The 118,393-nt window shown below is 31.5% G+C and overlaps 4 protein-coding genes across 8 annotated transcripts; 2 read left to right on the forward strand and 2 right to left on the reverse strand.

The window, feature by feature from the left end:
* Positions 1-14,205: 14,205 nt before the first annotated feature.
* Positions 14,206-22,804, reverse strand: LOC127705924 (40S ribosomal protein S13). Its single transcript, XM_052210273.1, has 6 exons — positions 22,744-22,804; positions 20,755-20,803; positions 20,336-20,414; positions 19,057-19,226; positions 17,315-17,415; positions 14,206-14,271 (listed from the first exon to the last, which is right to left on the reverse strand). Exons 1-6 carry the CDS (start codon positions 22,764-22,766, stop codon positions 14,238-14,240), a joined length of 456 nt encoding a protein of 151 aa, XP_052066233.1. The 5' UTR covers positions 22,767-22,804; the 3' UTR covers positions 14,206-14,237.
* A 7-nt stretch (positions 22,805-22,811) lies between these two features.
* LOC127705923 (NAD-dependent protein deacylase sirtuin-5, mitochondrial-like) lies at positions 22,812-48,367 on the forward strand. 3 transcript variants are annotated; one of them, XM_052210270.1, is made up of 9 exons: positions 22,812-22,942; positions 35,044-35,199; positions 36,335-36,433; positions 37,636-37,762; positions 38,950-39,037; positions 40,196-40,249; positions 41,738-41,861; positions 43,099-43,214; positions 46,054-48,367. In XM_052210270.1, exons 1-9 carry the CDS (start codon positions 22,865-22,867, stop codon positions 46,124-46,126), a joined length of 915 nt encoding a protein of 304 aa, XP_052066230.1. In that variant the 5' UTR covers positions 22,812-22,864; the 3' UTR covers positions 46,127-48,367. The 3 variants fall into 3 exon arrangements, with proteins under 3 accessions (XP_052066230.1, XP_052066232.1, XP_052066231.1); XM_052210272.1 differs by lacking the exon at positions 22,812-22,942 and adding an exon at positions 28,733-28,841; XM_052210271.1 differs by lacking the exon at positions 22,812-22,942 and adding an exon at positions 32,436-32,539.
* A 2,960-nt stretch (positions 48,368-51,327) lies between these two features.
* Positions 51,328-83,768, forward strand: LOC127705925 (NAD-dependent protein deacylase sirtuin-5, mitochondrial-like). 3 transcript variants are annotated; one of them, XM_052210274.1, is made up of 9 exons: positions 51,328-52,930; positions 65,337-65,492; positions 67,180-67,278; positions 77,328-77,454; positions 78,270-78,357; positions 79,175-79,228; positions 79,903-80,026; positions 81,189-81,304; positions 81,924-83,768. In XM_052210274.1, the coding sequence occupies exons 1-9, from the start codon at positions 52,838-52,840 to the stop codon at positions 81,994-81,996; spliced, it is 930 nt and encodes a 309-aa protein (XP_052066234.1). In that variant the 5' UTR covers positions 51,328-52,837; the 3' UTR covers positions 81,997-83,768. The 3 variants fall into 3 exon arrangements, with proteins under 3 accessions (XP_052066234.1, XP_052066236.1, XP_052066235.1); XM_052210276.1 differs by lacking the exon at positions 51,328-52,930 and adding an exon at positions 57,415-57,568; XM_052210275.1 differs by lacking the exon at positions 51,328-52,930 and adding an exon at positions 60,619-62,207.
* A 2,647-nt stretch (positions 83,769-86,415) lies between these two features.
* Positions 86,416-110,722, reverse strand: LOC127705927 (CD82 antigen-like). Its single transcript, XM_052210277.1, has 9 exons — positions 110,624-110,722; positions 108,370-108,452; positions 106,088-106,279; positions 104,507-104,581; positions 101,998-102,108; positions 100,323-100,395; positions 97,978-98,141; positions 95,481-95,564; positions 86,416-91,469 (listed from the first exon to the last, which is right to left on the reverse strand). The coding sequence occupies exons 2-9, from the start codon at positions 108,424-108,426 to the stop codon at positions 91,389-91,391; spliced, it is 837 nt and encodes a 278-aa protein (XP_052066237.1). The 5' UTR covers positions 108,427-108,452; positions 110,624-110,722; the 3' UTR covers positions 86,416-91,388.
* Between the last annotated feature and the right edge of the window lie 7,671 nt (positions 110,723-118,393).

Here is a 118,393-nt window from a genome sequence, read left to right on the forward strand (position 1 = left end):
TCATTTAAAACTAAATGACTTTCAGTTGAAACTAGGTGATGTTAAGCTAAGATAGCATGTTGTTATATCATTTGAATGTCACGATAGGCTTACCATACAATATGCTCATTTAAAACTACACAACGTACAGTTGAAAGTATGTGATGTTGAGCTATTATAGCACGATGTTATATCATAATAATATCACGATAGGCTTGCCATACAATATGCTCATTCAAAACTACACGACGTAAAGTTGAAAGTACGTGTTGTTGAGCTAAGATAGCACGATGTTATATCATTATGACGTCACGAGAGGCTTATCATACAATGTGTTGACTTGAAACTACACGATGTAAACTTGAAGTAGTTTGATCTTGACTTGAAACAGTAAAATGTTAAGTTATAAAAACAGAACGTAATGTCAAAATAAAACAATGATAGGATGACATATACTTGTGCAGAATTGAAGATTGTTGGTGTTGACTTCGAATATAGTACAAATATTATATCGTTTTATGTTAAATTGAAAGACAATAATGATGCGTAAAACATTACAGAATTATGTGAATTGAAACTGCAATTCTATGGAAAAGAAATGAAGGATTTTTTCTTCTTCATTTGCAAGTTCGGAGGCAAAATGATATACAAAGAAAGTTTTCCATAAATTCATTAAGCAAAAGAATTGCCCATCGCTATATATTACACTTGAATACAGTTTTGCCGTATATTTTACATGTTTTGTTTGGATTTTTTTTTATGATTAAAAACCAGACTTTTTTTATGAACAATATTTAAGAAAATATTTATCTATGTTGTGTGTTAATATATACAACATAATATTGTGCTTATAAGACTTATGACTGTGAGGGTCAAATTTTACTCATTTAAAATCACATCTATGTAAGAGTTAGCGGAGAATTTGTATTTACCACTCCCGTTTTCCACGAAATAGAACATAAGAATCTGGAGTCTTAATCTTAAAAAACAAAAATCAACTGATATGACAAATAATACGATTAGCGTAGGACTGAGAGGGTCAGAGCTATATCAGAATGTTACCCCTCCCCCCCCCCCCCCCCCCCCCCCCGTCTTGTTAGAGGTATCTGAAAAATTTGAATTTTCTTTTCCATGAAATAAAGTTGACAAAAGAATTTGGACTTAATCAAAAGCGATTACGATTTCCATAGAATGTCAGAGACAGTTTGTCGACTAGTTCGTTGAAAATTCGGCTAGGCAAGTAAAGTATGTTTTGTAACAAAACAGGGTTTATTCATATTCATATCACACTTACATGTTTTCGTCCTGATATGCATGTAATATTTGCCACTGTACGTAAAACGCACCCCTTTCCCCCGAAATAAAACCAAAAAATCTGGACTTAATCAAAACCGATGCTATTTGGATTTCCATAGATTGTCAGAGACGGTTTGTCAACTAGTTTGTTAAAAAATTCGGCTAAGCAAGCCAGGGGCGGATCCAGCCATTTATAAAAGGGGGGGGGGTGTTCCTAACCTAGGATAAAAAAAAAGGGGGGGTTCCAACTATATGTCCCCATTCAAATGCATTGATCGTCAAAAAAGGGGGGGGGGGGGGTTCCAACCCCCGGAATCCCCCCTGGATCCGCCACTGCAAGCAAAATATGTCTTGTACAGAGCCAAGATTTATTCATATTCATATCACACTTACATTTATAGTTCATATAATATTTAATGAATTTGTTAGCTTTACATGCATGCTCATAATGTTATTATTGTATATATACTTGTATTGTAATATGGAGAAGACTTCATAAGTATGATTTACTTGTGTCTCATCCATTTTGCTGATATTTAGGAAATAAAATATGTTTAAACTAAACACTTACATATTCTCGTCCTTATATGCATGTAATATTTGCCATTGTACACTAAATACAAATACATTTTCATCAATTCTTTTTTATGAAAAGGAGCCTATTTTAAGCACGTTCATCGATTTGACACCCTGTAGTTCATGTTCCTCGAAAATTATAACACATTCCTTCTTTATTTGCAAAATCGCCAAGTGACGGGTGCCACATAAGAAACAGGATCTGCTTACCCTTCTGGAGCACCTGAGATCACCCCTTTTTAGGGTTTCGTGTTGCTCAGTTTTTGGTTTTCTATATGTTGCGCTTAATATACTGTTGTTTGGCCTTTGATCTTTTTTCTCTCGTTTATTTCGGCTGATGTGTTTTTGTCATGACATTGTCAGTTTGGTTAAGATTTTTACTATCCCTTTTGTATCTTTCGCCTTCTTTTATCCATTTTTGTGTATTTTTTTTTCGATTCTCTCCTCCCCCTGCACAGTATAATAGATAGATAAATGAAAACAGAAACCCTTTTCAACAAAAGGAGATCTACAAGTAACTCGACGTGACCGAAATTGTAAATTTCTTCCTCATTAGATATATTGCCCTTAGGGTAGATCGGGTGTCTTCCGCCATCTTAGGGAGCTACCATTTGATTTTTATTGGGAGGCTAGAATGAAATTTGAAAAAAAAGGCAGGACAGGAGTTTATAGTAAAAAAAGGCAGGATGAGCAACTTGGCAAAAAAAAAAGAAGGCAGGATGACAATATATGTAAAAAAAAAGTCAGAATAAACTAATAAAAAAAAATGCTGGACCGAATAGAGTGAAAAATAAAAAGGCAGGACAGAGATTACAACTAAAAAAATAGGCAGGACAAACATTTTTTGTCCTAGCCAGCCCATCCCCCTCATAAAAATCACATGGTAGCTCCCTTATATTCTCATATAGCTCAACACAATCGGTCTAGATCTAAAAAAATATACACATTTTGAGAGAGGAATGTTATTCATATGTAGTACTTTTCATCTTGATGAAGAAAATTATGAGATTTATCTGATTAAAACGACTATTTATTTTTGAATACAGAACGTTTTTTGCATATGTTTTTCAACTTTTCCATATAGGGGAGATAACTCGGATAACATTATTTTTTTGTCGTTTTTTATTTTTTTTTATTTTTTGCCATGGCATTGTCAGTCTGTTTTCGACTTATGAGTTTAAAATCCATTTGGCATATTTCGTCTCTAATGATGGAATGTGTAGGGACTTTATCTATTTTGTTTTGTAGACAGAAAACGATTCTCGTGATCCCAATTTTTATTTTTATTTTCTAACATTGAGTTTTCCATGTATAGTTTATACAAAATCTGACAATACTGCATAACCTGTAGCTTGCAAAAAGCTGTGTGGCCCAAACTTTTTATTATGTTTTTCAAAAAAGAATAAACTACATTTTGGCAAATAATCAAAAAAAAATCTACCGATTTTAATTTAGACCACACTCATGAAAACTATAAGAGAGAGAGAGAGAGAGAAAAACTGTTGACATAAAAAAAAACCATATCTACAAATTAATCAAAGCAATACCAAAATAATTCATGGACTTTAACAATTTTTACAGATTTTTGATTTTTTGATTTTTCTTTGAAAACACATATAGATAGAGAGAAGCTTCAAAGAACTAAGAAAATAAGTGACGGAAATCATTAATTGGCTTCTTATTATAAGTTATAGGAGTCATTGTCCATTAATGAATTTACCAATTTAAAAAAATAAAACATTCTCCGAGTGGATATATACATAAACCTGGGAACTATCTTACTTGGTGCTGAAAAAATGGTTGGCACTGCTGTAAATGATGTATTTTTTTTTAAAGTTGACGATTTAGACTGGAGGCTCTAGGTCAAATTTCATTAGGTTTCATATAGACTTCATGTATGAGCGAAAAGTATACAACAGAATCTACCATACTTTATGTTTGGGTTGGCCCCATGCAGTAGGATTCTTCCACCTATCAATTCTTTTTGTTTTATTTCGTGGAAAAGAAAATTCAAATTTTCAGATACCTCTAACAAGGCCGGGGGTGGGTGTCACATTCTCATATAGCTCTGACCCTCTCAGTCCTACGCTTTTCCGTATTATTTGTCATATCAGTTGATCTTTGTTTTTTAAGATTAAGACTCCAGATTCTTATGTTTTATGTCGTGGAAAACGGGAGTGGTAAATACAAATTCTCCGCTAACTCTTACATAGATGTGATTTATATGAGTAAAATTTGACCCTCACAGTCATAAGTCTTATAAGCACAATATTATGTTGTATATATTAACACACAACATAGATAAATATTTTCTTAAATATTGTCGTTCATAAAAAAGTCTGGTTTTTAATCATAAAAAAAAATCAATACAAAACATGTAAAATATACGGCAAAATTGTATTCAAGTGTAATATATAGCGATGGGTAATTCTTTTGCTTTATGGATTTATGGAAAACTTTCTTTGTATATCATTTTGCCTCCGAACTTGCAAATGAAGAAGTATAATTCCTGTGGATTTTTCCCTCATTTCTTTTCCATAGAATTGCAGTTTCAATTCACATAATTCTGTAATGTTTTACGCATCATTATTGTCTTTCAATTTAACATAAAACGATATAATATTTGTACTATATTCGAAGTCAACACCAACAATCTTCAATTCTGCACAAGTATATGTCATCCTATCATTGTTTTATTTTGACATTACGTTCTGTTTTTATAACTTAACATTTTACTGTTTCATGTCAAGATCAAACTACTTCAAGTTTACATCGTGTAGTTTCAAGTCAACACATTGTATGATAAGCCTCTCGTGACGTCATAATGATATAACATCGTGCTATCTTAGCTCAACAACACGTAATTTCAACTTTACGTCGTGTAGTTTTGAATGAGCATATTGTATGGCAAGCCTATCGTGATATTATTATGATATAACATCGTGCTATCATAGCTCAACATCACATACTTTCAACTGTACGTTGTGTAGTTTTAAATGAGCATATTATATGGTAAGCCTATCGTGACATTCAAATAATATAACAACATGCTATCTTAGCTTAACATCACCTAGTTTGAACTGAAAGTTATGTAGTTTTAAATAAGCATATCGTGTGGTAAGCCTATCGTGACATTCTAATGATATAACAACGTGCTATCTTAGCTTAACACCACGTACTTTCTGCTGTACGTGGTGTAATTTTAGATGAGCAAATTGTATAATAAGCCTATCGTGACATTATAATGATATAACATCGTGCTATCTTAGCTGAACAACACGTACTTTCAACTGTACGTCGTGCAGTTTTAAATGAGCATATTGTATGGCAAGCCTATCGTGATATAATTATGATATAAGATATTGCTATCATAGCTCAACATCACGTTCTTTCAACTGTACGTCGTGTAGTTTTAAACGAGCATATCGTGTGGTAAGCCTATCGTGACATTCTAATGATATAACAACGTGCCATCTTAGCTTAACATCACGTACTTTCAACTGTACAATGTGTAGTTTTAAATGAGCAAATTGTATAATAAGCCTATTGTGACATTATAATGATATAACATCGTGCTATCGTAGCTTAACATTACAAAATTTCAACTGTACGTCCTGTAGTTTCACGTGAGCATCTTTAGCTTAACACGTTGCATCGTGTTGTTTTAAGTCAACAAATTGTATGGTAAACCTTTCGTTTCAATATAGTGGTGTAGCATCGTGTTATCTTAACTTAACATCATGTACTTTCAACTGTGCATCATGGTGTTTTAAATCAACAGATTGCATGAAAGACCAATCGTAATATCACAATGATATAACATCGTACTATTTCAGCTCAACATTTATTAATAACAAGTCAGCACCATACATTTTAGCTATTCATTTTATTTGTTATCATAGCTGTCGATGTGGGTGACTGAGCAGTATCCATCTGCAAGCTAACATCATGCAACGTCAACTACCAATCATGTACTTTAAACCCAACGTTACGTGTACTTGGCATATCATCACAACATCGTGACTTATCATTATACTATCACGACTAAAGCACTTGTCATTGCAAGTCAACATTGCGCAAATTCAACTTAGCATATTGTAATTTAGAGTTAGCATTTTGATGACTCAATTCAACATCACGCTGTCTTAACTTTACATTTTAAGCTTCAGCATAACGTTTTGTAAATCTCTAATATATGACAGCTGAGGCTTTCCATAGCGATGGACTGAGAGGGTCAGAGCTATATGAGAATGTGACCCCCACCCCCGGCCTTGTTAGAGGTATCTGAAAATTTGAATTTTCTTTTCCACGAAATAAAACAAAAAGAATTGATAGGTGGAAGAATCCTACTGCTAAAGGGGGGCAACCCAAATATAAAGTATGGTAGATTCTGTTGTATACTTTTCGCTTATACATGAAGTCTATATGAAACCTAATGAAATTTGACCTAGAGCCTCCAGTCTAAATCGTCAAATTTCAAAAAAAAGAAATACATCATTTACAGCAGTGCCAACCATTTTTTCCAGCACCAAGTAAGATAGTGCCCAGGTTTATGTATATATCCACTCGGAGAATATTTTATTTTTTAAATTGGTAAAGTCATTGATGGACAATGACCCTTATAACTTATAAGAAGCCAATTAATGAATTCCGTCACTTATTTTCTTGTCCATAGTGATTTTCTTGGTTCTTTGCAGCTTCTCTCTATATATATGTGTTTTCAAAGAAAAAGAAAAAAATCAAAAATCTTTAAAAATTGTTAAAGTCCATGAATTATTATGGTATTGCTTTGATTAATTTGTAGATATGTTTTTTTGATGTCAACAGTTTTTCTTTCTCTCTCTCTCTCTCTCTCTCTCTCATAGTTTTCATGAGTGTGGTCTAAATTAAAATCGACAGATTTTTTTTTTAATTATTTGCAAAAATGTAGTTTATTCTTTTTTGAAAAACATAATAAAAAGCTTGGGCCGCAGAGCATTTTGCAAGCTACAGGTTATGCAGTATTGTCAGATTTTGTATAAACTATACATGGAAAACTCAATGTTAGAAAATAAAAATAAAAATTGGGATCACGAGACTCGTTTTCTGTCTACAAAACGAACTAGATAAAGTTCCTACACATTCCATCATTAGAGACGAAATATGCCAAAAGGATTTCAAACTCATAAGTCGAAAACAGACTGGGCTAGGACGAAAAATTTTGTCCTGCCTTTTTTTTAGTTGTAATCTCTGTCCTGCCTTTTTATTTTTCAATCTATTGGTCCTGCATTTTTTTTTATTAGTTTATTCTGACTTTTTTTTTTACATAAATTGTCATCCTGCCTTTTTTTTTTAACTCAAAACTCCTGTCCTGCCTTTTTCTCAAATTTCATTCTAGCCCCCCAATAAAAATCAAATGGTAGCTCCCTAAGATGGCGGAAGACACCCGATCTACCCTAAGGACAATATATCTAATGAGGAAGAAAATTACAATTTCGGTCAAGTCGAGTTACTTGTAGATCTCCTTTTGTTGAAAAGGGTCATTTATCTATCTATTATACTGTTCAGGGGGAGGGGAGAATCGAAAAAAAATACACAAAAATGGATAAAAGAAGGCGAAAGATACAAAAGGGATAGTAAAAATCTTAACCAAACTGACAATGGCATGACAAAAACTCATCAGCCGAAATAAACGAGAGAAAAAAGATCAAAAGCCAAACAAAACTGAGCAGCACGAAACTCTCAAAAAAAGGGGTGATCTCAGGTGCTCCAGAAGGTTAACCAGATCCTGTTTCATATGTGGCACCCGTCACTTGGCGATTTTGCAAATAAAGAAGGAATGTGTTATAATTTTCGAGGAACTCCCCCCCCCCCCCCCCCCCCAAAAAAAAACATGAACTACAGGGTGTCAAATCGATGAATATGCTTAAAATAGGCTCCTTTTCATAAAAAAGAATTGATGAAAATGTATTTGTATTTAGTGTACAGTGGCAAATATTACATGCATATAAGGGCGAGAATATGTAAGTGTGATATGAATATGAATTAATCTTTGCTCTGTACAAGACATATTTTGCTTGCTTAGCAGAATTTCTAACAAACTAGTTGACAAACCGTCTCTGACAATCTATGGAAATCCAAATAGCATCGGTTTTGATTAAGTCCAGATTTTTTGGTTTTATTTCGGGGAAAAGGGGTGCGTTTTACGTACAGTGGCAAATATTACATGCATATCAGGACGAGAACATGTTAGTGTGATATGAATATGAATAAACCCTGCTTTGTAACAAGACATACTTTACTTGCCTAGCCGAATTATCAACGAACTAGTCGACAAACTGTCTCTGACATTCTATGGAAATCGTAATCGCATCGCTTTTGATTAAGTCCAGATTCTTTTGTTTTATTTCGTGGAAAAGAAAATACAAATTTTCAGATACCTCTAACAAAACCGGGGGGAGGGGGTCACATTCTGATATATCTCTCACCATCTCAGTCCAACGCTAATGGTATTATTTGTCATATCAGTTGATCTTTGTTTTTTAAGATTAAGACTCCAGATTCTTATGTTTTATTTCGTGGAAAACGGGAGTGGTAAATACAAATTCTCCGCTAACTCTTACATAGATGTGATTTTATATGAGTAAAATTTGACCCTCACAGTCATAACCGAAGTCTTATAAGCGCAATATTATGTTGTATATATTAAAACACCACATAGATAAATATTTTTTTAAATATCGTTCATAAAAAAAAGTCTGGTTTTTAATCATAAAAAAAAACCCAAACAAAACATGTAAAATATAGGCAAAACTGTATTCAAGTGTAATATATAGCGAAGGGTAATTCTTTTGCTTTATGAATTTATGGAAAACTTTTTTTGTATATCATTTTTACTCAGGAGTTAAATTTCATTAATATTCATCAACTTGCAAATAAAGAGGAAAAAATCCTGGGGATTTGTCCCTCATTCTTTTCCATAGAATTGCAGTACTTCTACGTATCGTTATTGTCTTTCAATTTAACATAAAACGATTTAATATTTGTACTATATTCGAAGTCAACACCAAAAATCTTCAATTCTGCACAAGTACATGTCATCCTATCATTGTTTTATTTTGACTTTACGTTCTGTTTTTTTAACTTAACATTTTACTGTTTCAAGTCAAGACCAAACTTCTTCAAATTTACATCGTGTAGTTTCAAGTCAACACATTGTATGATAAGCCTCTCGTGACGTCATAATGATATAACATCGTGCTATCTGAGCTCAACAACACGTACTTTCAACTGTACGTCGTGTAGTTTTGACTGAGCATATTGTATGGCAAGCCTATCGTGACATTATAATGATATAACATCGTGCTGTCTTAGCTGAACAACACGTACTTTCAACTGTACGTCGTATAGTTTTAAATGAGCATATTGTATGGCAAGACTATCGTGATATCATTATGATATAAGATATTGCTATCATAGCTCAACATCACGTACTTTCAACTGTACGTCGTGTAGTTTTAAACGAGCATATCGTTTGGTAAGCCTATCGTGACATTCTAATGATATAACAACGTGCCATCTTAACTTAACATCACGTACTTTCAACTGTACGTTGTGTAGTTTTAAATGAGCAAATTGAATAATAAGCCTATTGTGACATTATAATGATATAACATCGTGCTATCGTAGCTTAACATTACAAAATTTCAACTGTACGTCCTGTAGTTTCAAGTGAGCATCTTAGCTTAACACGTTGCATCGTGTTGGTTTAAGTCAACAAATTGTATGGTAAGCCTTTCGTTTCAATATAGTGGTGTAGCATCGTGTTATCTTAACTCTACATCATGTACTTTCAACTGTGCATCATGGTGTTTTAAATCAACAGATTGCATGATAGACCAATCGTAATATCACAATGATATAACATCGTACTATCTCAGCTCAACATTAATTAATATCAAGTCAGCACCATACATTTTAGCTATTCATTTTATTTGTTATCATAGCTGTCGATGTGGATGACTGAGCAGTATCCATCTGCAAGCTAACATCATGCAACGTCAACTTCACATCATGTACTTTAAACCCAACGTTACGTGTGTTTAGCATATCACCACAACATCGTGACTTATCATTATACTATCACGACTAAAGCACTTGTCATTGCAAGTCAAAATTGCGCAGATTCAACTAAGCATATTGTAATTTAGAGTTAGCATTTTGATGACTCAATTCAACATCACGCTGTCTTAACTTTACATTTAAAGCTTCAGCATAACGTTTTGTAAATCTCTAATATATGACAGCTGAGGCTTTCCATATCCATACACTTGAACACAAGTTATTGTCTAGAAACTAAAAAATGCTTATTTTTGACCCCTTTTTAGGCCCCTTATTACTAAACGTTTTGGGCAATTACCACAAAACTCAATTCCAGCTTTCCCTTTGCGAAATGGAACCTTGTAGTAAAATTTCAGAAAGATCCATACACTTACACACAAGTTATTGTCATGAAACTAGAAAAATGCTTGTTTTTTGCCCCCTTTTGGCCCCTTATTCCTAAAATTTCGAGGAAATTAACCCCAAAATCAATCCCATCATCGACCCTTTGTGATATGGAATCTTGTAGTACAATGTCAAAGAGATCCATACAATAACACACAAGTTATGTCTGGAAGTTACAAAAATGCTTATTTTCGGCCCCTTTTTGGCCCCTAATTATTTAACTGTTGGTACCATAACCCCCAAAATCAATCCCCACCTTCCTATTGTGGTATTGAACCTTATGGTAAAATTTCATAGAGATCCATTCACTTAAACTAAAGTTAGAGTGCGAAAACCATTGTGTATTCGGACGACGACGCCGGACGACGACGACGCCAACGTCATACCAATATACGACCACAAAATTTTTTTGCGGTCGTATAAAAAGGGGTATGATCATATTCCATGAATTCATCTCAAAACAGGAGTATTTTTTTAAAAGTCCTTCAATGTTTTACTAAAACACACATTATTAGATTCATATGTATACTGTAATGTATTATCAACATCTTTGCGTATTTCCGAATATTTCGCTTGACAGTTATCATGACGAAAGATGACTCAAAACTGCATGCATTCATGGTAGGTTTTAGAAAAAATTGAGCAATTATCCAAAACTGGCGAGAAGGACCTTATTATTTTATTAGAAGTTATAACATAAACTTCTTTCAGATACACCATAATTTATAGATTAAAGTCTTCCCGTCTATGCAAATTTGCAATATTTTTGTTAACAGCAATATATGATTATCACTAAATATATCAGGACATACAAAAAAATATTGAATACGGGTTAAGTATCATGAATATATCATATATATATATAAAACGTCTGAATAATAGTCAATGATCTTTCCCACGAGGGCGTTGGATCGTTACGAGTAACGATACATGTACACAATAAATAAATTATATAAACGCCTAAAAAGTGTACACAACAACACCAATAACAAAAAAAGGATTATTTATAAATATTTCGGATAACAGATATCCTTCATATATATATATATAGACTTCGAATTCCACGGAGTAGGTCTTTAAACGTTTTGATTTTTCCCAGTTAGTGAAACAAATTCAGGGGAAATTTGCCTTATATACGTAGAAAAAACAATATAATTGAAAATTAAACCCATGTCCCCCTCCTCCCCAAGAAAACACGATTTTGCATGCCTACAGATCCTCATCGCTTCCTTCCTTCATATATATATACAGTTTTGTACTAACAGTTACAATCAATACCAGGCGGTGTATTTCATAATACTTGTGTAAGCAGGCACGAACAAATCAAAAGAAATATAATTGCATGAATTCCATGCGTGTAAAAACTGTTGAGTACTTTTCGGAATACACACTAACGAGATTGGGAAATAAGGGTAGAATGAAATTATAAAACTACCCTCTGTTATCTCTTGATTTTGTTGATTATAAGTGATTTTACGAAAGTTACAATGATTGTTAATATTTAGCAATAAACATACGAAATATTACTCAATATAATTATTATTCAATTAAATGGGAGCTAATCTATCCATGTTCTGCGAAACACGCATACATTCGACTGATTTTATATATTTTAGAAAAGTTAAGGTAGCTCTATAGGTACCTTATACTTAAGTATACTCTTAGGAGTTTTCTTAGTACAAGGGGTTTTATGCATACCACTTAAGTTTTGTGGGCGTGACTTAAACCAACTAAGATTTTACTAAGGAAATACTTAGTTTAAGATTTTTTATGCATAACACTTAGGTAAAAAGGGCGGAGTTTCCTTAACTGAAGTGTTTCCTAAGGAAAATCTTAACTTAAGTAGCTTTATGCATACGGGCCCAGATGCACATTTCCAAAAATAAACTCTCTTCAGTGATGCTTGAGGCAAATACATTAGGAAATCAAAATCCTAATCAATTGTTGAATCACTTTCAACCAGAGAAAATTGTTATAAATTCATACTGAACATTTCTGAACAGAAAAAATAAGGATATCTTCATAATATAAACACGGAATTGTCAAGCAAGGGCTTAAGTGGTGGATTAAATGTCCAGCCACCTGTGACCTGTAACCTTCAGAATTGTTAATATATTTTCAAGGCATCCAATATTCGTTGTTTTTTTAAAGTCAGTTTATAATTTTCCAGAATCTGATGATTTTATAATGAACAAACTGGTTCAAGGATACATTTTCATTCAAATTTCAATTTCACAACTTTTTCCTTAGATCGTCCTGAACCTTTTGCAAGGTTTAGGAAACTTGCTGTTTTGCAATCTTAGAACCAATTGAACCTAAAAGAAACATTTGAAAGGCCTTTCTTCTCCAAGCGTCTGTCCTATTTTTTTTATTAGATGCACAAATAGAAATAATTGTACAATACTAGTACTGATTTCAATGTCCATGACATATATCTCTAATCTACCCAAAAATAATACATTAACATTTTCAAAGATCTGTGACAATGAGGTCAAGGTTAGTTAAATCCTGTCAGATGATACTGGCTTGACCGACAGGTACACCTTATTATCATTCCATATTGACTAATGACCCATGAAAGTGAGGTCAAGCTCAGATGATACCGGCACAACTGACATGTAAACCTTACAATCATTCCATACACTACATATAGTTGACCTACTGCTTATAGTATCAGAGAAATGGACCTAGTCATGTAGCTTTAACCTAGCTCACTGATCCATGAAATGAGGTAGAGTTCAGGTGAACCCGGTCTGACAGACATATGTTGCAAGAACCTATATACCAAATATAGTTATCCTATTACTCATGAGAAATTCACACGACAAAAACTATAAAAAAATATAAATCAGTCACTGAACCATGAAAATAAGGTCAAGGACAATAGACATTTGAGACAGAAACTTCGTAACATAAGGTATCTGCATACAAGTTATGAAGCATCCAAGTCTTCTACCTTCTGAAATATGAAGCTTTATACAAATAGCTTACGCCGCCGCTGCAGCTGGATGGTAATCCGTGTCTTGCAAACAAAAACTCCATCAATCAGGCAGGAGGACCGTGAATCTACAAACCATGAGGAAGTTCCCCATCAAGTATGTAATTATTCTATAGATTTCATAATTTATGATAAAATATCATCTGCAGTTATGACAGGTACTCATAATGCTTCATTCTGTCATTACTGTTAACATATATTTTGGGCATTCAAAGGGTCATGCGTTTCTCAGGTTGTTTATGACATCTGTACACTTAACCTGTTGAATGTGTACCTATTGATACTTTTGTCTGGGAGAACATGATTTATTTATTAGTTGTTATTGGCTTTGAACTTGCTTTCAGTAACTTTGAGTACTCTTATTATGTTTTTTGTTTAGCGTTTTCATGTTTAATAGTTTATTTGTGCTTTGTACCGATTTATTGAATTAAGCCATCTGCACCCAATTTTTACTGTTAGTTCTTAAGTTGCGTTGAAACACCACTTTCCCAGGTCACATTATTTGCCTATTCAAAGGCAGGAGCCTGCAATACAGTGGTCGTCATTGGTTCATGTCCGTCATATGTTTTTCATATTTTTATTGTATAAATTAGGCTTTTATTTTTCTGGTTTCACATTTTCATAGCTGACTATTTGATTATACAGTATGGGTTTTTCTCTCATTGTTGAAGGTGTACTTTGACCTGTAATTGATTTATCTTTGGTCATTTGATCTCTGGTGGGTAGATGTCACATGGCAATCCTACCACATCTCCTTATTTTATATTAATACATAAGTGTTTTTTTTGTCTTCAAAGGAGAACAGGACAGACAACACAAGAATAATTCTGCTTAGACTGGTGGAAACATCATACAGAAAATACAATATACTGTTAACTGGTTGGCTAGAATTTTATTTTAATGTCTATTGAACCATAGCAGCTGCTGTGGAGGACTCACTGTAAAGAAAAGAAAATATTATCAAAACTTGATATCATATTTGATTGATTTTTGGTGTTTTAACGCCACTTTTAAGCACCAATTTTGAGCTATTTCGTGGCGGCCAGTTTTTATTGGTGAAGGAAGCCGGAGTGCCCGGGGAAAAGCACCGACCTTCGATAGGAAAACTGACAATCCTAGTCTATTAAGATTGGAGACGAGTGCACCTTGATATCATAACAAATGTATATAATTTCATGGTTTGTACTAAAACATGGCTCTCTTTACATTTCAGTAAGCAATAATACACACAATAAACTGTTATCACAGAGATATGTCTCGCCTTTTTGTAATTTTGATAATGCAAATGTTGAAATTAAAATAGCAATAGTTTAACATGTAAGTTATACAAATATTCAAAGTCGATGAACCATGACTGAAGGTAAATGGCTAAACAATCTCCATGGAAATGAGATGTGCCAATGCTAATACAACTGCATACCAAATACCATTGACTTATTATAAGTCGTTCCCTTTAAACAAACCTAAACACAAACATTAACTTGTAAACTATATAAAGTTTCAAAGTCAATGAACCATGATGAGAGGGTCGGGCTATATAATCTTCATGGAAACGATACTTGCAAATGCCAATAAATTTGCATACCAAATGTCATTGACTTCACATTAGCAGTTCATCTTAAACTGATCTAATCACAAACTGATACATGTAAACTAAGCAAAAGTTTCAGAGTCAGTAGACCATGACTGAGGGGCAGGGCCAAATATTTTCCATGGAAATGAGATGTGCTAATGCTTATACAACTGAATACCAATTAACATTGGGCTACCACTAATGGTTCCCCTTGAAGACCTAATCACAAACTAATACATGTAAACTAAGCAAAATTTTCAAAGTCAATAGACCATGACTAAGGGGGCGGAGCCAAATAATCTCCATGGAATTGAGATATGCCAATGTTTATACAACTGCATACCAAATATCATTGACCTACCACTAGTGGTTCCCCATAAAGTGACCTAATCACAAACTAATACATGTAAACTAAGCAAAAGTTTCAAAGGCAATAGACCATGACTGAGGGGGCAGGGCCAAATAATCTCCATGGAAATGAGATGTGCCAATACTAATACAACTGCATACCAAATATCATTGACCTACCACTTGTGGTTCACCATAAACTAGACCTAATCACAAACTAATACATTGTTGATGCCGCCGCCGGAAACAGCATACCTTTGTCTCGCTTTTTACACCACTAAGGCGCAACAAAAACTATACTAGCATCAAGTATTAGGTGAAGACATGTGTATGTTTGATTTGATTGGTTGGGTTACATCAAAAGTCCCAATTATAGACGGACCAAATTTAAACTTTATCTTGCAACATTTTTATAAATTTGCAAACAATAACATGAGCAAATTTAACAATCCTAATGTGTACAAAATGATGATAAAGTTCAAACTCTTTTAGGTCATTTTTTAGTAGCAACAAACAAAAGAACTATGTCAATTGGACATGCTTTGATACTATATCTGCCCTTCAATTTTTACTTGATAACATTTTTATTCGCTTTGGAGATTCCGTATATCGTCAAGTTATCGGAATTCCAATGGGGACTTACTGTGCACCACTTATTGCGGACCTGTTTTTGTATTGTTACGAGTTACAATTTATGACTAAAATCAGCAAAGACCCATCGAAACAACATCTGATACAAAAATTTAACAATACTTTTAGATATTTGGATGATATATTGGCTCTCAATAATGACGACTTCAGTATGTATACTAAAGAAATTTATCCTGTTAAACTTACTTTAAATAAAGCTAATACTAACAATGACCACTGTCCTTTCCTCGATCTTGATATCTATATCATTAACAGGAAGCTTAATACAAAATTTTATGATAAAAGAGATGATTTTTCATTTCCTATTGTTAATCATCCATTTTTAGATGGTGACGTTCCCTTGTCACCATCTTATGGTGTTTATATATCTCAACTTGTACGATTCGCTCGTGTATGTAACAACGTATTAGATTTTAGCGAGAGAAATTTATGTATTACTGAAAAATTATTACACCAGGGTTTTAGATATCATAAACTAGTCAAATCATTTACTAAATTAATCATCGGTATAAGGACATCATTCGTAAATATAACTCAACATGCAGACATCTTATACGTTCGGGTATTTCACACCCAATCTTTTATGGTAATATTCTTTACAAAGCACAAAACTGTCAGTATTCACCTCAAAAGCTAACAAAACCTTTAAACAGACTTATTAAGAAGGGATATAGTTACGATACTGTTGTCAGGTCATTAAAGATTGCATATTTTGGCTTTAATATTGATTCACTTATAGGGTCTTTGCATCGGAATTAAACATCTTTATTCTAAAACCAGTTGTTGGCATGACACGGGTTATGTTCTTCTCATATATTTTATGATGGTATAATACTAAACCCCTAACAGGAGGGATTGTGCCTGATATTCATATGATGAAGACATAATCTTTCAATCAGTTTAACTGAGGTCTGGAGCTGGCATGTCAGTAACTGCTAGTAGTCTGTTGTTATTTATGTATTATTGTCGTTTTGTTTCCTATTCTGACATCGGACTCAGACTTCTCTTTAACTGAGTTTTACTGTGGGTACTGTTGTACGTTTGTTTTTCTACATTGGCTAGAGGTATAGGGGAGGGTTGAGATCTCAAAAAACATGTTTAACCCCGCCGCATTTTTGAGCCTGTCCCAAGTCAGGAGCCTCTGGCTTTTGTTACTCTTGTATCATTTTTAATTTTAGTTTCTTGTGTATAATTTGGAGTTTTATATGACGTCCATTATCACTGAACTAGTATTTGTTTAGGGGCCGGCTGAAAGACGCCTCCGGGTGCAGGAGTTTCTCGCTGCATTGAAGACCCATTGGTGGCCTTTGGCTGTTGTCTGCTCTATGGTCGGGTTGTTGTCTCTTTGACACATTCCCCATTTCCATTCTCAATTCTATCACTTATCTATTAATTCAATGAATACATACTATTTCCAGTTTGGTGGTAAAACCTTCTTTGTCTTGTAATATCTAGCCAATCTGTGGATTCTGGCTTCTACCAGAATCAGTCTGAACTTGGAGTCCCTATCCTGAAATATAAATTTTTCAGTGTATTTGCAAAGAAAAGAAATAAAGAAATAAAATTGATTCTTCTGAAATAACATGTGATACCTGTATTTTATAGAGTGGTGTAATACATGGCATGTTTAACGATCATATATCTGAATGTACCTCGATTAAGACACTGTATCTTCCTGGATGAAAAGAGAAAACTTGAAAAAACTTCAGGAAATTGTAGAAAGATCACTATTTCTGGAGGAAAATAGATAAAAATCCAGAAATCAAAAGAAAAAAATGTTTAATGAAAATTTTGAAAGGGGATGAAACAGTCTTCTGTGTACTGTATCTGTTCCATCATTCTCGCTTGACAGTTGTAATTATCTAATTTTACAGAATGCTGCAAAAAAGGGGACAGTTTTCAAAAGAAACTTTCACCAAAGAAGTGTTTTTTCAAGGCTTCAATATCTTAGTGTCAAATTATGATTGATATTAAAAATTTATAAATCTCAGTAGTTTTGGTGGCTGAAATTCAATATTAAAACTAATAAATGAATTTTAAAATACCCTATGTGAAATGACCATGGAAAAATTTCTCTCTCATTTTTTGGCAAATTTCAAGAGCATTTGCAGGCCTGTAATGACCAGCGATATTGTTGTCTTTTTTCAAAACTACCTCTGTTTTTTTGGGGGGAAAAATGCATAATTTTTATTCAAATTGGGAAATTGGTTTATTTTTTTTTAAAACCCATCTCCGATTTTTTCAAAACTTGACTGTCTTTTTTGCACAGTTTCATCACGTATATTTTGATTGTCAGACATTTTCAACCTGAAAGGTACTTTTTGGGGAGGGGAAAGAGACGGAAACAATGATACTTAATGCATTGAAAACCACATGTGTTACAAACACCATGATGATTCTGATCAGATACCTGGATCTCAAAAGTGCTTTCATAATATCAAAACAAAAACATCAATACAAAATTTACCTTCAATACTACCATTGCCATCACTTTTGGGAAAAATGTAAAACTTATTGGGAGGAATTTTAAGCCATTTTTTTTAGTAATTGGGAATTTTCTCTAGGGGAAAAAAGCCGAATTTCGGATGTAATTTGAGGCAAACAATATCACTGAATGACTGATATAAAATTCTAAATTTTTCCAGTTCTGGCGTTAAAAGTGAAACCGTTAACCCCATTTCTTAAATGGTCCATTATTCAAACTAATAAAATCCTTTCTATTCTCATTATCATAGCTTTTAGTCTGTTAAAACTTTAATCTCCACTTTCAATATTTAAAATTGGTTTTTGATCTACGGTTTAACTTTTTGATTTGATAAAATAGAATTGATACTCGAAAGAAATTGATAGTCAACACATGAATTGTTTTTAGTGTAAGAATAATGTACAGCTTATCTGAAACTCTGGTCAATTACAAACGTCAAAATCTTATACATGTGTGAAGACTTGAAGATGTGGTTTTGAAGTATTCATACCGACTTCAATCAATTTGAAAACTGAATTATTATCATAAAAACACAATATTTACATTACGGAATACTTTCAGTCAAGCCACATTTTGAGGTAATAGGCTTGACACTATAACCTGGTGAAAAGAACACTTCATGCGAGTTAAATTGTGTGCAGTAATCCATGAGGGATGTGTTCATACCTTCCTATTTCTCTCCATGTGTTTTCTAATGTTGACAGCTTTCTTGATGAGATGATACAGATCCTCTGGAAGGTCTGGAGCCAAACCTTTAGCTTTAAGAATTCTCAAAATTTTGTTACCAGTGACAAATCTGACCTGTGCAACACCATGTGAATCTCTCAGAATAACACCTGTAAAGAAATGTATTGTGAAGACATAAAGGTCATTGGTGGGACACATCTGACCACAACCTTAACATTTTTTGGTACACATATCAACTGTATAATTACTAACTATTTAAGTGATTTCCCATAATACATGTAAATGAATATAAAACTACAACATTGAGTATTATAATTTATGACTACAACACATTTAGTCATAAATAATAATATTGTAAATTCAGAAATTGTTGCAGGCACTTATTTATATTGTGATTTTTGAAGAATTAGCAAAAATGTGAGTTTAATAATTGAGATGTAAGGAAAAACTTCTTACTTATATAAGTGTCATATATCAGAATGCTAGTTCGTATTGATGCAATACTCAAGGAGTCGCAATATTCGCATTAATAAAAACCTCACAATAATTTCTGTACTCAAAACCAAAATAACTAATGCAACATTCTTATGTATTTCAAAATAATTGAGGAACGTTTTAGGTTAAAAATATATACATTTGTAAATTGCATTCAAATCAACTACAAAGAGTAAATATTCTTATATATCTTTAAATAGATGATTGCTTCAGTTTGAAAAATTATACATTGCATTCAACTTAGTTAAAGTACTTACATAATTAAAGGTAAATAATAGTCAGGGTTGTTCCATAAAAATATACATGGGACCCATGAAGGCACTTCCAAATCTCAACTTTGGGTGGGTGTCATCTATGTTTTTGCATGTAGTGGAAATGTAAGTGAAATTTTAATTTGCCTCTATCGGTGGTTACCCCATTTTCAAAATCCCTTCCCTGGGTGCCATGTATGTTTGAATGGAACAGCCCTCACTGTAAACATTGATATCAGTAGAAATAACTTATAATGGAAAGGTTGTTTTTGTACAGAATTCATTTTATTTTTTATCTTTTAATGTTTTTATGATCATTGGATTTTTGTATTATGTTAACCCAACATGTCCTTAACTCATATCTGAAACAACAATGTATAAATTTAACAAATATAAATTCATGCTAGAAAACCAATTTATGTTATATTGTATCACTCCATCCACAGCAATCATCATGGTTCACTCATCAAAATTGTGTTTATACTGCAGCTGACAATACTTATAGAACAAACCTATCTGAGATGGTGTCAATCCCTTCTTTGCCAGCTTGAATATCTGTTCTTGAACATCTTCTGATGTCAGTTTCAACCACTAAAAACAACAAAAATATTAATTTATCAGGATGATATCATAATTTTTCATAACTTGCAACTCCTTCAATACCTTTTGTTTATATTTCTTTTTGTGTTTTTTATTAAAACTAAATGAATACAGACAAGAAGGCTATAAAGACAAACGACCTGTTTTCTGAGCCATGATGCTGATCTGCAAAATTTATTTTGACCTGTGGGAGAGTTCATTTTGACCTGTGGGAGAGTTCATTTTGTTGCCATAAATATTGGTGTGTGTGTCAGAATAGAACATATTTTTTTTAAATTTTAATTCTTGAATTTACATTGTTACCTTAATTTGGTGATTAAAGGTTACTTACTGTTGGAACTGATCTTCTGTATGGAAGTGCTGACTGGGAAATACCCTTACTGTAAAAAGAAACATATTTGTCAAAGCTATCAAATATATCCAGACTGATTACTGGAGTTTAAACACTACATGCTCTATAGAAAAATAAGTGTAAATCATAACAACTGCCATAGTAACCTGAAAGTGACCATCTGAAAGATTTTAACAGGCTAAGTTTACTATTTCACTATATGTGACAAGGGAAGAATAAGTGAATTAATATCCGCAATAGAATTCATTTTTCTTGAGGATTATGTACTCTTTTGATGTTTTAAGGTTCATGTGGACCCTTTGGCTAAAATGGCTGCATTTTCACCTCAAAATTTACTCTGAGTACAGACAAACCTGCGCATCTGGAAAAGTTTTAAGGCATAGCATGCCCTAGATAAATAAACTTCTAATGCATTGTATGTTTTAGAAAATTTAAAACTTAACTGGATTTAGCAGTGCACTTTTTTTCGTTCCTGCAGAAGATGATAAAATTAACAAACAGTTGAGTTTCACTTGATATGGTCCACTCAGGTACACAGTTTAAATCACCAATTATTGTCAGGTATCTATTGTCCATCTATTGTCCATGTCAATCAAAACAGTTCACTTCAATTATTACCTGTGGGGAAGTTCTCAAACCACTTTCCCAACTTAGTTTATTTTGGCACCTTCTGGAGGAATGAAAAAAAGTGCACTGCAAAATCCGGTTAAGTTTTTAATTTTCTAAAACATAAAATATATTTGAATTTTATTTATCTAGGGCATGCTATGCCTTAAAACTTTTCCAGATGCACAGGTTTGTCTGTACTCAGAGTAAATTTTGAGGTGAAAATGCAGCCATTTTAGACGAAGGGTCCACATGAACCTTAATGCTAACCATATGGAAATTTTATAGAAAATCCACAGCCTTTCCCCATGTACTCTTATATTTGACAATCATGTACTAAATAGAATGAGGATTACTGTATGTAGTAGTGCTAGCAATGACTTCCCGAAAACAAGTTTTTAAATAAAGATATTAATAGTTAAAACAAGTACAAAAATATGAACCAATTCAGGTACACCTTCTAGGGTGTGCTTGACTTTGATGACTCAGTACAAGGTTTTGGGATTGTCAATGTTGTTTTTAGCGCTTTTTGTAAGCAATAGACACTAGTACACCATGGATTAACTTGTAAATAATCTGTTTCAAATGTTATAACGAAAGTCTGTAATAAAGTCTTTGATTTTTTTTAGAAGATTTTGGATTGAATCGACACAAAATCCATATTTACACACTTACACAATAAATATAATTTCAGTGAATAACAATTCCCTTTTGCATATGTACAAAATGGTATGTCTTTTTTATTCTGTATTGATGCCTTTTCGATATTGTTACACTTTGAAAATTTTGTAATACAGTGCTACACTACAGGAGGGGTTCTAAACTTAAACACAAAATGGATGAAACTCATATATACAGGTGGAACCAGGCTTGAAAAACTTTTCCAGTTGCACAAGTTTGACAATAATTTTTGAAGAAACATGGCCATTTTTAACCGAAGGCGATAATGAAGTAAGCTTAAACTCATACTATCTTTTAGATTTCATTAAATTGACGTTATATGTCTCTGGTTTTACAAATGAAAATGTTTCCAAAGATTATCAAGCCCCCCTTTTTTTCGAAAAAATATTCGATACTTTACATTGCCTTCAACACGGTCTGAAAACAACTTTAACTTACAACACAATTACCAAATAAATAAATTTAATGTGGGATTTTTAATGATCAGGTGTTAAATTTGTCATACAGATAGACCGTAGGCTTTCCGTGACGACTTCCTTTTCTTTGTATTAACGTTTTGTAACATAAAAATAAGAAAGATAGTTTGATTTTGATTAAAGGCTAGTTAAAATTAAAAATTTTGTTCTTTACTATTTCTGATATAGTCTGATAATTAATTATTTATTCTAGTTTTTCATATACCCAGGATTGTGCATGCGACCCATGATGGCAGCGTGGTTGTAAAAGACCCGGATGAAGAAGGAAGTTGTACAAGAGGGATAACTCTATTCTACTTTCATTTTCCCACACACAAGGCAAACTCATGTTTAGGCTTTTTACATCAAGATCGCTATTTGATTCATCGGTTATAATTTCATCCATTATTAAGATGACAGCAAAAGTAATTAGAATATGGAGAAATTATACCTATTCGTATATTCTATCAATGTTAAAATATTGTCATAGACTGGAAGGTTTGAAAGAAGGATTATTATTTGATGCATTCATATGTTGTAAACAATTACATATTTCTAATGTAAATACATGGTACTCTAGTATAGATTATATTCAGAGAGAGATTGATTTACCAAATTTTGACCAATCAATTGGTTCTTTATGTCAGTATGTTAAAAATAAACTATGTGAAAGTTATTTAACATTTTGGAATAGACTGAAGTATCAAACAATTAACTCTGAAAAAGGGAAGCTTGGTACTTATTTTTCTATAAAAAATTGTTTTAAAAAAGAAAAATATTTAGAACTACAGGATTTTAAAAAAAGACAGTCAATTTGTAAATTAAGAATAAGTGCTCACTCTTTAAAAATTGAGACAGACAGATATTCAAAAAAATATATAGAAAGATCTGAGCGTCTTTGTTCAAATTGCTCACTTGGTAAAGTTGAAGATGAGCTTCATTTTTTGTTAGAATGTCCTCTTTATGATACTCAAAGGGAAGACTTTTTTCAATACATATCTGACAATTGTTATAATTTTAAAAATTTAAATAAATCTTCTAAATGTTTATGGCTCTTGACTCAAGAAAATGTAACTCTTATGGAAAAACTGGGCTGTTATATTTGTGACTGTTTTGAATTAAGGAGATCAGGTATGCATATTGACACTAAGTCAAGTAAATGATTTGAGAATGAATGCATATGATGTAATTTTATTCTTTTATTCAAAATATATGTGGTTTTTGGCTCTGATTCTGACCAATGCTAATATACTAAACATATATTTTCAAGTGACTATTATTGTTGTTGTTACCAATTATGTAAATCAATTGTATCTGATTTTATGCCCTTTATGGGCCCTGTAATTTGAGAAATAAAAATATTTTATTCTATTCTATTCTATTCTATTCTCTTTTTCAGATATTTCTTGTTTTCTGAAACACAAAATGCATTTAACTTTTATGTATCTAGTCACAGGCACTTGTTTTCTATCCATGGCAAGGTCAATTATCCCTATATATTGGGTTTCACGTGGTGTGTAATGTAAGAGTGGAATATCAAAGTGTCAAAAGAGAGAAAATTGGTTGATAAAAACACAGCTGGGAACACCAAGAAAGATGACTGACGAAGAGTTATGGGAACTTTTTTTACCTTATCATATATTTCTGATAGTTTCCCCGACCTATTCACATATTTTCAACCTTGAAAAAGTGACATATTCCAGTGGCACATCCTATCACCTTGTATATAAGAAGTGGCCCCCACCCCCGAGATCTAGTGCAATGCCGCTAGGACTTAAAACTTTTCAAACTGCACTGGTTTGTCTGTACTCCGACATGCTTTTGAGATGTAAACACAGCCAGTTTAATCTATTTGTTAGGAAGAACCTTAAGACCTTTAAAAAGCATTTTATTATTACTGACACAGATTCTTAGTAGAACAGAATTGAATAGAACATTTTTATTTTCCTAATCATAGGGCTCATTATAAGCATATCGATCAAGTTACAAATACAGACGTCAATACAATATAATTATGATTATTATACATATAACAGACAATAATTGTCCAAAAATAAAAGGTGAGAGTCAGTTAATACAAAGGAGGATACCTCCTGGACCACCTCAGATATTCATAACTTAGTGTTAATACCATATATTTATATATATATATATATTATTTTGTTTTTTAAATATTTTTTTTTGTCTTTTGTCCATCTTATTTCAAATAAAGAATTAAGATAATTACTGAATTCTGATATAAATTGCATGTCATCATTTGACATTATCCAGATCAAAAGATCATCTTAATGCACAGCAATGTCCTCAAGTTATGAAAATTTATGAAAAATGTTATTAAGATATTAATACAACCATTTTTCCTTGAATATCAAATATTTTTTTCATAACGACCTCTCTCAATTCTGAGACTGTGGTTACTTAGTCTAAATCTACATAATATGAATCTCTTTTGTTGGTATTTGATATTAACAAAATTTTCAAATTCAAAGCAGAGTTTGAAATTAAAATAGGTTTTTAATTTGCTGTGCTCTGACATCATGAGACATGGAATCTCTTATTATTAATAGGTGAAGCAATAACTTCTGAGATAATGGTACCCTTAGTTAAGGACTAGCAGTTCATCAGCACTGAGACTAATATGTGTTGTAGAAGCCTCAGATCAGCACTAGTATCTACCCAGTTCTAAAGTGAAAATTAATTTAATAAATTTTTCAATTCAAACTATTTGATTGTTTACTCAGCTGTAGCATGTTCTAGTTGTAACAATATCTAAAAAATATTTTTAGAATATTTTGCAAAACATCATAGAAGTAAACAAATATTTTTACTGATTATTGTATCACCTGACTGTACTAAAGTTAATAAGATATTTTGGGAAGACATTTTTATTGAATGTTTTAGAAACGTTTTACTGAAATATTTGTTTTAATATTTTAATAACATAATTAGGACGTTTTCAATGTCCATTGAAAATATCAGGACAATATATCATAAACATCTTCATGAATTCCCATAGTCCTTTCTAATGTCACGAAAATGTTTTAAAGATATCATCAAAATAATCTGAATTTTTTTAGGCATGATCTATTAAAAACATTTCTAAATAATGTGAACTGAATATCCAGGATATGTTGTAGTTATGAACTATATTATGATAAATGTTTTTATCGCTATTTTGTGTATTTTTCCTTTGATCTTTTTTTTTTGCGATAATTTTTTATATCATTCTACTTGCTTGAGATAGAAAATTATTGCTAGAAACTAATTTCTTTAATTTAAACTTTTCTTACCCGGTGCAGTTATGAACAAAAACAATACGCAATTAAACAACTGCCTTCTACCTCATAGGTTTTCAGTGGACAAAACATGGTTCTCTGTTTAAATAATAATAATGTCAATAAATTCTTTATTTATACAAAGGGTGAAAGGATACATCAGGTATAAGTCTGCACCCTCTATCATCAATTTTAGCATTAAAAAGAATATGAACAACATCTTTTCTGTATATAATTCCAAAATGGCTTGTTGTAACATTCTTTAAATATTAGCTTTTTTTATTTTTTAAACATAAAGAGAATACCATTTAAATGCAATGTGTCATAGATATTTCTTTTTCATATAAAAAGCAGACTTTACACAGATATTAGATAAAAATGGTTTTTTTAATGTTTCTTTCATCATGTCCGTTACATCTTACATATATTTAATATGATATATTAAGAAAAAATGTTAATAAAATATTATTTTTTGTCATTCACATAAAATGATAAATGTTCTGACAGAAGATTATATCTATAAACATTTTAAATCATCAGAATAAATATTATAAAATATTTAAGAAAAACATTTTAAAAAAAACACAATTTAACATTTTGATGAAATATATCTTTACAAAAATAGTATTCATATATATTTTTTGACGTTAAAAAAATATCCATAAAAAGTGTTTTGGCAATATTTTAGGAAAACATAAATATAACCCGTCTAATAATACCAGGAAAATATTTGTGTTAGCTGGGTAAACATCAAATATACATTTAACATTTAAACAAAGAGATTGGACTTAAAAGTCCAGATTATGTCATCTAGTTCTATCATTAAAACTAGAATAATTTTAAAAGGATTTAAGAATTTTACTACTTTTGCAAATCCAGGAGACAAATATAATAACCTTTATTAATACCTCTTCCTTTTACTGGTATGAACTCCACACAACAGAAGTACTGTCACTAACTTACATTTACCAGCATGACCAGTGGCGGATCTAGAAATTTTCATAAGGGGGGCCCACTGACTGATAGAGAGGGGGACCACTCCGGTCATGCTTCAGTGATTCCCTGAATAATTAACCAAATTTTTCCCACAAAAGGGGGGACCCGGGCACCCTGCTCCCCCTCTAAATCAGCCCCTGTTTACAATACAAAATACATGAACTTTATCTTCAATTTTTGGGGTTCAATTGTTCCTGAAGAAGTTCTATCTAGAAAAAGACCAATTTTTATAAAGTATTATTTTCATTTTCTAGCACTTGGTTGATACAGCTGTTGGTAGACTGTAAGTCCCTGAATGTATCAGCTAATGATAATCAGTGCTTCAATACTGGCATGATTTATATAACATATCATTCTTAAATTCATTGATAAATTAGAAGAAAAATAAATTGAAAAGCATAATCTAAGGTTCCAACTCCCATTGGACAAAGTTGACCATTGATAAATTTGGCTATTCTTTTTAGGTCTATTTTGGTCATATAGCTCTCAACATGTTCAGACTTTTGCACATCATTCATTGGCTTTAATTTTTGAGTCCCAGCATTTCTGATGAAAAAACATTTCAGATGCACCAAATTTATGGTCATTTATCCACTTATTATACCCCACGCAACGAGTGATACAATTTTTTTTTCTTACACTTATTTTATTTCTCCAATGACAATGTGGGGACGTGGGGTATGTGAGCGCGCTCACTAAGGTTCTTTCATTTTAATTTTGAGATGAATATATGCAACAACTAATTTATGTAAATATTGAAGGCATATAGTATTCCCTGTTGTCCCACCTTGCAGAGCCTACCTTTGGTACTTATTGTTAATAGTTTCTCGTCCATGAGATGCATGATAATTGCCACTGGATTTTAAGAAAACAACAATCAATCAATTGTATTGTATTTAGTAGATAAAGGGTTTTTTCTTACTTTTGCTCATTTAAAACATATCAAAAATATCTAAACAGAAATTTTGATTACATAATACCCTTTATATTTACATGTTGAATTGAATTGTTTCGTATTTTTCATGTTGGGGCCTTTTATAGCTGACAATACGGTATGGATTTTTCTAAGTGTTTATGGCTGTGTGGTTGCCTATAATTGCTAGCATCCACTTCATTTGAACTTTGGTGGATAGTTGTCTCACTGGCAATTATGCCACATCTCCTTTTTTATATGTATATATATAGGATAAATGAATTTTTGTCTGTTACAGATTTCTCATTTCATGTCCACTTTAAAGTGGAATACAGCAGATACCATTCATAGGAGGTTGTGTTAAATTTTAAATTGATTGTATATAAATTATGTGAGAAGTTAATCAGTTACAACTTTTTGGCATTAATAAAAGGAGATGTAGGTGTAAGTCATGAGACAGCAACACAACAATACAGATAACCATGAGGCATCTAGAAGTATAATATTTCATAGACATTCAGAGCTTTTCACAAAGATGATAAATGATTTAATGGAAAACAATTATATATTGGAACCATATGATGCTGAAAATAAAAAAACTTTTTATTGTTATTCTCTTCATCATGTTCATTTCACTATGAGGGAATGTGTTCTTTTGTTAAAAAAAAATGAATAATTATACTTCATTTACAACACATTATCAGCAATGATGAGGCAAATTTAAACTATAACTTGTCCTTATGTTGTTATCCCCCAAAACGTTTCATGAATATTGTACCCAGCTGATAACTAAGTCCCTCCCATTGATTGACTCTTCCACTCGCAATGTTTATGTTGCCATCATAGAGCAGCAAAATATATTAGCTGACTTGTTTGGGTTAATGATAAGTTTGACTTTTGTAAATGTAATGAAATGGGAGATAACTCTAACATGTCTAAGTTAAATTATCACAGAAAATTTAAATCCCAGTTTATTTTTAGAAATGACTGAATCAGTTTTTTGATTAAACCAATATTTTTATTGTTGAAAATTTCATAACCAGGAAGTTTGCCTGCAAACTTTACTCTATTTTTTAGTTGTTCTAATATCTGTTCTACTTGAATTATATGATGTCAGGAGTTGTAATGTATAAACCCTCTGTAAGTCTATTTGGTTTACATGAACATTATAATGTTGGTTTTTTTACTAAATTTGACGTTACAAAAAATGTAGATATTCTTAACAAAAATCAAAATTATATGGTAGGAGAAGCTATATATGCATAATGGTGGTCTTTTGAATACAATTCAATCTATATTGATTAGAGATGTGGGTCAAATCAAAATTTTACAAAAGTTTGCAGTTTTATATCAAAATACTTAAATTGTCCACATAAAATTTTTATTTTATGGAAATATCTAAAGCTGTTTAAAATTGTTTTAAGTATATGAATTATGATGTACTTACTTACTTAATCCTCTTCGTGCTTTGATGCACATAAGGCCAACACTAGCACTCTCCATAACACTCTGTCTTGTGCTTTCTTCTCTACTTCTCGCCATGAATTATGATGTAGACTCTTTAATTACAAATTCCAGTCAGATTTGACATCTTTAAGCTTTTGATTCTGTGATTGAAGCAATTTAATTCTACCTTTTTTGTAAAAAAAGGAGACAAGACCATCCATTAAGTTGTTTTACTACAAAGAATACTGTAAATTCAGAAATTATTGGAAGCTCCTGTACAAAATTATAAGGCGTATTACGCCTGGAAATCTGGCGTAAACCAGGCGTAAGTGGTAGTTACGTGTCCAGATCCAGGCATAATGGAGCAGGAAACGTAAATTTGTAGCATTTACAGGCGTAGAAAAAAGTGGTAAACCTGGCGTAAATTGAAATAAGCCAGGCGTAAATTTTCTAAGGGTGTAAAACTGTTGGAAAGGCGTCAATCATTATACCCATAATGCTTTGTTTAAAGGATCATGGGGAAATGTTTTCAAAATTTTGCTCTCTGGTAACTTGCAAGAGTTGGAAATATGGCAGCTTGATATATTCAGGGGAAATTAGCTAAGATTTAGTGCTTTTTGAAAGAATTTGAAATTGGAATTATGGAATCAAATTGATGAATGAAAATTGTGAAATGAAAGGAAAGTAGTATACATGGCCATGGTAAATAATAATTATGTGAGTAACTAAGTTATTAATTTTAAATGCAATGTGTCATAGATATTTCTTTTTCATATAAAAAGCAGACTTTACACAGATATTAGATAAAAATGTTTTTTTTTAATGTTTCTTTCATCATGTTCATTATATCTTGCATATATTTAATAATATATATTAAGAAAAAAATGTTAATAAAATATTGTTTGGATATTAATAAGAATTTTTTTGTCATTCACATAAAATGATAAATGTTGTGACAGAAGATTATATCTATAAACATTTTAAATCATCAGAATAAATATAAAATATTTAAGAAAAACATTAAAAAAAAACACAATTTAACATTTTGATGAAATATATCTTTACAAAAATAGTATTCATATATATTTTTTGACGTTCAGAAAATATCTATAAAATATTTTTTGGCAATATTTTAGGAAAACATAAATAAGACCAGTCTAATAATACCAGGAAAATATTTTGTGTTAGCTGGGTAAACATCAAATATACATTTAACATTTAAACAAAGAGATTGGACTTAAAAGTCCAGATTATGTCATCTAGTTCCATCATTAAAACAAGAATAATTTTAAAAGGATTTAAGAATTTTACTCCTTTTGCAAATCCAGGAGACAAATATAATAACCTTTATTGAAACCTCTTCCTTTTACTGGTATGAACTCCACACAATAGAAGTACTGTCACTAACTTACATTTACCAGTGGCGGATCTAGAAATTTTCATAAGGGGGGCCAACTGACTGCTAGAGAGGGGGCCCACTCCGGTCATGCTTCAGTGATTCCCTAAATAATCAACCAAATTTTTCCCACAAAAGGGGGGACCCAGGCACCCTGCTCCCCCCTCTAAATCAAATTATGTTTTCAATACAAAATACATGAACTTTATCTTCAATTTTTGGGCTTCAATTGTTCCTGAAGAAGTTTTATCCAGAAAAAGACCAATTTTTATAAGGTGTTCTTTTCATTTTCTAGCACTTGGTTGATACAGTCGTTGGTCGACTGTAAGTCCCTGAATGTATCAGCTAATGATAATCAGTGCTTCAATACTGGCATGGTTTATAACATATCATTCTAAAATTCACCATTGATAAATTAGAAAATAAAAAATTGAAAAGCATAATCTAAGGTTCCAACTCCCATTGGGCAAAGTTGACCATTGATAAATTTGGCTATTCTTTTTAGGTCTATTTTGGTCATATAGCTCTCAACATGTTCAGACTTTTGCAAATCATTGGCTTTAATTTTTGAGTCCCAGCATTTCTGATGAAAGTAACACCAGAAAAAACATTTTAGATGCACCAAATTTATGGTCATTTATCCACTTTTTTTAATTTTGAGATGAATATATGCAAAAACTAATTTATGTAAATATTGAAGGCATATAGTATTTCCTGTTGTCCCACCTTGAAGAGCCTACCTTTGGTACTTATTGTTAATAGTTTCTCGTCCATGAGATGCATGAAATAATTGCCACTGGATTTTAAGAAAACAACAATCAATCAATTGTATTGTATTTAGTAGATAAAGGGTTTTTTCTTACTTTTGCTCATTTAAAACATATCAAAAATATCTAAACAGAAATTTTAATTACATAGTACCCTTTATATTTACATGTTGAATTGAATTGTTTCATATTTTTCATGTTGGGGCCTTTTATAGCTGACAATACGGTATGGATTTTTCTCAGTGTTTATGGCTGTATGGTTGCCTATAATTGCTAACATCCACTTCATTAGAACTTTGGTGGATAGTTGTCTCATTGGCAATCATGCCACATCTCCTTTTTTATATGTATGTATAGGATAAATGAATTTTTGTCTGTTACAGATTTCTCATTTCATGTCCACTTTAAAGTGGAATACAGCAGATACCATTCATAGGAGGTTGTGTTAAATTTTAAATTGATTGTATATAAATTATGTGAGAAGTTAATCAGTTACAACTTTTTGGCATTAATAAAAGGAGATGTAGGTGTAAGTCATGAGACAGCAACACAACAATACAGATAACCATAAGGCATCTAGAAGTATAAATGTTTCATAGACATTCAGAGCTTTTCACAAAGATGATAAATGATTTAATGGAAAACAATTATATATTGGAACCATATGATGCTGAAAATAAAAAAACTTTTTATTGTTATTCTCTTCATCATGTTCATTTCACTATGAGGGAATGTGTTCTTTTGTTAAGAAAAATAAATAACTATACTTCATTTACAACACATTATCAGCAATGATGAGGCAAATTTAAACTATAACTTAATTGTCCTTATGTTGTTATCCCCCAAAACGTTTCATGAATATTGTACCCAGCTGATAACTGAGTCCCTCCCATTGATTGACTCTTCCACTCGCAATGTTTATGTTGCCATCATAGAGCAGCGGAATATATTAGCTGACTTGTTTGGGTTAATGATAAGTTTGACTTTTGTAAATGTAATGAAATGGGAGATAACTCTAACATGTCTAAGTTAAATTATCACAGAAAATTTAAATCCCAGTTTATTTTTAGAAATGACTGAATCAGTTTTTTGATTAAACCAATATCTTTATTGTTGAAAATTTAATAACCAGGAAGTTTGCCTGCAAACTTAACTCTATTTTTTAGTTGTTCTAATATCTGTTCTACTTGAATTATATGATGTCAGGAGTTGTAATGTATAAACCCTCTGTAAGTCTATTTGGTTTACATGAACATTATAATGTTGGTTTTTTTACTAAATTTGACGTTACAAAAAATGTAGATATTCTTAACAAAAATCTAAATTATATGGTAGGAGAAGCTATATATGCATAATGGTGGTCTTTTGAATACAATTCAATCTATATTGATTAGAGATGTGGGTCAAATCAAAATTTTACAAAAGTTTGCAGTTTTATATCAAAATACTTAAATTGTCCACATAAAATTTTTATTTTATGGAAATATCTAAAGCTGTTTAAAATTGTTTTAAGTATATGAATTATGATGTACTTACTTACTTAATCCTCTTCTTGCTTTGATGCACATAAGGCAGACACTAGCTCTCTCCATAACACTCTGTCTTGTGCTTTCTTCTCTACTTCTTGCCATGAATTATGATGTAGACTCTTTAATTACAAATTCCAGTCAGATTTGACATCTTTAAGCTTTTGATTCTGTGATTGAAGCAATTTAATTCTACCTTTTTTGTAAAAAAAGGAGACAAGACCATCCATTAAGTTGTTTTACTACAAAGAATACTGTAAATTCAGAAATTATTGTAAGGTTTTTATAAATGCGAATAATGTGACTGGGTGAATATCCTAATAATATGAACTTGCATTCTGATATCTGATACATATATCTGTTTTCAGATTTTCCTGAAATCGCAATAATTGATCTCACCTTGTTTGTCCGTTCTTCAAAAATCTCATTAATAAATGCATGCAGTGATTTCGAAAGGAGTAGGTCCGGTAAGACCCCTTTTCGGCCCCAAAATATTGCATTTTTACAAATATGTTGAAATGTAAACTTTAAAGCTATTTATTGGAAAGAAGAATATGTATGTTCCATAATTATGGGCTGTTTTTTTACAATACAATGCACATGTATCAGGTACTAACATCATAAGTTCATGCAATATTACTGAAATCTTCACAATTTTAGCATTTTTGCTAATTTTAAGAAGGTTTTTGTCGGCCTGCGACTTTTGTCGCAGAAAGCTCGACATAGGGATAGTGATCCAGCGGTGGTGGCGGCAGCATTAGCTAACTTCTTAAAAGCTTTATATTTAAGAAGGTGGAAGACCTGGATGCTTCATACTTTGTATATAGATGCCTTATGTTACGAAGTTTCAGTCTGTCACATATCCATTGTCCATGACCTCATTTTCATGGTTCAGTGACTACTTGCAAATAAGTTAAGGTTTTTTGTAATGTTAATTTCTCTCTTATAATGAGTAATAGGATAACTATATTTGGTATGTGCGTACCTTGCAAGGTCCTCATGCCCATCAGACAGTTTTCACTTGACCTCCACCTCATTTCATGGATCAGTGAACAAGGTTAAGTTTTGGTGGTCAAGTCCATATCTCAGATACTAGAAGCAATAGGTCTAGCATATTCAGTGAATGGAAGGACTGTAAGGTGTACATGTCCAACTGGCAGGTGTCATCTGACCTTGACCTCGTTTCATGGTTCAGTGGTCAAATGTTAAATTTTTGGTCTTTTTTTCTAATACTGTATGCAATAGGTCAACTATATTTGGTGTATGGAAATATTTTATGATGTACGTGTCAGTCTTTTTTATTTGACCTTGACCTCATTTTCACAGTTCATAGCTCAGTGTCAACTATATTTGTTGTATGGAAGGATTGCAAGCTGTACATGTCTGTCTGGCATGGTTCATCTGACCTTGACCTCATTTTCATGGTTCATTAGTCAACGTTTAGTTTTCTTGGTTAAGTCTGTATCTTAGAAACTATAAGCAATAGGTCAACTATATTTAGTGTATTGTATGATTGTAAGGTGTATATGTATTTCTTGTTTGGTTTATATGACCTTGACCATGGATCATGTTAAGTTTATGTGATAGTTGTAGTAAAGCTTTATATTTAGAACTATCAACATAATATCAATGATTAGTAAAGAAGGCGAGACATTTCAGCGTGTGCACTCTTGTTGTCTAAAATGGAAGTGGCCGCATTTGTGTTCAGTCTTAATATTTAAATATATGTTGTATTTAATGATGATTCATAACATATATAAAGGTTGAGACTGAACACCAATGCGGCCACTTCCAGACAAAAACCATCTTTTATGGCATATTTGATAGATTTTTCATACTCGAGCTTGAATTTGAGCGTCTTTCATGACCGAATCAGTTCAAATCTTTTACATAAACTAATTGAATCGACTGAAGAGACACTTCAGTGTTAAAAAAATGTGAAAACTCTCTCATCAGATGTACTTCGAATTTTAGGCAAAAACTAGCCTTTACCGGACCTTCTCCTTTACATAAAAAATAAGAAGATGTGGTATGATTGCCAATGAAACAACTCTCCATTAGAGACCAAATGATGCAGAAGTTCACATCTATATGTCACTGTACTGCTTTCAAAACCCATACTCCATAGTAAGTTATAAAAGGCCTCAAAATGACAAATGTAAAATAATTCAAACCAGAATTATAGTATGTTGAACATACATTTTCAGGATATGAAAGCTCCGAGTTCTAGTATGCCACAGTTCAGGGAAGATTTTGCCAAATCTAAACATATTGTGGTCTTAACAGGGGCCGGAGTCAGTGCTGAAAGTGGTGTGCCTACATTTAGAGGAGCTGGTGGTTACTGGAGGAAATGGGAAGCACAGGTAAAAACCATACAATAATATGAGATCTTGAAATTGATAGGGCCTCAGTGGCCTAGTGGTCTAAGTAGTCCAACTACTGTATTACTAGCCTGTCAACACTGAGGTTGTGAATTCAAACCTTCACTGGACTCCAATCTTAATTGACTAGCACAGCAGTTTTCTACGAAGGTAGTTGATCTCTCTAGGCACTCCATCTTCCTCCGCTACTTGCTAAAAATGCCTTTATTTCATACCACTTAAAAATAACAGTATTCAACTCTTACAGATTTTAGAAATAAAAAATCTGCATTATTATAGGATTAATCGCCTTTTTAAAGGAATTTATTGGTGTATTAACTTGACCAATTCACTCACAAACAAATAAAAGTCCTGATATGTTTGTGAGTGACTTGGTACAGTTTATACACCAATATATTCCTTTAAAAAGGCGTTTAATCCTTATAATTCTTTAAAATTGGAGATAAGGAATTTATTTTTCCACACTCGTAACCTCTATCACACGTAAATTGTATATTTGTGTCATTGAATAGGCCTGGCGCATGAATACATTTGTTGGTTAAATTTGTACTCCATGAAATTTGCAATCTGATAAAAAATAAACTACAGAAACTCTTATTATCATTCAAACGAATGTTTTGTGTTTATTATTTAATTTAACTATTAAGGCCTTATTAACGCAAATTGAAAATAAATTTTGTTAACGTCGATCTGGATTGTGTCATTATCACCGCCATCTTGATTACATTGGTTACGAAAAGAAGTTCGGTCAACATTGTCTATCGAAAAATAAACAACGTCAAGAACAACTACCGGAAGTCCTCTCAACCAATCATATCAACGTATTCTCTAATATGCAAATCATATAAGAATTATTCACCCATATTGTGATTTTTTTCAAAAGAATAATCGTTTGCACAAAGTACACAAACAATGCAAAAAGAAATGTTGATTAGTTATGTAAGCAGATCTAGTAATTGTATAATCTTGTATTATTTTTGTACAGCACATGTTGTTTTCATACAAAATGAAAGCATATGATGGAATCAAGTGATTTGACTTTCAGCCAATGAAAGATCACCATTTGTATTAATTAAACACCTACTGTCAATATTGTTATTTGTTATTTCCTTTATAGCAATTAGCAACACCAGAGGCATTTCAAGACGATCCATCATTGGTGTGGGAATTCTATCACTATAGGAGAGAAGTCATGGGTACCAAAGATCCAAACAAGGTATTTGATTAAGAATAAGAATAGCAGCAGATCCCCTCAATATTTTTGGTTGGCCCCTGTTTAATTGTGAAATGGTTCTTGTTGGTCATTGTATCATTGATAATGGTGTCATCTTTGGTATTTACAAATTTAATTTTGTGTAATCAACTCTGCCTACAGATTCAGTCGAGACCCTCATTCTTTCTATAGTGTTTGTTTACATTAATGATGTTAGACTCGTTTTTTTGTACAGTGTCTTTTGAAAAAATTTCCAGATGGTGTACATGTAAACTGTCAATTTTCAAGAACTTTTTGATTTATGGTACAAATTTTTCATTCTTGACTCATATAGTTTTCAACCTGTAGCTAAAATTCAAACTTGAAGAATGTTTTATGAACATTAGAATCGTCCACATCACATTGTTTGGTGAATTTTTGCAAAGATCTCAATAAATGAAATGAAACTTAGTCAGTTTGCAGCAGAGTTCTCAAAATTTAGGCGGAGGGTATCAATTTTTAATGATAATTATGTATGTGTTAGCTTACTTCAATTTGGAGTGTGTTATTTTTCTTCATTTGCCTACCTGTAGAAATCAGTACATCTGACCTTTCTTTACTGGCATGCAACTAGATTCTTCCTTAAGTATATCAAATCCTTGTGTCATTAAACATGCATATGTTCTTTCAGATTACAAATCATAAGTATTGCAACTCTGCTATATCTGAGTCTTTGACCAATTTTACTTTTTTCAATGTTTAACTAATGTATTATGGAATTCTTTTCTAACATTTCCATTTTTTTGTTAAAAAGACTAGCTTTCTATTGAAAAGAATTTAAGAGTTCAATAAAAAATTAATAATAGAGTGATTAACCTTAGTAAATCAAATTTGTTCGAGAATTCTGTACATTTGTATAACAAACCTTTCTAAAATTGTCCGTTAATAAATTTTGAAACTGTTAGAAACTAAGGTTTCAACTCCCTCAGACAAAGTTGACCTTTGAGCCTTCCTGATGATGGTAAATCCAGAGAAGCACTTCGGACGCATGACATTTGTAACTTTTTGTTTTCATTTTTTTTATATACCTACTACACAGTATATGTCAAATGAAAAAAAAATAGACATACTCTAATGATACAGCAATCCAGCTTTTAGAAAAAAACCATTTGTGATTAAATTATTTTATCTTAGCCATGAAAATGAAATACATACTTATTTTTTAGGCTCATATTGCAATAGCTGAATGTGAAAAGAGGCTGAAATCACAAGGAAGGAGAGTTGTTGTAATCACACAGAATATAGATGAACTTCACAAAAGAGCTGGGTCTGAAAATATTCTAGAATTGCATGGTAAGTCCTTAATATATAGTTCTCAAAATAAGTCTTTTGGTATATGAATTAAGAAAGAGTCAAAGGAAAATTTGGAGGTCCTTTTTTATCTGAAATACCAATAAATATCAATATTTTGCATAAAATCATAAAAAACAATTTGCCTTGGTACACCTGCCAAAGATTATATACTCTGTATTGTGGTCAATAACGTCCCCCTTTCCTTGAACCCTGGATCCATTTCTGAATGTTATGACTAAAAGCAGCTAAACTAAAGTTCTGTTTACTCTGTTGATGATACATTTGATTTCTTGTGCCGTCAATGATTTTTGTATCATCACAACCCTGAGGAAATTATATAAACTTTATTCTGCGGAGTACAGGATTCCAAGCATTAACTGTAGTTTACAAGTTAATTAATGATAGAAATATGAATTTATGTCCAGTGTATCATATGACTAAGCCCGATTTACATCAAACACACATAAATTCTTTAAATTTAAGTAATTTTATTAAATACTGTATATGAACTTCATTGATCAAAGCAAGTACACAGACTTGCCACAAGGTGCTTTCAAGGTCAAATACACCAGGAAATGTCTATGGGCTCATATATTTAAAACACACCAGTTATAAACACATCAGATATAGACATTACAACAGAAATTAAATCACAAATCAGAAATATTCACATAACAAAAAACTGTCAATTATGTTAAATAAATATTGGCATAGGGGAATTAACTACAGTATGTAATCATTCTTATTCCATACATTACAATATGTCCTTGGTTTAATTTCAAAATCATACTCTTTGGGAAACTTGTCTACACTATTTATACTGATTTGGGCTCCTTTTTAGTAATTTTTCCACAACCAGTTTTTTTTTTAAAGCTTGTGTGTCCATTAATGTTTTGTAAAATTATAAGACAGTATGAAAATGGATAATTTTGGTACCTGTTACTTACTTACACAAAGCCAGAATAGAGTATTTGTGGGCATAACAAAACCACATGAAACAATGAGGACAGGAAAACATAGAAATAAGTGTTCCGTAGTAAGATAGCCTAAATCTTTCAAGGACATGCAAGAAAGTTAGAGGAATCATATATTTGTGAAAAGTTTTTCACTAGAATTTTGAAATACTTGCTACTGGATGGATGAATCAATTTGTTTGATCTTTAATACAATGTAGTTTTCTGTTTTAGGCAGTTTATTTAAGACCAGATGTACTAAATGTGAAGAAGTTATAGAAAACAGACTCAGTCCTATATGTCATGCATTGGCTGACAAAGGGTAAGCAATTAAAAATAGTTAACACTCATGGTGTTATAAATCATCAGTGGACCTAAATCTGAAAAAGCACTACGGAAGCAAGCATTTGATTTTTTGGAAGGGAAATGAACGTAATGGTTGTGTCGTTGAAGATCTTTTTTATTATCAATATAAGATATTTCTGGGTCTTGGACATTTTACTTTATCTATCTTTTGGTCTGTATCTGTACATTCTTTTTTTCAATTACTCTCAGTCTGGACTTTTGAATTTTTTTTCATTTCCCTTATCTTAAAAAAAGCCTGCAATGAACCATTTTGTTTATTAGCTCCAGCTATCAATACTTGTAAATATGAGTCGGCCTTTCTTGGTCATTTATTCTGAAACTTAAATCAATTTGAAAGAGCTGTAAGACATTATTGTTGTTTGTGTATTGTACACAAATTCTCCTGGGTTACAGACAGAGTTTTATAAATGTTTTAGGTCCTTAATTTTTTTTTAACCTACAAAAGTATATATTGTTATAGTAATTAAAGGTTGACAAACTATTTTTGTAAACATATTTTTGTTCTCTCCAAATAACTATAATAATTTATAATATATTTTGATAGTAGAGAGGATACATTTATCCAGGTTAGCATGCACAAAAAGATGTGGAAAATTGCTGTCTCTTTTTATCATCTGGTGAATGACTTTGCTGTCTACTGATGGGGATGCTGCACATACACTTATAGTATGCATCTGTCCATCTGTCTGTCCACAAAATACTTTTACCCAGAGGCTATAAGATATCTTACTAGGTTAAGCTATTTTTCATACTATATAAACAGTCATTTTAGTTTGGCAATTTTTGTTTGAGTTATAGGACTTTGATCATTCAAGAATAATTGGTATGACAATGAAACCTTGTGAAAGCAACTCTACTGAGTCCTTTATCCAGAAAGCTTTTATAGTGAGTGTTTGTCATTTATGTAGTTAACTGTATCAATCAGTCATTCATTTGATGATTCTTGAGGAAGTTATAGGACTGTATGAATTGCCAAGAATTTCAGGGATAAGTACAAAAGTTTCAAACCATGATGGCAATGTAATCATTGTTTATGTTGTAAAGTCTATTGTTCAAAAAGTTGTCATTAATAAGATGAATCGTTTTATACACATCTCACATTCATCTGTTTTAGAGCACCAGATCCAGAGGCAAAAGATGCCAAAATTCCTGTGGACCAATTACCAAGGTATGTGTACTTAAAAAGTTATTGTCATTCAAAACTTTCACACATTCAGACTAACTTTAGAAAGGATTGATATGTTGGTTAAGATGAAGACACATTTTCACGCACCCACCATAGCAGAGGGGGCATTAAGTTGTACCCTTGTCCGTCTATGTCTGTACGTCCGCACATCCGTCCATACGTTCTTATGTCCCAAAATTGGTTTCCGTTCTCTAACTTTAGTTTGCCTCAACCAAATGTTATGAAACTTAAACACAATGCTTATTACTACAAAACACAGATCAAGTTTGAATTTTGGTGGCTTAACTTATACTGTTTTAGAGTTATGCTCCTTTACAAATGGAAAAATTGCTGAATTTTACGTTTCCATTCTCTAACTCAAGTTTGCATCAACCAAATGATATGAAACTTATACACAATGCTTATTACCACAAAACACAGATCAAGTTTGAATTTTGGTGGCATCACTTTTACCCATTCTAGAGTTAATTCCCTTTACAAATGGAAAAATTGCTGAATTTTTTGTTTCCGTTCTCTAACTTAATTTTGCCTCAACTAAATGTTATGACACTTATACACTTTGCTTATTACGTCAAAACACAGATCAAGTTTGAATTTTGATTGCGTCACTTTTACCATTCTAGATTTATGCCCTTTTACAAATGGAAAAATTGCTGAATTTTTCTTTTCCATTCTCTAACTTTAGTTTGCCTCAACTAAACATTATAAATCTTATACACAATGCTTATTACCACAATACACAGATCAAGTTTGAATTTTGGTGGTGTCACTTTTACTGTTCTAGAGTTATGCCCTTTTACAAATGGAAAAAATTGCTGAATTTTTCATTCCCATTCTCATACTTAAGTTTGCATCAACCAAATGTTATAAATCTTATACACAATGCTTATTACCACAATACACAGATCAAGTTTGAATTTTGGTGGTGTCGCTTTTACTGTTCTAGAGTTATGCCCTTTTACAAATGGAAAAATTGCTGAATTTTTCATTCCCATTCTCTAACTTAAGTTTGCATCAACCAAATGTTATGAAACGTATACACAATGCTTATTTCTACAAAACTCAGATCAAGTAAGAATTTGGGTAGCGTCACTTTTACCATTCTTGAGTTATGTCCCTTTATAACTTTGTATGCAAGCAGGGGCATCATCTGTGTCCCTTGGACACATTCCCCATTTATTTTATGCTGATACAAAGACATGTCAAGTAAAAGTAGCCAGTCAAATGATAACAATAGTTCTGCCTATGACACACTTGCATACGAAGAAGAATTCAGGATAAATCAATTTGTCTCTATTCCTTGAAAAAACCTTTTTAAGTACATGTATTTTTAAGAAATTAAGATTTCATTCTTTTTGTTTTCACATTATGACAGCCTTATCAGTTTATTCTTTAGATGCTCAGATTGTTGTTTAGATTTACAGTGTCAGCCTACCTTAAACCATTATTATTAATTTAAAAAATATACAGGTGTAAAAAGGCCGGTTGTGGAGGACTTTTGAGGCCCCATGTTGTATGGTTTGGTGAAGGTTTAGACCCAGCAGTATTGGATTCAGCTGAGAATGAGCTAGACCAATGTGATCTCTGTCTAGTGGTAAGAATGGTTTTTATATTTTCTTCAGTACAAAAGTACTGTAAATTCAGAAATTATTGCATGCATTTATTATTGCGATTTTTGAAGAATGATCTAAAATGATCTAAAGATTAATTATTGCGATTTCAGTCAAATCTGCATACAGATATATGTAGCAGATATCAGAATGCGAGTTCTTATTATTGCCGTAAGCGTACTTTCATTCCGCCGTGTATTTATTCCGGGTAACTGTTTTTCACTAGAGAATATTGGATGTAAACAGTGTGAAAGCGTCGATCTTGATATCGTTGTTTTGTTTATATAAGACCGGTTTATTGTTTACATAAATAAATGGGTTAAAATTAAAACGATTAATCTGAGCCAATCTAGTAAATAATATTGATGATGATGATGATGATGAGGATGTTTTTATAACTCAAAATACTGTATCAATGATCAGGACATTGAACTTGATATAAACCAAATTTAAAGAGCAGATTTGTTCTTACATAAAGTTTCAATTATAGAAGCATCCTTTGATATTGACTTAGAAGATATGATTTTATAGATTTGCATAGAAATTATTCGTTGATAACCATTATTGCGTTATCGTGTGTTCAAATGAGTACTAATCACTTCACAATTAATGTATGGATCTAAAGCACTTGTGTAACTAATCCCGGTATAAAATAACTAGTGCAATCATTCCGGTACAAAATCACTAGTGTAATCATTCCTTGTTTAAAAACACTAGTGTGAACATTCCTTGGATGAAAACTCTCCACTTTTTACATAAATTAACTATGCAAATTTTAAATACACTAAAAACTATAAAGCCACATTTTATATATCTTTTTAGAACCTTATAATGACGGGTGGATGTTTTACACTGGACCCGGATAGAAAAACCTAGTGAATTTTCGTTGGTGGATATAAATCACTGGGGATTTTCTTCCTCCGGATAAACTACACTGGCAGAATCAAACCACTATTACATACCTACCCAGTAGCATTATGTGTACTAGTCAACACTTATGTTCAATGTATTTAGATACACCTTTTTCTTTAATCCTTTTTAATGGTAGAATGAATATATAAATTACATACCGGGAATCAGTATTATTGCAAACATTTTTTCAATATCTAGTATATGAAAGCATCTATATTGTAAAATTTGGAAGAAATAGGGACAATATCTTTAAAGACATATTTAATGTTTTCCCTCAGATTTTATGGTTTGAACATTTTATTGTTAAAGGTTGGAACCTCTTCTGTTGTGTACCCAGCAGCAATGTTTGCACCCTCAGTAGCTGCCCGAGGAGTACCAGTAGCTGAGTTTAATCCAGAAAAAACCGGTGTTACAAATTCATTAGGGTAAGAATTTATTGTTAACTAATTAGAATTAGTTCTCCGCACTTGCTCCTCATTTTTCGTTAGGTTGTTTATATGTTGCGTGTGGGAAATACTCTAGACACTAGCATGACTCCTATGCCAGTCCAATAACCTAACATTTTGAAGCAGCCTTGCTGATTGGCTACGGCAAATTTGACCCTAGACATGACCCTCAAGTGGCTGTAGTTAGATCTCCCACACACGACATATAAACAACTGAATGAAAATGAGGAGCAAATTTTAATTAGATTGTTTTAACCTCTGACCTTTCAATCAATAGAGGTTGTAAAATTTACCTTTCTACTCTATAGTATTTAAACATTTTTATGCAGTTTAATATTTGTCTTCCACTACTAATGATGTAACAATATTAAAAAAATAATCAAAAGAGAAGCTTTTTGAATTTGGCAATAGTATATTTGGAGAGGATAAATTTACAAATTTTCTATGGAGTTTATCAAAATGTTACTGTCACAGTTTATAAGTTTTCTTGTTATTATAAATTAATAAATCATACTTTTACCCCAAAATATCAAAGGCTTCAAAAATTGATATTATATAAAAAAATTATTGATTGGCACTGATTATCAGACTGGTCCAAGACATTACTGATAAAAACCTATGATATAAGTTTCATAAAAATTTGGCAAGAACTGTACATGTGAGAGCGCTAACAAGACCGGATGGACGGATGCACAGACAGAGGGACACTCGGACACCTAGTATTTCTATGTTCCCTGCAACACATTCGCGGGGGACAATAAGAAGATGTGGTATGAGTGCCAATGAGACAACTGTCCATCCAAGTCACAATGTATAAAAAGTTAACAATAACCCAATTTTTCAGATTTAAATGCAGATATGTTTTAAAAGTTATATAGAAAATTATAAATTTACTAATTTTCTGGGTAATAAGTTAAAAATATGACAATTTTCTTGTTTATCATAATTGAATAAAAAATGAGCAAGATTTAATTTACCTTCAAAATTATCAAATAGCCCATGTTTAGAGATGTGCTGATTTTATATAACTTCATGATCTTGGACAAATAGGATGACTGAATTAAATAATGACAAATTAATTTATGTTGCAATTACTTTGCGGTTTTGCTATATGTGTGCTACTCTTATGGTAATTGTTGTAATACTGTTGTTATTATTTCATCTTTTAAGTCCATAAGAACTAATGTTCCACAGCTATATTTGTGCTAGATTGACTGGACTATATATATATATATATATATATAATATATATATATATAGAAGTCTATAAAAAGGTACAACCAGCAAATTTACTGTGTACCGAATCGTCTAGAATAGACGATACTGTGCAGATAAGGAAAAAATTATATAAGTCTAGAGATTTGCACAACGGTACTAATATATGATGGTATTATACGAAGATGTTGTTATTAAATCGTGTTGACAAATATTTCAGCTTAACAAATAGCCTTCTTCAGTGTCAATAATTTTAACAATACTGATTATATGTATAAAAATAGCTCATGCGAACATCTTCGTATAATACTATTTTATATTAATATCATTGTGCAAATCTCTAGACTTATAGATATATATATATATAGTGTCTAAATTTAGCAACAATCAACATTCAATCTATTTAGGCATGGATCAGTTTGTAAATAAACTGATGCAGTTACTACATTAAATTATATAAGTGCCTAAGAATGTAACTTTAACACACTAATGAGTGTTATAAAATTAGTTGTTATATTTTATATTATTCACACAATATTTGGCTAAACAAATTAGCTTCATCAGGCGTGTGCATCTCTCAAGGTGAAATCGGATGCATGACAAAAAAATATTTTTGAGGTTGAACTACACAAAATGTGAGTAAAAGTTTAACAAAATTTATTGATGTTCTATAAAAAATATATGTTTGTAAATTGTCTAGAAAAATATTTTTGCCGCTTATTGTTAGCTTGAACTACTTAACCGCGTGTGAAAAAGTATGGAACACTCGAAAGGATAAACATCCACAAACTGACTGTCTAGTTCAATTGCTCAAGCTAGTGCTTGAAAATAACAACTTTATTTTCAACGACAAGCACAATAAACTTGTGTTGTTCGACCTGTTAGTCAAATGCATTTGTTAAAATAGACTTTTTCACCTTTTTTGGCCTTTTTTGTTCTGTATTTAGACCCCTCTACCAAGAAATTTGTTTTACATGCACACGTATAAAAATTGCGGTTTTTATCCAACGCAATCATAGGTTTGAACGTTATTTTCAATTTAGACTTTTATATATTTTTTCGTTTGGGCTTGTATTATATTTTCCTTCGGGTTTATATGATCCGTTCATCCTATTTCGACTCTTTAAAATTCAAGAGTCTATCCTAAATTGAGGTAAATTTTATGGCCTTCCAAATACCGTTTCGATCCCTAACATCACTGAAGAGACATTAATTGTCGAAATCCGGATACTTTTCCACAAGTTTATTGTTTTCTTTTTGGTATTAAATTAATATTAAAGATCCACTTCGTAAGATCTGGTGATCAATTTAGTTGGCAATCGCCAATGGCAGACAGCAGGGTTTAAGAACATCAGTTGTTCGACCTGTTAGTCAAATGCGTTTTGTTAAAATAGACTTTTTCACCTTTTTTGGTCTTTTGGAAATAGTTGTTTGTGCTATATATATATATATATATATATTTGTGCTGTATTTAGACCCTCTACAAAGAAATTTGTTTTGCATGCACATGTATAAAAATTGCGGTTTTTATCCAGCGCAATCATAGGTTTGAACGTCTAAATATATATATATATAAATATATATATAATGTTTTACTTTTCAGATATCATTTCCATGGACCGGCAGGCTCATTTCTCCCAGAAGCATTAGCTAGACACCCATCAGAACCTGAATAAAAACGCATTATAAAAGACCATCATCTGTGATATATAATAGACAAGTTTTATCTGCATTGAGTTCCAGATTCATCATTAATCATTACATTACGTTTCAAAGTTACACTCATCATCTGAAAGTGTAATACTTTTTTCTATTGAACAAAAAAAAAAGAGATTAATGTTTGTTCAATAATACATTGTATATCCTTTTCAATTAATTTGACTAATATAACAGTATACTGTAAATTCGGAAATAATTGCGTGGTTTTTATTATTGTGAAAAATGTGACTGGGTTGTAATCACAATAAATTAAGCTTGCATTTTGGATTTTTTTGTATGAATGAAGGGGGATTTTTCTCAGTATCGTAAAAATAATAATCGCATTTTGGTCTAAAATGACAAAATCACAATAATAAATGCATGCAATAATTTCTGAATTTACAGTATATGATTTTGTCTAAGAAATGAATACTTCTCTGACTTTCCTGACTTGTTATATTGTAATATTAGAATCAATTATTAAGATTGAAGAATGTAAACTCTAAGCTATAAACATCATTGTGAGGATATTATAGACTTTAACTAGATTATAGCATTTTTGCAGAATTTATTGACTAGATTGAACAAATTTATTTACAAAGGAATACAAGTCTAATGTACTCAATCCTTATAATTCTTTTTTCTTTGTTTTAATTTGGGTTTTTAACGACTCAGTTGTAACTAATTTTACATCTTTTGTTTTTAAAATGTGCATTTTAAAAGCTTCCATGTTGTTTACAATTGTTGTGGAAGTAATGTAGTAAATACAGTCTTGGTAACCTGACTCAAAAATCAGTACCTGAAACATTTGCAACCATTATCACTGCTTATTTGTCCATATTACACATGAAAATCATGTAAGAATTACATAAAGATCAGTTTATAATAAAATGGACATTTTATTTATTTATACCATTATGTTTATATTGTATTTTACTGAGGTAAAAATTGTGCTTCTAACAGCTTCAACACTTTTGGTTTTTTTTTGTCCCAAACCATCTTTTTATAATATGGTTATGTCAGGCAGGAGGGCATGTGGGTGGAATAGGGAAGTGGGTACCTAATTTGTGTAATCAATTTCTCCTACAGTTTTCAACCCAGATCCCTAAAACTTCACAGGAAGATTGAAGATGTGCACTTGCTATTATGGAATTGTTTGAGGAATTTTTTTCTTATTTTATCCAGACTTTGGAACTTAGTCATATCATATGTCAGCAAAATTTATGATCAAGGGTACAAGATTTGTGTCATCAACTTCTTGTACAGTTTTCAACCTAGATCCCTGAAACTTCACAGGAAGATTGCACATATGTGTAAGTTGTGCCCTTGCTATTATGGAATTGATTGAGGAATTTTTAACATTTTTTTGGACTTGGGAACTAATTTATTTTTCAGCAAAATTTATGAAAGAGGATAAAAGTTTTTAACTTCTCAAGTTTTCAACCAAAATCCCTAAGACTTCACAGAAAGATTATGCACATGTTGAAGTTATGAACCTGCTATTATGGAATTGTTTGAAGAATTTGTTCAGATTTGTATGAACGTGGGAACGTAGTTATTTTTCAGCCAAATTTAAAACCTTCATGCAACTGCAACTTCGTTATAAACATTCTACATTAATTAGTCACAAATATTGTAACCCGGACATTTGAGACTTTCCCCTTTTTTTTCCCTTCTGTGAAGGGATAAGTTAACATACAATAAAAACTTTTATTACATTGGTAGCAATGAATTACATTGATTTCCCAGTTAAATAAAAACCGATAATTTCACATGTGAAATAAATGTGGTTATTTCACTCTCTGACGTCATACAACAATAGGCGTTGTCAAGACGTCGATAACGTCGGATCAAAACATATTGTGAATGCGTAGAAAAAACATATAGTTCCTTACATTTTCTACATTAATTTCATTAAAAAAAGCCATTTGCCAATGTAATAAAAAGAATAACTAATCAAAGAATTCAAATATCGAAAAATATTCAACTCGTGACCGAACAACACTGATAATTAACTCATGCGCTACGCGCATTCGTGAATTAATGTGTTGATCGATCACTCGTTGAATATTTTTCTCTATTTGAATTCTTCGATTAGTTATTCTATAATTATATTTTTCTATTGTTATATAATATGACAGTTATTTAATCCATGATTTACTTCGGTATTGTTTTCAGTAACATTTACATTTGAAAATAAAAATTATAAAATCAATAGATATGGAGTATTTACAATTAGTCTTTTTAAAAATATCTCTTGTTTTATATGCCAAGTTATTCTTAATCAAAATTTCACAGCCATCAAAGAATAACATTTCCAATATACTTTTTGTCTCCCATTGTGATTTGTTGAGTCATGATTTGTGTCAAAACATCAGTTTTCCATTTTCAGATGTTTCATCTTTCTCCTTAAGCATGCAAATCATTATCAAAAATTTTTTTCTCAACTTCTGTATTTTGAAAGAATTTAAAGATAAGGAGATGTGGTATAATTGCCAATAAGACCACTCTCTACCAGAGACTAAAGAACAAGTATGTTATAAACAACTATAGGACACTACAAGGAATGTTTGGATATTTGGTCTGGTAGTTTGAAGATAAGTTGTTCAGTCAGGCAGTTACTGTCTCTTTGCTGACCAACTGAGGGTGGAAGATGAGAGTAATTCAACATCATTTGCAACTTCCTGTTTTACTATAATTTCATCAAAAAAAAAAGAAAGAAAAGAAAGATATTCCTAATGCTCTACTTTTATTGAAATATGAACTGATTTTTTTACATCGCCCCTTTCACAAAGCAACTGGTTTTCTTTTTCAGGTATTTACCAAAACAGTTTTATTAACCTAATTTTCGAAGTAAAAATCAGTTATTGATTTGGGGATGTACGGCGGGCGGGCGAGCGGGCGGGCGGGCGGCTGCCAAACAATGTCCGTTCATTTACATGAAAACGCTTTGAAGGATTTTTTTTAATTGAGATATGTTGTTTCCTGTGACTAAATGAAGGTCAAGTTCAATTTTCACGATTTTAGCTTTTCTCATTGTTCAGTTATAGCCCTTTCCCAAGAATTCAATTTTTGATGAATTAATCCATTTCTGTACAAAGGGAAATAACTCATTTTTTAAAAGATTTTTAAAAGACATTGTATTAATGATAAATGACATTTTGGATTTTTTTTTCTTTTCTTTGGTAAATTGTTTGAAGAATTTTGTGGTAGGTTTGTTTATTATTCTGTATAAACTGATTTTCTGAATGCTATATATATATATTTTTTTTTTATGAAGTGAACTCCTTTAATTAGATAATAATCTATTTTTATTATAGGATATATTTCATTACATTTAAAGTTGTTGACATTGATCATAGATAAGTTGCAGATCTGTATTAGTTTGTGACAAATGAAAGAAAAAATATTTGGAACTATTAATTATATTTGAATATAATTTGAAAATAGATATACAATGTGTTACATCATATCTAATTTGAGAGAAATATTAATCATATCTAATGTTAGAGTATTATGTTAAACCATATTTATGTTCAAAGGGAAATAGCTCAAACTTATTCCATGAACACATGATAACATCAAAATTTCTTTATAACTATTTTTTTTAAGTTATGTGTGTTATGAAGGTAGATGTCACAGTTGTTATGTAGTATTTTATTTTTGTTGTGTGTGTTAATGTTTAATTTTTACATGATCCTGTTTGGGGTTCAGGTTTGCAAATATCATTTTCATTATTAATTAGATAATAATCTATCATAAATATTCAATCACAATCCAGATTCAGAGCTGTTTTAAGCTTAAATGTTGTGTCCATACTTGCTCAACTGTTCAGGGTTCGACCTCTGCAGGAAAATCTGGTTTGCTGTCACTCGACAGCCTCTTGTCACAAATATCCCTATATTTTTGTTAATATTTCTATTGATTTTTATTTTTTCCTGATATACCTTGCAATTTACACTACCAATAGATATTGTTGACAAAATTTTTTTATTAATTGCAAATTGAAATCTTATGACCAATACATTTCAATCACTTTAATATTATGAAGTAAGAATAAAAAATATTTGCATACATCTAGGAGGGTCTGGATTGGGGGGTCCTTCACCTCTGTATTCTTTAATTTTTTAAGGCTATTTTTCTCTATTCTTTATACTTTTTGCCCATTATTCTCTATTATTCATATTTTAGCACCTCATTATTCTCTATTCTTTATTTTTTTGGTCAATTTTTCTCTATTCTTTATATTTTTTCCACATTATTCTCTATTCTGTAAACCTCCATCCACACCCTCATCTAGATATATAATATTAATCTTACAATGATTCAATTACTATAAACCAACAAATTTTGGCGAGCGATTTATTTTTGTGACTTTCAGCAACTAGAATATGTAAAGCTTGGATCTTTCCTTATTTAACTACATCAAGAAATTTTGAAAATCTTGAATTTAAATTTTTGCAAGTGGGCTAGAAATGGCTAAAAGCAAAATAAAGTATCCATGAAAATAAGTTGGTTTACAGTTTCAACTAAAAAAAAAAGTTGTAAAAACCTGTATATTTGCATACATGTAAGACAAAAATCGTGTGCTGATGTTAAACAAGAAGCGTACAATAGAAAAATTCATGGAACAATAAATACACTTTAATAACTATTTCTATGTACAGTATTGTAAATAATTTTGTTTGAAAGTAGGTCTTGGAAACTTAGCTGTGGAAAAATTGCAATAGATATGCTGTTTCATTACAAAACTAAAATTGGTAGTGTACATGTTATTTCATAAAAATCCATGCATAATGATTATAATTACTTTTAGTTCAACAGGTTTTTCCAAATAATTAAATAGCCCTCAACCTCTTAATATGATAAATTTTTATTTTGAATCTGATGAAAATGTTCATCTGTGAATTGAAATTATGTGGGCCAATTTTTTCCATCCCCCAAGTTATTACCCCAATAAATGGAATACAGCAATGAACTTGAGGATTCTGTTGTTTATAAAAAGGAGTATAGAATTTGAGATTTTTTTTTAATTTAATTAAAAACAAAAGGATGACCTACCTACATATTTGGATTTCCATTCACTGCAGATTATTCTATTGTGAAATAGAATTATTTGATGTACTTTCCTTTAAAACAAACTTTTTGAATTTTGTAAATATCAGTAAAAAAAAAAGCAGAAAGCTTATACTTTTTGCAAATTATTTGCTTTTGATATAAAGTTTGTTGCTTTTAGTTAAAACAAAAATCACCCCTGTTTCAAAAATAAATGACAAAGTGTATCGCCATTCTTTGTGATGATGAGCTGAGGTGATCTGGACAAGTATCTTGTTCTGCACCTTCAGTGATCTTCTACAGCAGTTATCCAGCTATCATAGCTTGTGAAACTGTCAGTCTTAGGGTCAGAACCAGTAAACAGGTTGTTGGAACCTGTCTAATGAGATTTTTACTGAACTGAATATTCAGTCTATTGAAGCTGCAAATATACATTATATTAGAATTCTTTTACTGATCAGTTTAATACTATTTTTAAAAATAAGGAGATTTGTTATGATTACAAACTATCCACCAGACTCTAAACAGTTTTTTAAAATTTTAATTCAAACAGTAAAAAGGAAATGCTTAGAAAAAAAAATGTGTTTTTTTGCAGAGGTACATAAATTTGATATATTATTCAGGAATAAAGTCTGATACAGAAATTTTAGGCCTATTTTGCATTATAATTATGCCTAGAAATTTTTATTCAAATCTATTCAAGGTAAGTTTTGAGCTTTTTGTAGTCCTTTTATAACATGATTTTCATTTTCAGCATGTTTTGTCATTAAAAAAGATAACACAAAAAAGAAAAGCGCTATCAGAACAGGAATGAAAGTTTCTAGGTTAAAAGTATAAAAGCTTGATAATCTCATAATTAAAAAAAAAGTGGAATTATACTTGAAAAGACTGAAAATCTATTTCATCAATAATTTCTCTTTCGGCTTGAGTGATGAAAAAAGTAAGAAGATAACAGGAAACAATAAAAAAAATTAAAGGAAAAAGGGAATACAATACAACTACCGACCAGAAAGACTAAAAGTTAAGTTCACAAAACAATATACTTAAAAATAAGATTAACAAAAACACAACACCTCCCTAAATTTTGATTTTACTTGAAAAAAATGGGCAGGTTGTGGCTGGATGAGATAGTTTGACACTAGAAAACTTTGGAGGGACATCATCTTTGTGTGAAATTTGCATGCAAGTCATTTACAAACAAAACATTTCACTTGTCCACAGTGAATTAGTGAAACTTCAAAGATCTCTTTGATATTGCAAATAACCATATTCAAGTACTACAATAAGGATCAACAACTTTAAATGTATTTGAAAATATTGATTTTACAAATTCTTATAAGAAAGGAGATCTTGTCTATTTCTTCATGGTTTAGTCCCATCATAACACAATATTTTTTTAAAATCTAGCATAAGTTAGAGGGAGATAACTCTTGTTTTTTTTTAAACTGTGAAAATTTAAATCTAAATCTATTTTAAGAAATGACATTTGTTTACTGCTATATTATATTTCAAATCAATACATTGGTTAATGGGAAAGTACCATTTAAGTACGCAACATTAAAAACTTAAAAAACATGGTGGACCTACAGCTTGACACAGATTAAAGATATAATAAAGAGTGACAATAAGCAATAATGGATAAGAATATGGCACTTAAAAATTGGGACAGCCTAGATAACTGGCAAAAATTTGATATGTTTGGGTTGATTATGGGAATAACAACTACTGTAAGTTTTGTAAAATATTGTTTTAAAATGTAAATTAATGATTTTAAACTTCTTAATATATTCATATTTTGCCTTCGTAATAAAATAGCTTCATCTCTGAAGCATACAAGTAATGTCACACAGAGAAGCTAACCTATTTTATTACTTTCTTGCCTCCTATCTGCTAGCTTCAACCAAGATATTGTTGGTTGAAGGACATTTTTGTTCATAAAAACTAATTAGATACCAAATTATTAATATTTGCATGATCCGATAATAACTAAATTACAATTGGTCACCATTAGATAGATATTTGACAGTAATGACAATTTTCAAAAAGTTTTAAAATATTTTTGAAAGTTTATTATCTGATAAAAAATCTACATTTCTCTAACCAATTGCACTGTTTGTTCCTTATTCTTGATGTCCTTTTAATGAAATACTATACAGGATCATATAGTTATGTTCTGAAATGTTTACATGGCCACAACTTTTAGATAAAAAATTCTAAAATGTTTGAGGATTTTTTAATTTTTGAGATATTTCAGTATGAATTATTGCACTCTGAAGAAAAAGCAAACTAGACAACGTTTGGAGTGGAACAGGTAAAAAGTCTCGGTCCATTGACCAAAAATGTAGCTCCAAAAGGTTGGGCCCTAGCACTCTAGCCCCTCTTCCCTAAATCCGCCTCTGTGAGCATCTGGATGGGTTTACAGAATAGAGAATAATGGGCAAAACATGCAGAAACATGCAGAATAAAGGGCAAAAGATATGAAAAAATTGAGAAAATAAGTAAAAGAAATAAAGAATAAAGAAAGATGGTTTTTATCCATTTTTAGCTCACCTGACCTGAAAGGTCAAGTGAGCTTTTCTCATCACTTGGCGTCCGTCGTCCGTCATCCTACGTCCGTCGTCCGTAAACTTTTACAAAAATCTTCTCCTCTGAAACTACTGGGCCAAATTTGACCAAACTTGGCCACAATCATCATTGGGGTATCTAGTTTAAAAAATGTGTCCGGTGACCCGGCCAACCAACCAAGATGGCTGCCATGGCTAAAAATAAAACATAGGGGTAAAATGTAGATTTTGGCTCATATCTCTGAAACCAAAGCATTTAGAGCAAATCTGACAGGGGTAAAATTGTTTATCAGGTCAAGATCTATCTGCCCTGAAATTTTCAGATGAATCGGACAACCCGTTGTTGGGTTGCTGCCCCTGAATTGGTAATTTTAAGGAAATTTTGCCGTTTTTGGTTATTATCTTGAATATTATTATAGATAGAGATAAACTGTAAACAGCAATTATGTTCAGCAAAGTAAGATCTACAAATAAGTCAACTTGACCAAAATGGTCAGTTGACCCCTTAAGGAGTTATTGCCCTTTATAGTCAATTTCAAACCATTTTTCGTAAATTTTTGTAATCTTTTACAAAAATCTTCTCTGAAACTACTAAGACAAATTTAACCAAACTTGTCCACAATCATCATTAGGGTATCTAGTTTAAAAAATGTGTTCGATGATCCTGCCCTCGAACCAAGATGGCCGACATGGCTAAAAAATAGTACATAGGGTAAAATGCAGTTTTTGGCTCATATCTCTGAAACCAAAGCATTTAGAGGAAATCTGATGAGGACAAAATTGTTCAATAGGTCAAGATCTATCTGCCCTTAAATTTTCAGACCAATCAGGCAACCCGTTGTTGGGTTGCTGCCCCTGAATTGGTAATTTTAAGGAAATTTTGCCGTTTTTGGTTATCATCTTAAATATTATTATAGATAGAGATAAACTGTAAACAGCAATAATGTTCAGCAAAGTAAGATCTACAAATAAGTCAACTTGACCAAAATGGTCAGTTGACCCCTTAAGGAGTTATTGCCCTTTATAGTCAATTTTAAACCATTTTTCGTAAATTTTTGTAATTTTTTACAAAAATCTTCTCCTCTGAAACTACTAAGACAAATTTAACCAAACTTGTCCACAATCATCATTAGGGTATCTAGTTTAAAAAATGTGTCCGATGACCCTGCCCGCGAACCAAGATGGCCGACATGGCTAAAAAATAGTACATAGGGTAAAATGCAGTTTTTGGCTCATATCTCTGAAACCAAAGCATTTAGAGCAAATCTGACAGGATATAATTGTTCATTAGGTCAAGATCTATCTGCCCTTAAATTTTCAGACCAATCAGGCAACCCGTTGTTGGGTTGCTGCCCCTGAATTGGTAATTTTAAGGAAATTTTGCCGTTTTTGGTTATTATCTTGAATATTATTATAGATAGAGATAAACTGTAAACAGCAATAATGTTCAGCAAAGTAAGATCTACAAATAAGTCAACTAGACCAAAATGGTCAGTTGACCCCTTAAGGAGTTATTGTCCTTTATAGTCAATTTTTAACCATTTTTCGTAAATTTTTGTAATTTTTTACAAAAATCTTCTCCTCTGAAAATACTAAGACAAATTTAACCAAACTTGTCCACAATCATCATTAGGGTATCTAGTTTAAAAAATGTGTCCCGTGACCTGGCCAACCAACCAAGATGGCCGCCATGGCTAAAAATAAAACATAGGGGTAAAATGTAGATTTTGGCTCATATCTCTGAAACCAAAGCATTTTATATACATAAAAATCCATGCATAATGAATATAATTACTTTTAGTTTAACAGTATATGCATAAAAGAATAAGATCATTGTGACCAGGTTTTTCCAAATAATTAAATAGCCCTCAACCTCTTAATATGATAAATTTTTATTTTGAATCTGATAAAAATGTTTATCTGTGAATTGAAATTATGTGGGCCAATTTCTTCCTTCCCCAAGTTATTACCCCAATAAATGGAATACAGCAATGAACTTGAGGATTCTGTTGTTTATAAAAAGGAGTATAGAATTTGAGTTTTTTTTTTTATTTAATTAAAAAGAAAAGGATGACCTACCTACATCTTTGGATTTCCATTCACTGCAGATTATTCTATTGTGAAATAGAATTATTTGATGTACTTTCCTTTAAAACAAACTTTTTGAATTTTGTAAATATCAGTAAAAAAAAAAAGCAGAAAGCTTATACTTTTTGCAAATTATTTGCTTTTGATATAAAGTTTGTTGCTTTTAGTTAAAACAAAAATCACCCCTGTTTCAAAAATAAATGACAAAGTGTATCGCCATTCTTTGTGATGATGAGCTGAGGTGATCTGGACAAGTATCTTGTTCTGCACCTTCAGTGATCTTCTACAGCAGTTATCCAGCTATCATAGCTTGTGAAACTGTCAGTCTTAGGGTCAGAACCAGTAAACAGGTTGTTGGAACCTGTCTAATGAGATTTTTACTGAACTGAATATTCAGTCTATTGAAGCTGCAAATATACATTATATTAGAATTCTTTTACTGATCAGTTTAATACTATTTTTAAAAATAAGGAGATTTGTTATGATTACAAACTATCCACCAGACTCTAAACAGTTTTTTAAAATTTTAATTCAAACAGTAAAAAGGAAATGCTTAGAAAAAAAAATGTGTTTTTTTGCAGAGGTACATAAATTTGATATATTATTCAGGAATAAAGTCTGATACAGAAATTTTAGGCCTATTTTGCATTATAATTATGCCTAGAAATTTTTATTCAAATCTATTCAAGGTAAGTTTTGAGCTTTTTGTAGTCCTTTTATAACATGATTTTCATTTTCAGCATGTTTTGTCATTAAAAAAGATAACACAAAAAAGAAAAGCGCTATCAGAACAGGAATGAAAGTTTCTAGGTTAAAAGTATAAAAGCTTGATAATCTCATAATTAAAAAAAAAGTGGAATTATACTTGAAAAGACTGAAAATCTATTTCATCAATAATTTCTCTTTCGGCTTGAGTGATGAAAAAAGTAAGAAGATAACAGGAAACAATAAAAAAAATTAAAGGAAAAAGGGAATACAATACAACTACCGACCAGAAAGACTAAAAGTTAAGTTCACAAAACAATATACTTAAAAATAAGATTAACAAAAACACAACACCTCCCTAAATTTTGATTTTACTTGAAAAAAATGGGCAGGTTGTGGCTGGATGAGATAGTTTGACACTAGAAAACTTTGGAGGGACATCATCTTTGTGTGAAATTTGCATGCAAGTCATTTACAAACAAAACATTTCACTTGTCCACAGTGAATTAGTGAAACTTCAAAGATCTCTTTGATATTGCAAATAACCATATTCAAGTACTACAATAAGGATCAACAACTTTAAATGTATTTGAAAATATTGATTTTACAAATTCTTATAAGAAAGGAGATCTTGTCTATTTCTTCATGGTTTAGTCCCATCATAACACAATATTTTTTTAAAATCTAGCATAAGTTAGAGGGAGATAACTCTTGTTTTTTTTTAAACTGTGAAAATTTAAATCTAAATCTATTTTAAGAAATGACATTTGTTTACTGCTATATTATATTTCAAATCAATACATTGGTTAATGGGAAAGTACCATTTAAGTACGCAACATTAAAAACTTAAAAAACATGGTGGACCTACAGCTTGACACAGATTAAAGATATAATAAAGAGTGACAATAAGCAATAATGGATAAGAATATGGCACTTAAAAATTGGGACAGCCTAGATAACTGGCAAAAATTTGATATGTTTGGGTTGATTATGGGAATAACAACTACTGTAAGTTTTGTAAAATATTGTTTTAAAATGTAAATTAATGATTTTAAACTTCTTAATATATTCATATTTTGCCTTCGTAATAAAATAGCTTCATCTCTGAAGCATACAAGTAATGTCACACAGAGAAGCTAACCTATTTTATTACTTTCTTGCCTCCTATCTGCTAGCTTCAACCAAGATATTGTTGGTTGAAGGACATTTTTGTTCATAAAAACTAATTAGATACCAAATTATTAATATTTGCATGATCCGATAATAACTAAATTACAATTGGTCACCATTAGATAGATATTTGACAGTAATGACAATTTTCAAAAAGTTTTAAAATATTTTTGAAAGTTTATTATCTGATAAAAAATCTACATTTCTCTAACCAATTGCACTGTTTGTTCCTTATTCTTGATGTCCTTTTAATGAAATACTATACAGGATCATATAGTTATGTTCTGAAATGTTTACATGGCCACAACTTTTAGATAAAAAATTCTAAAATGTTTGAGGATTTTTTAATTTTTGAGATATTTCAGTATGAATTATTGCACTCTGAAGAAAAAGCAAACTAGACAACGTTTGGAGTGGAACAGGTAAAAAGTCTCGGTCCATTGACCAAAAATGTAGCTCCAAAAGGTTGGGCCCTAGCACTCTAGCCCCTCTTCCCTAAATCCGCCTCTGTGAGCATCTGGATGGGTTTACAGAATAGAGAATAATGGGCAAAACATGCAGAAACATGCAGAATAAAGGGCAAAAGATATGAAAAAATTGAGAAAATAAGTAAAAGAAATAAAGAATAAAGAAAGATGGTTTTTATCCATTTTTAGCTCACCTGACCTGAAAGGTCAAGTGAGCTTTTCTCATCACTTGGCGTCCGTCGTCCGTCATCCTACGTCCGTCGTCCGTAAACTTTTACAAAAATCTTCTCCTCTGAAACTACTGGGCCAAATTTGACCAAACTTGGCCACAATCATCATTGGGGTCTCTAGTTTAAAAAATGTGTCCGGTGACCCGGCCAACCAACCAAGATGGCCGCCATGGCTAAAAATAAAACATAGGGGTAAAATGTAGATTTTGGCTCATATCTCTGAAACCAAAGCATTTAGAGCAAATCTGACAGGGGTAAAATTGTTTATCAGGTCAAGATCTATCTGCCCTGAAATTTTCAGATGAATCGGACAACCCGTTGTTGGGTTGCTGCCCCTGAATTGGTAATTTTAAGGAAATTTTGCCGTTTTTGGTTATTATCTTGAATATTATTATAGATAGAGATAAACTGTAAACAGCAATTATGTTCAGCAAAGTAAGATCTACAAATAAGTCAACTTGACCAAAATGGTCAGTTGACCCCTTAAGGAGTTATTGCCCTTTATAGTCAATTTCAAACCATTTTTCGTAAATTTTTGTAATCTTTTACAAAAATCTTCTCTGAAACTACTAAGACAAATTTAACCAAACTTGTCCACAATCATCATTAGGGTATCTAGTTTAAAAAATGTGTTCGATGATCCTGCCCTCGAACCAAGATGGCCGACATGGCTAAAAAATAGTAAATAGGGTAAAATGCAGTTTTTGGCTCATATCTCTGAAACCAAAGCATTTAGAGGAAATCTGATGAGGACAAAATTGTTCATTAGGTCAAGATCTATCTGCCCTTAAATTTTCAGACCAATCAGGCAACCCGTTGTTGGGTTGCTGCCCCTGAATTGGTAATTTTAAGGAAATTTTGCCGTTTTTGGTTATTATCTTAAATATTATTATAGATAGAGATAAACTGTAAACAGCAATAATGTTCAGCAAAGTAAGATCTACAAATAAGTCAACTTGACCAAAATGGTCAGTTGACCCCTTAAGGAGTTATTGCCCTTTATAGTCAATTTTAAACCATTTTTCGTAAATTTTTGTAATTTTTTACAAAAATCTTCTCCTCTGAAACTACTAAGACAAATTTAACCAAACTTGTCCACAATCATCATTAGGGTATCTAGTTTAAAAAATGTGTCCGATGACCCTGCCCGCGAACCAAGATGGCCGACATGGCTAAAAAATAGTACATAGGGTAAAATGCAGTTTTTGGCTCATATCTCTGAAACCAAAGCATTTAGAGCAAATCTGACAGGATATAATTGTTCATTAGGTCAAGATCTATCTGCCCTTAAATTTTCAGACCAATCAGGCAACCCGTTGTTGGGTTGCTGCCCCTGAATTGGTAATTTTAAGGAAATTTTGCCGTTTTTGGTTATTATCTTGAATATTATTATAGATAGAGATAAACTGTAAACAGCAATAATGTTCAGCAAAGTAAGATCTACAAATAAGTCAACTAGACCAAAATGGTCAGTTGACCCCTTAAGGAGTTATTGTCCTTTATAGTCAATTTTTAACCATTTTTCGTAAATTTTTGTAATTTTTTACAAAAATCTTCTCCTCTGAAAATACTAAGACAAATTTAACCAAACTTGTCCACAATCATCAAAAGGGTCTCTAGTTTAAAAAATGTGTCCCGTGACCTGGCCAACCAACCAAGATGGCCGCCATGGCTAAAAATAAAACATAGGGGTAAAAATGTAGATTTTGGCTCATATCTCTGAAACCAAAGCATTTTATATACATAAAAATCCATGCATAATGAATATAATTACTTTTAGTTTAACAGTATATGCATAAAAGAATAAGATCATTGTGACCAGGTTTTTCCAAATAATTAAATAGCCCTCAACCTCTTAATATGATAAATTTTTATTTTGAATCTGATAAAAATGTTTATCTGTGAATTGAAATTATGTGGGCCAATTTCTTCCTTCCCCAAGTTATTACCCCAATAAATGGAATACAGCAATGAACTTGAGGATTCTGTTGTTTATAAAAAGGAGTATAGAATTTGAGTTTTTTTTTTTATTTAATTAAAAAGAAAAGGATGACCTACCTACATCTTTGGATTTCCATTCACTGCAGATTATTCTATTGTGAAATAGAATTATTTGATGTACTTTCCTTTAAAACAAACTTTTTGAATTTTGTAAATATCAGTAAAAAAAAAAAGCAGAAAGCTTATACTTTTTGCAAATTATTTGCTTTTGATATAAAGTTTGTTGCTTTTAGTTAAAACAAAAATCACCCCTGTTTCAAAAATAAATGACAAAGTGTATCGCCATTCTTTGTGATGATGAGCTGAGGTGATCTGGACAAGTATCTTGTTCTGCACCTTCAGTGATCTTCTACAGCAGTTATCCAGCTATCATAGCTTGTGAAACTGTCAGTCTTAGGGTCAGAACCAGTAAACAGGTTGTTGGAACCTGTCTAATGAGATTTTTACTGAACTGAATATTCAGTCTATTGAAGCTGCAAATATACATTATATTAGAATTCTTTTACTGATCAGTTTAATACTATTTTTAAAAATAAGGAGATTTGTTATGATTACAAACTATCCACCAGACTCTAAACAGTTTTTTAAAATTTTAATTCAAACAGTAAAAAGGAAATGCTTAGAAAAAAAAATGTGTTTTTTTGCAGAGGTACATAAATTTGATATATTATTCAGGAATAAAGTCTGATACAGAAATTTTAGGCCTATTTTGCATTATAATTATGCCTAGAAATTTTTATTCAAATCTATTCAAGGTAAGTTTTGAGCTTTTTGTAGTCCTTTTATAACATGATTTTCATTTTCAGCATGTTTTGTCATTAAAAAAGATAACACAAAAAAGAAAAGCGCTATCAGAACAGGAATGAAAGTTTCTAGGTTAAAAGTATAAAAGCTTGATAATCTCATAATTAAAAAAAAAGTGGAATTATACTTGAAAAGACTGAAAATCTATTTCATCAATAATTTCTCTTTCGGCTTGAGTGATGAAAAAAGTAAGAAGATAACAGGAAACAATAAAAAAAATTAAAGGAAAAAGGGAATACAATACAACTACCGACCAGAAAGACTAAAAGTTAAGTTCACAAAACAATATACTTAAAAATAAGATTAACAAAAACACAACACCTCCCTAAATTTTGATTTTACTTGAAAAAAATGGGCAGGTTGTGGCTGGATGAGATAGTTTGACACTAGAAAACTTTGGAGGGACATCATCTTTGTGTGAAATTTGCATGCAAGTCATTTACAAACAAAACATTTCACTTGTCCACAGTGAATTATTGAAACTTCAAAGATCTCTGTGATATTGCAAATAACCATATTCAAGTACTACAATAAGGATCAACAACTTTAAATGTATTTGAAAATATTGATTTTACAAATTCTTATAAGAAAGGAGATCTTGTCTATTTCTTCATGGTTTAGTCCCATCATAACACAATATTTTTTTAATATCTAGCATAAGTTAGAGGGAGATAACTCTTGTTTTTTTTTAAACTGTGAAAATTTAAATCCAAATCTATTTTAAGAAATGACATTTGTTTACTGCTATATTATATTTCAAATCAATACATTGGTTAATGGGAAAGTACCATTTAAGTACGCAACATTAAATACTTAAAAAACATGGTGGACCTACAGCTTGAAACAGATTAAAGATATAATAAAGAGTGACAATAAGCAATAATGGATAAGAATATGGCACTCAAAAATTGGGACAGCCTAGATAACTGGCAAAAATTTGATATGCTTGGGTTGATTATGGGAATAACAACTACTGTAAGTTTTGTAAAATATTGTTTTAAAATGTAAATTGATGATTTTAAACTTCTTAATATATTCATATTTTGCCTTCGTAATAAAATAGCTTTATCTCTGAAGCATACAAGTAATGTCACACAGAGAAGCTATCCTATTTTATTACTTTCGTGCCTCCTATCTGCTAGCTTCAACCAAGATGTTGTTGGTTGAAGGAACATTTTTATTCATAAAAACTAATTAGATACCAAATTATTAATATTTGCATGATCCGATAATAACTAAATTACAATTGGTCACCATTAGATAGATATTTGACAGTAATGACAATTTTCAAAAAGTTTTAAAATATTTTTGAAAGTTTATTATCTGATAAAAAATCTACATTTCTCTAACCAATTGCACTGTTTGTTCCTTATTCTTGATGTCCTTTTAATGAAATACTATACAGGATCATATAGTTATGTTCTGAAATGTTTACATGGCCACATCTTTTAGATAAAAAATTCTAAAATGTTTGAGGATTTTTTAATTTTTGAGATATTTCAGTATGAATTATTGCACTCGGAAGAAAAAGCAAACTAGACAACGTTTGGAGTGGAACAGGTAAAAAGTCTCGGTCCATTGACCAAAAATGTAGCTCCAAAAGGTTGGGCCCTAGCACTCTAGCCCCTCTTCCCTAAATCCGCCTCTGTGAGCATCTGGATGGGTTTACAGAATAGAGAATAATGGGCAAAACATGCAGAAACATGCAGAATAAAGGGCAAAAGATATGAAAAAATTGAGAAAATAAGTAAAAGAAATAAAGAATAAAGAAAGATGGTTTTTATCCATTTTTTTTCATTTGGTTGCTGAAATCATTATATTTATAATAGATAGAAATTGTTAATAGCAAAGATCTACAATAAGATCTACAAATAAGTCAACATGGTCGGATAATTGAATAAAGATAAAAAAAAAAAAAAAAAAAGATAACATGGCCGGCCTGAAATTGTCAATTGACTCCTTTCAGAAGATATTGCCCTTAAAAGATGATTTTTTTTTTCCATTTTTGTTTTTTTTTAACAAACTTTATTAGATAGTCCAAAACTTTAAAAAAGCAAAGCTGTTCAGCACAACAAATCCTACTAGTAAGTCTACATGGCCAATATGTCACTCTAGTTATAGGATTTATTGCCATTAAATGAGAGTTTTTTTTTTTTAACTCAAAAACTTCAATAGGTAAAACAGTAAAACAGTTAAATGATTATCAGTACAAGATCTACAAAAATGACACTAAATAAAATCTACAAATAAGTTAGCATAACTGAATGAATTTATGAGAAAAAATAGCATTTTTTTTACCAGGTAAGCAATTCAGGCTCTATGGGGCCTCTTGTTTATTTTCTTTATTAGCATTACAACTAAGGATCATAAAGTAAGTAAGTAGTTTTTATTGAAATAAAGTCCAAAACATTGAACTATCATCAATTACAAGATGAACACATACATTTGTTTATAAAATGGACCGAATTATAAAAACAACAATACATTGAACAGCACAATTATAATCACTGATACAACTGCCGAGGTTGATTGGAATTAAGTCTCAGTTATTACAAAGAATTCACAGTTTATCTCCCTTATAACACAATAATGAAAATATACTTTAATTTAGAAGTTTTTTTTTTATATACAAAAATGAGTGATTAAATGATACAAGTATAGATTAATAATGCACTATGAATAACCATATGTAATGCCTAAAGTTAATTGGATAAGTAATTCTTATATTATTAAAATTTAAATCTAGAAACTTAAGAGCTTCCTTCTCTTTGTTGACAAGTATTATTATTTCACAATGCATAATATTTAAAATACATTTCTTGTTACCTGTATAAGTCCTATTGAGGATCTGGATGGGGGAAAGGGGTACTCCTTTCTTTATTTTCTAATTTTTAGACCACTCTTCTCAATTCCTTACATTTTAGCTCCCTCCCAATTATTCTGTAATCTTTTAATTATTTTTTGCCTAGTTTTATCTATTCTTTATTTAGTGCCTTTTATTCTGCACTTTTAGCCCATTATTCTCTATTCTGTAAACCCCATCCAGACATCTCCTTATTCTCCTCTTGTTTACTAAATATAAAAATAAGAAGGTGTGGTATGGTTGCCAATGAGACAACTCTCCAACAGAGACCAAATGACATAGAAATTATTATCTATCAGTCACCATATGACCTTCAACAATGAACAAAATCCATACTGCATAGTAAGCTATAAAAGGCCCAGAAATGACAAATGTAAAACAATTCAAAAGAGAAATGGTTGACTTTCCCTGATAGTGGGATAGAAGATGGAAAACGATCGATAATATTGCAATTATAACTTGTATATTCATTAGAAATAATGTAATGTGTGATCTGTTTATAAAATATGCAACAACAATTAAAAAATTTAAATATGTACTTAGCTGTGCCTTTTGGTTGATGAATACCCACATCTTCTTTTATTCATATATACCAAAAACAAGAGAGTAAATTAGGTAAAAATTAATAGATATATCTGTCAGGTTCGGATTCCAATGGCGAAGGTTGGTTGTATGTTAATCATCAATTGAAAATTGTACCATTTTATAAGAAATAGATTAAACCAGCAAAAATACTTACTTTTAAACATTCTCATTAAACTATCCTTTACAGGCCAGAGGACAAAACAGAACTTTAGTGACCTATATATATTCCTTTTACAAAATGAAAATAAAAAAAAAAAAAAAATATTTATAAAACAATTTTTATTTGTAATATTCAAATTGTAAAAAATGTCACATGGTTAGGAGACGACCATTTTATATTCTTTGGGGAAATTTTCATGTATCATATCTGATCAATCAAATTTAGCTTGTAACCGTGGATGATTTTCTGTTATGACTTTTTTGACTGCCAGTCTGCAGTTGTATGGTAGTTGATGCATTCATAGCACATGTACAAGTTTACACTGTTGGCCCAACTCGTATCAAACTTTTTGGGGTCAATTGTATTCTGGTTTACTAATTCTTCTATTTGTTGATTTATTCCAAAATGGCATATGAGTTTAGAAAACCAGAGTCTACTGCTGTCATCTGTTATTAAGATATGGAATGATTTTATTTTATGACATGATATTTTTCAGGCCACTTTCCCTCCAAGTACCAGTATTCCTAAGTTCAGAGAGGACTTTGCAAAGGCCAAACACATAGTGGTTGTAACAGGAGCAGGAGTGAGTGCAGAGAGTGGTGTACCTACATTTAGGGGGCCTGGTGGTTATTGGAGGAATAAGAAAGTACAGGTATCTACATATACACTAGTTAGCTTAAAGGACAACTATTTTATTTTTGAGAGGGGGAAGAGTCCTCAGGGTTTGTGGATGGACTATTCAATTTCACCTTTTGCAAGTGGCATCTTATTTAGTTTCTGTCTGGTGCAAAATTATTCATGGTAGTACCAGGTCAGAATATCCATTTAGAAAATCCACCTGTAATACTAAACTGTTTTTTTTTTGGTTTTTTTTTATTGCTTTTGTTTTGTTTTTGGGACTTTTTTTTTTCTTGCTCCCCCTGGAAAAAATCTTTTTCAGGAGCATAATATAGTAATTGTTTTGTATAATCCATCCATCTTTTCATCCTTCCATCCGTTCATGTGTCTTAAGTATGAAAAATTGATTATCCCTTGCTTAATTGGACTGAAACAGAGTGTACAGATGAAAGATATAAGGGAGGGAAAGAAACCTATTGATTTTTTTCTTCAAAAGGTTTAGGTAAAGGCCACTGTCACTATAAAAAGAAACACAAAATAAACAATGGTTTCTGGATGGTAAATGGAGTTTTCCATGATTGATTTAAATGAAACTTAACCAGATGAAAGATACAGGAGGAGAAGAAGTCTATTGATTTGAGCAAAAGGTCACTAATTGTTACTTAAACTAGAAAATAAATAACAATGGTTTCCTTTTCTATAAATAAACAGGTGGCCAAGCAGTTAAAAAAAACCAAGAAAGACTTCCAAAAGGTGAATTATGTATATAAACCACCAGAAAAAATCATTCTGTCCCCCCTTTAATATACCAAATGGTTGTCTTTTAAATGTCTTAAGGGAGCTACCATTTGATTTTTAGGGGGGGAGGCTAGGATGAAATTTTCGTCCTGCTTTTTTTTTTAGTTGTAATCTCTGTCCTGCCTTTTTATTTTTCACTCTATTCGGTCCTGCCCATTTATTTATTAGTTTATCCTGAATCTTTTTACATAAATTGTCATCCTGCCATTTTTTTTTTGCCAAGTTGCTCATCCTGCCTATTTTTTTTTTACTCAAAACTCCTGTCCTGCCTTTTTTTCAAATTTCATCCTAGCCCTCCTCCCCTTAAAATCAAAGGGTAGCTCCCTTAGTATACCAAATGGTTGTCATTTAAATGTCTTAAGGTCTATAGCTGCTGGTATACTTGGTGATATCTTGCATTTTTGTTGGTATTCAGAATGTACGATAAAGAGTAACAGAATTAAGGGATTATGCTTTACTCACATTTTACATAATTGCTTGGAGTTAGCGTATTTTGGTTGTACCAGCACATCTACTTTTGTGATGAAATGAAAAAAATATTGACCAATCTAGATGTAAAAAATTGGCTTCATTGAATCCGTATCATTTATCCAAGAAGACTTTGTATTGAAAAAAATTACATTATGCCTAAAACTGGTAGAGCTTCAGTTATGAAAAAGAAACCTTAAAAGAACTCAAATTGTATACTAGAGGGTCTGGATGGGGTTTACAGAATAGAGAATAATGGGCAAAATAAATAATGTATAGAGAAAAATGAGCAAAAAAATTAAAGAATAGAAAATGATTGGGTGCAAAAGTATAAAGAATTAAACTGTGAAAATGAAAGAATTAGGCAATAATTTTCTCCTGAAATTTTTTCTTTACATTATTTTTTCTGTTTTAACTTTTTTAACTTTTTTACTGACCAATATAATCTTTTACAGGAATTAGCTACAGTTGAGCATTTTGAGAAGAACCCATCTCTATCTTGGCAGTTTTATCATCATAGAAGAGAAGGCATGGTCACTAAACTTCCTAATAAGGTTTGTAACAATACATGTTTTCTGCTCTTTGGTCGGGTTGTTGTCTCTTTGACACATTGCCCATTTCCATTCTAAATTTTATGTAGTTTTTTCCATCTCTAAATTAGTTTTTTGTAATCTGGTTTTCAGTCAATTATTATTAACTAATGTCTTAGATTATCAAGATATAAAAATCTGGTATATAATGATTTTTATTCTTATATGATGTCTAAAATTTAGGTTGGTGGTATGATCAAGGTAAGAACACTTTATAAACCATTCCAAAAATCATACCAAATCTTCTTATTTTTACATTATGGACAGAAAATGATCACCAATATGTCACAACAGTATTTGTACTGTCTTTTCAACTATTTTTTCTTTTATTTGCAGGTCCCAAAACTAGTTGAAAATAGATCAAAATTTGTGTGTCTTCCATGAAAATGCATAGATCTGTCTATCTGTCTGTCGGTCGCAGAACTTTTGTAGCATTGAACATTGAAGGTTGATCAAACTTGGTATACAGATGCATCACAGGCTGGTGTGTGTCATATACCAAATTCAGGTCACTTTGACCTTCAATTTGACATTTAACCCCTATTAAAGTGTCCAGCTCATAATTTTTGTACCTTAAAACTTAGGTTTACCAAACTTAGTATATGTCATATACCTAGTCTGATTTGTGTCTTGCACATAACTTTTGTACCATAGAACTTTGGTCAACCAAACTTGGTATGTTGATTCATCATGGGCTATAAGTGTCATATATTAAAAGTAAGGTCATTTGGACCTTTTTGACTTTGACTTCTGATTCCTATGCTGAAAAAAACATTGTCAGGTTGTGTTCGATGCATTACTTGTGTACCTTAGCACTTAGATTAACAAAAACTTTGTATGCAGAAGCATTATGAGATTGGGATGTGTCTTAACCAAAATCATGTTGCTCTGACCTTGACCTTGACCCCAAGCAAAAATCTCAAAATATCATTGTCTCAATACTGAATTTCACAGCAGCAACTAAAATGCATGTACAGGGGGTATTAGTCCTGTTATGCCGACAGCTCTAGTTAAGTTTGTACTACCTCAACATAATTAAAAGTAAGAAATAAATGAAAACCTCAAATAAAAGGCTCCTTTAGAAGAACGAAATACAAAAAAAATGTAAATGACTGAAACAGAGGAAAAAGAGTGGGAGGCATAAGGTTTATAAACAATACAATTTTTATAACCTTAATCAAAAGCAATATTTTTTCAATGACCTATATAGCTACAGGAACAAACAATTTTCTTTTAAATTTTTAATAGAAACTAGTCTGAATTTGTTATCAAGAGGTCTTGAAAGGCTATATCTAAAATTTGCTTTGACTTCATCTATAAAAATTGAAACAAAAAATATACCTCAGTACTACTGAGTCAATAGACATCATGTTTATCTGGATTGAAAAAGAAACAGACTAATTTTACAAGCTTCTCCTCTGAAATCAACTAATTTTTCCAAGGAATTTAGCATCAAACTATAAAAAGAAACATGCTTACTCCTCTTCTTATTCAAAAGGATATAGTTTATAAATAGATGCAACTTAATATAGAATTTGTAGCATTTTTTTACTTTCAACAGGGCATCCAAAATTTGAAACAAGGATTTATTCGCAACTATGTTAACATCATTATACTTAATGTTATTAGCACAAACATAATTATATAACAATTGATGAAGGCTCAAATATAAAGAACATTGTAGTAAAATACATAAAATATATGACTAGCAACTATGTTATTAAAAAGTATCAATAGGTTGTATTTAAGTGAAGTACATGTAATATACTGAAATAATATTTTTGTAATACATCATTTCTAACTTGAGACAACTTAAAAATATAAGGAGAACACACAAAGTAAAAACAAATACTATAAACGTTTTCTGAAATATTTGGTTTTTAGCTTACCGGGCCTAAACGGCCGGCCAGGTGAGCTATTGCCATCACTTGACATCTGTCCTTGTTGTCTGTTGTAGTTGTCGAGGTAACTCTTTCAAAGATCCTCTCCTTTGAAGCTGTAATGAACCAATTTCAGCCACATTTTGTATGGATGATCCATAGGGTATCTAGTATAAAGTTTGTGTTTTTTCCAAGTTAATAAACATGGCTGCTATGGCTAAAAATAGAACATAAGGGTAAAATGCATGAATTGTCTTATACATTTGTATTTTGAAAACCATAATAGATTGCGAAAATCTTACAGGGCAAAAATGTTAAGAATAACAATATCTCCTTAATTTCAAGTTTTTACCTATTTTAAATCTTGAAAACTATAACAGATAGGTGATAACTGTATATAGCAAAAATGATCAGCAATACAAAATCTCCCTAGATGCCAATATGTCCCAACCCATTGGATGACTCCATATAAGAGTTATTGCCCTTAATTGACGATTTTTGACTAATTAACCAGTTTTTGCTTATTATTTCATAAATCATTAAAGATAATTGCACATCAAAAATTACCAATTCAACCTAAACCATCACATGACTCCTTATAGGGCTGTGAGGTCACTGATACAAATCAGCATTAAAAAACTGAATCATGTTACTCAGTCTTTAGTTTTCTATGTTGTGTTTTTTATACTGGTGTTTGTCTTTTGGTCTTTTTCTTTTTTTACCAAGGCAATGTCAGTTTATTTTTGACTTATCAGTTTGAATGTCCTTTTGGTATCTTTCGCCTCTCTTTTATAGGAGTTTAATTGTTCTCAAGGTAGATCAGGTGTCTTCCCCCATCTTGCATTGGATTTTAGAATAGCAGAAAACAATTGGTCCAGATCTGTAATGAAATGTACAAATTTTGAGAAATGATTTTAATTCCTTGTAAGATTTCTCATCCAAATGACAAAAATTACTGTAAATTCAGAAATTATTGCGATGTTTTTATCATTGCGAAAAATGCGACAGGGTTGTAATCGCAATAACTTAAACTCGCATTTTGAAATTTTTTATTTGAATTAAACAGGATTTTTCTCAATATCGCAAAAATTAAAATCGCATTTTAGTCTAAAATGACAAAATCGCAATAATAAATGCACGCAATAATTTCTAAATTTACAGTATGTGTTTTATCATATTTTTACGACTGTTTTTACAAATATAGAATTTTTTTGTCTAATTTCTTTCAACTTTGCCATATATTGGGAGATAACTCAGATAATGTAACTTTTCTAAAAGAATGTGTTATGAATATACTTATATATTTTGTTTTGTAGCCAGAAAACAAGTCCAATGACCATAATTTTTCTTTTATAATCTGAAAGCACATTCTAAGAGCTATCTTCTCATATTTTATCTTAAAATTCTATCATTTAGTTTTCTTTCTATCACACAAAATTGGGTTTTCTATCTATAATCTCATACAAAATCTGACAATTTTGCACAACCTGTAGCTTGGAAAAGAAACAAAAAACATGACCCATACTTTTTATTATCCTTTTTCTATAAAACATGATTGAAACTAACTTTTGGCAAATTATTTTAAAATTCTATCGATTTTTTTTAATTTAGACCACCACCAACAATTGATGATTTTTGACTAATTAAGTTTTTGTCCATTATCTTGAGAACTATAATAGAAAGGAAAAAAGTGCAAACAGCAAAAAAGATCAACAATACAAGGCCTATAAATTTCTAAATGTCTGAAAACTTTGGACGATTGCTTATCAGAGTAATGAAGATTTTTTTTACTAATTTCCCAGTTTTTGCCTCTAATTCTGAAAAATATAATAAATAGATAGAAACTGTTTTAACAACAAAATGATTGGTATACAAGATCTTTAATAATGCAAATATGGCAGAAACTATTGGCTTATAAAAGACAAGTTTTTACCAGAACCTGGGAACAGTATATCTAACAGTCAATATATATGTTCCTGCCAGAACTTTTAGTTTTTGCCTATTAATATTTCAATTTTTTACAGGTGAGCGATTCAGGCTCTTAGGATCCTCTTGTTATGGTTTTTTAATGCTTCTCAGATTCATCTCATTACTGAAAAGTAATTTTTTGTATAACCGTATCAGATACAAAATGAAGAAAATTTCATCATAACCAAGACAACTATATAAGTCTCATAATTATCATATAGTATTAAATGCCAGTCAGACATTTGGGAATAGCGGTCAATCACTGAGTGCTAAGGACAGATCAATTGGAGGTACCAAGTGATAAAGGAAAGGTGCATGGATTTATTACTGAGAAGGAAAATACTATAACATAATTTTTAAAGCTTTTTAAAGTTTTACAACATCTGCTGAGTAAAGTTTTGGTTAACTCCCCTTAAAGCACATGTGTCAATTAATCAAATGTATATAATTCAAGTGTATTACAAAAAGAAATTGTAAGAAGAGGGCTAAAAACAAAACTATTTCATATTATCTGTATCCATTGAATACTATTACAAATGATGTGATTGAGAATTTTTGTTGATTTATTGAAAACAGAAAACCATTGAACTGTTTATTGAGACATAAAATATATTGGCAGTTTTACAGTGCTGCTATGATATAAACTTAAATATAAATGATTTTTCTCTACATTGTCTACCTTTAAGGTAGAGTTATCATGAACAAAATATGATTACTAATGAGCGGCCTGATGGGTTATTTTTGTTCTTCGTGATGGGCGCATTTTCGCTATCGTGATCCATTTTTCTACAGATTTATTATTTTTTTATATTTTCGTGATCCGTGATCATGGAAATTTATTTTCTGTGAATTGTGATTGACAAAAAAATCAACTCGTGAATCGTGATGAGACCCCCCCATCAGGCCCCTCACTAATAGCCTGGAAGTAGGTGATAGATAGCACAGGAAGCAGGACTTATAACACTACAACTAACAACATTACAGCTGGGCATTTTAGGTATTAATGTATTCATATATAATATATATGTCTCTGAAATAGCCAAAAAAAAAAAATAGGCGAAGATTAACCAAGGGAACATGGAAAACTGTTAAGTAGAAGGGAAACGCCTAGGGTAACAAACAAAAAAACAAAACACTAAATAGAAAACTAAGGACTGAGGTACACAAAACCCCTCCATAAAGAGGGGTGAAATCAGCTTAACATATTAAGGTCCTTTATTTGATCATTTTTGGTTAAGCAAACTTATTAATACAGGTTTTAATTCTTTTTTTCCTTCTTTTTTAATGCGGTTTGGGTAAAGGTTGGTTGTTGAACCTGTTAAGTTGTCTGTTGGTCTTTTTCTTTTTTTAGCCATGGCATTGTCAGTTTATTTTTGACTCATGAGTTTGAATGTCCCTTTGGTGTCTTTCGCCTCTCTTTTGCAGTGTGAAGCAAGATGGGAATTTGTTCTTTTTTGTTTTCTGCTTGTGAATTCTTATTTATGTTCATATTAAGTTCTGCCTGTTGCACATGACTATGTCTTCCTGTACGGTTTATTATGGACGGCTCCTACATGGTCAAATCAGACCTGTGACATACTGGGTTATTTGGCACTGGTGACCTTGCAACCTGACATCTAATTTAAAAGGACCTGTGTAGTGACCTTTAAGACAAGTTTATCGTTAAACATAAACATGTGTCAAATTTACTTAAAAGTGACCTGGAGACCTGAGACAATTTAATATTGTGACCTTGTGACCTAAAGCCATCATAATGGAGTCCCATGATGACTTGCTAAATGAAATATATTCTGATTCAGGGGCGGATCCAGCCATTTTTAAAAGGGGGGTTCCCAACTCAGGATAAAGATGAGGGGGGTGTTCCAATCATATGTCCCCATTCAAATGCATTGATCGGCCAAAAAAAGGGGGAGGGGGGTTTCCAACCCCAGGAATCCCCCCTGGATCCGCCACTGTGATTCTAAGTATAGACAATGTAAAAAAAATAATTTGATAGCATTTATGGTTGTAATTAACAGCAACAAACAACAACCACTGAATTACAAGCTCCTGACTTGGGACAGGCACATACAGAATTTGGCGGTGTTAAACAAGTTTGAAGGTGCCAACCCTCCCCCTAACCTGGGACAGCGGTGTAACAGTACAACATAAGAACAAACTAAAAAAAAAACAGTTGAAAAAGGCTTAAGGATGTACACCTCTGAGGAGCCAAAAATTTCTAGAATTAAACTTTTTTTCTTAACCTGATTTTTGGGTTTATATGACTGTAAAAAAATAATTGGTGAAGAAAAAATCATATGGTGGTGCACTTCTTTTTTGCTACGGCCATTTGAAAGTACCCAATGTTGATGATTTTCCCATTTTTCATCAATTTTTACCCATTTTTGGGCTATTATCATGAAAAAAATCAGTTTCACAATTAAACTTTTTTTCATACTTTCATTAAAGATGAAGTGGACCAATCTGAATAAATTTAACTTAGAAAACTATAGGTAGGGCACTCAGTTACAATCTGAATAAATTTAACTTAAAAACTATAGGTAGGTGTTAATATGAGAAAGTTTTGTAAAATTTTGTTGCTTTTTTGTGTCAAATTTACCATGCTGTCAATTTTGAAAATTTGGGATTTTTCTCTTTCTTTTAGAACAAAAAGCATATATTTCAACTTCTTTGTTATAAATGATTGAAAAAATACATATCTAAGAAATTTGAAAAGAAAAAATTGATATGGGAATGGGATGTACATGTTTCTGGTAAAATCATTTCTTATACCCGGGCCCTCACCCATTTTCTCAACATTTTGGCTAATAAGCCTGACTTGATTGGTTATAAAATTTGAAAATTTCATTACTCAAGAACTACTTATTGTAAATACACAATTTTTTTCACAGAGTTAAGTTTGATTATAGTATTTTTTTAAACTCATTGATATTTTCCACTTGTATCACATGTTTTGAAAATAATTCCAGAACAAGATTTCAACGAGACTGTAACGTCAGAGGAATACATCCTTAACTCATCAGATGGATATAAATAAAAATATGTATACCATCCAACAAAAACACAGAGTGGACTGACAGCTAGTTCAAAGCCAATAACAAGTAATAACAAATAATAAAAAAAATCATGCATCTAAGACTAAAATATATGCGTCAATTCATGCAAATGCTGATCTTTATTTGGATGAAAGACAAGGAATCTGTCATAGTATGTTTTTATAAATTTGTATGAACACCACCATTATAACAGTTCTCAGGAACATATCCATGTGCCTTTCCTTTATTACTTGGTGTCTTCCAGATGCAGATGCAGGATTTTGAAAAAGGGGTGCCCTTAAAATAAGCATCGTTTGGAATGGAACATGTAAAAATTCTATGCATTTACCATAAATGAAGCTCCATAAGGGGCCCCAGTCCCCAATGATCCCCCTATATCGTCTCTGCCACCAATCGATCTGCCCTGAGCACTAATTGATTTAACCACTCTTTAAAAAAGCCTGTGGCAATTCATAATAATGAGACTATTACTTGTCTTGGTTAGGATGAAACTTTTTTTTATTTTACCTCTGATCTGATACAGTGTCAAATTATATATTATGATCAAAATAAGTTTTCTAATAAGACGAATGTGAACTAAAACAAAAAACCATGCAGACATGTCAGAATGTCAGACAATTCAAAGTATTTGTTCATACGCTTTATAATGTTCTCTTATATTTCCAAATTGTCTTTTAAAAATAAGTTAAAAATGATGTTTTAAATCATTTAATTCATTTCTAGCCATTTTTTTTAAAAGGGGGGTTCCAACCATATGTCTCATTCAAAAGCATTGATCGTCCAAAAAAATGGGGTCAGTTGTCTCATTGTGGCACTCATACCACATCTTATTTTAATATACATAAAGCTTTTTAAAGTTTTACATCTACTTCGTAAAGTTTTGGTTATCTCCCCTTAAAGCAGGTGTGTCAATTATTCAAATGTATTTAATTCCAGTGTATTACAAAAAGAAATCGTAAAAAGAATGTTATATACAAGGATAAATTATAACAACTGTATCCATCTTTTAATATTAGAAACAATAACATTGATAATTTTGTTGATTTATTAAATACAGAAAACCATAAAATCGTTTATAAAGATTTAAAATATATTGGCAGATTTTCCACAATTCAGTGATATAAACCTTTATATAAGTCATTTCTCAACTAGTACTTCACCCTATGGTGGAGATTTTTCGTAGGTGATAATTCCTTCAGTATCTCCACATGCCCACATCACTGATCAGTTGCACTGTAATTGTCATTTCACAGCTATGAGATATCAGGTCACTTAATCAATGACGTCACATTGTCTTAGGAAAAGTTGTAGGCTACGTGATATAAAATGTGTGAGGAGACGATATCAAGTGTAAAACTGTCTAAGGGAGGGGGGAAAGACCAGTATTAGAACGATTAACAGATTATCAGGTTTTCTATGTATATATATGTAGGACTCAAATCTATGGTGGGTTCCAAATCTATGCCGCAGATTCCTAATATATGGTAAATGTGACATCATGCCATCCCAAATCTATGGCAGATTGTTTTACAATCCTAATCTATGGCAAGTTTTGTAATTTCCTAATCTATGGCAGGGTTTTTGTTGTTTCCAAATCTATGGCAAATTTTGTGCAAATGGAAAACAATGCAGTACATATACTACCAATGACTTGTCTTAATTAAACAAGTGGACATGTACGACGGGAGCATGTTTATAAATATTTGTGAAATAAACATTTCATAATGGTCAACCAAATTGTGTTAGCAACCAAACAAATTCCTAAATGATGAAATCATATACCTTAATTATATAACAGACTTTAAGATTGAAATGATGTACATGTGCCCTGTAAAAACAAACGTTTTCTAATCTGTGCATGGTACCTGTATAACCCATTCATTAAACCAACTAGAAATTAGTCCCTTAATAAACAAGAAGGAAGTTTTTTTCATAAAACAAAAATGCTTAATAAAAATGAACAGTTTGAATTTTCAAATAATATTTATTTCATTGTTAATACATCTTTTTTATTGGATGACGATTTAAATCAAATTGGAATCCTGTAATTTTATCTTTCACTTTATAAACTTTGCCAGCCATAGACAGTAAAATATGTACTATAACCCCTTTTCTAAAATATCCGGTACTGAAAAAAGCAGTGCCCTTGTTCATCGCGGGCTTCGGCCGGTACAGCACATTTTATCCGACTTCCGGATAATAGGTCACATCTTCCTTTAAACCTTCCGCAAATTGTTGTCTAGGGAAATACTTTCATCTGGAATGGTGTTCAAATCTATGGGTTCCGCCATCGTTTGCTGCGGCGAGGATGTAATATGGCGTTATTCTATTGTGACGTAATTTAAAGATCTGCCATAGATTTGGAGAAAACAAAAATCTGCCATAGATTTGATTTGTTTGACATTTGTTACGTTACATTTGCCATAGATCAGGAATCTGCCATAGATTTGGAACCCGCCATAGATTTGAGTCCTACATATATATATATATATATATCGTAAAATATCAGCTGCTCGACACAATGTGAAGCTTTTTTGCTTATTCGCTGAACTCCCTCGCCAAAAATGTTCACATTGTGGCTCCAGCTGATATTTTACTATATGTAGTACAGTATGTAGAAAATCAGATAATCTATATGTATTTAGACGCAGGTCACTAAAGACTCTAGAATTGTGCAACGTAATAATCACAGCCAGACATTTAAGGTCATGTTACTCATATGTAAGGTCATGTTACTCATATGTAAGGTCATGTTACTCATATAGCTAAAAATAAGGGCAGAAGATACCAAGGGGAAACTGCTAACACCATGGCAAAGAAAACCAAAATACAAAACACAACATATAAATAAAGGACTGAGCAACATGAACCCCACCACAAACTGGGGAGATCTCAGTATAAACAGAGATATATAAAAAAAATACCATTTATACTACAGCTAGATCACTTCCTGTTGTTTGTTATATATTCAAAAAGTGATATGCTGTGCATTGTCAATTTCATCACAGGTGCTTGGATACAGGATTGAGACATTTTTTTTTCATTGTTTACACTAAATTATTAAAATTTCTAAATTTATTGTATTTGAATAATTTTTATATTTGAATAGGCTCATTTTGCAATAGCTGAATGTGAAAAGAGGCTAAAATCACAAGGAAGAAGAGTTGTAGTAATCACTCAGAATATAGATGAACTTCACAAGAGAGCTGGGTCTGAAAATATTCTTGAGATGCATGGTAAAGCATAGAAATAGTACTTTAGAAATGGAGATTTGGGTCATGTATTGACTGCCAGGCCAATATATTAACTTTACTATTCTTAGTAAATATAAAAATTGAAATACAGTGTCTGTTTTATATAAACTAGTTTTATTACTGTATACCTCAACTAGTTATAATACTATTGAAGAGACAATCTGGTAGGAAATGGGATGTCATACATGTATATAATGTAGCTACTTTCTCTCATTTGAAAAAAAAACTTAGATGTTCCTCAATGAGTTATTGCATAACAAAACTTTAACAGATAACCAGCATATCCTCTTTTTTAAGTGGCAACTGGTTCTAATATTTTATCCTGTTTCACTGTATATCATTTTTTCAGGAACTACCTAACTGATTTCTTAATTAATTTGTTCTTATCCTAATTGTGAATGAAAAATGTGCCACCATATATAGATATAGGTTGTTTTTAAGAAATTTTTGGACAACTTTAAGATTTTTTATAACAGGTATTTCTGACATGGGCAATAATAATTACTTAGTCAAATGGGATTTATTTTTAAGCTTTGATCAATCATATTTGAAAGAAAATAAATTTTATGTGAGCTTTCATTTTAAATATTTTAAATTTGCCAATTTACAATTAATTTGAGCAGTTTCATTAGGTTCTTTTATTAAAAATTTTCATCACCTGCAACCAGTATACATTCTTGTTATAAATGGTTCTTCATTGTTTTGTCAAGTTAAGGTGAAAAACAACTTAAAATGTGTTTTTGTATCTAATTTCGGATGATTTTTTTTATTTCTGACATAATTTAAATTTTTTTTAGGTAGTTTATTTAAGATAAGATGTACAAAATGTCAGGATGTAACAGAAAACACAGACAGTCCAATATGTCCTGCATTAGCTGGCAAAGGGTACGTTCATAATGTTCATTGTATAGTATATAGCCGAATTATCTGACAAAAAGGCTAAAATAAAAAAAAGTTGTGATAATTCTCAGAACACCTAGTACATAATACAGTTACACCCTTATAACTATACAGCTCCCAAGTTCAGTGTTGACATAGTATGGCTTTCCATTTTAAAAACATTTATAATCAATCACTAATAAATTCATTTCTGATATTAGTTTGTCTGATAAGTTGGTGCAACTTGTTGCTATAACATCAAAAGGTGAGATTTATTGGATGAAGGAAATTACCAACCAGCATGGTACATATATATGTGAGGTAGACATTTAGATCATTGCATGCCCTTTTTCATATCAATTTAAGTACTGGTATTCGTTCAAAACAGGTGTAGGACTCAGAGTTCTGAAATTGGAATCCTATATAGAAATATGAAAAATATATGTAACAATCTTTACAGTAAAAAGTGGTTTGAAATATAAGTAGTTTACTCTATGTTTTATACAAAAGTAATTTACTCTAACTTGTTTAAAATAAAAGTAGTTTTACTCGACTATGTTTAAAATAAAAGTTTTTTACTCTATGTTTGAAATAAAAGTAGTTTACTCTATGTTTAAAGTAAAAGTAGTTTACTCTATATTTAAAATAAAAGTAGTTTACTCTATGTTTATTTAAAAAAGAAAAGTAGTTTAATTACTCAATGTTTAAGATAAAAGTAGTTTACTCTATGTTTAATATAAAAGTAGTTTACTCTATATTTGAAATAAAATTAGTTTACTCTTTGTTTAAAATAATAGTAGATTTTTACTTTTCTTTCTATTAGAGCACCAGATCTCGAAACAGAAGAAGACAATATACCACTGGATAAATTACCAAGGTTTGCTGATTTAATGTTCATTGTAAAACTTTGGAGTGATAATTTATTAACCTTCATGTCAAAGTCACATAAAAGAAGCATCATCCTATAGTTGTAAAGTTCTGTGATAGTTTGTCTCTGGTGGAGAGTTGTCTCATTGGCACATATCCTTATTTTTATATCATCTTTTAAAATAATTTCACTTACAAGCTATGGAATTATCTGTTATTTGTCTTCAGTTTCTTGCATGTTGACTTGTTTTAATTTGTTTTCACTTCCCCTAATTTTAATTTGATATTTTTTCTAATTTTGATTGGTACAAAGCTAAACAGAGACAAGCACAACATTTGTGTACAATATATTTCATAGACCTAAAAATTTGGAGAATATACATTGTTGTTTAAACTGTGTATCTTTTAAGTTAGAATGGAATATGACAAATAACAGGATTCAGCTTTAGAAAATACAGAGAAGGATCATTTACAACAAAACGATTGCACAAACAAAATCTATACTGTTTGGTATGAAAAATAACACAATTTTCTGATTTCTAATTAAAGAATATTTTGCCACAAATAAGATAGACATTTATAATAAATCAACCAACAATTTAATCAATATTATTTACAGAAATTATGTTATTTTTAAAGAAATATATTAATATTGTAATAGATGGAATTTTTTGTATTGAACAGATGTAAGAAAACAGGTTGTGGAGGACTTATGAGACCTCATGTTGTATGGTTTGGTGAATCTCTGGATCCGTCCATTTTAGCAAAAGCAGAAGAGGAACTTGAAAAGTGTGATCTGTGTCTTTTAGTAAGAATTTTATGTCTTTAAATATTTGATTTTTCTTTAGAAAAATGTAACATAAAAGTTGAGTTTTATGAAAAAAAAAAATAAACAACACGACAAATATTTTTTAGAATGAAAAATTGACAACATTGAGACTATATATTCCTAGCTATCTTTAGTAATATAAATTTGTTATTTTGGAGTAATGATAATTTAATTATGTAAAATGGGGGAGGAAATTTTAAATAAGTAAAAGAAGTCAATTTGATATGTTTATTGAAATCATTTAAGATTTAAACACAATGTATAGGTTGATGGAAGAAAAACATATTTATAAGGAAAGCAGAAATTGTCAAAAATACAGCACTGTTTAACAAACCGTATCAACCACTAACAATTCCAACTCCTCTGGAAAAAACAGCAGCCAACACATTTTCCAGATAGCATAGGCTGTAACTAGTTTTAGTCATAAAATGTGGTTGGGTTAAAAATGTGAGTTTAACATGAGCACAAACTTCCACCTTTGCCTATCTAGAACCTATATTGTAAAACTAAAACACAAAATGAACAACTGTGATTCTAATGCAATTTGTTTGTAAAGATAATTTTCGTTGGACGTTGACAAATATTTTGAAGGGTTAGATTTCACATTCTACTAGTCCATAACTAAGGAAAGGCCACCATTTGGAATTCAAAATTTATTTTGGTATGTAATTTCTCAAAAAATAAACAAAAAAGTCACATTTTCTGCCTCAAAATCTTCTATTAGTCAATATCTAAACTATTCAGAAGCACACAATAAACAAGTGTGAATTGAGGCTTAAAGATCTGGCTTGCTTTTATGATCATTATTGAATTTTATATTGAAAGTCTTTAAGGTACAGATATCACATTAATGTAACATGATCAATGATCCATGAAGTGAGATCAAGGCCAGATGAACCATCAGAAGGACATGTACATCTTGCAATCATTCAATACACCAAATATATTTGGTCGTTGTGTTTTAGTATCTAAAGAAACATACCTAATCACGAAAAATTAACATTGACCAGCGAACAATGAAAATGAAGTCAAGGTCAGATGAACCCTTCCAGACAGACATGTACACCTTATATTCATAACATACACCAAATAATTGTGATGATTTTATGCTATCTGAAAAATCTTGGACATATTCTAATAGGTAGGAACATCATCTGTTGTAAGACCAGTTGCCTTGTTCGGACCACGATTATCTATCCTTGGTATCCCAGTAGCAGAATTTAACACTGAAGAGACTCCAGTAACAAAATCATTAGGGTAAATATTAGTATTGGTCAGTATAAGTGTCAATCATGATTACCTGTTCTAGTAAATCAGTTACATTGATCAACACTGAAGATACAAAAGTAGCAGCATCACTATGGTGAGCCCACAAGGGTGGATTGGGGTTAGAAATACCATCACCTGGACCAATGTTGATGGATGTCTGTTTGGTTGTTTGGGATGTTTCAATATACTTCCATGTGTGATTGTGTTTTTAAATCCAATGTTTCAGTTAGGAAGCCTGAGAGTCCAAATCTCTCTCTGCAAATTGGAGAACCCTTGCAGTTCGTAAAGGGACTGCAGGTAATTTATTTCAAGGAAATTCTGTCCTTATCCAACATATCTTCTTTTCCAAGTGCTAGTCTAAATTTTGGCAGAAACTATTTTTTTATAATTTATTAATTTCATTTTGTTTATGCATAAAAAACTTGCTACTTGATTTTGCAAATAATAATCAATAAATCAATCAACTAATCAGGAAAGCAAGTATAATGCTGATGAGACACATGTAATGTCCGCATTTAGATAAGCATTAATTTTTTAAGGTAAATCAGGAAATGACCTTAACACAGAACAGAGAATATATTTATATTAGTCATTTTGATTTTTTTAGATACCACTTCCAAGGACCAGCTTGCACACTGATACCAGAAGCTCTTGCCAGACATGAATCTGAACCAGAGTGATAAAACAAAACTTTGCTATTAAAATGTACATGTATATACTAGAAGCTCTTGCCAAACATGAGTCTGAACCTGAGTATTAAAACAAAACTTTTATATTTCAATGTACATGTATATACTAGAAGCTCTTGCCAAACATGAGTCAGAACCAGAGTGATAAAACAAAACTTTTCTATTACGATGTACATGTATATACTAGAAGCTCTTACTAGACATGAGTCTGATAAAACAAAACTTTACAATGTACATGTATTTACTAGAAGCTCTTGCCAGACACAAGTCTGAACCGGAGTAATAAAACAAAACTTTTCTATTACAATGTTCATGTATATACTAGAAGCTCTTGCCAGACACGAGTCTGAACCAGAGTGATAAAACAAAACTTTACAATGTACATGTATATACTAGAAGCTCTTGAGAGACACGAGTCTGAACCAGAGTAATAAAACAAAACTTTTCTATTACAATGTATATGTATATACTAGAAGTTCTTGCCAGACACAAGTCTAAACCAGAGTGGTAAAACAAAACTTTTCTATTACAATGTACATTTATTTACTGGAAGCTCTTGCCAGACACGAGTCTGAACCAGAGTAATAAAACAAAACTTTTCTATTACAATGTACATGTATATACTAGAAGCTCTTGAGAGACACGAGTGTGAACCAGAGTAATAAAACAAAACTTTTCTATTACAATGTACATGTATATACTAGAAGTTCTTGCCAGACACAAGTCTAAACCAGAGTGGTAAAACAAAACTTTTCTATTACAATGTACATTTATTTACTGGAAGCTCTTGCCAGACACGAGTCTGAACCAGAGTAATAAAACAAAACTTTTCTATTACAATGTACATGTATTTACTAGAAGCTCTTGCCAGACACGAGTCTGAACCAGAGTAATAAAACAAAACTTTTCTATTACAATGTACATGTATTTACTAGAAGCTCTTGAGAGACACGAGTCTGAACCAGAGTAATAAAACAAAACTTTTCTATTACAATGTACATGTATATACTAGAAGTTCTTGCCAGACACAAGTCTAAACCAGAGTGGTAAAACAAAACTTTTCTATTACAATGTACATTTATTTACTGGAAGCTCTTGCCAGACACGAGTCTGAACCAGAGTAATAAAACAAAACTTTTCTATTACAATGTACATGTATATACTAGAAGCTCTTGAGAGACACCAGTCTAAACCAGAGTAATAAAACAAAACTTTTCTATTACAATGTACATGTATTTACTAGAAGCTCTTGCCAGACACGAGTCTGAACCAGAGTAATAAAACAAAACTTTTCTATTACAATGTACATGTATTTACTAGAAGCTCTTGCCAGACACGAGTCTGAACCATAGTGATAAAACAAAACTTTTCTGTTACCATGTACATGTATATACTAGAAGCTCTTGCCAAACACAAGTCTGAACCAGAGTGATAAAAAAAACTTTTCTATTACAATGTACATGTATATACTAGAAGCTCTTGCCAGACATGAGTCTGAACCATAGTAATAAAACAAAACTTTACAATGTACATGTATATACCGAAAGCTCTTGTCTGGACCAGAGTGATAAAACAAACATTTCCTATTATTTATCAAGAGAGGATTGTTTGGAAACTTGTTGAAGCATAATGAATATGTATTTTAAGATTATTTATTTTGGTATTAAAGCATCATGCATATGTATATGTATTTTGATATTACAGCATAATGAATGTACATTTTGATGTATTCTACAAAAATAAACACATGTTTTATTAAAATATTACTGTGTTATAAATATATAATATTGTTGTTCTTCTGTAAGCAATTGGTTTTCCATATATGTATATGAATGTATTTGTTCCTCTTACATAGTAAACTAACAGATAATTGAGAGAAATAAGGATTAATAGACCACTTTTGAGTTAGTTGCATTTCCGTCAAAAACTTTGGTTTTAGAGAACATCATTTGTGCGTTTAGGGGCATTGTCACTTCCTTCCCATGTTGAGCGAGCGGTTAAAAAAAATATGATGCTATAGTGCACGAATTATTGGGCAAATTAAATTCTTATAATTGTAATCAGCACTGTTGTCATTAGGGAATTGTTATTAAGTACCTACGGAATAAACATTATTTCTAGTTTATCCTGCATAATGACAATCACGAAGACACTTGATGAACCTTAATAGTGCAGGGAACAGGTGGTCCCCTCTATCTGGTAAATGGCGTCATAAAGGGGCGCATAATTGAAGAACTTTCCCGGTGAAGGACATTACTCATAAGTGGTCTATTTGATTTGTTTCAACTGGCCAAGTTGTTTACCCTATAAAGATTTATTTTCTATTGAGAAGACAGCTTTCATATTCCACTCTGTTGGCTCTAAGTGACTTAGGCCAAATTTCAATATTGTTTTAAACATTTAAGAAAATAATAAACTTGACAGTTCAAGGGAGATAACTAAGGTTATTATATCAGATGGGAAAGGGAGATAACTTAGGTCTTTATTTCAGATGGGATATGAAGATCCTCCATTTACTTTTTAGTCCCCTAGCGACGAAGTTGAAGGGGACTTTAGGCATGCAATCCGTCTGTCTGTCTGTCTGTCTGTCTGTCTGTCTGTCTGTCTGTCCATCCGCCAGTCTGGCAAATCAGTTTTCCACACTTTTTTTCTTTATGCTTGAAGATATTGATTTGATATTTTGTGAATTGTTAAAGATCAAGTTCGAATTTTGTTCCGGTCTGATGATTTGTGCAGAGTTATGGTCCTTGGACTAAGAAAATTCACTCAATCAGTTTTCAGCATTTTTTTTGTCATGCTTGAAGATATTGATGTGATAATTGGTATATAGTTTTATCATGACAAGTTACAGATCAAATATGAATTTTGTTCCGGTCTGATGATTTTGTGCAGAGTTATGGTCCTTGGACTTAGAAAATTCACTTAAATAATCAGTTTTCGACACTTTTTTTCGTCATGCTTGAAGATATTGACTTGATATTTGTTATATAGTTTACACCATGACAAATTATAGATCAAGTTAGCATTTGTTCCAATACAATGATTTTTTAACCGGTAGGGGACTATGTATTACCATGCAATACCCTCAGAATGCTTGTTTATATATGTACTGGGTATATAAATTCTCTCTAAAAATCATTATCTGCATAGCATTGTTTCAGAAAAGGGTTCACTTTACTTTATGATATATAATTATTATACATCTCTGTAATATGCTTAGCCCCAGTTTAATAAAGATAGAATTTATAACAAATTGACATAAACATAACCAAAGTCAGTCTAGCATGAATGTAGGTCATAGCTATCCAAGTTATCCTTTGAGGGGGTAAAGACGATAAATATATTGCAGTAGATTTCTAAAAAAAAAGTAGGCAAATACAAAACTTAAATAGGGCCACTTTAGTTTTAATAATGTAGGTATAGTATCCTAAATGATGATGGACACGGACTGGTACAATACAAGAGGACTGCAGTTGTGATATAATATTAATATATTTCCATGGGTTTTTATAACTATCAATATTTGACCTGGTAGTCAGTAACTGCCTCAGTCTCATGGTAAGTGTCTCAAGCAGCTTGCCACCAGTGTAGGAAGATGTAATTAACACTCTATAAATTTGGTGTGTTTGCAATGCTTTCCAAAAAAAAATTTAAAGCAAAGGATGTATAAATACTACAGGTCTAGAACTCAATGACCAAACACAGTCAGAGTAAAACACTAGCCAAATCCACCTAATGGTCAACTTTAGTTCATTTATATGTTTTGGAGTTTAGTATGACGTCCACTTTCACTGAACTAGAACACATTTTTGTTTAGGGGCCAGCTGAACTATGCCTCCGGGTGCGGGATTTTCTCCCTGTGTTGAAGACCCATTGGTGGCCTTTGGCTGCTTTCTGCTCTTTGGTCGGTTTGTTGTCTCTTTGACACATTCCCCATTTCCATTCTCAATTTTATTTGTCTGAAGGAGTTGAATTGATCAACTTAACTTTAAAATTTTCTAATTCAGGAACCTTATCAATGTATGGTTATCTTTTTTAAATGTATTTGGGGAATTCAGTCTTTGATAGTCTTGGTTAAACTCCTTCACAACTTAGTTGAATTATATACACTCAAGTCTTGGTAATTGTTGAAGACTATTTGTCTCTTTTGGGTAGCTGCCTTCTTGATGGATACCCCCTCCCTCCCTTTTAACCTTTTATAAATACATTGTTTTAGAATTCTTCTGTTCCTTCTTTTTAATGATCACTCGTCAGTCAACACTGAGGTTGTGAGATCGGACCCCAATCATAATTGATTGGTTTTCCTGCCAAGTCAGTGGTTTTCTAAGGGCAATAACACTCATTCCACTGAATAAAACCTTGTTACCATGAAATAGCCAAGAGTGCTAAAAGTAGTGTTAAACACAAAAAAACAAACAATGCTGTTTATTTGTAAATGTCCATATGCATCTACCATCTACATAGTATTTCAAGTTCATTCATGAATAATGCACAACTGTTGAAGCATTGGTTTATTTACAATAAAAATATATTTATATAAAACCTTACAATGTTGTTCATAAAAAGGCAAGAGTAAATGAATACAAAGATTTTTATATAATAATTGCTTGATAATAATCATATGATAAATCTGTATATAATTGGAATGTCTTGAATGTGAATATTTTACAGTGTTAACAATGTCCTAATTTAGAAGTTAACAACATATATAATAGAGAATACAGAAGAAGAGACACATCATATCTATAAATATATGTATGGTGTGTATGTAACAAATAAATAATGCAATTGTTATGGTAGACTAAACAAATTTAAATTGAGTTATCTTTCTTGATCTTGGAAAAACTTAATAATATATGATATGTTTGTTATGTAACACCACAAATTAAGTTTCTGCAAAAATAAATGAACAAAAACAAAATAAAAAACAACAAAAATTGTTAAAAAAATCAATTGTTGAAAAATTCAATTTATTATTATAAAGCTATCAAAATCTAGTATCTAATAGATGATGAGGAAAACAAATTTTTGCTTGTTGATTTTTTAATTTTAATTTCAAATTTATTTACAATTATAGTTATTAGATAAATAATTGAATCATTCTTTTAAGTTGCCCAATCTTTCAACTTCAATTAATTTTTAATTTAATTTAATTAATATTTATATTAAATATTTCATTCAGTTTAATTAATATTTATATTACATATTTCATTTAGTTTCAATTCATATCATCTCCATTACCAGAAAAACTTTTTTACTATTTTTACTATACCCTGATTTTTCTATGTAATTTACATATTTCAAGATCAGACATATTCCATGCATTTTTCAACTATCAGCTTGAAAAACTCTGTATTCTTTTGTCAATTATTCAAGTTTACCAACAGTAGTAAGCCTGTTTTATCAACAATCGCATTGATGACATAAAAAAAACATTGTCTAAACCAAATAGTTTGACGGAATGAAACATATTTGAATCAAAAGTATTGACAATACTTTTAATGTTGCTCAGGCATTTAATTAACTGATAGAAACATATTATATTTTTTTCTAAATCAATAAAAAGCATTCACAACTTGAAAACAACAAATTGACCCTGAAAAAATGTGCTCAATATGATTTTTTTCAATATTGAACCAAATCATCGGCAGATTTACATATTAAAAAAATATACATGTTTCTTTGTTTCACAAACACTATGCATAACACATGCATATGATATGTTGAAAATAGTAATCCTGATATTTTTTCTATTTTTATTATGATCTGCATAGAATATGTCATGAATGCTACAAAATATCCAGAACAACACATATTTGATGCAATAAGATTAAACATTAAAAATTGGTTCAACATCATGAAAAAAATAAGTGTAAAAAAATTTAAGTCTTTGATATAACATGAAAATAGATTGTGGAATTCTGAAAAAATTGCTTTCAACTCAAAAGTTCTGAATTTTATTAAGACAACTATAATCTACAACATGAACTAATATATAAGAAAAAGAAGAAAGGAAAAAATCTTAATAAAATCCAGATTTATACCTTCAAGGAAATTATCTAAATGAATATCTTTAATGAAGTTTTCAGATGAAAGTCGAAGTCATGACATTGGCTTGACATAAAGAGTATGATTATCTGCAACTATTGATCATGTGATTAATTATTGTCCAATTACCTCAAAGGTTTGTGGTGTAAACAAAAGTGTATAAATATTAATTTTTTACAAAACAAATCAGGAATGTTACAAATGGAATAACAATCATACAAATTTACAATATAATCAAAGTACAAATGTACAACAAATATACAAATCTATAAATCATTACCAATATAATAATCTACAATACTGTCACAACCATGGAGAATAAGCATCAAGCTTTGTATAAAAAACATAAACAAATGCTGCAAAGATTTATTTGCACTTCTGAACATTATTTTTATCAGATGATTTGATTTTGATTTTTGGTGTTTTAACGCCACTTTTAAGCACCACTCTTGGGCTATTTCGTGGCGGCCAGTTTTTATTGTTGGAGGAAGCCAGAGTGCCTGGAGAAAACCACTGACCTTCGATAAGAAAACTGACAATCCTAGTCAATTAAGATTGGAGTCGAGTGCACCTGCACGAGCAGGGTTCGAACTCACAACCTCAGTGTTGACTGGCTAGTGATTACATTAGTAACTACTTAGACCACTCGGCCACCGAGGCCCCCTTTTTTATCAGATGAAACAAAAAGAAAAGAGTTATTAAATGCCCAATTTGATACTATAATTAAGATTATTATACAAACATTATCTGGAGCATTCATTTTGTATTTTAAGAGAATTTCAAAGATGATTGCATTGTTTAACTTGGCTGAAGTTTAAAAGGATCAGTTATAAGTCATTAATAGTTCAAAGGTTATATAAAAATTTACAAATAGGAAAAAAAATTACCAAGGATTTTGGCTAAATGATATGTTGAAAACAATACATGAAAAATTTCCACCAGTTTTTCTGGCAGTGTAGGCTCTGCCTAGCATCATGTTCCACTGAAGAATCTTGATTAGAAGTTTTGCAGTGAATTCAAATTTAAATCTATGTTCATTTTAGGGCTATTCCATTAAAATGTATGTGGGAGGGTAGGAAGGGACTTTCAAAATATCCCTACAACCAAGAACCATTTTTTAGATAATTTTGCATAATGGTAATAGACGCATACTGAAAAAAGACCCATGACCCACATTCAATAATTAAACTTCCCTTCCTACCCTCCCACATACATTTTAATGGAAGAGCCCTTACTGGTTAAACTGATTAATTTGATCTGTTTTGCTATTTTGACTCAATATAAAAGTCAGAACAACGTTCCAACATGCACTGATATCTAGGTAATACTATGTGTCTAAAATCATGGGGATGAATTTTGTGCTTAATGACCCCCTTCCAAACAAGTTAACACATAATGTTTATTATAATTGAATACCACATAAGAAATACCTCTTCCTGTATATATTTTTTATTGTTTTGGAATACAATAGCTTATAGAGATGAACATGCTACCTTCTCCATATATGGTTAACAATGTTTGTTCACATTTCATCCCCATGAATAACATCTCTGGATCAGACACTGATAAATTTTGTTATTAGCTTTATATATCATGATTTAATCATTAGAATACTTTACTTGAAGATTTATTTGACTTTTCAACATAACATTTAAAAAAAAAAGATTTCATATGAACCTTATCATTTTTTACATGAATTAATGCACTTTCATCCCTTTTTCCAATATAGTGCTAAATTTATTTTAATTAATATTTCAGGCATGTCAGGCATATAATTCTAGCATTTATCTCCAAATTTTTTTTTTCAAAAAGTTTCCATCATTTATTATGATAAGAATAGTTTATACAACCAAAGGAAAATTGTTCAGAAAGACAATACCAAAAGTTATCTTCCCTTTACCCCAAAAATATCTATGTATTATTTTAAGGAAGAGTCTGAGTTCCAGAGAAATAATTTTACAATGCTCTGTTAAAAAGAACACAGAATAATGGCACATGATTAAAACAAGTAAGAGATAATTGAAGCACTTAAACACCTAATGGAGAAAAACACACAAGTGACACATAAAATACACAAAAGACTATACATAATACAATAAGGGATAATAAGAATTGACAAATATACCATACAGTACAACAGACTGCATCAACAACCAGCACCTAACTTCTCTAAAAAAAACCACCAGACATACAGACAAAGACAAACAGCAATGAACAACACATGGACCAGATAGCCTAAGAACAGACATAAAATCAGACTTGTCTTTCTACCTCAAAAATCATATAATACTATCTACAATCAATTGTTTTCTATAATCATGAAAATGGTAGCTGATCCCATAAAATATGTCAAACAAAAAACTTTTTAAGTATGGTTTTTACATTATTTTACAGTTTGATGTTGGTTCTATGATAAAAATTCTGAGGCTATGAATATGCTGTTTTATTATTTGGAAATTTAAATGATCTTGGGATAATTTTCATCAGCAAAAAATCATTAAACCCCAGTATTGGCCTGATATGAACATCCTCTTTACAAATAATGCTGGATGGGTCTTTTTCATGCCAGGAGTGTGACACACTATAAATACAAGTTGTGCATTTGATACATCCCAAAGATACACTCCCTTATTGGAATATTTCCACTTCCTATGGGGAATATTTCAGTTTTTAAATGTTCGAACAAGTAAAAAGTCAATACAAAATCTTCATATTATCTGTTAAAACAATGATTTAATTCATTACTTTAACTGAAACTGATCATGACATAATAGATGTATCCTGCTGTTGGTACAAAATGAGATATTCTTTCGCGATATAAAAAATTAGCACCGAAGCATATAATAACCATACACACACTTATCATTTACACAAAGTTCATCTGATGTAAAATTATTCACAACGATAAAACATAAATTTGAAAATTCCTAAACATTGTAATATGCATTAGTGGCACATATTGACAATATGAAATGTATTTCCACTGTGTGTAATGTATTAACTGTAGATGTTTGACAGAATCCCATCTAAACAAAATTCATCAAAAGGCCTTTTTTAAACTATAGAGCTTTTATGCAAAGATAATTTAGTAATGAATAAGTAATATTACTCCTGAAACTAAATTTAGTTTTCAACTGAATTTCAAAAATAACTAGTCACAAAACACATAAAAAAAATTACTCAGATTCTACGGATTAATGTTTTGTCACTGAGAATGAAACGATTACACACTTTTCCGATTAGTTATTCAGTATTATCAGGAACAGATTACTATGTGTTACAATGCTGTTACTATGAGATGAATTTAATATAAGGTCTTCTATGTATAGCTAGGTTCATCGCTCTCTTGTACTGACTGGTGTAAAGTCATAGGTTATTCTCTTATATAAAAGGATAGAAAATACCATTCCACATATCTAAAAGAAATAAAAACATTGTGAATCTATTATAAAGATCAATACCACATAAGGGTCAGAGGTCATTCAGGCCAAATTTATAACATATATCTATAAAAATATATAGTTACATATTGGTAAATATTTGACTAAATTACTTTCAAATGTAATGAGAATGCTGAGAAAAACATATTTTATATTCTGAGTTTATAAAAGTTTTACAGCATTGTATCATTAAATGATATGATCAAATCAGCTCTAATGGGATTAATTTGGCATGTGCAATATTGATCATGTATCCCTGCTGATATTAATACAGATTTTTTGCACATACAAAAAATCTGTATACATCTCTTCTAGTTCCAAATTATCTAGATCTCACCTTTGTTTTGATATATTCCTTACATTTGTTAAGTATTTATTTTACTTAAAAAGACATTTAAAAGTTAAAATTATGTTTCATGTTTTAGTATGATTTTAAAAGAAAAATTTTCATGGTCTTCTAATGAACCATGACTAAAGGTACAGAGCTAAACAATCTCCATGGAAATGAGATGTGCCAATGCTAATACAACTGCATACAAAATATCATTGACCTACCACTGGTGGTTCCCCATAAACTGATCCAATCACAGACTTATACATGTAAAGTAAGCAAACATTTCAAAGTCATCTGACCATGACTGTCTGAGGAGGCAAGGCCAAATAATCTCCATGGAAATGAGATGTGCCCATATTAATACAACTGCATACCAAATATCATTGACCTACCACTAGTGGTTCCCAATAAACTGACCGAATCACAAACTAATACATTGTTGACGCAGCCCTCGCTGATGCTGGAAACAACATCTATCAAGGCAAGACAACATTGACAACAAATTCCCTAAATTTATAACAGGGCTAATACAGAAACAGTTCGCTAATTACACAACATATGGCACTTAAACCAGTGGAAATATTCCTTTGTCAAAGAAAAACAAAACAAACTAGTTACTCTAAAATAATAGTCACTATAAACAAATTTGAATTCAAGTTCAGTACATTTCTATATAAGTGAATGATGATATAGGATATCCATAAATGAGACAGCAGCCACAAAACGAAACACATACATGCTACGTGGAATCATATATTTATGGGTTCCAATTTTCATGGATTGAGGGAGAATTTCATCTTAATGAATCTTTGATTTCTTGGTTTTGCCAAAGTCTGCATAGGAGCTTATAGAACATTTGTACTTGGTATACTGAAACTAACAAGCATTCTGAGAGTATTGCATGGCAATACATAGTCCCCTACCGGTTAAAAATTAATTGTACTGGAACAAAATGCTAACTTGATATATAACTTGTCATGGTGTAAACTATACAACAAATATCAAGTCAATATCTTCAAGCATGACGAAAAAAAGTCCAAGGACCATAACTCTGCAAAAAATCATCAAACCAAAACGAAATTCAAACTTGGTCTGTAACTTGTCATGATAAAACTATATACCAATTATCATATCAATATCTTCAAACTTGACGAAAAAAAGTGCAGAAAACTGATTATTTGAGTGAATTTTCTAAGTCCAAGGGCCATAACTCTGCAAAAAATCATCAGATTGGAACAAAATTCGAACTTGATCTGTAACTTGTCATGATAAAACAATTTACCAATTATTAAATCAATATCTTCAAGAATGACGAAAAAAAGTGCGGAAAACTGAATATTTGAGTGAATTTTTTAAGTCCAAGGACTATAACTCTGCACAAAATTATCAGACCGGAACAAAATTCGAACTTGATCTGTAACTTGTTATGATAAAACAATATACCAAATATCTAATTAATATCTTCAAGCATGAAGAAAAAAGTGTGGAAAACTGATTTGCCGGACTGACAGAAGGACAGACAGACAGATGGACGGAGTGCAATCCTAAAGTCCCCTTCGACTTCTTCGGTAGGGGACTAATAATGAATCCACAGTACATGTATTTCAATTTAAAATATAAGTTACAAGAGTTTCCTGCAAACATCCCGATATGCATTTGTCCATTTTTGTCTGGTCTTGGCAGAGTCAAAAAATGAGACATAGGTATGCTTTTTCCAGCGTTGGCGGCGGCATCAACAATGTTTTAGTTTGTGATAACCTAAGTCTAGTTTATGGTGAACCACTAGTGGTAGTTCAAAGATATTTGGTATGCATTAGCACATCTCATTTCCATGGAGATTATTTGGTCCTTCCCCCTGTCATGGTCTATTGACTTTGAAACTTTTGCTGAGTTTACATGTATTAGTTTGAGATTAGGTCAGTTTATGGGGAACCCCTAGTGGTAGGTCAGTGATATTTGGTATGCAGTTGTATAAGCATTGGCATATCTCATTTCCATGGAGAATATTTGGCCTTGCCCCATCAGTCATGGTCTATTGACTTTGAAACTTTTTCTTGGTTCACATGTATTAGTTTGTGATTAGATCAGTTTAAGATGAACTGATAATGTTATGTCAATGATATTTGGTATGCAAATTTATTTATTGGCAGTCTCATTTCCATGGAGATTATATAGCCCCACCCTCTCATCATGGTTCATTAACTTTGAAACTTTTACATAGTTTACAAATTAATGTTTGTGTTTAGGTTTGTTTAAAGGGAACGACTTATGATAAGTCAATGGTATTTGGTATGCAGGTGTATTAGCATTGACACATCTCAGTTCCATGGAAATTGTTTAGCCATGTTCCTTCAGTCATGGTCCATTGACTTTGAATATTTGCATAACTCACATGTTAAAAGTATTGCTATTTTTATTTCAACATTTGCATTATCAAAATAACAAAAAGGCAAGGACATATCTCTGTGTTAACAGTTTATTTAATGTATGCAATGTGCATTTCCACTGTCTATCATTATCTTATACATGTTTAATTCCTCTCTTATTTTTTGAAATTTGTAATTGCTATAAAACTACATACTGTAAATTCAGAAATTATTGCGTGCATTTATTATTGCGACTTTGTCATTTTAGACTAAAATGTGATTTTAATTTTTGCGATATTGAGAAACATCCTGTTTAATTCATATAAAAAATTTCAAAATGGGAGTTTAAATTATTGCGATTATAACCCTGTCGCATTTTTCGCAATAATAAAAACATCGCAATAATTTCTGAATTTACAGTAGTGATTACCAACAATATTTTATTTTAATCTATTCATGTTGATCCTTTGATTATAGTGTATGCTTAACAAATTCATTACAAGTCCTTTTACTTTGGTACATGTATCATTCTTATATGATTTGAATATTAGGGAATATGTTTATATGATTGGTTGAGAGGGGTTCCGGTAGTGGCTCTTGACGTTATTTCTTTTTCAATAGACGATGTTGACCAAACTACTTTCTGTAACCTAGTAAACAAGATGGCGGCGATAATAACACAAATCGGCTCGACATTAAAAATATCTATTTTCACTTTGCATTCATTGTTAAATTAAATAATAAACACAAAACATTCATTTGAATGATAATAAGATGTTTTTGTAGTTTATTTTTTTTCAGATAGCAAATTTCATGGAGTATATTTTATTGCATTAACCAAAAAATTTATATACATGCGATAGGCCAATTCAATGACACAAATATACAATTTACCTGTGATAGAAGTTACGAATTGGAAAATTAAATTCCTTTTCTCCAATTTTACAGAATTATAAGGATTAAATGTCTTTTTAAAGGAATTCATTGGTGTATAAACTGGACCAAGTCACTCACAAACATCTCATAAGACTTTTATTTGTTTGTGAGTGACTTGGTCCAGTTTATACACCAATAAATTCCTTTAAAAGTGTGTTTAATCCTATAATATAGTCTTTTCTGTATAAAAGTCAATATGACTTTAACCATGGTTTACAATATCATATGCACATCATGTGTATTGACTTCATATTACATTCAGTATTCACTATGAAATTTTGATTAAATCAGTTAAATTTGTTTTATAGATTTACAATTTCACTACACTATGTTTCAGTAGCCTAAACATACCAATATTACGGAAAATCCAAAGCCCATTCCTACCAATACCTCTGCATTTCCTTGTACAAAATTTACAGCTGCCTGGTAACAACCCTGTAAAAAGAAAGCTGCTTAAACATCTGCGTTGCTTTGAAATCTGCTTCATGTCAACAAAATACAAAAAACCAAACAAACTTTCATTCATTTCTATTCTTAGCGTTTCCATAAAACCTCTATTTATATGTAAATTTCCACACTCTAAAATTCAACAGCCATATATGTATATACCAGTTTTTTATTCTTTGAGTGGTTCTTCAGCAAATTATTGATAAAAGTATTTCTTTGTCTAATTTTTCAAAGAGTTTTGCAAGATTTCAATGTATGCCTTTATCAATGTTGAGATCATACTAAAAAGATACAATCTTGAGGATAACAAATGTAATTATAGCATAGAAAAGTCACTCTTATCATATTGTGAAACTACATCATTCGTTTATTGGCCTTTTCAAACAGTTATTTGACATGCAGTATTAAATTACAAAAAGTATCACACTCTTTAATCTACATGTACCACAATTTCTGGTGAATCTAATCTAGATGAAATAAAAAAAACATTCTTAAAATAATTTCCTGGTTCTTGCATGGGATCTATGTTTGTCGATTCCATATATGTGGCAAAACTTAATTATTGTACAATTTTAAAACAAACAAGAGTGCACACGCTGAAATGTCTCCCCTGCTTTATTGTTGACATTGATTTTATGTTGAAAATCTTAAAGACAAAGGTTTTACTAAATGCATTACATTTTTAAAGATCTATGACAATGAGGTCAAGGTCAGATAAATCGTGTCAGACAGACATGTAAACCTTACAATCATTTCATACACCAAATATAGTTTACCTATTGCTTATAGTACTTGAAAAACAGACAAAAACACAAAAACTTAACATTGACCAATGAACCATGAAAATGAGGTCAAGGTCAGATGATACCTGCCAGACAGACATGTACACCTTAGAATCATTCCATACACCAAATATAGTCGACCTATTGCTTATAGTACTTGAAAAACAGACAAAAACACAAAAACTTAACATTGACCAATTGACCAAGGAACCATGAAAATGAGGTCAAGGTCAGATGAAACCTGCCAGACTGACATGTACCCATTACAATCATTCCATACACCAAATATAATTGACCTACTGCTTATAGTATTTGAAAAACGGACCCAATCATGTAACTTTAACCTTGATCACTGATCCACAAAATGAGGTCGAGGTCAGGTAAACTCTGTCTGACAGACATGTAGACATTGCAAGGAACCCATATACCAAATATAGTAATCCTATTACTTATTATAAGTGAGAAATTCACATGAAAAAAACTCATTTTTTTTTTTTAAGCAGTCGTTGAACCCTGAAAATGAGGCCAAGGACAATGGAAATATGATTGATGGAAACTTTGTAACATAAGGTATCTGCATACAAGATATGAAGCATTCAGGTCTTCTACCTTCTGAAATATAAAGCTTTATACAAATAGTTTACAGATAGTAATACCTATGTCACGCATACAGTGACTTTTGTAGCAGGTGAGACAAAAATTAAGCCTCAATATCAGAGTAAATACTCAGGCTATTGAAAAAAATCACTAAAGTCTTTGCATATATTTACCAAGCATTTCATATCTAAATTCTTATGCATCTGTAATAGTTTACTTTATGGGCCAAATTCACCACCTATTATCCTGTCTTACTTACATAGAATCAATCGTTAAAATTTAATAATCATCACAAGACAATTGTGGACAAGAATGTGTCCATAATACACGGATGCCCCACTCGCACTATCATTTTCTATGTTCAGTGGACTGTGAAATGGGGTCAAAACTCTAATTTGGCATTAAAATTAGAAAGATCATATCATAGGGAACATGTGTACTAAGTTTCAAGTTGATTGGACTTCAATTTCATCAAAAACTACCTTGACCAAAAACTTTAACCTGAAGCAGGACAGACGGACGAACGGACAGACTGACAGACGTACGAACGGACACACAGACCAAAAAACATAATGCCCCTCTACTATCGTAGGTGGGGCATCAAAACAATATCTTTTATTTACATTCATCATTCATTTCAGAATCTCTAGTATTTCTCACTGTGTAAATAAGAAAAGGATTACTATCCCTGTCTTCAAGTATTACTCGTGGTGAAATAAAGACCATGGTTTTAGTACATGTCTTCATCCTAAGTAATGATTTCAAAATGTAATGAGACTAGACAAAAGTTTAAATACATAATAAAGAGTTGTTCTTATTAATTACCATGAAAAGATCACATGCAAGAATTGATTATGTTCACTATGTTTTAAAAACAAGCAGGGGCGGATCCAGCATTTTAGGTTAGGGGGGTTTTACATTACTGTGTTTTAAAGACGAGGATTATTTCCCCTTTCTTCGAGGACTTATTCCTGTGTAATAAAGACCAGTATCAATTCCTTTGTCTGAAAAGTATTACTCACTGTATAATATAAAGCAGGGTTATTTCCCCTGTCTGTATCAGACCCTGGTGCCATATGTGTAGATTTCTGGCATGTCTGCAGGTTAACATACTGTTGATATCTTTCTGTATACACACAACAAGACTCTGGTACATACTTTATTTCTCCTCTCTGTACACCTTGCTCTGTCATAAAATTCAATCTTCAATTATTGCATACAATATCTCATCATCAAAAATTATCAAAAAGCTTCTTGATAATAAATATGAGTTACTAATCCCTTTTCCAAATGATTTAAACAAAATAGACTTTGTATAAGTTTAAGTCCTTGAACAAATCCTCTTTAACTGTACTTTCTAAATGATTATACTTAACTTTATTAAGGGAGAAGCAAAATTTGTGTCCCCTGCGCAACGGGTTGCTGGGGACATAGAAAAACCGAGGGTCCGTCCCTCCTGTCTTAGTAGCGCTCTCACATGAACAATTCTTGCCAGATTTTTATAAAACTTATATCATAGATTTATATCAGTGATGTCTCAAACGAGTTCGAAAATCAGTGCTTATCAACTATTTTGAAAAGGGTTATGTCCCTTGGAAGCATTAATTATATAGAAAATTCCATCGTTAGCAATATCATGTGTACAATTCATGCCAAATTTTTATGAAACTTATATTGTAGGTTTATATCAGCAATGTCTGGGAAAATTTCGAAAATCAATGCTGATGAATCATTTTGAATACATGGGGAATGTGTTCAAGGGACACAGATGATGCCCCCGCTTGCATATCATATGAAGTTATAAAGGGACATAACTGAAAAACAGTAAAAGTGACACTACCCAAATTTGTACTTGATATGAGTTTTGTGGTAATAAGGATTGTGTATAAGTTTCATAACATTTGGTTAAGGCAAACTAAAGTTAAAGAACAGAAACGAAAAATTCAGCAATTTTTCCATTTGTAAACTGGCATAACTCTAGAACAGTAAAAGTGATACTACCAATATTCAAACATGATCTGTATTTTGTGGTAATAAGCATTGTGTATAAGTTTCATAACATTTGGTTAAGGCAAACTAAAGTTAGAGAACAGAAATGAAAAATTCAACAATTTTTATGTTTATAAAGGGGCATAACCCAAGAACGGTAAAAGTGACGCCACCCAATTACAAACTTGATCTGTATCATGTGGTAATAAGCATTGTGTATAAGTTTCATAACATTTGGTTGAGGCAAACTAAAGTTGGAGAATGGAAACGAAAAATTCAGCAATTTTTCCATTTGTAAAGGAGCATAACTCTAGAACAGTTGAAGTGACGCCACCAAAATTCAAACCTGATCTGTGTTTTGTGGTAATAAGCATTGTGTACAAGTTTCATGACATTTGGTTGTGGCAAACTAAAGTTAGAGAACGGAAACCAACTTTGGGACATACGTACAGACGGATGTACAGACGGACAAAGGTAAAACTTAATGCCGCCTCCGCTACGGCGGGGGCATAAAAAGAGTTATGCCCCTTAGTAATATTAATTATACGAAAAATTGCATTGTTAGCGCTCTCATGTAAACAATTCTTGCCAGAATTTTTATGAAACTTAAATAATAGGTTTATATCAGCACTGTTCCATGCAAGTTCTAAAATCGGTGCCAATTATTTATTTTTAAAAGAGTTATGCCGCTTAGAAATATAAGTTATATTGAAATTTGCATTGTAAGCGCTCTCACATGTACAATTTTTGCCAGATTTTTATCAAATTCATATAAAGGTTTATAAAAGCAATGTTTCAGACAATTTCGAAAATAAGTGCAGATCAAATAGTTTTAAAAGAGTTATGCCCCTTAGAGATATAAATCATATGGAAATTTGTATGGTAAGTGCTCTCACGTGTTCAATTTTTGCCAGATTTTTATCAAATTCATATCAAAGGTTTATAACAGCAATGTGTTGGACAATTTCTAAAATAAGTGCGGAATCAAATATTTTTAATGAGTTATACTCCTTTGGAAATATAAAATATATCAGAAATTGCTCTCAAGTCTTCAACTGTCTCAGATAATTTTAAAAAGCCCTTCCTTGGACACATAGAATATATGTGCAACACAGGAGATATTGGAACTCTGTTCTTTAATGACATTCAAAATACAATCGAGCCTTCAGCTCTTGGGCTGATATTGAACCGAAGGCTGATAGAACATATGATATGAAAAATGCCATATAATAATCTGATAGTATTCACAATGCAGACATTATGACAGCTAGTCCAACCAAGGCGACTTACAAAATTATTTATGATATATGCCAAGCACTATATGACATCTAAATAACCACTTAACACAGATTAACTGTTCAATACCTAACTGACTAACCTATTTGTGTTTTGTAAAACCATGACTCTCTATATAATCTGTAATCACGGTCTTCTACTGCACAACATCGTAACTGAAATATAAAGTAGTGATTGATTGATGGTTGCTTAACATCCAACAGCAAATATAACATACATGTTCTGGACAATAATATGCTAATATAAATGAATAAGAATATTTCCTTCTTTATACAAGACAGACATAGTGAGTTGGATTTTGAAAGTGCTGGCTCAAGTTTGTCAAGGTTGTCCCATGTTGAGCAGGATCTGCTAACCCTTCTAGAGCACCATCATGTTGCTCATTTTTGAGTTTCTATGTGGTGTTGTTGACTCATTATCTTTGTCTTTTGGTTGTTTTCGTTTTCTGCAGTACTGTAGTACTCTGTGACTTATATGATTTGAATTTCTCCTTTGGTATCTTCCCCCTCTATTTTTCTCTCACAAATTAACAGATAAAAAATATTTAAAAAAATGCTTCGCTGGGTGCAGCTTGATACAACTGCAGAGGTCGAACCCTGAACAGTTGGGGCAAGTATGGACACAACATTCAAGCTTGATACAGCACTGAATTTGGATTGCGATTAAATATTTGACACAGCATAGGTTTCTGACACAGAATGAATGTGGTCTAAAGTTTAAAATTTTTTAATTTACCTATTCAAACCATATCATTATTATTTGCTTTTATATATAAATCAGAAATAACCCATTTAAAATGGAAAATTTTAAAGAAAAAAAAATCCCTCCCCCAAATTTTTTGAACCCCCTTATGATTCATCACCCCAAACTCAATCCCAGCCTTCCCTTTGTGGTATGGTACCTTGCAGTACAATTTCAGAGAGATCCATACACTTGAACACAAGTTATTGTCTGCATTCTAGAAAAATGCTTGTTTTTAGGCCCCTTTTAGGTCCCAAATTTCTGAACATTTAGGGCAATTACCCCCAAACTCAAACCCAGCTTTCCTTTTGTGATATGGAACCTTGTAGTACAATTTCATAAAGATCCATACACTTACACACAAGTTATTGTCCTGAAACTAGAAAATATTTTTGCTGTCGTATGAAAACTGGAAAAAATTTCTTTGGCACTCTGTATGTGCATGTGTACCTATCTTTTTATTGATACAACTATAACTTGCATGAGCTGCCCTTACTATAGCCCTTTCACCATGGTCACCATAATTTTACATACCAGAGAGCTGATAGAGGCAATTTGTTGAAATGTTGCATGAAATATGCTTGATATGAACATAGCCCTACCTGCAATGGCATGTAAACTACTGAATATTTCAAATTGGCATAAAAGTTTTGTCAATGGTAAACATGGTAAACATATACTTAAACTACAGAATCATATGAATACCTGTACTTCATATGTTTTATTACTGTCCATTTCAGAGGGTGGTAAAGGGTTATTTTCATGCAACGTGTTTTGCCATTTTTATTTCGCATGCAGCCTTGAAAAAGGTTCGTTATTCACCGTGTTTAGTGAAATGGGTAAAAAGATCAATGTGCAAGAAATTTTTAAATGTTCGTTCATCGTGAAATGGCAATTTTATTTCGCATTCTTCTGTGTAGATACCCCCCTTTATGCCCCTCTTTTCAAATATAAGCTATTTTAGAACAAGAAGTTATTCTAAACTGAAATTCTAGCTGTCAGCTGATGCAACTTACCAATGTCTGAGTCGTATCCCAAGAATGTGTAACTGTATCTGCCCGAGTTCCTTCATAGCCATAATAACTTTGTAATGTTGCTCTCATGGAAGCTAACATGGTGGATTTAATCTGAAAAGGTCATGTCAAATACAAGTAGTTAATAACTGTTAACATAAAAATATACACTTTTTGATTAAATCTCCAGAGTAGCAAATCTATCTTGGAGGAACATTTTCTTGGGAGAATTCGGTCAAAGGAATGATCTAATGACATTTATCACACTTTGTCATCTTACTTATAGACTTGAATGACTAAAGTCTATTTTATTCTCAACCAACATTCAATTCAATCTAGTCATTCATTAATTATTAGCTTAAGCAATATATCAGGTAGTCTAGCTAAGTACTCTATATTGTGTAAACAAACAACGATATAGCTATATAAATTGTCATATTTTTAGGATTAACTAAAGCTAACAAAGTGAGAGGTTTGTATACTGTAAATTCAGAAATTAAAGGTCAAGGTCAGTATGCTGCTTTTGCAAAAGTCAAACTCAAGGTCAGAGTGACCTGACTTTGATATGTAACACCCCATCCCATGATGTATCAACATACCAAGTTTGGTCAACCTAAGTTTTATGGAACAAAAGTTATAAGCAGGACACACATCAGACAAGATTTAACTCTTATAGGGGTCAAAGGTCTTTGTTTGTGGGGAGGCATAAACTACTGCTTGGACTGCCAGGGTTTGATGAAAACTGTAAAGTCTGCTGAAAACCTATGTCAAATGATAGCAATTGCTGACATTGGGGTTAAAAACATATAGTATCCATAAACAATAAAAACCTTTATTTCCTGAAAATCCTAATTTTTCCTAAATGATTGTCTATTAATATCTGCCATTGACCCTGAACTTTGACTCATTGACCTCACATTCAATTGCTGTCATCTCCTGAAGAAGCATTATCTATGCAAAGATCTAATTTCTGACACAACAAATGTCCAGAAACAAAACTAAATCCAAAATTTTCTATAAGGAAAATATGGTTCAAAAGATAACCATGATATCAAGAAACATCCATTTTTTTCAGTCTACCAATTGTCTGCTTTGACCTTGTGATTTATCTGTTTATTTGGTACATGTATACACAATTATATGGTAAATTTCAACTAATGGAAAAACAAATCTACTTACATTTTTGGCTTGATTAATTTTGTAATTGTATGTAATAAAATCTTTCACCTTAAAATATTGTAATTTATCGCTGTTTTACGAAATTTTCCTTTGATCTTACTGACTGATAATTTCCTTTCTTAGCACAGTAGAGTGATATGAAAAATCATCGCTAAAAACTAAGGGTGCACATGCCGTTGTCAATGTAAACATCAACGTTATCATAGGCAAAATAGCGATAAACAGATTATCATTGGTCATCTCAACTTGATTGCTTTTCTCACTTTCGCTGTATTGGCTCAAGCGAGAAAATCAATCTCGTTGAGATGACCAACGATAATCTATAATTTTGTTTTTTTTTCTTCAGTTAATCACACACTAACTCTGTCATTATTATCTTTACAAATTTCCACTTACAAAATTGACTTGTATAGCCTGCCACACTTTACATATGTTATACATGTACATGTATTTACAAGACAGCCAGTACAAAGATGTAGGAACAGACTGGGTTGAGAAACTTACAACTTTCTCACTGTAAATTACCGAATACAGTAAATTCAGAAATCTTTGCAATGTTTGCACCATTGCTAAAATTGTGACAGGATAGGTGTAGCAAAAAAAGAGACTCACATTTCTAATATTGATAGCATTATTTGTATGCAGCATTTTCTGATCATATACAATTATGATATAAAATAAATATGATATCCAACGAGGCCAATGGTCAAGGGTGAATGTCATATCTCTGGCATTGATAAATCATTGTATCAACTGAAATCAAAAGTCAACAACTGTTTTTTTTATAAGACTTTTTATCCTTCTCCAATTTTTTAGTATTTGCTCAAGATACTTTTAAAACTGCTCCCTGTTTTTATACTAAATATATCATCTGCTTTTGCAGTTGCTAATTTTCATGTTGAAATTGAAATATTCAATAAAGTTTACTAAAAAATAAGAAGAGGAGAAAAAAATACACCGAAATCAAGAAAAAGAAAAAACAGGATTTTACTTGACATCATAAAACTAAGTCATTGACGTTGCCTTTGAATATCTATATTTAGGTACACGGACGCCGTTCCAAATCCTATATTAACCTCTCATGATTTTTGCAGCGGTGACTATAATGTTTTATCAAAGAGGATTTCCTATGCTTTTAGCCAACGAGAAAACAGAAAATTTATAGTCATATAATAAATTGCAACAATTAATTCTCACATTTATGTCCATTGCTTAACAATCTCAATAAATGCACCCAAAAATTTCTGAATTTTACAGTTTTCATGATAAATATCAAATATCCTTTAACTACTTAGTGACCCTTTATAAAGGTCAGATGATTTGTGTTACTTACTTCTCCTTGAAATGCTGCTGCCATAATTCCAGCACCAATTAACATAATAAATGAGACTAGAACAGCTACAAAATACTAAAATAGAGAATAAAATATCTTAGTCATTTGATAAAGTTTTATACATTTTGGTAGATATTTGTAAATTGTATTATATGTTGACTACTACAATAAAGCTTACAAACTATCTAGAAATATGAGGATAGTTTTAAAAATACTTTTATATTTCAAACTGATTTGAAAAATATAAGTCACCCTAATTTATCTTTGAGGAATTTTTTTTTATAGATCATATAACCGTTCTTTAGTTCTTTGAATAAACTGTAGAACCAGATAAATGTTTTCCTTTGTAAAATGTAAAATATGATTATTCAAAGTGAACAGACCATTACTTAGGGGGAAGGTCCACAGAAATGAGTTGTGCCAATTCACTGCAATATAACTACTTACCAAATATCATTGACTAACCATAAATAGTTCCCTTCAAACTGAACTAATCAAAAACTTCATTAACTGTTGACGTAGCTGGAAACAGCACCTGATGTCTGACTTTGACAAGGCAAGACAAAGACTATCCAAACTCATTGATTCAATTTATTTTTGTTTTGTTTTTGTTTTTTTGGGGGGTATTATTTCAATCACTCTATCTCTCTCTCAGGAAAAAAAATGAAAAAGGGATGCACATAATTGTTTTTTTTTTGTAATCTTACAAAACCGTGTAAAATTTGGTTAATTTGCAGTGAATGAAGAGTAATTATCTCCTCCTTAAGTAAACATAATTTTGCAAAAGTTAACTCCCCTGGTAAGATCAGAGAACCATGATCAAGTCAATACTTGTATATCTTTCTTCAAATTTTCTTTAAGAATATGATGAAATGATGTTGTAAGCAGAAGCGTTTTCTAAGAAATTGATAATTAATTCTCAGTTTTGTTACAACAAATTTTAAAAACATATGAAAATGAAATCCAAGAGGCCTGTCAATGATGCTATAATAAGTTGGATATTTAATTTAACAGTTCTACCTGAATCATATTCTTGACAAAATGATATAAAATAAGCAACAAATCCTAGAGGGATTTCTCTTTGGTGATACGATAAGAAAGAAATTGAGTTTAAAGTGACTATTTTATTATGTTCTTAAGAAAATGACCAGCAATTAGCTCAGATTGATAATGCAACAATAAAAATGACAAATAAAAGCAAAAGAAGCAGTTTAGAGAAAGGAAAGAATTTTTATTCTATATGGTTTATACATGTATATAGATATATTATGATACATGTATATAGCATACAATAACTGTGTTTGGATATCTGCTTTTCAGGCTTGCCTTAACAATTACTCAAAATGTTAATGAATTTGAATTGGCAAGAAAAAAAATTCCCTATGGGTCCCATTGCAATACAATTCAAATATCTAAAAAATACTAGTTTTCCTCAAACCATGAAAATTAGTACCCACAATAATAAAGGAATCAACAATATACATTCTCTAAAAAGATACAACATCCTTTCAATGAAACATGTGTAACGACAGCTTTAACACAAAATTAAATGGAAATCTTATATAAGGGGAAATAACTTACAATCATAATATACATTCTCTTCATTTGTACAGTACTAAGGCATCCCCATATAGATATCAATATGAGGACAGAACCACATATTATCATGAGATATGCCCCAGCATTAAATAGGTCTGTACCAATTATATCTGATATGAAGATCTTGTCTACTGCTATCCATATCCCTATTCCTAACATAACTCCCGCTATAATCTGAAAAAAAGAGTAAGTTCTAATGTTACAATGGAGTTATTTGGTGGTCAATATTAAATCACTGATCAGGCTGAAGTTATGACTTTATGTAAGAACCTTTCATAATGAATTGTATTAGACTTGTCCTGAAATATTTCCATGAGGACAGGCTAAACACTGGAAAATCAAGTGTTTGACCTTAAGGGGATTTGGGACAGTTTTTCATTGTATAATGTTGTTTAATTTTTATTATGTACATTTTGTACCACAAAATGAGATAATTGAATCACAGTGCTTGTGAGCACTGACAGGAAAAGATTGCTTTCAATTTACCATTGTAAACTAAAGAAACATATATAAGCAATATTGTAAATTGGGTTATAATTAGATAATAAAATTATGGCAACAGATTAATTCATACATCATGGTCATCATGAACTATTTTCTGCAACTTGTGTAATTTTTAATAAAAATGTTTTCTTGACTAATTAATATGGTAAAAGACACACATTTCATTTTGTAAACATCTGAGCATATACTATCTTTAAATAAATTTAAAATTGCTGACATGGAATTGATAGGATCTAAAGAATGTACATCTCACTAAACTATGTTATGTTTGCTCACAAAACACAGGTAGAGAAGAAGTTGAACTACAGCTATCAAGCTGTTGGTTGTAGGGATTTTATTGCACTTTATGCAACCTTTACCCCAAAAACTCTCAATTTAAACATAGGTACAGGCTAGTTTTCTTGAAAATTGAAGTTAAATAAAGGAATTTTTTTAATTTTAAATTTTCTCAAGCGTATTATTAATATTCTGAACATAAAATACTACATGTAATATAACTTTTTATTTTAAGGCTCTGGTAAAGCTGAAAAGTAAAGACACTGGTAATATATGATTTTATAGTTTGTCTTGTCCTCAAATTAAATAGATACTGGAAAATCTTGTTTTGTACATTAATCCATTAATCAGGCTGTTTGTTTTCTCTTAAGAATTGTTGTTACATTTGTCATGTCAGGGCCTTTTATAGCTTGTTATAATGTCTATGCTGCATGGGTTTTGCTCATTGTTCAAGGCCGTATTGTGACCAATGATTGCTTTATTCTACGTGATTTGGTCTCTTGTAGAAAGTTGTCTTATTGGCAATCATACAACTTCTTATTTTTATATATAATATACATCTTTGAGGTCAACAAGGCATAAAATGTAGCTAATAATGTCATTAATGACCTATATTTTGAGGATTTGCTCCTACATGTATATACCACTAGATTCATCTTACACCACATCAAATGATTGTGAATCACTGATCATGAGCATGTATGAATTTATCTCTGAAGTAACATTGATACAAGTTTGTGCCGTTTGTGAAGTAACATTGATACAAGTTTGTGCCCTTTGTGAAGTAACATTGATACAAGTTTGTGCCCTTTGTGAAGTAAATGTTGCAGTGTTCTCCCCAGGGTCTTTTAGCATCATGGTAATGTGATGGTATATTTCTTGAATGTGATGCTATCTAAATTGGTTTTCTTATAGATTATGTTATGGTAGTGATGCTATATTTTTAGAAACAAGATGGTATTTCAAATTTCCCTGTTTACCAGGATGCTATATGAAATATCTAGGGAGAACACTGACATTGATACAAGTTTGTGCCCTTTGTGAAGTAACATTGATACAAGTTTGTGACCTTTGTGAAGTAACATTGATACAAGTTTGTGCCCTTTGTGAAGTAACATTGATACAAGTTTGTGCCCTTTGTGGTGTAAAATGTCAATCAGAGTGATGCTTCTATACGCATCCTTATACTACATGAACATGAAGTAGGATAAATTTGTATATGATTCAAACAGAGAAATTTCCTCCTTCTAATGTTTATTCATGCCTTCATGTATATATATTGTATTATGTAACATGCATAATAATCAATGCTAAATTAAACATATAAATATGTTCAATAGGTTTAAAACTTTTGTTTTCGGAGTGTCCAATCAATACCAATACATATATTTTCTTTAAACAATAATGATAAATTTAAGTTGCTTAACTGGTATTAAATACATACATTGAAGTACTACAAGTATACATGACCTTAATCTACTTACAAAGAATAGAACATTGGTAATTGTCATAAAAATCTTCAATACTTGTCTGGAAAGCATTCTGCTGTTTCATGTAGTACTTTGATCTACAAATATATTGTAAACATAATTTCATCTGGCATTAGAACTAAATAAAGTGATGTATCTTAGAACTACATGTACATTAAGTTACAATGGGTGTATGGACAATGTGGCAGCTGTCTTGAGCCTAAAATTATCACTAAATATTTTTACTTAAACCAGCAAACTTTGATTTTAGAAATGCAATTTATTTCCATTTTTTTTTTTTGTTTGAATGCAGACTTTTTGTTATTCTATTGGAGTCAGCAGCTATAGGGGAGGATTGTAGTTGGTTTCTGCCTGTCATAATTTTTTAATCACTGTTTTGTCATACATTTTGTAAACCATGCCATTGGTTTCTCATTTCAATTGTTTCACATTTTGTCAGAACCTTTTGTGACTGACTACATGTATATGTAAGGGTATGTGTTTTGCTCATTGTTGAAGGCTGTTTTGTGAACTATAGATCGTTAAATCAAAGTCATTTGGATTCTGGTGGATAATTGTCTCATTGGCAAACATACAACATTTCCTTTTTATATACATGGTGGAAAGACTCAATTCCTTTTGAAAACCCCTGCCACCTCTGCTGATAGAATAATCATAAATATACATGAAGATGGGTTTAAAAAGAAGCCTTGCAAGTTGCAAAAGAAGAACACATATCTAGTCAGAAAGGACAACCATTATACACACTATCTAAGTATTGATTGGTTATTCTTTGCTTAATGTCCAGTGGCAAATATTTCATGAATGTTTAGGACAAGAACAAATTAACAGTTTCGACAAATTAACAATACATACAATACATGTAGGTAGGTCCTGTAATAGGGGTCAATAAAGGAAAGCGGGAAATTTTGACTGCCACTGGAAAATGAGGGTAAATTGGATAGGGACAGAACTTAGCCTTGAAACAGGCCACCTAAGGACCCCTCAAAGAGTTGTTGCAAGGGTTTTTAACATGCAGAGAGGGTAGGGTAAGAACATGCATGTTGATGCATTGTATAGGATGCAACCACTTGACCACAATTGTAGGGATATAAATTTCCTACAAACGCAAAAGATATATATTGGATTTTAAGAAGTATTCGTCACCTTTCTTTTTTGCCATATATTTCATCATACATGTGTATAAACCACATTTTTTTTAAAAATTATTTTGAAGGCATTATTTGTTGGATTTTTACAAAAAAAAGTGTTTAAAGACACAGACTCGTCTAAATATAAAAATAAGAAGATGTGGTTACCAGGTATGATTGATAGCCAATGAGACAACTCTCCACAAGAGACCAAATGACACAGAAATTAACAACTATAGGTCACTGTACGGCCTTCAACAATGAGTAAAACCCTTATCTTCTAAAGTATATTTGTTTATTTGGTCAAAGTTTTGTCATCAATTATTATTTTCTCTTGATATGAATATATCTAAATGGATTTAATTTGGTTGAAATCTAGAGCAAAACACTCCACAACAAAAATATAACCAAATAAACAAATAAGTGACAAAGCCTGGGACAATTCCTCACTCTACTGGAATAAGTTGATGAAAAACCAACCAGAAATGTCACCACAATATTTCTTTGAAATATTATCGTTTTATATGAAATCCAGGACTATTAGTATAATAGTCCCAGATGAAATACATAGTGAAAAATCACAAACTTGAGACAAATACTTTTGGCCATGTACTGTAAGCAGGTAAATGCAACATTAATTTTTTTATATGAAGTCAAGGATTTGTATAGTAAGATACTATACAAATCCTTGATATTATTCTTTTCATGTAATTGAGATTCCCCCAACTTTTGGGATTGTCAATATTGAGTAAAAAATAAGATAATAAGATTAAATAATGAGTCATTTAGTTATTTTTGAAAAACTCTCACATACACATGATACATGTACAGTCAGTGTTGTGTAAGAAAAATGATATCACAATAAACATTAACTGACATTTTAGTAATTTTTAGTTTGCTTGATTTCAGGATTGCAGTTTATTCTCGCCTGTTCTTTTTACAGTTCTATAAAAAGACTGAAACATAACTGATTCAATTGCTATAAACGGCATTTTCCAGTTTGAAACTGAGTCACTTTTATAACCTGTAAAAATTACCTGTTTGCTTTTGTAAGTAAATTAATCGTAAAAACACGTTTACCTCAGTTTAAGTCATTCACATATAACTTATTTACTTACTTCTTTCAAATTTACAGTTGGTTATTAATTACAATTAAGCTATTTGCACATATATTTTGAATTAGGTTTAATTTTCCGAACCGGAAGTATTACCTGAATAGGTAAAAACGTTCGATATTATAGGTATGCAGATACCGGTCTCATTTCATTTCAGCAGTAAAACTAGAATGTGTTCGTCCTTAGGTATCACATTGATTATCAAGTTTTTACATTAAAAGGAGGAAATGCATTTAAAAAAGTGGTAAAATCTTATTTTAAGTAATCAAATGAACTCATGGTCAAGGCTATCAGATGACATAGCTCAGAAAACAGTTATACACTATATGGTAGTCTCACAGGCAGACAAGTACAAATAGAGACAAGTGCCTAGAGTAGTCTGCCTATAACTTGTACGCCTATAATTGTACTTTACACGAATGACCTACCAGACACTTATACTTATTCGCAATTGATACACAAGACGCTAAAATATCCTGATTATAGGAGACGAGAATGATCATGATATAAATATATTACAAAAAGACATTAAACAGCTAGAAAACTGGAGTAACACATTAGTGACACTCTAAAAATTCCACTTAGAAAAATGTAAGAATATAGGCCTATATATGTGAGCAAAAGCGCAAGAGACGAAATAATGCACAAATAACACTCTGTTGAATCGAGACATGACGGCAGATGTAAAGAAGAGAGCCATGACCAGCCATAGAAATGAAGATTTAATCTTTGATAATATAAAAATAAGAAGATGTTGTATGATTGCCAATGAGACAACTCTCCACCAGAGACCAAATGACACAGAAGTTAACAACTATCGGTCACCGTACGGCCTTCAACAATGAGTAAAACCCATACCGCGCATAGTCAGCTATAACCTGTATAAAAGCCCTATAAAAGACAAAAAATTAATGTAAAACAATTTTAAACGAGAAAACTAACGTTAGCATGTCAGGTTGTGAAAAAGTAAATAAAACCAAAATCCACTATGAAACCAGGTTATCAGTTTTGATCAAATTAATTCTATGCTAATGTAGAGACCTGAACTCGGCTTGTAAAATTAATCTTATTGAACATGAAAGAAGCACCAATACTCTGAGCACTAAAATCAAATACAAATAAAAAATTGGTAGGGTTCCACTCCCTTTTTTTACAATTTCAAAGATAAAAATGAAATATATATTTGTTTCTTCGTCAGACAAATTTTTGAATGATAGAACTATACTTTCCACTTTCGCGAAGAGTTTTCTCTACGTTTTTTCCAAAATCTGACACTTTCAATTGGCAAATGTACTTCACCATTTTATTAATGAAAGGAACATAATCATGTTAATCTTTGTCATGTTTGCCCTAAGGGTAGTTTACAGTGGATCCCGTGTTCAATATCTACATTATTACTATTGCTTGATCATGGTTATCTTATTTCAATAAAATTGGTTTACCGTCGTACATCTGTCAATAAAAAAGATCAAATCATTCTTTTTTTCAATTTTCTGTAACTTAGGTTATAAATTTGTTTCCATTAGGATTATTTTGGTTATTTGAAATAAAAAACTATCCACCAAAGTTCAAATGAAGTGGATTTAAGCAATTACAGGCTACAGTACGGCCTTCAACAACGAGAAAAAACCATACCGTACAGTCGGCTATAAAAGGCCCCGACATGAAAAATATGAAACAATTAAACTGAGAAAACTAACGGCCTAAGATTGTTTTCCCAGCTAGGAATCTGTATATCTTAAAATAAAATTGAGAATGGCAACGGGGAATGTGTCAAAGAGACAACAACCCGACCAAAGAACAGAAAACAGCCCAAGGCCACCAATGCATGGGTCATCAACACAGAAAGAAAATCTCGCACCAGGAGATAGCTTCAGCTGGCACCTAAACAAAAATTTAATGTTCCCCATAGCAATGAGCAGTTGTTTCCCTGAGAAAGTGCAAATGGATAGGCTTGCACACTCTCTGTGAAGTTCCAAAGATCCAGGGCTAAAAACAAAAATCGTTATTTTTTTTCAAGAAGTAAATGTTTGCTGGAAAAATCACTAAGGTCCCATATCTGAAAAATGGGAAAACAAGTTAAAAAATTCTGTAATAGCAGGTGGGCAACTTCAATATTTTTGCAATCATTCTGTAACGTTTCAGGAAACTGAGTTGATGTATGAGGAGTTGCTTATAAAAATATAAATCACCATAGAATAAGCGGTGTCAATTAGACCGTTCAATACACACAAAAAATGTGGCATGCTTGCCAATGAGACAGCGAAACAACCGACAAACTGACGTGGATTTTAGCAACAATTATAGGTCGCCGTACGGCCTTCAACAATGAACAAAACATATACCTTATAGTAAGCTATAGCTATAAAAGGCCCCGACAAGACAAAACGAACTTGTGACAATTCAAACGTAGCACCAACGGCCAGATATATGCTATATATATATGGAAAGTTGTCTCATCTCTTCTTATTTTTATATAAAGCAATAAATAAATAAAAATATATTTATGGAAGACAGCAAAAACGACAACAACTGAATTACTGGTAAGTAAAAGGGAGTGATCGGTTTTAGTCCCCCTAAAAACCTAAGGCGGAAAGATGGCGGCCACCGTGGAAATATAGATGATATAATCCGATCAAGAACGTATGACGTTTGTCATATATTTCGACCAATGAAAAAAGCTGCAAATTTGTATTATCCCTTTGCATTTAGGTACACTTCTGTAACGAAATATATTCTTGTATAACTAAAATAAAGCGACACAGCTAAAATTTATAGTTTTTTTTCGTACGAAAGAAATCAATATAATGGATCATAATGACATATACCATCAATATTTACAATAACATTTTTCTACTAAGAAAACAATTTGTGATCAACACACATCAATTTAACGAAATTATCTATTATTAAGATTAACTCAATATATTATGTCCAAGAATGCACATGCGTGCTAAGTTTCAAGTTGACGTGACCACAACTTCATGGTAAAATAGCTTAACCAAAACTGACGTTGATCCTATTCATCTTATACAAAGTAATGAAGAAAACATTGTTTTTGTAATCATGCATTTTTTCAATGTAAATTCGGAAGTGTTTGTGACCTTGTCTATGATCTTGCAGACTAGCTTGGGATTCTGGCTCACTGCGCGACACAAGATGCAAAGGAGATTTGGCCAGGATGTCAGCCTACTTGCAGACCAATATTCCAACCTCATTTCATCATTATCCTTATAGCTCTTTTGGTTAGGAGACAATCATTCAATGCATCACTTATATCATTCAAGCCAGTCATAGTTAAAAAACCTTTAGCGATCAATCTCATATACCCCACGCCCCCTTTATAAAGGAGAAGTGCTTACCTGATGAAAGTTTTTCTCTCTGTTTTCTTGAGGTATGATTCATTTCTGTTATGATTTAGACACTAAAATAGCCTTACAGTCTCTTTCAGTAATTATGATCCTGACCTGAGATACAATAGGGTTCTTCCTCTTATTAAACGTGACCCCATATTCAAATAAGGCTCCAGTCCCATATGTATTATTGCACTGAGCATTCTAAAATCTCTTTCCTGCACAAATTAAGGTCTATTTTTAGTGATTTTGACCTTGACCTTAGAAATACGGCCCACAAAACCAATAGGGATCTTACTCTAATTATATGTGACTATACAACGTTGTAAGATTGCAAGTTTGATTTAACATCAGGAAGCCACATTTCTGCACAAATTGTAGTCGATTTTTTGTAACTATGACGTTGACCTTAAAGTAAGTGACCTCAAGATAAAAACATATCTCCACTCATTATATGTGACCATGTATTAAATCATGGTAACAATCCCATAATATAGTATTTGATATAGCATCAGGAAACCCACTTTTGTGCACAAATCACTTTATTTTTAGTAGCAATGTGTCTACACAAATTTCAATCTATTTTTAGAAACTATGACTTGATCTTGAGATATTGACCTTAAAATTAATAGAGATCTTCCTCTCATTAAATGGGATCATACATCTAAGTCGGGTTGCAATCCCATATGCAAATTTTGATTTATAGCATATGGTAACCACTTTCTGAACACATTTGAGTCTACATTGACTTCAACCTTGACCTTTGATATAGACATCCCAATCACTAGGGATCTTCCCCAATGATATGTGACCATACAACGTTGCAAGATTGCAATCCCCTATATAGAATTTGAATTAGCATCAGGAAACCACATCTTTGCACAAACTGTAGTCAAATTTTAGTAACTTTGACATTAACCTTAAACTTAGTGACCTAGGATGAAATAACTCCACTCATTATGTGTGACCATATACCAGTACAAGTACAATCCAATATATATAGTATTTGATATAGCATCAGGAAACCCGCATTTGTGCTCAAATCACTTAATTTTTAGCAATAATGTGTCCATACAAATTTCAATCTTTTTTTTTAAGAAACTATGACCATGATCTTTGACATATTAACCTTAAAATTATTGGGGATCTTCCTATCATTAAATGGGACCACACATCCAAGCCAGGTTGCAATCCCATATGTAGATTTTTATTTAGGATCAGATCACCATTTTGGGTCTATATTAGCTTCAACCTTGACCTTTGCCATAGAGACATCACAATCACTAGGGATCTTCCTCTCATTTATTGTGACCGTATATCCAAGTATAGTTGTAATCCAATATAAGATTATATAAAGTATTGGAGTTCGCATCTGGAAATATAATGACTGAAGGACTGACTGACCAATAGACAGTAAAAAACTACATATTGTGGATTCATTAATATTTTTCATGGATTTCATAGGCATAGATAAACCACAAATTAAAATCTTCAATGTTCTAGGAATTTTCTTGAGGCTTGTATACAGACTTGAGCAAAAACCATGAAAAAAATATTTCCCTCATTCAGCAGTATCCCACTGCTTCTTTATAGTTATACAGCAGTCATAAGTTGAACATTTATACAGCTTTGGTCATTGGATAAGTTTGTGACCTTGACCTTCCAGACACACCAGTGATTGGCAATAATACCAAGCATAAATAATATCCTTCAAGACAATTTAAGGTGTTCAAGAGGATATGACTTGGTATATTTTAACCTATGTTGGTAACCATGACCATAACCTTGCAGACAGAAAATCCAACCTTATTCGTGACACAGCCTCATTGGTGGACAACAAAAATCCAAATACCATTAATTTTTCTTATTAACATTCAACAGTTTTGAACTGGACAGCACAGATGGACAGACAGGGTGAGTGATTCCCAAAATTTGACAAAAAAATTAATATCTTTGAATGATTCGACTATAACATAATAAACTGTTGACACAGAGATATGTCTCACCTGTCGGCATAAAATTCAAAAAAAGACAATCTGATGGACAGCAACATTGCTAATTAATTCAAAGTCGCTGGACCAACTAGTGGGTAGGGCCTCGAAATGGTTGACAAAATGAGATGTACAGACAGCAATGTAACTTTATAGAAAATATTGTCTATTGTAAGTAGTTCCTATCAAACTAACTTAATCAGAAAACTTAACATTGAAAATTGTTAATTGATCGAAAGTCACTGGACCATGACCTAGGGGGCAGGGCCTTGAAAAAGTCATCAAACTGATATATACTGATAGTAATGCAACTTTATAGAAAATATCATTGATCTATCGCAAGTAGTTCATATCAAACTAATATAAGCAGAAAACTTATCATTGAAAACTGCTAATTAATTGAAAGTCACTGAACCATGGCCTAGAGGCAGGGCCTCAAAATGGTCGTTAAACAGATATAAACTGATAGCAATGCAACTTCACACAATATATCATTGATCTATCACCAGTAGTTCCTACCAATCTAACTTGAACAGAAAACTGAACATTTAAAATTGCTAATTAATTCAAAGTCACTGGACCATGGCCTAGGGGGCAGGGCCTCAAAATAGTCATCAAACTGATATGTACTGATAGTAATGCAACTTCATAAAAAATAAATGTATCATTGATCTATCACAAATAGTTCCTAACAATCTAACTTAAGCAGAAAAATTATCATTGAAAACTGCTAATTAATTGATAGTCAGTGAACCATGGCCTATTGGTAGGGCCTCAAAATAGTCGTCTAACTGATATGTACTGATAGCAATGCAACTTCACACAATATATCATTGATCTATCACCAGTAGTTCCTATCAATCTAACTTGAGCAGAAAACTGAACATTTAAAATTGCTAATTAATTCAAAGTCACTGGAACATGGCCTGGGGGGCAGGGCCTCAAAATAGTCGGCAAACTGATATGTTCTGATAGTAATGCAACTTCATACAAGATATCATTGATCTATCACAAGTAGTTCCTACCAAACTAACTTAAGCAGAAAATGTTACATTGAAAATGGCTAATTTATTCTAAGTCACTGGACCATGGCCTAGGGGACAGGACCTTGAAATTGTTGTTGATCTATCACAAATAGTTCCTAACAATCTAACTTAAGCAGAAAACTTAACATTCAAAATTGCTAATTAATTCCGTCACTGACCATGGCTTAGGGCAGGGCCTCAAAATTTTTGTCAAACTGATATGTACTGATAGTTATGCATCTTCATACAAAATACCAATGATCTATCACAAGTAGTTCCTATCAAACTAACTTATTAATAAGCAGAAAACTTAACAATTGTTGACGCCATCATCGCAGCCGTCGCCGGATAAACCATCCCTATGTATCACTTTCCACGACTCTTATCGCAGGCAAGACAAAAACTATACATCGAAAGTTTTGGATTTTTATCTTTCATTAGACTTTAAATTGAAATCAACAAACAATCCATATCTGTATCTGTTTTAAAGAATAGCCTTCAGTGCCATAAAGATGGAAACATTTTCAGGTTTAAGAGTTTTTTTTCATAGGTGTAACCAACTTATATCATTTTTCATAGGTGTAACCAATTAATATTTGATGGTAACTCTCAGACTAATATATTGTCGTTTGTTGCTGTATATCATATTTGATTTTCGTTTATTGTTTCTTACATAAATCAGGCCTTTGTTTTTCTAGTTTGAATTGTTTTGCATTAGTCATTCTGGGGCCTTTTACAGCTAAATATGTGGTATGGGTTTTGCTCATTGTTGAAGGCTGTACAGTAACATATAATTGTTAAATTCTATGTCATGTAGTTTCTGGTGGAGAGTTGTCTCATCAGCTATCATACAACATCTTATTTTTTATATTCTATATATATATTATATAGCACTACTAATTATTTCAAGATTTGTATGATCTGTAGGGTTTTGAAAAATAAATTGCATTAAGGTTATAGGAAAAATTTCTCCATTTGGTCCCAAATGTAAAGTTTGATTGATGTTGATGGAATACTGTTGGAGTTACACATGCCACAAACAGACCTCTCTCATAACAATTAAAACACAAAAGTGACCAAGTTTAACATGTGAGAAACGTGAGAAAAAAGTTATTCAAATCTGTGTCCAAAATTGAAGATGCACATCTTCAATATTTGTTCAATCACTTAGCAAAAATTGAATAATGTTGAAGAAAAACTGTGGAGTCAACTAACAGGAGTCACTCTATATCATTCAATGAAAAAAAATGACTAAGTTTCAAAAATGGGGAACCTGAGAAAAAATCATTCAAATCTGTTTAAAATGGGTGCAAAATTAAGAGTTAGAATAATTTCAAGAAAAACTGTGGACCTAGGCATGAGATTGAAACTAGGTATCCTTTATGTGTTTAATGGACTGACAGA

Source organism: Mytilus californianus, unplaced genomic scaffold (genome assembly GCF_021869535.1).
Source record: "Mytilus californianus isolate M0D057914Y unplaced genomic scaffold, xbMytCali1.0.p SCAF_6, whole genome shotgun sequence".
Classification (NCBI taxonomy): Eukaryota; Metazoa; Mollusca; class Bivalvia; order Mytilida; family Mytilidae; genus Mytilus; species Mytilus californianus.

Coding starts and splice junctions, on each gene's coding strand:
- LOC127705923 (XM_052210270.1), top strand. CDS start 22,865: ATGTTTAGGCTTTTTACATCAAGATCGCTATTTGATTCATCGGTTATA. Junction 37,763..38,949: donor AAATATTCTAGAATTGCATG/GTAAGTCCTTAA, acceptor TTTCTGTTTTAG/GCAGTTTATTTAAGACCAGA. Junction 43,215..46,053: donor GGTGTTACAAATTCATTAGG/GTAAGAATTTAT, acceptor TTTACTTTTCAG/ATATCATTTCCATGGACCGG.
- LOC127705925 (XM_052210274.1), top strand. CDS start 52,838: ATGGATAAGAATATGGCACTTAAAAATTGGGACAGCCTAGATAACTGG. Junction 77,455..78,269: donor AAATATTCTTGAGATGCATG/GTAAAGCATAGA, acceptor AATTTTTTTTAG/GTAGTTTATTTAAGATAAGA. Junction 81,305..81,923: donor CCAGTAACAAAATCATTAGG/GTAAATATTAGT, acceptor TGATTTTTTTAG/ATACCACTTCCAAGGACCAG.
- LOC127705927 (XM_052210277.1), bottom strand. CDS start 108,426: ATGCTTTCCAGACAAGTATTGAAGATTTTTATGACAATTACCAATGTT. Junction 104,582..106,087: donor AGAGAATGTATATTATGATT/GTAAGTTATTTC, acceptor TCTCTATTTTAG/TATTTTGTAGCTGTTCTAGT. Junction 95,565..97,977: donor ACCCTGCTTTATATTATACA/GTGAGTAATACT, acceptor TTCTTTTTACAG/GGTTGTTACCAGGCAGCTGT.
- LOC127705924 (XM_052210273.1), bottom strand. CDS start 22,766: ATGGGTCGCATGCACAATCCTGG. Junction 20,804..22,743: donor GGTCGCATGCACAATCCTGG/GTATATGAAAAA, acceptor TTCTTTTTACAG/TAAGGGTATTTCCCAGTCAG. Junction 19,227..20,335: donor ATTGACACCATCTCAGATAG/GTTTGTTCTATA, acceptor ATTTCTTTACAG/GTGTTATTCTGAGAGATTCA.